The sequence below is a fragment of the Erpetoichthys calabaricus genome, chromosome 2, assembly GCF_900747795.2.
Source record: "Erpetoichthys calabaricus chromosome 2, fErpCal1.3, whole genome shotgun sequence".
Taxonomy (NCBI): Eukaryota; Metazoa; Chordata; class Cladistia; order Polypteriformes; family Polypteridae; genus Erpetoichthys; species Erpetoichthys calabaricus.
Window position 1 is genome coordinate 201,103,963 of NC_041395.2, and position 144,179 is coordinate 201,248,141.

The following is a 144,179-nucleotide window of genomic DNA, read 5'->3' on the forward strand; positions in this document are numbered from 1 at the left end:
GTGTTGTGTGAAGCTGTGGTATATTTATTGGCCATGTAGCATGGTGTGCAAGGTTTAGCATGAGATGTGTATGGTAACCTGTGTTGTATACTGACTGTACTAGCTGTTCTGCACATAAATATTAATCCCACTACTGTACTTCTGCATTCAATATAACGTTAAACAAAGATCAATTTTCAAACTGTCATTTAGTAAAATCTGAGTGACTCAAAGAAACATAAAATTAAGAAAATATGTCCCAAACATGATGGGATTCTGCAGCCAAGTTTTCAACTTTCTTTTGTGAAAGAAACCCCTTCTGATGGCTGTGTTGATTTTTTAAAAAAGATCTGACAGAGTGGTGATGGTGGCATAGCTTGCCCCTCACAAACAAAATAAAATTGTAACAGAAGTTTGCCTGTTTTATAGATCCTTTGCACTACATCAAAACTGTCATCTTTTTGTCACTAAGATTAACAAATGTGTTTGTTCAGAATAACTCAACAGACACCCTACCCATGTTTCAAAAAGGGAATTTCATCCTGTGATTGGTGCCATTGTGCTAAATGCATTAAGTGTACACCACAGCAGAGCACTTGGTTCACAGTGAGGGTGTCATTTTTAATTCTTATTCTGCATTATTTCCTCAAGCATTATTTTACAAAGCATGTTTAATTTTCACCAGGAACTGGCAAGTAAATGTACTTGGCTATTCGCCAAGTGTTTCATCTTGAGCTCAAACAGCAACACAGTCAGAGATGAAACAAGCCTCTCTGAGGCTGACTAAAGTGGCAAATGCTGGCCATTTGCTAACCTTATCTACCTGTAAATCATTTTTGGTTAGCCTTCTAATGATCAGCACAGGTCAGTTCTTTTCCTCTTACGGAGAAATTGTAACATTCTGACTGTCCTTACAGGGAATTGTCTTCATGATTTTTTTATGGCAACAGCATTCATAAAACAAACCTTTATTTATTAAAGAAGTACAAAATAAGAAAAGATGAAACAGGAGGTCTTATAGTGTGGGAGCATCAGTGCTTCAAGGTAAGTTTTTTCAGATGAAAGCAGATAAAAAACCAAAGGAAATCTTGGTAGCCTATGAAAGTGCAAAAGACCTAAAGTTTAAAAAAACAAAATAAAAAAAAAACTTTCCAGGCACCAGGGAGCAGCGAGGAAGATTGGCAATTGATTTTGTGTAATGCCTAGAAGCAAAAACATTAATTAGAATGATAAGGCTGCAATTTTTTTCCTGCAGCTTATAAGTTGTGTGTAAATCTTTGCTTGTCAGACCTCTTTGTCAAAGGGAAATGTAGAGCTCTGTATTTCTGTTTATTTTGTTAAGCGAGGGGGAATTTTTGCAGCATCTTTTATTGTGAATAATTTGAGTTTTTTTTTAATAAAGGGACAGGTGGCACAAGGGGGTAGTTGGGCACCTCACAGTTTGTTTTGTCTTCTATTGATTTTCATGATTCTTATTGTACCTCTTGAGACTGCCAGTACTCTTCATAGTTCAAACATCTACACACACAGATTGTAGATGTGTTTGTGAAGGTTTGTATATATGAGTATGCAGTGCCATGCAATATGACACCTTGATGAAGATACATATGCATCACATGTAAATCTAAACCTATGAATATGAAGATTTGAATGCTCATGCCTCTTTGAACCCATAAACAGAAGGAGCGGAGGGGGTCTGGGTCTGGTTCGGTGACTTCAGAAGCTCGTCTCTGCTATTTGCGGATGATGTGGTTCTGTTGGCTTCATCGGACAGTGACCTCCACCTCTCACTGGAGCGGTTCGCAGCCGAGTGTGAAGCGGCGGGGATGAGAATCAGCACCTCTAAATCCGAGGCCATGGTTCTCAGCCATAAAAGGATGGAATGCTCTCCCCGGGTTGGGAACACATTACTGCCTCAAGTGAAGGAGTTCAAGTATCTTGCGGTCTAGTTCACGAGTGAGGGAAGAATGGAGTGAGAGGTTGACAGACGGATCAGTGCGGCATCCACAGTAATGCGGGCTCTGCAATGGTCCATTGTGGTGAAGAGAGCTGTGCCAAAAGGCAAGGCTGTCGATTTACCAGTCGATCTACGTTCCTACCCTCACCTATGGCCACGAGCTTTGGATAGTGACCAAAAGAGCAAGATCGCGGATACAAGCGGCCGAAATGAGTTTTCTCCGCAGGGTGGCTGGACTTTCCCTTAGAGATAGGGTGAGGAGTTCAGTTATCCGGGAGAGACTCAGAGTAGTGTCACTGCTCCTCCACATTGAGAGGAGTCAGTTGAGGAGATTCAGGCATCTGGTTAGGATGCCCCCTGGACGCATCCCTGGGGGAGTGTTCTGGGCATGCCCCACTGGACACGCTGGAGGGATTATATCTCCCGGCTGGCCTTGGAACGCCTCAGGGTCCTCCCAGAGGAGCTGGAGGAGGTGGCCGGGGAGAGGGAGGTCTGGGCTTCCCTGCTTAGGCTGCTGCCTCCGCGACCTGACCTCGGATAAGCGGTGGATAATGGATGGATGGATGGATGGATGGATGATGGATGGATGATGGATGGATGATGGATGGATGGATGGATGGATGGATGGCCTCTTTGAACCCATAGCTATACACTCCTTCTGTTTGTCTTTCTCTATTTGGCCTCCATCTGAACTGATGGCATTCGGCAAAAATCTCAAGTCAGAAGTGCAAACACTCAGGGATACAACCGCAGAGAATTCAAATGTCCATTTATTCATTTTTATGAGTCATGTTTTTATAGTAATCAAAGTTGGTTCTGGCAGTACTGGGTGCAAGACAAGAGTCAGTCGTGGGCTAGTCTTGCGAGGCCAGACATGATTCTCAAATGAGAATAAATCTCTGGAGACAACCCTTTAAAAGGTGTGTAGTGAAAAGCGGTAAATTCCTGCTCTGCAAAGGCAATGCCCACAGGGTTTCTTTCTAAAACACATGCCCCCAATTTAACCAGTCCATGCTTTTTTAAATTACCTGCCCAGTTGTCAAAGAGAGACCAAAAGATATTGAACAAAAGACATGACACTGGGAAAAAAGGAAAAGCTAAAATTGCTGTTATCCATTCAGGAGCTCATTAACATAAGCTAACAGAAGCTTGATAATTAATTTGCACTTTGTAATGAGCGCTGCAACATGTAGACAACCACAGCTACTGGGCTCCACATATTTGAGAAGTGCCTCTGTCTGTTAGAATATTTTTACCACCAATACTGGTGGTGCGGTGAAGGAGATTGATCACATCCTCGTGGGCAGATGCTGGAGGCTCTTGCAAAACTGCAGGGTCTACAGAAGTGCCCAGTTTGTGAATTCTGACCACAGACTTGTTGCTGCTACTCTTAGGATCCAGCTTAGGTCCAGTAGGATAACACCTACTAGGAAAATGAGCCTGGACTTCACCAGACTCCAAAATCAGACTATTTCTGATGAGTTTGCATGCAGTTTGTGTGAGGAACTTGCAGATTTGGGTGCAACTGCCAATCCTAATGTAATGTGGGAGACCTTCCGTGACAGGACCCTGAAGGTTGCTGAGGGTTGTGTTGGTGTTACCTGTTGTTCCCTGAAGGAGGTGTTTCATCTCGCAGGGCACCCTGGATATCATCGAGAGGAGTCACAACGCACGGCTCAATGGCAACTCTGGTCTGTACCAGGAACTGAGAAGGACAGCTGCAAGGGCTCTGAGAGCAGATAAAGAGGCGTTTGTTAGAGGAATCTGTGAGCAAGTGACACACCATCTCTGGTCTAGTGACCCACGTCCTGCTTACAGAGGAATCGAAGCATTGTACACATCCGAATCTGTTCCTTGGAGAGTCGGAGTCAGGGTGGCGGATGGAACGGTCCTTATGGATGACACTGTAGTTGTGACCCATTGGGCTGGCTACTTTGAGCAGTTGTTCAAAGCTGATCCTCCGGCTAGGACGTTGGATATCTCTGGGTCCACGTTCCTTGAGGCTGATCCTCCAATTAGCTGTGAACCACCCAATCTCACTGAGATTGCACAGGTGGTGAACCAGCTGAGGCGAGGAAAGGCTGCAGGGATCTGGGTTATCCGGGGTGAACTTCTCCAGGCTGGTGGTAAGGCTGTCCTCTTAGCATTACTAGCAATCTTTGCTTCCATTTGGGAGACTGGCATCATCCGAACTAACTGTTAAATGGGACTTGTCATCCCTATCTGGAAAGGGAAGGGCGATCGCCTGGATTGCAGCAACTACAGGGGGATAACACTGCTCTTGGTGCCGGGTAAGGTCCTTGCTAGGGTCGTCCTCAATAGGATCCGTGATCACTTGCTCACCTACCAGTGACCAGAACAGTCTGGTTTTATACCTAAGAAGTCTACTATCGACTGCATCCTGGCACTGATGGTTTTCATAGAGTGCAAACGCGAATATTGGCAGATTTTCTTTGCAGCCTTTGTTCATTTTCATAAAGCGTTCAACTCAGTTGATCGAACTGCCCTGTGGGACATCCTGAGGGTTTGCGGGATCCACAGTACACTGGTACTGCAGAGTGGAGGAAGAACCTCTGTGTTTTTCCCAGTTGATTCTGGGGTTCATCAGGGGTATGTTCTTGCTCCTACTCTGTTCAATGCTTGTATGGACTGGGTGTTGGGCAAGGTCGTGGGGTCCAGCGGCTGTGGGGCATCTGTTCGTGAAGAAAGATTCATGGATCTTGACTTTGCTGACGATGCTGTGATCTTCACGGAGTCAATGGAGGCTCTGATCGGGGAGCTCGAGAGACTGAGCTAGGAGTCTGAGTGTCTGGGCTTGTGAGTGTCCTGGATAAAAACCAAGATCCGGGCCTTTAATGACCTCTTGGGCACAGCCATCAGCAGTGTGTCAGTTTGTGGAGAGAGTGTTGACTTTGTTGAGAGGTTTATTTACCTTGGCAGTGACATTCATGTCTCTGGTGACTCTTCCTATGAAGTCAGTAGACGGATTGGGAGAGCATGGGGGGATCATGAGGTCGTTTAAAAGGGGTGTGTGGTGCTCCTGATATCTATGCAAAAGGACGAAGGTCCAAGTCATTAGAGTTCTGGTGCTTCCTGTCTTGCTATATGGTTGTGAGACATGGACGCTATCCAGTGACCTGAGACAAAGACCGGACTCCTTTGGTACTGTGTCTCTCCAGAAAATCCTTGGGTACCGTTGGTTTGACTTTGTGTCGAATGAGCGGTTGCTCATGGAGTCCCGAATGAGGCACATTACCTGCATTGTGTAGGAGCGTCAGTTACAGCACTACAGCCATGTGGCACGTTTCCCTGAGGGTGATCCAACTCGTAAGATCCTCATTGTTGAGGACCCAAGTGGCTGGACTAGGCCAAGGGGTCACCCACGTAATACCTGGCTGCGGCAGATAGAGGGTCATTTCCGGAGGGTGGGATTGGACCGCGTGTCATCCTGAGGGATTGCCAACCAAGATCCTGAATTGTTTCGTTGTGTAGTGGGTGCAGCAACGAACTGTACCAGTGCATGCTCCTTAACTTGACTTGACTTGATTTTAACTATTGCATCAGTATATGACTAACAGCTACAAATAAAGTTTAGATAAGAATCGGGGTCTGTGGATATACAGTACTATGATTTAAAAAGCAGCAGGTATTTTGTCATGACATGTTGCATTTCCAATTAGACAGTAAAGTTTAATTACTTCAGATATTAATTTAAACATTCAGTCAGAAGGTGGATGTTGTGCAGCCTCATCTGGGCATCTGCTGGTGGTGTTGGGCAGATTTATTGATTTGTGTATTTTGAGTACTGAAATCTGCATCTCCTCTTCATTATCAGCTCTCTTAATGGCAGCCTTTTGATGGAGTGTAACACACCATTTACTTCAAATGCATATTTTGCAGTTCATATTTTTTGAATACAATTCTTCCAGGCTTACATTGACTTCTACATTATCATCGTAACACTGACCAACACAGGGCACCCACAGCGCCTGTAGCAACATATCATTTACATTTACCATTTGTCCATTGATGTCTTTGAATGCCAACATATAACCTGATGCTACATGGTGTTTTGTTTATTTTTAAAATAAGTGATGTGCTCTCTGCATACACATCACATATTTATATGAGACTTTGACTGTAGACTGTAGACGGTTCTTCATAAACAGAAGTTTGCTCTCTGTAGAGAGTGCCTCTGATCTTTACATTTCAAAATCCCCACCTCTACTTTGAGCATTGCCTTCTTAAGGTGTTGCATTGGTTTATAAATGTGACACTCACTGAGCCTTCTAACAGACCACTTTCACGGGTATCTGTGATGACTTCCTGCCAGTTTCTTGCTGGGATTATCAATTTCCTGTTGAATGGTGGTCAATAAACACAACGGAGCATTCTGGACTGTTTTTCAGCTGTTCTTTCAAAAATCTGCCCAAATTGACTATGGCATGTGGAGTGCAAAATGTCATCTAAAAACATGAAAAAGGATACAAATATTTTCATGAAAATTACCTTTTCAATTGTAAAGCCTGTTGAATATGAAGGTAGGGGTAAGATGCAGATGTCACAGATCATAGTGTTTTGACATATATTTACTGTGATTGTAATAATTTCGTTTACGAGTTTTGAGTGGCACATCAGAAACAACATGGCAAAAATCATTTCCCAGACTGCTCTCTGCTCTGTCATACACAGAAAGCCATCCTTGTTTCCCATCTCCCCATCTGTTCAACTTAAAGTGGGATGGGTCAGCACCAATTTTTAGATGCTTACCAAAAGGTATCATTCTCGGTGAAATGCGGATTACATGCAAAAGAGCTACCTCAATTAACACAAAATGCTAAGATATGGTTGTTTTTATTTCGAAGTAGAACAAAAATCAACACTACAACAACTCTTTGACTTGGTTTCAGACATCGTTGTTATATAACTGGATATGCCAGATCCGAGTTTATGTACCTGGAAGTGTGAAAGTGGTGCATTGTTCCCACCCAGTTTTAAGCACGATTCACTCATGCATGTCTCTAGATATATATATTATATATCTGGCTTCAATGAGACTAGTCTTGGGCAGGACATCAGACCATTTTACTGCATACTCATTATGTGGCTATCAATTTTCCAAAGTTGCCTGTTCCTTGAAGATGATGAAGAGATTATCCAGACAGTCTTGTAAACAAGACAGGATCCAACTAAGCATACAATTTTTGAAGCCATGCAACACAAAGGATGTTATGGATCACTTTTATTCTTCTTGGGTCTTCTAGTGTTCTTTGTTTTCTTACATCTTTTGTTTATAATAAGGTAGGTACAAAGGCATTGGCATTTCTAGGATGGTATGAGTTAAGGATTGTCTTGTTCTGATTTTTCAGTGGCATAAAAGAAAAAGTCAGGGAAAAAATGATTGCAAAACTAAACAGAGTGAGTGTACTTTAACAGGCCTTGGGGGCTTCTAGTCCAAAACAAACAAAGTTTGTTGGCTTCAGGATATCAGTGATAAAACTTCTGCTCTCACTCTTCTTTGTTTATTGAGACATTCCCCTGCTTCTTTGCTTTTGTAAAAGTTCAGTTGATATTGCTAGAAAATGTCTACAGTAGTCTTTAATCTTCAAAACTAAATCAGCATTTGTTATATTACAGAATGTTATTACAAAAATGAGTAATAGCAGGAGTGGGAGAGAGAGATCAATAGTAATGTTGGACTGGATATTTCATTAAGGGCCTAATTTTCTGTTTTGATAATTCAGCTGCTAGAAAATATTTTTCCACACTTTACTGTGTTTAGTGGAGGGGAGCAGGGTGGCTCAGTGATTAGTATGGTTCCATACTGCTGTACAGTGTTGCATTCAAAATACTACTCTTTCATTGCCTATGTGAAGTCTACATGCCCCTCGACCCCCTCGACCCCCATATTATCAGTACATCTTTGATTTCATCCTCTCAGTTAAAATAGTCAAAACCAACAAAGGGTGGATGTTGGTGTGTGTGTTAGTGTACCCTCCAATAGACTGCCTTTTCTGAGGGCGGGTCCTGCTTTGTGCCCAAAGTAGCTAACGAATATAACAAGTGGACATGTTGAAAAAAGAAAGACTGACTGAGATGAGAAACCCTGGATTAGATTAAGCAGCATGGCATAGGGTGCTGAAGTTGAGAGTAAGCGGACATCTATACTAATAAAAGGCAAAGCCCTCACTGACTGACTGACTGACTGACTGACTGACTCATCACTAATTCTCCAACTTCCCGTGTAGGTGGAAGGCTGAAATTTGGCAGGCTCATTCCTTACAGCTTACTTACAAAAGTTAGGCAGGTTTCATTTCGAAATTCAAAGCGTAACGGTCATAACTGGAACCTCTTTTTTGTCCATATACTGTAATGGAGGAGGCGGAGTCACGTATCATGTCATCACGCCTCCTACGTAATCACGTGAACTGAAAACAAGGAAGAGCCCCAAAGAGCGCTGAAGAAAACATTCTCCGTCAACCCCCACACTCCCCCCGCATATCACGGCATTTTCGTTAATAAAGCGACGTAATACTCCAGCTCCACCTTCTTCACAAGTTCATTCACCAAATTATTTGTCAATTATATTTCACAGTAAGAATTTACAGCATGACTCAAACGCGGGAACGAAGGTAAATGACGTTAATTGTTGAGTGTCTTTTAATACTGTGTAAGCATACATATTAACACATGTGCAATTAAACGTGTGCATTTACGGGGTGATTTCTCAGGCTTAAAAGCTCGCCTTTTATTAAAAAGGTAAATGCAAACTGTTTTCATTCTGAAGGGCACAAACCACGTTGGATTTCAGCCGTTAAACGCGCAAAAATGTCAGTACACCAGATAAATAAGCGCAACATATTATCAGTTGTATTGTATGCTTACAATACATATAGAAATGTGTTAATCGTTAACTAATAGTATGGGATGGTGTTTTTCGACTCAGCTACAGATGCCGATGGAGACCAGAACTGCTTTGGAAAAATATGAACGCCTTGGGGCCGATCTGGAAGAAGGTAGCGCAGCGCCTTGATTTAAACGATTCCATGTCTTGGTGGGTTTGCGTAGCTTATTGTCAATATCTTTACACCTGTTTTTAAGACTTATTGACTGAAATGGGCTTTCACGAAAAACGTTAGGGCTTTGCTACAGGATACACCCTCCACAAGTTAAGGAAGTAAAAATAAAGGTATATATTTCTGTTTTATTTAAACCTTTTAAGTTTGTATGCATAGCCCCATTTGGCTGTTTTAGTTTTTTTTTTTTCTTTCTTCAGTAATATTTAATCTCCTTAAAGAAAAACAACATATGCATTTTACCTTTTTTGTATCTCTTTAGTAATATTTTAGTGTAGAAGGATAACCAGTATTTAAACCTTTTATATTACTTTATAAAGTTATTTTACACAATGTTGAAAAATTAATAAGAAAGCTACATATTTTGGCAGCTGCTGCTTTAATTTTTCAATGAAATGAAAAAAGCTCTCCAAGAGAAAACCTCAATGAAGAAGAAACAGTTTGCACTATCTAAAAAGGAGAAACCCTCATTTATAAAGGTTTGCTGCAGATGACTTAACTGAAAATAAATGAATAGTTCCTATGTGTATAATGCATATTTATCTATTTGACTTATGCCTTTATTCCAGCAACTTGCAATATCTGAGGTACAATTTGTTACATTACTTTTGTTTTTTGCAGCACAGGCAGGTGAAGTGACTTCCTCAGGGTCACACAGTGGTGTCAGTACCAGGATTTGAACTGACAAGCTCCGGGTTTGCTGAAATATTACTGAAGAAAGAAAAAAAATGAAAACAGGCAAATGGGGCTATGCATACAAATGTCCATCCATCCATTATCCAACCCGCTATATCCTAAATACAGGAGACAATCCCTGCCAACACAGGACACAAGGCAGGAAACAAACCCCGGGCAAGGTGCCAGCCCACTGCAGGGCGCACACACCCACACACCAGGGACAATTTAGAATCGCCAATGCACCTAACCTGCATGTCTTTGGACTGTGGGAGGAAACCGGAGTACCCAGAGGAAACCCAGACAGACACGGGGAGAACATTCAAACTCCACGCAGGGAAGCGAACCCGGGTCTCCTAACTGGCACCTTTCACTGCGCCACCATGCCGCCCACATACAAACTTAAAAGGTTTAAATTAAACAGAAATATATACCTTTATTTTTACTTCCTTAACTTGTGGAGGGTGTATCCTGTAGCAAAGCCCTAACTTTTTTCATGAAAGCCCCTTTCAGTTAATAAGCCTTAAAAACAGGTGTAAAGCTAAACTTGCAGCACCACTATTCAATTACACTTGCCTAACGCCTCTCCTAAGGGGAGATACTGTGGGATCTAGGCATCAGTCAAAGCACCAATCACAGGCCCGATTAGAAAGCAGGAAGCTGTGATTTGTCGTCTCCCTCCCATGTAACAATCACAGCCCGTGTTACAACGCACTATGTATGTATGTGTATATGTATATATGTGTGTGTGTATGTATGTATGTGTGTATATGTATGTGTATATATATGTTGATATGTGTATATATATATATATATATATATATGTATATATATGTGGATGTGTATATGTATATGTATATATATGTATATGTAGATATGTGTATATGTAGATATGTATATATATATGTATATATATGTTTACATAACCTCTTTAACACACTACTACTCCGCTGTGAAGCGCGGGTATTTTGCTAGTTTAAAATAAATTAAATTTTGTTTCATTTGCCTGATCTCTTACCACCTCTGCTGATAGTGAACCTGAAGCCTTAGTATTGTCGATGCATGAGCCTGCCACAATACTTCATCCCACCCTCTCCAAAGTGTGAATAGCCTCTTATGTTTCATCATGGGCTTTCTGTTAAGTTTAGAGCTGAACTCTCCCCTTAACAGTCACAGGTTGCACAGCCCCTGAACTTCTTAAGTGTCATATCACATTGTGGCAGTGTTGTAGACTTTTAACCACAAGGCTTCTAGTTCATTCAACAGCTCTGTTCCAAGTGTGACCCTGAGTAAATCACTCAACCTTTCTGTGCTCCAGCTGTAAAACAAATAAAAATTCCTGTGAACACCTACATCCCTTCCTTATCGTGTAAGCTGCTTTAGATAAAGAAATGATCCAAATGTGTATTTATATTGTTAACATTACTGTAAGCTGTGCTCAAATCATGCCAAGGCTCTCTTTTAGCACTCCCATTTCAGCACACTTAAAAAAGATGATGACAAAATTTACAGTTGGATTCAGATTTGTGGGTTCTCACTATTAGGATAGAAACAGAACCACAGAGCGATCATTTAGTGCCTGCTGTTGGTTGGCTCTCATGCAAACAAGTGCATTAGAATAAGCCAGAATTCCTATCCACATCTTTTCACTTATGTTGCTCATGTCTATTATTCATCCATGTTGCTTTCTGTGCTGCAGATTTTTGGAAAATGAATCTACTCTTGAAACACCAGATGCAAGAGAGCAACTAACTAGATTGGTGTCTGTCTGTAGCATGAAAAGTGCACTTAACCTATTCCAGTTTTGACTTGCTCTTCAATTTGTCATTTTTTCAACTGTGGGGTGGACCTGGGGTGCGAAGACAAAACCCACATGGACTGGGGAGAATTATAGTGTGTGAAATTGCCAAGCAATGGATAGCACTGTAACTTCAAAGATGGCGCCTTCTGGGTTTAAATCCTTGCACCTGGTCACCATGTGTGTAAAGTTTACTCATCTCTGCCTGTCTCTGGACATCCAGGTGCTCCCACATCCCAAAAGATATGCAGGTTAGGTTAATGGGTGACTCTAAACTGGCTCAGTGCAAGTGGACTCTGTCATGGATTGGTGCCCTGTTCAAGGCTGTTTATTGTCTTGTGTCCTGTACTGCCAGAATAGGTGCAACAATAAATTAGATTCAGTTGCTTTAAAAATTAAATGTTATGTTTATGCACCTCAGTCTTATGTTAGATGTGTCAGAACAGAACATTTCATGCTTTAATTTAGGTGTAGCATTCATTTTCAAATACACTAAAGCAATGCTGCCAGACTTAGACAGGGTACCCGTCCATTACAGGGCCTCCTCCCACACATTCATCTATACTTTCTGGGGGCCAATTTAAGGTAGCAATCTAACCAAATATGCACATGTTTAGAATGAGGGAGAAAAGACCATTCTAATACAGAAAACAATGTGCAAAATACTATACAAAAAGCAACCAGATACAGAGTTAAAGCCCAGTAAAGTACACTAGAGCTTACCACTGTGCCACTCAGGTATGAGCGTGATAAACGTACAGGGCTCTCCGATATTCAAATGGCAACATTCTTCAGTCTTCAGCAATAGATGGGGGCCCTTGGTGCCAGGATGGATACACAAAAGAGAATAGAAAGTGCAACTAAAGAGAGCTGTAACAAAATGATGACAATTCTTATGGCTTGTCTAAATGGGTACTGGAAAAAGTAATGTCATTACTTTATCCGTTCACCTCCACTTTGGCCTCCCTCGCACTCTCATCACATGTCCATATCACTGCAAACTACATTACTGTAATTTCTTAGATATCTCTCCCACTTGTGTTGTACCTCTGATTGTCTCATTTCTCATTAACTAATGTTGTCTTATTTTAATTTCCTATTTTGTCTTTTATTTTTATTTTCTTCATTATGTAAAGCACTTTGAGCTACTTTTTTGTATGAAAATGTGCTATATAAAAAATGTTGTTGTTGTTGTTGTCTGTGTAATAACACTTCTACTTGAGTAGATTTTGTTTAGTTCTTTTTCCACCGCTGATTGTAGCTAGACGCATTACCACATGCACTCTGTACTTATTTTGTTCTTGTGAGATCTGAATGAGCTGTGCATCTTGAATGAGTATCTGACAGTGATTAAAAATGAGCCTGGTGTATGGCAAGCCACAGTGGCTGTGCTGGTGACAACCTCTAAACACACACGCATACAAATACACCCGCCTGCTCAACAGGAACAGGGCTTCCTTGACAAGCAATGCAAATAGGAAAAACACAGGGCTGTCACAAGAGATTTATAGTCTGGTCCCTTAGGATTCCCAAGTATTATCTCAATGAAATCCCAAGGCTGGTTAATAGACTACTAGGAGGCAGACGCTGCAAGTTTGCTCAGCTGTGAAGGCCACCTTATTGGCAGTCTGGATGCTACCTTGAGGCAAATTTTAAACTTTCTAAAGTGTGACGAATTGGAAACACTGCAAGGGTAACCAACATTTTATACAAAAAATCTTTTTCTTTCTCCAGTGTGTAAATGGAAATAACATGATTGAGAAGAAGTGTGTGTTAGAAGATCTGAGTCGGAGAATATGGCAGATTATACACAGCTACCAGCCCCCAGTTTACATTACACCTGTTGTATGAAAGGAAATTCTTCCTTACTAAGCAAAAAGCCTCTAAAGCTGTGCAGATCCAGACGCAAATGTGATACCTCTCGTGATCATCCTTGACCCAGTGAATTACAAGGTTAGAACTACCTGCCCCTGCGACTAAGCAATGGCTAGACCATAACTAGACGTACTGTTAGATTTCCTTGTTCCAAAGCTATGTTGGAATTCTATAGAGAAAGATTGATAAATAAGGTCCCTATGAAATCACAGTGCTTAGTGCTGCTGCCATATAACTACAGGTTCCTTGATCAGTTAAAGGCCTGATTACAGTTTGTGTGGAGGTTGCATGTTGTCTCCTTGTTCAGGATGTTCATGTAAGTTTTCTTTAGGTAGTTTGATTTCCTCCTCCTGTATTCCAAAAAATTCTTATGTTAAATGGCAGGTCTTATTTGGACTGGCATAAGTGAGGCGCATCCTGCAGGAATGACTTCTAGTTCTGGTTTACAGTACTTCCAAGCTTTCCCAACTTTGTAACTGAAAGAGGATGTTCAGAAATTAATGGGTGGAATAAATGTAAAGAATAAAAGGTTTTAAAGTAAAACATAAACACAGGAGCTGACTGCACAGGTCTTTCTCTCCCTTTATATGCCCAGTATTTAATGATCACAAATTGTCACTTCTTGCTGTCAAAAGCAATTCCTTTTCCTTTTGTCGGTATTCTGAGCAGTAAAGCCTTTTACCAGCTCATTTACTGACTTTAGGGTGAGTTCCCTACAGGCAATGTGGCAGCCATTTGTACTCTATTCTGGAATTTTGTAATCAGTCACATGCCAGACATAAAATTTAAGTCTTTATTGTCCAAACAGCTTAAAGGGGTCATATAGTGCTGCCTCCTGAGAAGGTCAGTACTGTCACTGCAAACCTTTTCACTAAAACCATTTAAATATCTATGCCCCCAACACAGAAAAGCCAAGAAAAAAAACTTATTCACCACCTCTAGTTATGGGTTTCTTTATCTATAGCAATAATCTATTGTTTCAGGTAGGTCTCCAGTGGCAAGGTGACCATTTGATTTTTTTCTTCTGAAGTAGATGGTTTCAGCCATGTCTAAGAGCTGGGGGAGCAATCAAAGAAGAAATTGATTCTTTGATTCATTAAATTCTTAAGTTTGTACAATGCTGTGTGCAACTGGAATCGAATAATACAATTTCAAGACCAAAAATGCTCAGAGCTCAAGTGCTGTCTTACATACTAGTCTTGGTTAGGGACTGACAAAGGGGCATTGTAGCACAAAGAACTTGTTTCACTGCACAGATGAATCTATGATCACTATTGCATACTTTTCCCCTGGATTTTCCATTTGTGTTTATAAGGGGAGAGGAACTAAGTTACTGTAATTTATGTGCTCAGTAACTTTAATTATATAATAAAAAAACATCCAGCCTATCCTAACAGCATTAGGAAACAATCTTGCACTCATCTTGGGCCACCAATCAACTACTTTAAAGTTACTAATCAACTATATTTTGAAGTGAGAGAAAAACTGAAGTACCTAGAGAAAATCTACATTGACACGAAGAGAAAACAGAAACACACCACAGACAGTGATCTTTAAGGCTGTGAGGTACTAACAATTGCACCACTGTGCCTCCTTAGAGTTTAAACAATCCATATTTCAAATACACTTTTCCATTATAGAATTGTGTGGAGGCAAAGCCAATTTAGGAATCAGTGGTGACAATACAGGTGACCCATTATTGCAGGTAATGCAGGCAGTTGTAGTGGTTATGGGTTTGGAGGTTGTGAGTTCAAATGTGGTGTAGTGGTTAAGACTTTGGACTTATTGAGGTTGAGGGCTCAAATCCAACTACTGACACTGTGACTATGAGCAAGTCACATCACCTTCTGGTACTTCAACACCCTAACCCTAACCCTAATAGAAATGTAACCAACTGTGTCTTAAATATTGTGAGTTGCCTTAGATAAAGGTGTTAGCTAAAAACAACAAAAATTAGAGGGAGGAAATTGCCACTTGCCCCCTTCATTCTTCAAACTTCAATCCTCTATGCAGGTTATTGTACATATCAGGTGGAAGCTGTTATTCACTGTGTCGTATATCAATAATTCTTTAAAGAATCAAAAAATGTATGATTATGCTATTGTCACCTTATTAAACACATTCAGTTGACCAAAGCGGGCATCCTGGGACTTGGAGTGCAGTTTCACAGCCCTGTTGGGTACCGTGGAAGCAGTCAGGAGGAGCTGTGAGAGAACCGGAGGAGCCATGCCTCATCCATAGCCCGCAAGTACTCCAAAGTCACAAGGATGGGAGCCCTGAAGTACTTCCGGGCAGAAGAAAAAGCCAATTCTCCATCTCAAGGACTATTTAAAGGACTGTTGGAGACCCAGCAAGCGAGCCGGAGTTGGGAGGAGTGTGACAGAGCTTGCTGGGAGGTGTGGAGGAGAGAAGTACAGTAATCCCTCCTCCATCGCGGGGGTCGCGTTCCAGAGCCACCCGCGAAATAAGAAAATCCGCGTAGTAGAAACCATATGTTTATATGGTTATTTTTATATTGTCATGCTTGGGTCACAGATTTGCGCAGAAACACAGGAGGTTGTAGAGAGATAGGAACGTTATTCAAACACTGCAAACAAACATTTGTCTCTTTTTCAAAAGTTTAAACTGTGCTCCATGACAAGACAGAGATGACAGTTCTGTCTCACAATTAAAAGAATGCAAACATATCTTCCTCTTCAAAGGAGTGCGTGTCAGGAGCACAGAATGTCACATAGATAGAGAAAACAATCTCTAGCAAACAAATCAATAGGGCTGTTTGGCTTTTAAGTATGCGAAGCACCGCGGCACAAAGCTGTTGAAGGCGGCAGCTCACACCCACTCCTTCAGGAGCAGGGAGAGAGAGAGAGAGAGAGAGAGAGAGAGAGAGAGAGAGAGAGAGACAGAGTTTGTTTTTCAGTCAAAAATCAATACGTGCCCTTCGAGCTTTTAAGTATGCGAAGCACCGTGCAGCATGTCGTTTCAGGAAGCAGCTGCACAAAAGATAGCAACGTGAAGATAATCTTTCAGCATTTTTAGACGAGCGTCTGTATCGTCTAGGTGTGCGAACAGCCCCCCTGCTCAATCCCCATACGTCAGGATCAGAGAAAGTCAGAGCAAGAGAGAGAGAAGAGTAAGCAATCTAGCTTCTCAGCCATCTGCCAATAGCGTCCCTTGTATGAAATCAACTGGGCAAACCAACTGAGGAAGCATGTACCAGAAATTAAAAGACCCATTGTCCGCAGAAATCCGCGAACCAGCAAAAAATCCGTGATATATATTTAAATATGCTTACATATAAAATCCGCGATGGAGTGAAGCCGCGAAAGGCGAAGCGCGATATAGCGAGGGATCACTGTATTGGGAAGATTATTGTGTTTATTGTCAGTTCTTGTGTTTGTGGTGCTTGGAGGTCACTGTTTATTAAGAAAGAAGGCAATAAAAATCATCTTGGACTTTTAACCTGTGTCTGGTGTACCTGTGTGTTGGGTTTAAAGGGGCAACAGCGACCCCTAGCATCTTACAATATATTTGAGAAAAAAAAGTGCATAAGCTTTTCTTAGTGTTTAGCCTACATAACATATCCATCACAAAAACTAGATTAATCCATCTCAGGGGTAGTGATGACTGTGTTCACTTTGCCTTGAGGTCAGAGAAATCATGGAACTGTTTGCGAATATTGCTGAACTTGGCAAAATGCATTGGGAAATGCAAGTCAATGGGAAAGGACTAACTGAGCTAGATTTGACTGGGTTAGATTGTTGCAATCACCTTTAAAGAGTCCCTGAGGGCTAGAGAAACGTCTGCCAACTATACTGGACTGATTATTGTGGCCAAAAAGGTGACCTGTGCTGCCTCTGTGAGATCAAAAAAGAAAGAACACAGTCAGAGACATGCAATCATATATTTCTTCAAAACAAAGGGGAAATGGCAAAATTGTACTCAAAAGTCTGAAAAAATATGTAGCTCCTTTAAAGGCACAAAATTCAAAGTGACATATGATTGACGCCGATCGTTCTATTTTTTTGAAGTTGTGCTGAGGACTCTCCAAACTGTCTGTGCTGATGCTTTGCACTTTTTCTTCTATGAAACAGATAGAACCTTCTTGTAAATAGTAATAAATCTTTTGTTATTATTATTATTTCATAGAGTCTCCTGTGTTGGGTGGGGGCAGTGGCTTCAGGCTCCTACAAGGTTTGTTTATTATCTCCATATTGCTACTTATGTATGCATAGGGCACATGCCTCCTTCTCTTATACTGACGTGGAACTTGAACATCAACCTGCTCATTTATTGACAAGCAGAGATAACTTGTTATTTATACTGTATATGTTTCATAAAGAACCTGCATTATTTACTTATCTGTTCTACCACCAATCCAATGTTGGCTATTACATCTCCAGGAGAATGTGGCACTGGGCTTGCAAAGCATTATGGGGCACTGGGGAAAAAAGTTCCCCTAAACTGGCATAATTATCAGTAAATAATTTGATGAACAAGGGCGAATGCAAACGCAGCAAATTTGCTGCGAATAGCGCTTTGGAGAAATTTGCTGATCAACACTACTCAGCAGTATTGTAGTGGAGACTAACCTAGCGGCACTGTGCACAAGGCCGGAAACAGCCATGGACAGACACCAGTAAGTTGCAGGACCAATGTATACGCACACACTCACACACTCACCCTCCCACACACACACACACACACGCACACACACATCACTTAACCTTACCAGCATATTTTTCAGGATGTAGGAGGAAAACTCACATAGACAACAGACTGAATCTGTAAACTTCACGCAGACAACAACCTGCCATGGAATTCAAACCAAGCTGCTGAGTATCTCATTATAGGCTTGGATGATCAAGAGTCAGTACTCTGGTAGAGCCATGCTTGTCTCCGTGCCACTGGAAGGGGTTTGCTCACATAATTGTGCAGTTTTTGTGAGGTTGTTGATGACACACACTACAGAAATTCACTCCTAAGTTGAAGCATCACTGAACCTGGAAATCATTCAGCTATTAGATTAAACAGCTGCTTAACTGTGTTAGGACATCTGGTCTTCATTCAATTATGTGTTACTAGCAGATCAGTGTCCCTCACAAAGGTCAAAAGCCACCATTGATGGAGCAGCACACACACAATACATAAGCTTAGTTTATTGCAGGCGCTGGCAATCTAGCAGAGAAAGTACAACTGCTTCAGAAGCAAAAATATGCAAATGATGTCTCTGCAAATATTAGATAAGTAACAATGTTAAACACTTGAAGTTTGAATGCTGGATATATGTAAACAGGGCTAAATGAATGCACTGGCAGCATTTTAAAAGGGCAACATTGAGTGACAGGAGGAGACCACAAATGAATTGGCCTATTAAAAGGTTTCAGCACAAAGCAAATGTGTAATTTAATTACCAGCAGGGGCTTCCCAGATCCAGAGAAGCAGACATGAATCTGTGATAAAGGCTTTCCCTAAAGCCATCACTCATGGTTTAAGGTTTACTGCTCGGAACAGCATTTACACAAAGGGAGAAAGAAGCATTTTTTGGACAACCAGAAATGCTAAAATACAAGAAATAAATAACATATTTTGGCATTTTGCTTAGAAAATTGACTCCCCTGAAGGTCTTAGCATCACTTTCTTGTAGTCTTATCATTTAGTGTCTCAGTGGTTTATAGAGTGTGATCCTGCCAGATCCGTGGATCCTGTAGCTATACCTTTGGCAGTTTAACTCCATCAGTTCTGCGGATTCAGCAGGAGTACCTCCAGAAACTCTAATTCTATTACATTTCAGTATTGCAAAGCTGAATTTTTTGTTGTCATCTGAAAGTGAAACTCCTGTCAGATCAAATCTTGTGGAGCTACACATTCTGCTCCCTATCTACCATTAGCCCTCAAACTCAATTCGAAATCCCTGTGGACAATCTTATCCTGTTTTATGTAATTATGTGTGCTGCTTTACTTCTTTAAATCTCAGAATCCTGCATGTAATGACTTTGTGGACATTCTGCTGCTTTCAGATCTCAGAATTGTCTAAAGCATATCAACAGTCTGACCCTGATTGCTCATTGTTGTGTTCATAAAGCTTACCATCTTTGAAGATGGATCATGTAAAATATCATTTTCATATTGTTGGGCATAGTTGTTAGTTCAAGTGATGCTCATCAGGTTATCCTGTGGTCTGTGTTTGGATCCCAATGCTCCAGTGCAGTGAAAGGGACATTGTGCTCTAAATGTGGCACTGTCCTTCAGAAGAGACATAAAACTGACTCTCTGTGGTCGTTAAAGATCCCTCAGCATCTTTCAAAAAGACTAGGGTTTATCCCATTGTCCTGGCTAAACTGCCCATCAAATTCTCATCCATTCTGGCTCTCTAATCATTTTCTCTCTCTAATTGGCTACTGTATCTCTCTCGCCCCTTCACCACCTAATAGCTAATGTGTGGCGAGTATAGTGGCACAATAATGGCTGCTGTCGAATCATCTGGGTGGGTGCTGTACATTGTTGGTGGGCGAAGTGGTTCCCCTCTAGTAGTGAGAAAATGTAAATTAATTAAATCATCTATTAGAGAGAATCCTACAATGAAATTCCTACTGGCTGTGTACACAGCACGTTGTCACTAGCATGCCTGATATACAGCAGACAAAGAGAAATGTTTAATTACTCCTGATGCTTTAAATTAGGTCTTCTATGAATATTGCTGTATTACATATGATTAATTTCAAAAGCACATATTATTGCAGCTAGAATGTGAAGTTATTGTTTCATTTTATACATGTCATCACATAATCTGAGATGTTCATAATAGTAGCTGACCAACATTTAAGGAATAACCTGAAAAAAGTCCCTTGCATTTTTCTCGATGAATTTGTGATTTCTATGTTATATAACAGCATCTGGTAAATAAATGTTTTTAATTGTAAGACATTTTGTAACCTTTTTGGAAGTGGTATTTTAATCTAAAGTATTAGAAGTATTGTTAAACAGCAGTTAGAGCTGCAGCCTTACAGCCCTGGGTAATTGGGTCTGATCTCTGACCTGGTTACTCTGTGAGAGTTTGGCCTTTTTTAATGTCTGTTTGGGGTTTTCTTCAGCTTCTTCTCATATTTAGAAATAAGACTGTGCGCAAAGTTTGTTAGCTACTGTATTGTAAAATTTTGGTGTCATCAATTCAGAGGTTCCTTCTTTCATTTTCCTCATGTGATATTTTTCCACCCTCACAACCCCAAAATGTATTAAGCAGGTTCACAAGTGGATGGATATTGAAATTTGTGATTGGGGATCTTAATTTTGGGTTTTTCGTTGGGATATGTTGTCTGAATAGCTCTGCATCTCTCCATAGCCTTGTATTGTTATGAAAAGCTTTAGATAATGGATGAATGTACAGTATACTATAAATGTTGGCCCACAACAGTGGAATCTGGTTAGGTGGACTTTTTAATTTAAATAAAATATTCTATGTAATTATCACAAAATTGTGTTCTTTACTAGTGCTATATTTCACTTTCCAAAGCCATTCAAGTAAAATTAAAATTTCTTGCAGTAATAAGTATGCATACACTTGAGTATCCTCCAGAATGAACTGGTATTCCGTTCAGGGTTGGTTCCTGTCTTGCCTTTGAGCCTTCCATGATAGGTGTCAAGACCCATGGCACTGAACTGGTTTAAACTAGTTTAATAATGGATGAAAGGATAATATCCCATAATTTTGGGGATATTGCATCATAACAAAATTAGACAGGTGCATAAATTTGGGCACCCCAACAGAGATATTACATCAATACTTAGTTGAGCCTCCTTTTGCAAATATAACAGCCTCTAGACGCCTCCTATAGCCTTTGATGAGTGTCTGGATTATGGATGGGGGTATTTTTGACCATTCTTCCATACAAAATCTCTTCAGTTCAGTTAAGTTTGATGGCTGCCGAGCATGGTCAGCCTGCTTCAGATCATCCCATAGATTTTCGATGATATTCAAGTCAGGAGACTGTGACGTCCATTCCAGAACATTGTACTTCTCACTCTGCATGAATGCCTTTGTAGATTTCGAACTGTGTTTTAGGTCATTGTCTTGTTGGAATATCCAACCCCTGCGTAACTTCAACTTTGTGACTGATGCTTGAACATTATCCTGAAGAATTTGTTGATATTGGGTTGAATTCATCCGACCCTCGACTTTAACAAGGGTCCCAGTCCCTGAACTAGCCACAGCCCCACAGCATGATGGAACCTCCACCAAATTTGACAGTAGGTAGCAGGTGTTTTTCTTGGAATGCGGTGTTCTTCTTCCGCCATGCAAAGCGCTTTTTGTTATGACCAAATAACTCAATTTTTGTCTCATCAGTCCAAAGCACTTTGTTCCAAAAATAATCTGGCTTGTCTAAATGAGCATTCGCATACAACAAGCAACTCCGTTTGTGGCGTGAGTGCAGAAAGGGCTTCTATCTCATCACCCTGGCATACAGATGTTCTTTGTGCAAATTGCGCTGAATTATAGAACGATGTACAGATACAGCATCTGCAGAAAGATGTTCTTGCAGGTCTTTGGAGGTGATCTGTGGGTTGTCTGTAACCATTATCACAATCCTGTGCATATGTCACTCTTGTATTTTTCTTGGCCTGCCAGACCTGGGTTTAACAGCAACTGTGCCTGTGGCCTTCCATTTCCTGATTACATTCCTTACAGTTGAAACTGGCAGTTTAAACCTCTGAGATAGCTTTTTGTAGCCTTTCCCTAAACCATGAAACTGAAGAATCTTTGTTTTCAGATCTTTTGAGAGTTGCTTTGAGGATCCCATGTTGTCACTCTTCAGAGGAGAGTCAAAGGGAAGCACAACTTGCAATTGACCACCTTAAATACCTTTTGTCATGATTGGACATACCTGTCTATGAAGTTCAAGGCTTAACGAGCTAATCCAACCAATTTGGTGTTGCAAGTAATCAGTATTGAGCAGTTACATGCATTCAAATCAGCAAAATTACAAGGGGACATATATCTTTGCACAGCCAGGTTTTCACATTTGATTTAATTTCATACAACTAAATACTGCTTCTCTAAAAATCTTTGTTCGGAAAACACCCCAGTACTCAGATGTTTCTAGGAAATGAAAGATATACCACTGTTATCTTTTTTGTTGAAAGTAGAGTAAATTATTATGCAGGCTGAGAGGGGTTACCAAACTTTTTCATATGACAGTATGTGGAATCTGCACAATCTCATTGTGCCTATATGGGTTTATTCTCTGGTACTCTGATTTCATCCCAAATTTTTCAATGGCTTGCTGGTTTGCTGAATGTTGTCTCTAAAATATAGCATTTTTGGTTTGTACTATAAATTGTTTATTCATCAGTGTGTTGTATTAAGGGCTTAGTTGTAATTTCAAGAGGTGTAATAGATTCAATTCTGAGAGTTGCAACTTTAACAGAGCTGACTAGGAAGTGAGCTCCTTTCACCATGGTATGCACTCCCGAGACCAAGGTTGCATTTTCTGACCTAAAGAATGCCCTTGTCTCTACTGCCAGACTAATATCTCCAAACATTTCAGACCCTTTTCTTCTCCAGACTGATGTTTTCAACACCACCCTGGGTGCCGTGTTAAGTCAGATCATTGATGGGGTCAAGCACCCTGTCATGTACTTCAGCCAGAAACTGCTGGTCCAGGAGACGAGGTATACAGTACTTCTATTGAACAAAAGATGCTTGCCATTAAATGGGCTATCACAAAATATCACAAAAGCACAAGACAGAAGTGAGGAGGTTGTCTTTTTCGCTAGAAAAGGCAAGAAGCTGGGGTCCCTATAGCCAAAGTTTTTGTAAATTTAAGAGATGTGTCACCAACACAGTGCATTAGAATATATGTTTATTTCTGGACTTTTGTTTTAGGAAACTGCCCATTAAAATGGGTTATTCCATTGTTCCCATATCCAACTCCTATATCACACCAGCAAAAGATGCAAATATAAATCTTACAATATCAGAGGTTACAAACCTAACAGAGTGATTCTCTAACAAATCATATTTTTAAGGCATGTTAGAAAAACAGATTTAAAGAATATGTTTAAATGAAAATATTCTGAATTATCTTGGAAATGTATTAATTCAACAGAACATGTACTGTATAATAATTAAACTAGTATAGGGATGCATCAGCATGCATCAGTGATGATTCAAATGTTTGCTGTTCTTATATTTTAATCTGATAAGAATTTATCATTTTAAAGTGACTTTGTTATTTGCACTGAACATATGCACTTAAATAAAAAGTTCACAGTTTGGTCCAGGGCATCACCAGGGGCCTCATGTATAACGCCGTGCGTAGAACTCACACTATAACATGGCGTAAGCACAAAAGTGGGATTGTGCGTACGCACAGAAAAATCCAGATGCAGGAATCTGTGCGCACGCAAACTTTCATGTTCTTCCACTACATAAATCCCGATCGGCGTGAAAAGTAACGCACGTGCACGCGCCTTCTGTCCCGCCCCAACTCCTCCCAGAATTACGCCTCTTTGAATATGCAAATCAATATAAATAGCCTTCTGTGAAAAGACAATGGGGAAAGCACGGGGGAAAATATAAGAATTTCAGCGAATACCAAGTGGAGGCAAAGGAAAAACGTACTATTTGTTGGTTTAAACAGTGGTATAATCAACAAAAGGAAGTTGATCGAGTGACATAGTGTCGGAGAAACTCGAAAGCTCAAATTCACAAAGTCGCACAGTGCCCGAAATAAAAAAGAAATCACATATCAAAGTCGCCGTTAAAAGGCAAGTCGTAGCCCACTGTCTGAGTGTCATATGAAAGCTTATTAGGGTACAGACAAAAAAAAATAGGCACACAGTGGGAAAAAAGCACGAAATGTCAACTTTAATCTCGTAATTTCCACTTTAATCACGTAGTTTATTTTGCCATTAAAGTAGAACATCATAAACTTCATCTTAAAATCGTTTATTTTACTAGTTTCTCAAGTAGCACGTTAAATGCTTTGTTCTTTGTTTGATCTTCTATGTGCTCTATGTGTGTGAATCACTACGTGCTTCCGTTCTTTCTCTTTCTCCGACAGGACACAGAATCCATTGCATTCGTGATATTACAGCTCTCGGAATAATTAAAATACTGAGATGTATACGTGATATCTTTTTCATGATGATAGGAATGAAAGCATGTTATTAAACATGGGAACACAGTGGCGCAGTGATTGTTCATATCTCACGCAAGAGGCTTGCTGCGCCATGTACGACCTTCAATGAAATAATTTATCACAGAAGTACTGTCTCTTTCAAACGTACTTACCCCCAATTCCTGTCCTAACTTTTCTCTCTCCAAATACCCAATCACCACACAATCAGCTCTGTAATAGACGTGAAGCCATCTGTAAGCTTAGAACGCCGATTCTTCAAAACTTTTAAAGAACATTGAAATATCTTCGTAGTACATGTTTAATTATTCTATCAGTCTATCCTTCCAGTGTCGCGTCAGCACCAGCAATAATACAGCGCAAGGCATGAGCTATCTGTGAACTAGCTAGTGCTGCGGCACCGTGTCCTCACATGTTTAATTATTAACAATACTGATTATTTAAATGAAGTTAAAGTTTTAGCTGTATAATATAATCAACATATTTTGCTGCATTTCATCTTAAAAATGATATAGTCATCATACGTATGTAAATACACGCTTTATAAAGTGGCGCAGGTTGTGCAATATTATACATAACTGTAGTGCAAGTTTACAGTGAGGTGATTGTACTTATAAGTAAACAGTTCTACAAGGAGCACTTGATGGACTGATTGAGTGCGTTTAGAGTTCTTGGGATGAAACTTTTTCTAAACCGCAAAGTCCGTACTGGGAAGTCTCTAAAGCGTTTTGCCATGGCTGAGTCAGCGTCTGCTTCATGCTGTGTACCGATATTTCTCTTTCCGATCACCTACTGCTGTGATTCCCCACTCAGATACAGTGATATAAATACTCCGAGTGGTGCAGTGAGAGTAATATGGAAAAAGATGATCTGCTGTGGCAACCCTTAACGGGAGCAGCTGAAAAAAGAAGAAGTGCAGTGCGAGTAACAACGCTAAAGCAGTTACGGTATTTGTAATACTATGGCTATTCCATGGACCATTATATTGCTGCAGGTTAATTACAATCAGATGCATTACACTAATAAACAATATGCAGTTAGTTTCAGTGGATTTATAAAGCCGCGCCAGGAATGTGGATCTAAGAAAGACCACACAGGAGCAGTAGCACTGCTTTGACGCTGGGTGCCGCCAGTCTGCAAAACCGAGAGAAGAAATTGCGTACGCCAAGGTATGAGTTACCGTGGAAATGTGCGTGGCTTTACGCCAAGTTTAGGTTTTATACATCGCGATTTGAGCGTGGAAACATTCGTACGCAACATTTCTGTGCGTACGCACCATTTATACATGAGGCCCCAGGTCTCATTGCTGTCTGTGAGCTGTAAGCTGACTGTGATGAAAGTTCAAGATGGTACCTGTGTAAGGTGATGCTTCAAGGAGGTTGCTCCATTTACTGTTTGTGTTGTACTACTTTTGTCCAGGTGCAGTGCCTCAGCTGTTTTAGCGTATCAGCGATCTTCACTCCTTCGTATTAAAGCCATATGGGAAAGTTTCCAACTGAAGGATAACAATTTTAGTTTTCCTTGAACCTGGCTTGAATACCTAATTTCTCCACTACTGCCGACCAGCAGTATATGGAGGTGAAGGAAACAAAGGAAACATGGCACATGAGCCAGCATTCAGGTATGTTTACAGCAGTGTTGTGCTGGATTAGCTTCTCGTCTTTCTCCGAATGTATGCCTCAATCTAATTTGGCTTGGCATTGCTTTTGCATTGACCTGTGGCATGTCCTCCTAGTGCTTCACAGTTTATCCCCCATGCCCTGTGTATCTGAGACCCGTCCTGCCTTCCATCTATGCTGTGCAGACTGCTTGCTCCCGAGTTAATCAACATGAGAGAGCATCTTATGTGGATTACCTCTTTCCTCTTTGACCTTAGTTGTTGATCAATCTATGTCTAGAATCAGGATGTCTCTATTTAATGCTTGATCAATTACTAACAAATATTTTTTCCTGAGGGACATAATTGTGCATGAAAACTTGAATTTTATGCTTCTGACTGAAACATGATAACAGGACATAGATTTTACTCATTTCAATTAACTTTGTCCAGCAAACTATACCTGTGTTACAACACCACAACTACAATAACTAGCCATGGTGGACTTCCTGTACATAAGATACAGTTTGTCTGTCAGTGGGTAAACTCTGTCTTGTTTAATTCTTTTGAAGTCCAAGTGACGAAAGTCTGATGGCTAAAAGACTTACAGTATATTGCATTTGTTCGATATGCAATATACTGTAGATCCTGTACCTATTAGACAACCTACAACAACAACAATGTGTAGCCCAAAATCACACAAGGAGTGCCTCAATGGGCTTCAACAGGCCCTGATTTTGACAGCCCACAAGTCTTGACTCCCTATGAAGACAAGAAAAAACTCCCCCCAATAAAACCCTTGTAGGTATAAAACTGAAGTAATCTTGGTAAAGGCAATTCAGAGAGAGACCCCTTTCCAAGTAGGTTGGGAGTGCCATGAATGTCAAAAAATGTGGTCAATACAACACACAAAACAGAACACAAGTAATCCTCTTCATAGGTCTAGATGGCCAATCTATCATTACCACCTCAGGAATACAATGAAAGGCAATAATACAAAAGCAATAGTACAAGCTATAAAGCAAAATGCAAGAGAAGATTACAGTGGTGTGAAAAACTATTTGCCCCCTTCCTGATTTCTTATTCTTTTGCATGTTTGTCACACAAAATGTTTCTGATCATCAAACACATTTAACCATTAGTCAAATATAACACAAGTAAACACAAAATGCAGTTTTTAAATGATGGTTTTTATTATTTAGGGAGAAAAAAAATCCAAACCTACATGGCCCTGTGTGAAAAAGTAATTGCCCCCTTGTTAAAAAATAACCTAACTGTGGTGTATCACACCTGAGTTCAATTTCCGTAGCCACCCCCAGGCCTGATTACTGCCACACCTGTTTCAATCAAGAAATCACTTAAATAAGAGCTGCCTGACACAGAGAAGTAGACCAAAAGCACCTCAAAAGCTAGACATCATGCCAAGATCCAAAGAAATTCAGGAACAAATGAGAACAGAAGTAATTGAGATCTATCAGTCTGGTAAAGGTTATAAAGCCATTTCTAAAGCTTCGGGACTCCAGCGAACCACAGTGAGAGCCATTATCCACAAATGGAAAAAACATGGAACAGTGGTGAACCTTCCCAGGAGTGGCCGGCTGACCAAAATTACCCCAAGAGCGCAGAGATGACTCATCCGAGAGGTCACAAAAGACCCCAGGACAACGTCTAAAGAACTGCAGGCCTCACTTGCCTCAATTAAGGTCAGTGTTCACGACTCCACCATAAGAAAGAGACTGGGCAAAAACGGTCTGCATGGCAGATTTCCAAGACGCAAACCACTGTTAAGCAAAAAGAACATTAGGGCTCGTCTCAATTTTGCTAAGAAACATCTCAATGATTGCCAAGACTTTTGGGAAAATACCTTGTGGACTGATGAGACAAAAGTTGAACTTTTTGGAAGGCAAATGTCCCGTTACATCTGGCGTAAAAGGAACACAGCATTTCAGAAAAAGAACATCATACCAACAGTAAAATATGGTGGTGGTAGTGTGATGGTCTGGGGTTGTTTTGCTGCTTCAGGACCTGGAAGGCTTGCTGTGATAGATGGAACCATGAATTCTACTGTCTACCAAAAAATCCTGAAGGAGAATGTCCGGCCATCTGTTCGTCAACTCAAGCTGAAGCGATCTTGGGTGCTGCAACAGGACAATGACCCAAAACACACCAGCAAATCCACCTCTGAATGGCTGAAGAAAAACAAAATGAAGACTTTGGAGTGGCCTAGTCAAAGTCCTGACCTGAATCCAATTGAGATGCTATGGCATGACCTTAAAAAGGCGGTTCATGCTAGAAAACCCTCAAATAAAGATGAATTACAACAATTTTGCAAAGATGAGTGGGCCAAAATTCCTCCAGAGTGCTGTCAAAGACTCATTGCAAGTTATCGCAAATGCTTGATTGCAGTTATTGCTGCTAAGGGTGGCCCAACCAGTTATTAGGTTCAGGGGGCAATTACTTTTTCACACAGGGCCATGTAGGTTTGGATTTTTTTTTCTCCCTAAATAATAAAAACCACCATTTACAAACTGCATTTTGTGTTTACTTGTGTTATATTTGACTAATGGTTAAATGTGTTTGATGATCAGAAACATTTTGTGTGACAAACATGCAAAAGAATAAGAAATCAGGAAGGGGGCAAATAGTTTTTCACACCACTGTATATCATATAAGATGATTCAGATTTGTTCAGAGTCCTAGAGATCTCCACCAGCAAGCTGCCTCCCTCCTATTGGCCATTCCACAGCTGAATCAGTTCTGATTCTAGTGCTTCTTTATCGGAGAGGACTCTTCCATAGGAAGGCAAACAACTTGCCAGTAGGGCAGTGGCGCCAAGTGCCACATTTGAGTACCTAGAAGGGAAATAGAATAAGTGAGGGTTAGTAACAAATATAAATATCATATTACTTATGTTTTAGTACAAATGACTAACAACAGAGATGCAATATGCACAGTTAATCAGCAGCTATACTCTAGGTGAGCTAAACTGAAGTAGTGAGTCTTCAGCTGGGATTTAAAAGCTGACACTGAAGGGCATCTCTTATAAGAGTAGGCAGGTCATTCCACACCTTGGGGCCCTCTAGCTAAAAGTTTGACTTCTCATTGTTGTTTTAAGTAATCCTTGGAATCATAAGCAGACCGTCATCTTGAGATCTTAATGTGCGCTCTGATTTGCACAGCTGACTGCTTTTCTTAATAAATATCAAATTTTAGATCCATTTCATTCTGGCTTTAGGAAACAACATTCCACAGAAATGGCGCTTCTTAAGGTGGCTAATGTCCTTCTCATGCCTGCTAATGTGGGCGTGTGTTTGGTCCTTGCTCTTTTGGATCTTACTGCAGCATTTGATACTATAGACCATACGTTTCTAATTAATAGGTTAAATCATTGCGTGGGTATCTCTGGTACTGCCTTAGACTGGTTTAGTTCTTATTTGGCAGAAAAGAGTTTCTCAGTTAGCGTGGGTGAGTACATGTCAGCCCCAGCATTATTATCGCGTGGAGTACTGCAGGGATCTGTTCTTGGGCTAGTGCTATTTTCCTTATAAATTTTTCCTTTTGCTCGAATTTTAAGTCCTTTTAAAGATATTTCATATCACATTTATACTGATGATATTCAATTTTCAAGCTCTTTTAAACCACAACTCCTCCATAAATTATCTGCCCTGCTTGAATGCCTGAGTGAAATTAATAAAAGGCTAGCTGCTAATTTTTTAACTCTCAAAGCTAAATAAACTGAGGTTATAATTATTGCCCCATTAAATCTGCATGCAGAGATCAGATTTAGGTTATCGGCTATTTCATTCAATTTTAAATCTTATGTCCAAAACCTGGATATTTTGTTTTGACCTGTTTTTAAATCTTGATGCTTGTATTAGGTCTTTATCTCAGTCTTTTTTTTATCATTTGAGGATTATATAAATGCTAAGAACAATAGTATCAAAGGCTCAAATTGAGACATTAGTGCATGCTTTTTTTTTTTTACGTCTTGATCATTACAACTCTTTTTTACATGTTTAAACAAGATGCCGCTGCTGAGTCTTCAGTCTATTCAGAATGCTGCTGCTAAATTATTAACCCGCACCAGTAAGTGGTCTCCTATTACTCCAATTTTATCTTCCCTTTATTGGCTTCTAGTAGAATTTAGAATCCTTTTTAAAGTTTGAGTAATCACCTATAAAGATCTGCATGTCCAAACACCACAGTATTTTTTTGATTTTTTACAACATTACACTACCAGTCCTTCACTTGGGTCATTTAACCAGGGCCTTTTTATTGTTAAAGACACATGGGTATTGGGCTTTTCAGTCCTTTGCACCGAAATGGTGGAATAGTCTTCCTTGTGTTTTATGCTCATAAACTTGATATATTTAAAAAAACAGTTGAGGAGGCAACTTTTTAGGTTAGCATACGGGTATCCGTTTTTGGCTCTTCTGTTTTATGGTTCATTTGTTGAAGTGTTAGTTTAATTTTATTTTTTATTCCTTGTAACTGTGTGTTGTAATTGTTTCCTATGGTGTACAGAGCTTTGTGACTCTGTCTATGAAAGGTGCTCTATAAATTTTTAAAAAATTGCCCTCTGACAGGCATTCAACAAATGTCCAATCTATGATCCTCCCATGTCGATACAAAACAGATTATAGAACACATCCTTTGGTCAAAGATATATTTTTATGTCTTTTTGTGTCCTTTCTCATGACTTCAAAGACACTTTTCAAAGAAAAACAGAAGAAGCTAAGCTCATTCTCATCCTGAGATCACATATTTCTGGTCTTAATGACTTTTCAATCTCTCCATTCACCTTCTGTAATGGCAGTCTTTTCTCACCTCCTCTCACCTTTTCTCTTTTTATCTGACTCTGTTCCCAACATATATTTAACCTGCACTTTAGTTTTCAGTTGCACATCGGATGAAGGCTATACAACTGAAATGTTTCTTTAACCTTCCTTCCTTTTCAGTGTGGAAACAACATTTAACACTTTTTTCTTTATAGATATAATAGTGTTTGAATTTGTATTATTACTAATGATTTTAAGCATATTGTTCAGTTACTGGAGAGAAAATGCCAAACAATAAATTTAGTATGTGAACATAGAATGCTAGATCAGGTAATATGATATCATCTATGGTACAATAAAACACTAAGGTCTGTGTATAAATTTCCTATGAATAATCTGATTGGTCAGATTAACTTTGTTGTGATTGGACAGTTTGGCTTTGGTGACATGATCAAAAGAGGAAGTGCAAGTATGAGATGCACAAGGAGGAGTAAATTTGCACGCTGAGAGCATCACCTTGAAAGACAGCAAGTATAAAACCATACAGGAAGTGAGAAAGGCCCCTCAAAAATAATGATGGAGTCCAAGGAGCAGACTTTATGAGAACGTGCTTGACAAAGGGTACGCCGGTTGGAGAGACGTAAGTAAAGGCATAAGGAGCATACTAATAGAGTCGCTTTCAAAGACTGAAAATGTTTAAAACCAGATAAGCGCTTTCAAAATAATGAGAGTCTGAGAAGTAGGCTTTACTGGAATGACCTTGAGAGAGGGAGTGCCAGTGAATAAAGAGGAATACAGAGGAAAGTTGCCAAAGGTACATGCATAGAACAAGAGATAGCAAATGTTTTTAATTATTCTATTACTTCTCTTTGACAGGTACCATGGGTAATTTTTTTTCTAAACCATATACGGTGTCACGCACGTGCGAGTAGGAGGACGTTGTATGGACCAAGCAAAGGTAATTCCACGCCAGGCTAGGGAGTGGCGGAGTGCACTAAACCATCTCCTGTTATCTCTTCAATCCAGCCGCGGGAAAACCTGTCTGACTCAACATTGAAGACATCACTTCTGGTTCCGGTGCCTAAGATGACATCACTTCCGGTTACGGTGCCTAGGATGATATTAGAAGAAGGTCACTTCTGGTTCCCCTATGTTACTTCCAGTTTGGTCACTTGAAACCGCCATCTTTCCAAACCTTCAGCAGTTCATGTCTGGACTCCTACCAAGACACGTCTCAAAAAATCAACCCATTGCATCCAGGGATTATATACGGTGGCTGCCCCAAACCTTTTTAAGTGTGTCAAGCCTGATCTTTTCACAACAGATATCCCCACAACTCATTGCATTGGAAGAATTCCCATGTCTATCAAACATTTAAATTCTAGCTCTGCCTTATGTTTTTCTATTTATGAATGCCAGTACTAGTTTACTTAAAGACAGTTAGGTGATTACTGTATGAATATACCACTTTTTAAAGCTGTTCTTACATTTAGCTGTTTATATGTTTTAGATTCTATTACAAAAAGGACACAGTATTTTTCAGTTGAATTAAAAAGGTACTTTTAATAAAAAGCTTTTGAATGAGATTTCTGTTTTTGTCATGGTATCATAAAATATAGACCATTGTAAAATTTCACTGCTATTGATACTTTATACAAAAGTTCTTGTATCTTGACTTCTCTATATGCAAGTAATAATTTCACTGTACTCTGTAGATGTGACAATAATGGCTCTAGAAGCCTATAATGACACTATGATTATCAGAGTTGCACCTTATTTTTTAGTTTGCTCAGAATTAATCAAATGTGAATGAAAGTATGAGGCCCAACAGAAAATATCATTTTATAGCTTGTTCAGGGAGCATCTTCGACCTGACCATATTGTACAGCATTGGACTTCATTAGTACTGTGACTGCAGAATGAGACAAACTGCTATACAGCATACATTGTGAATTTTCCCTTGGGATTAATAAAGTATCTATCTATCTATCTATCTATCTATCTATCTATCTATCTATCTATCTATCTATCTATCTATCTATCTATCTATCTATCTATCTATCTATCTATCTATCTATCTATCTATCTATCTATCTATCTATCTATCTATCTATCTACAGAAGTATGATTCACTGCTTTAAGCAAACACTATTCATACAATTAGGTCCATAAATATTTGGACAGAGACAACTTTTTTCTAATTTTGGTTCTGTACATTACCACAATGAATTTTAAATGAAACAACTCAGATGCAGTTAAAGTGCAGACCTTCAGCTTTAATTCAGTGGGGTGAACAAAACGATTGCATAAAAATGTGAGGCAACTAAAGCATTTTTTTAACACAATCCCTTCATTTCACGGGCTCAAAAGTAATTGGACAAATTCAATAACTGGAAATGAAATGTTCATTTCTGATACTTGATTGAAAACCCTTTACTGGCAATGACAGCCTGAAGTCTTGATCTCATGGACATTACCAGATGCTGGGTTTCATCCTTTTTAATGCTCTGCCAGGCCTTTACTGAAGCGGCTTTCAGTTGCTGTTTGTTTGTGGGCCTTTCTGTCTGAAGTTTAGTCTTCAACAAGTGAAATGCATGCTCAATTGGGTTAAGATCAGGTGACTGACTTGGCCATTCAAGAATTTTCCACTTCTTTGCTTTAATAAACTCCTGGGTTGCTTTGGCTGTATGTTTTGGGTCATTGTCCATCTGTATCATGAAACGCCGCCCAATCAATTTGACTGCATTTAGCTGGATTTGAGCAGACAGTATGTCTCTGAACACCTCAGAATTCATTCGGCTGCTTCTGTCCTATGTCACATCATCAATAAACACTAGTGTCCCAGTGCCACTGGCAGCCATGCACGCCCAAGCCATCACACTGCCTCTACCGTGTTTTGCTGATGATGTGTTATGCTTTGGATAATGAGCTGTTCCACGCCTTCTCCATACTTTTTTCTTGCCATCATTCTGGTAGAGGTTGATCTTGGTTTCATCTGTCCAAAGAATGTTTTTCCAGAACTGTGCTGGCTTTTTTAGATGTTCTTTAGCAAAGTCCAATCTAGCCTTTCTATTCTTGAGGCTTATGAGTGGCTTGCACCTTGCAGTGCACCCTCTGTATTTACTTTCATGCAGTCTTCTCTTTATGGTAGACTTGGATATCGATACGCCTACCCCCTGGAGAGTGTTGTTCACTTGGCTGGCTGTTGTGAAGGGGTTTCTCTTCACCATGGAAATGATTCTGCGATCATCCACCACTGTTGTCTTCCATGGACGTTGCTGAGTTCACCAGTGCTTGCTTTCTTTCTCAGGATGTACCAAACTGTAGATTTTGCCACTCATAATATTGTAGCAATTTCTCGGATGGGTTTTTTCTGTTTTCGCAGCTTAAGGATGGCTTCTTTCACCTGCATGGAGAGCTCCTTTGACCGCATGTTGTCTGTTCACAGCAAAATCTTCCACATGCAAACACCACACCTCAAATCAACTCCAGGCCTTTTATCTGCTTAATTGATAATGACATAACGACGGACTTGCCCACACCTGCCCATGAAATAGCCTTTGAGTCAATTGTCCAATTAATTTTGAGCCCCTGAAATGAAGGGATTGTGTTCAAAAAATGCTTTAGCTGCCTCACATTTTTATGCAATCATTTTGTTCACCCCACTGAATTAAAGTTGAATTAAAACTGAATTGTGAATTTACCCTTGGGATTAATAAAGTATCTATCTATCTATCTATCTATCTATCTATCTATCTATCTATCTATCTATCTATCTATCTATCTATCTATCTATCTATCTATCTATCTATCTATCTATCTATCTATCTATCTATCTATCTATCTATCTATCTATCTATCTATCTAAAGCTGAAAGTCTGCATTTCAACTGTATCTGAGTTGTTTCATTTCAAATTCATTGTGGTAATTTACAGAACCAAAATTAGAAAAAAGTTGTCTCTGTCCAAATATTTATGGACCTAACTGTATTTTCTTCCCCTTCATGATAACTTTTCAAAGAGTGTCATACTACACCAAACTCAGTGATTGCTGACATATCTAAAAGACTGATGTTATCTCATTCCCCCTCTTATGCCCATCAAGAGCGTGCATGTTTTAAAATCCTCCTCACATCCTTCAATTACCTGGAGCGGATATTATTCATTAAATGAGGCAGACTATTTCAAGCAGGCTGAGCAGATTTATAAAGTGTTCAACCTTGCCTTCTGGCAAAGGTAAATGCTCCAAGTCCGGGTGCCTAGTTAGTTGTGAGAGATTGCAGATTAAACTGCTTTAGACATCTTTCAGTGAGTTCTTTGCATGCCACTGAGTGACAAATTCAATGCATTTACAAAATACTGTTTGCTTTAATACAGTGACTAGCATTGTATTCTGTTTCTGCATACAATATCAGTCTTTTACAGGGAAGTTGGGGCCATTTGGAGCTGTTTGTCTATTTATGCACTGGTGGCATAGAAGTGCCACTTTATAACACTAACATTCCAGGTTTATTCCCACCAAGACATTTAAACTCTGAGTTTAAATCTTCTTTTTATATTTGAGTTAGCTTTCTTCAGTATGCTGGGCTGCCTAGCTGCTTAGCATCTCTAAATTGTCCCCAGTTTTAGTTATTGGCAGGCTTCTCTTTTAGGGTCGATACAAGTAGCATTGTACTGCAGATGAGTGTATCGAGAAACCTAATGTGCTCAGAAGGGAAATAATTTGCTAATCACTGTGGGTTAGACACTACTATTGAATCATGCTACAGACAAAATAACTGTTAAATAAAAGAAAAATTGTGTTGCCACCTTGCAATACCTGTAATCCAGTTCTTATCCTAGCTGTGGCACCCTCTAGGTGGAGTGGACATTCATTTCCCATATCCATAAGGGGTTTTCACTTGAGGACCCTCCCAAGAAGTGCATTTTAGGCTCGTTAGTAGATGGCTTGATGTGAGTAAAGGTGCTGTGAGAAGGAAACCACACCACTATGAGATAAAATCCTAACTTGCACCCATAGCTGCTGGAATTAATTCCAGTTTCAAGTGACTCTAAGAGAAATAGCAGGGAGTTTGTGCATCTGACTCTTCATTGGAGTTCAAACTAATGGCCTTTAAAAATGAATAAAATGTTTGATTTTCAGATTTCAAATTGTGCAGTATTGTTTTTACCATTTCCAAATCACTAACATGTAGTTTTCTTAATAATAGAATTAAATGTCTGTTTTATCATGGAAGGGTGATAAGGTGAACCTATTCTAACTTTCGAAATATTTATTACAGATTGTCCCAAATCATCACTATGGTCCTAAGGTTTACACTTACCAGCCTGTCACAAAGATCTAACTACAATATTCTTCTCCACTTATAATCAACCAAGCAGCTCTGACTGCTACTGCGGCTTACCTCTTTCTCTTATACAGTATCTATGATGCCAAGCAACAAGACAGAGCACCAAAAAAATTCAGTAGAGCAGGTTTACAGCTTTATTTATGCATTGCAGGATTAAAACAGAAAGAAAGTAAAATGAGAGTGACAAATTACCAATGACACCAACTTTTCTCTGAGTCTTCCATACGTCTTGGCATCTAATATGCCTAAATTGACAAGTTACTCTTTGTAGTAAATTGAAACGGTCTCTAATCCGGCATTGTGTTTGGTTAAAATTATTAGAATAACAGATAGACATTGAGCTTTTCTGTAACTTTGGACGATCTTGCTTTACCCTGATGCATCATTTGTCATAGTATTGAGGCTTACTCCTATCATATTGAGGCCTTGTGCTCTTTGACATGGGCATGACATATGTCCTTGAGCTTTCTATCAACTCAACATTTCCATCAACATTTCCTTGGGCTCAGTCAAACTTCTGTCTATCCTTGCGTACTCATTGCCTGTGATTAATATGCATTAATAAGGCGAGACAATGCGAAAATTTGGGGTAACCACATTACCATGTCAAAATACAAGAATTTTAGTATTTAGTTCCCATAGCAGTGAAATTTTACAATAGTCGATACCTTGCGATACCGCACCAAAAACATAATTCCTAGTCATCGGTTTCTGAACTGAAAAAAATGGGTAATATTGCAACAGAAACAGTCATATCAGTTTAACAACTCAGGCTCAGAAAAACTAAGAATGCATTAAGTAACATTAAGAAAGCTAACATAATGTTAGCTTATATAGCGCAATGTGTAGAGTACAAGTCCAAGGACATTATGCTCAAGTTTTATAACACATGGTGAGGCCTCATCTGGAGAACTGTGCACAGTTTTGGTCTCCAGTCTACAAAAGACATAGCAGTGCTGGAAAAGGTAAGGAGAAGAGTGACTAGGCTGATTCCAGGGCTATAGGGAATAAATAATAAGGAAAGATTAAAGAACTGAGCCTTTTCAGTTTAAGCAAAAGAAGATTAAGAGGAGACATAATTGAAGTGTTTAAAATTATGAAGGGAATCAGTACAGTGGATTGAGACAGTTATTTATAAATGAGTTCATTAAAACATGGGGACACAGTTGGAAGCTTGTTAAGGGTAAATTTTGCAAAAACAAATATTAGGAAGTTTTTCTATACAGAGAACACAGATACTGTACATGGAATAAGCTATCAAGTCAGTGTACTAGACAGTAGAAATTTAGGGACTTTCAAAACAAGACTTGATGTTATTTCAGAAGAATTAAGTGGATAGGAATGGCAAGCTTTGTTGGACTGAATGGCCTTTTTTGCATATTCTTCTTTCCTAGCTTTTGTCCCATGCTAATGCAGGGTCTACTGCTTTCAGTACCTTACTCCACTTCTTCCACTCTAAGGCGTCTTCTGGGTCCATGCCAATCTGTTGCATGTCCTCCTTGATTCTGTCAAGCCATTGCTTTATGGGTCTTCTATGTGGTCGCTTGCCATCTAGGCTGAGTCGAAAGGCAATCTTGGCCACTGTCTCTTCTTCGCTATGCAGGACATATCCATACCACCTCAATTGAGCCTCTCACATCATCTCGGTGATGGACTCCACTCCCATTATTCTCCTAATATCCACGTATATGGCACGATCCCACCTCATGAGTCAGAGAGACCATTGGAGAATCTTCATCTCCATTGTATGGCGCACCCGTTCTTGTTGTGCGGTGGCTAGCCAACATTTGATGCCATAGAGAGCAACTGGTCAAACAACGGTCTTATACACTTTTGCCTTAATGTATTTTCGAATCCATTGATCATATAGGACACCTGTGACTTGTTGCCACTTGAGCCATGCAGTGGAAATGCATGCACGAGCATCAGGCAGGGTGCTACCTTCAGCACTTACACAGGAGCCTAAGTATTTGAACTTGGTAACCTTGTTCAGGTCGTGGCCATCCACTCGTATTGTTCCCTCTGTCTGCAGACCGCTTTTGAGGCATTCTCAAGATCTTCTTGAGGTTTAGTCTCAGATCGTCTTCATCTAGGCGATTCTTCCACCACTGTGTCTGCTACTCTAAGTCATGTCTTGTTTCCTCCTTGATCATGACGTTGTTCTTGTACAGCAATGTCCATGGTACAGGTGTCTGAATATTGGCTGTAACTGTGTCAATACATAGAATGAAAAGCAGGGGTGATAGTGTCAAGCCTTAGTGAACACCTACTTGTATTGGGAAGGGTGGTGAGGCTTCGATGGGACTTTGCACTGTGCTCATCACATTGGCATAAAGTAGCTGGATCCATTGCAAATAAGCTTTGGGCAAGCCATGTTCACAGTGTCTCTCCAGATTGGGGCATGTGGTACCCTGTCAAAGGCCTTCTTCAAGTCCAGGAATGCGATATGGAATGTTTTAATTTTCTCCCTATGTCGTTCCGTGAGTAGGTGGGTGGCGTGGATTGCATCAGTGGTTCCAGAGCCTTTCATGAAGTTGCATTGGTTGGGGCTGATGATTACAAGATTTCAGAGGTGATGGTTGAGGATGTGCTCGAAGATCTTCATAGTGTGACATAGGAGGTGTATGGGACAGTAAGCTCCGCAGTCATTAACGTCATCCTTTCCTTTCCAAATAGGTACTGTAATGCTGGTCGTCGGCTTCGGGCACCATCTCTTCATCAATGATCATGTTAAATAGAGTCACTAGTAATTACACACCTTTATGCCTGAGTAATTTCCAGACTTTGATTGGGACGTCGTCCAGTCCAGTAGCCTTGCCATTTTGCATTTGTTTAATTGCTGCCTCTGTCACTGCGGTGGTGGCTGAAGACTAGGTTGCCAGGGGGAAAAAGCGAGTGTGGGGAACTCTTTGTTACTGGTCTTCATGTAGTATTCAGTTTATCTGCATGGAATTTATTTTATTTATGCCTCTGGGCATGTCAAGGTCTTTGTACAGGGTGTTTTATTGCTTAGCTTTTGCTTTGGCCACTGCCCATTTTGCTGAGTTCTTGAGTTCCCTGCATTGGTGGTAGTCTTGGCTGAGGCGGGTTCACCTTCAGGTGTTATATGCTGTTTTCTTCTCCTTTAGGACCACTTGGACTTCATTGTTCTACCACCACATCTGCTTGTCAATACATTTTTCACCGCTCTTTATTTTACTCAGAGTTTCACCAGCAATGGCGTGGATTTGCTGGACCAAACCTTGCCACATAGAATCTGGTGGTAGCTTTGGATCGACAGTGAGTGACTGGAGAGTGTCTGTGAATTGGTTCTTATGTTCTAGTGGCTTCCGACATTTGATCCACTTGATGCCAACCACATCCAGTTTGGGCTTCCGTTTGATCTGTGGTTCATATCCAAGATAAGAATGTGATGATGTGGCGCAATGCAGTTTGACAAGATTACCTTTGCATCCACAGTCAGCTTCATGGCTAGCTTTGGATTAGCTAATAATCGATCTGTGTGGAGCGACCGCCACAGGTGTAGGTGATAAGGTGACTGGCTTGTTTTTTGTAAAAGGTGTTGACTATGGCAAAGTTGTGTGTTTCAGCTCGATCCAAGATGTGACGGCCTTCGTCACTCTGTTCTTCATATCCTTGCCCTCCATGCTGTTGGATATAGCTATCAGGCGTTATGCTGAAGTGGCCATTTAAGTTACTGCCAATGAAAATGTGTTCTTCTATGCTGAATGCTTGTAGGTGGCTGTCGATGGAATCCCAGAAAGTTGTTTTTTTTCCCCTCTTGGCCTCTGGTCTGCAGCGCATATGCTGAGATTATTCACAAGGTTGTTGATCCGGATTTGATCTTGATTGACATCAGCCTGTCTAATAATCAGGTGATTTCAATGACGTCGTCTCTCAGATGTTCGTTGACGGCTATAGCTACTCCATTTCGTCTCACTATTTAGTCGTTGTAGTAAAGCTTGCAGCCTTCGCCACTTTCGCTCACTTCCATTTTGTTTCTTGGACGCAGGGAATGTCCATTCGCCTATGTTTGAGGATGTCATCCAGTTCATGGGTGCGACCAGTGAGTGTGCTGATGTTGATGGTGGCTAAATGTGTTGGACCAGCTTCTCTGGCCCGCTTTGTCCACTGTTCATCCTAGAGTTCCAAAATAAGTTTTGAGAAGACATTAAAGCCATGCGATGCAACTAGAAAATACCAACTGATGCCTTGCCTCACCTGACTTTGGATAACCATCGTCAGCCAAGGTCCATGGATCTTGCTGCCCATTTGGCAACACTGGGAAATGATGGTAGGATATGGTCTTTTCACGTATAGATTGTTGTAATGTTCTAATTGAAATGTTATCAAATAAAATCTACACAAATGCAGGTAATCGCTTGTCTGCACTCCTCTTTCTTCTGTGGTCCTCTCAAGGCATTGCTGCTGGGCTTCATTGCCCTCACTGGTTGTTTCTTCTGGGAGGTGGAAAAAGGAGTGGAGACCATTAGCTGCAGCTCCCCCTCTTGCCAGGGAATGGAACTGCTTACCTCAGCTGAGCTGGTTTGAGATCCCTCTGGCATGCATCCGTGACAGTATGTGGAGGACCATGGTTCACAGTTCATACAGTGCTGGTTCTAAACAGAATTCTCTGAGTATAACGGACTTATAAGATCGTATCTTTTCTCTGAGTAGAAAAGGTTACAAGAAAACAGAAGAAGCTAAGCTTGTTCTCATTTTTAGTCTTGTCTATTGAACATTTTTCTAAATGCATGCTTTATCACTACAAAATATACATGTCTTAATGTTATGTTTATAATATGAAAGCAAATCACATTAAAGAATTGTTTAAAAGTCCATCCTCATGCCAATGTCATACAGTAATATTGATACTCCTCAATGTTAGGCTATGCAAGATTTAGGGTCACTATCCTATTATTGAAAATAACAACTATTACTCCTTACATCTATGTCTCCCATCTACTGTAATCCAAATGTAATCCTATCACAAAAAAAGTCCAGTAAACTGCATCCAACAAACCTTACAGGGAAGATTTTGGTGAATCAAAGTGACCATTTGCTTATTTTTATTATCTCTCTATGCATGCTGTCCCCCAAATCGTTAGGGGATTGAAGCTCAAACTGTCTTTTTTTCATGAACAATGCATCCTTAAACACCCTTTTCTATCTGTAACTCTTAATTACCTACTACACCTCTTTTCTACAAAATGTACTTTATTTTCGTGAAATCCAGTTGCATTGAATAGATTCCTAAATTTCAAGACTGTTTCATTTGCTCAATTCTTCATTTGTTCTTTTTCTTTTCAAGCAAATGTTTTCAATAATTACCATTGGAAAATCAGATTGACGAAGTGCAGGATTGATTCACTTAATGACGTGTTTCCTTCACAGTGATGCCCCCTTCAGCACATGGTGCTACTGAAATGCAAATAAGAAAGTCGCCTGCCGGGATGTTGCCGCACCACAGGAACAAGTGGAAAAAAGCAATAGCTGGCAATTAAGAGCCTGAATACTTTCTTTATACTTGTAAGTATTTTCAGGTGCAGTGATGAGGGGCAGAATATGCCTCTGCATTTCAGAGATGATATGCTTTTGGATTTGTAAAGCCATTCAGACTTTTTCAACAACTGTGAGCCACTTAATAGGCTGCCATCCTTGGTATTAAAATCAGCTCATTAAAGAAAAACAAAATGTCTCCAACCAGTTATAGTAAGCTTCGAATAAGTCAATCTAGATTTACAGATTTGTTTGGAAGGAAGCCCTTATTTATATTTTCAATTGCACATTTCCTACTGCTGCCTATCAACTACAAGCTCTTCATCACTTTGAAAACAGTATTTAAAAGAACAAATGTCAATAAATGCAATTACCATGTGCCAGCTGGAGATAAATTTCATGTACCTGACCTTTGCAGGTTTCACAGCTACTACAGTCATCCACAGTTTGGATGGAAACAGATATCAGTGAGGAAAAGCTCTGGGTACAACAGTGCTGTTAGTGGAATGCTTGTTCAGAAGGTGGGGCCTCACGAAGGCCATGGATGCTGGTCAAGAGACATACTTCACTGCTATCGGGTAAAAGCCCAGTTACACATCTTCTCTCCACAGTCTTCAGGGCAGAAAGTCAGAGCAAATGGCAGTATAATCTGCATGATGATGCTTGGAATAGGCCGAGTCATTAAACCAGCAATGGTACCGATGGCAATCTAAGCAATGCCATTTGAATTTTCTTTCTTTATGCTCATTTCAGTGTGTGTTCAGACCAAAGTGAGTGTGTATATTTATTTCTTTATTTACTTAGTTATCTATTTATTTGTTTAAAGAGCTTCTGTACAAAGCCAAATGTCCCCCAAATGTTTCTTCCTCTATAAGAAAAATGCAATCATACTGGCTAAGAGTTATATTCTCATATATTTTGTGAATTTCCCCTTGGGATTAATAAAGTATCTATCTATCTATCTATCTATCTATCTATCTATCTATCTATCTATCTATCTATCTATCTATCTATCTATCTATCTATCTATCTATCTATCTATCTATCTATCTATCTATCTATCTATCTATCTATCTATCTATCTATCTATCTATCTATTCAAAGAGAATGATTAAGCAAGTTCTATTGAACTGTTAGCTTCATAAGAGTGACACAGAGGAATATAAGAACTCCCTCCACCATGAACCACAGGGCAGCCAACAACTATGTCAGCAACTTCGGACCCTGACACACCAATACACAAGAGCAAGTGAAAAGGACATACCACCTCTGGCCTAGCTCTGGGACATCATCAGAAAGAAGCTCATTATCCTGCATATGCCAGAGTGTCACAGGAGACAGGACAGAAAGAAAGCTAAGAAGCAGGCTGCATTCAGAGCAAACAACTGTTAGGGAGCAAACCCTATGTGGTCCAAAGATTAAATTGGCCGTTTCCTCCATAATATTCTAAATGACCCTGTAAGAATGCAGAGTTAGAAAATCACAGAACCCTTACAGACCTGCCAGCTCCAATAGAGTTATTCAGCATGAGGGAACCCAGCTAAAAGGATATAGAAATGGTGGTGAAATCTGTCAGATCAAACTGTCCCAGGACCCATTGAAGTACCTTATAAGGTATACAACTGCTGCTCAGAGCTCCTCCGACTTCTTTCAATAACCTTGTGGACCATCTGGCATAGAGGGACTGTTGCTAAAGAGTGGGAGATATGCTGAAAGTGTATTCTCAAGGAGGATTCCAGAAGCACTGAACAAATTAAATTCATCTATCTGCTTAGCATCAAAGATAAGATTTTGTTCAGCATCTTGTCCTGACAATTGATGGACCTTCAAGAACACCTATATTGATACTTTGATCCAGAAGAGCAGGATCCCAGGTGTGCTACACTACGTGGAGTACACAAGAGTGGTTCCATAGTTGCAAATGAAAGGAAAGGAGACCTGATTCTGTTGTGGTTAGATTTTATTAAAGCAATACCCCACAAGCTGGTGGAACCTGCATTCAACCAACATCCATTTCCCAAGGACAATCAAGCACTTAGTCTTGGATTTCTATGGAAGTTTTAGGCTTAGAGTAATTTCTGGGACCATAACATTAGCATCTGCTGGAGAAGAGCATCATTATGAAGTGCATGTCCAGGATCCTTTTCTTTCTCACCATGAACATGGTGAAGAAGCAGAGATCTAATGCAGAGATTCCCTGTCCAAGTCTGGAATGAGGCAGCCTCCCATCAGAGCCTTTATTGACAACCTCACAGTCACAACAACATCAGTTTCCAGCAGCAGAGGGATCCTCCAGGGTCTGAAGAAGCTAATCACAGACAGTAATGAACATTAAACCAGCTAAATCCAAGTTATTAGTGTTAAAAAAAAGGCAAAGTGACTGTTAGATTCCACGTCTCCTTAGATGTCACCCATCACTGCAAAACCATTTAAAAGTCTGTGAGATGCAGCTGATTTTCCCGCAAACAATCCAGAAGCTGGTGGCCTGGCTCACCAGTGTTGATAAATCAGAACTACCTGGCAGGTTCAATGCCTGGATGTACTAGCACAGTGTCCTGTCCTGAATCCTCTAGGTTCTACTGGTTTATTAGGTGCAAATAACAACAGTTGAATTGCTGGTGAGGAAAATTAGCAGCTACCTCCACAGGTTGCTAAGTCTCCCATGTAGCCTGAGTAGTACAGGAGGAGGAATATGTTGTAGCTCCAAGTCAGCAGGATAATGAAACAGTTTAAAGTCTCTCGTTAAAGAAAAGCACTATAGTAAAGGGACTCCAGGTGCCTCAAAGTTTCAACTGCAGACATGAAGATTCAGACAGAAGGGAAGTGGAGCATCCTCAATGAGGTAGAGATGACAGATTCTCAACTGAGCCAAAGGGCACTAATGTGAATGGTGACAACTGAATGTGCACGGCTAGGTAACTTCCATAAGCGACCAATAAGATAAGGTGCAGAACAAGGAAAGGACCTACCTTGTATAGGTATAGGTGCAAATAAGCATGGAAAGGGTATGCCCAGTAGGATGGTGGGACAGCAGGGGTCATGAGCAAAGTGGGAGAACATGCTGAAATGGAAATTCTTATGATTTGATGTTTGGCAAGCAGAACGCCAGTGTGTAAAGTTCTACCCCAGGTTGTCTATGATGTTCTATTTAACCAGCAAACCTCCAATCTTACTAGCTCTGCTCCAGGAAAGGAACACTAGAACACATCCCTAGCAGTTATCCAGAGGCCATCGGAGAGGGATGCTATATCTGGCAACATGACCAAGTGTTAAAAGTAGTGGCTAATACTGTTTCCTCAGCTATATTTGTCAGCAAACACCACCACTATACTACTCACTACTATTAAAGGTTGTTCTGGGAAAGCAACTCACACTCAGCTCACATACAGTAGCAAGAACATCACTGTGGCCTGACATAGACATTGTATTAGAGACCTCGAAACAGTTGGTCATGATAGAATTGATGGTGCTATGGGAAGATTGCATGGAAGATGCATATGAGAGGAAGCTTTTTGAGTAGAAGGGGCCTCATAAATAAAGCATGGTTAACCTTGGATTTCTTATGCAAAAGATTTATAAAACATGAACTTGGCATTTAAATTGGCTTAACATTATGACAAATTTTGCATATACCTACACAGACATTTTTGGTGTTGCCATTTTAGCAACTGGACAATGAAGTGAACAGAAAATCTAATTTCATTGCTGATTTCAATGATTTCTAATGCTCATGCTTAATGTCATTTCTTTTTAGTGTGTAACCTGTCTGTAAAAAGGGTGTTCTGTGTGTTGTACAGCATAACTGGCATTAGCTCTTTTGGTCAATGTTGCCAATTACAAGTGAAAGCAAGTTTTTTATGGATTGTAATGATCTTTTTGGCTCATGATAATGACTGGCTTATAAACCAATGTAGACTTCCTAGAGCCATCCTCATGGAGTTGTGAGCCGAATTGGAGCCTATGTTATACAGACCATTTCATGTAGGAATCATATGATTCCTGTTCCCTTTCAAATTTTAACATCCGTTGGGTATTTGTCAATTGGTGATTTTCAGTGTGAACTTGCTGACCAGTCAGGAATATTAGAGTCACCCTGAACTGCATTATGGGATGGTATAATTAAGATGCTAGCCATTGTGAGATTTGCCCGGACACCACCAGTTGGAAACCACATCTTTATAAAAAGCACAAGTTTATTTCTCCCAAATAAACTCAGGTTTACAGTCCCAAACACCACACACAATGCACACAGCAAAAATCACCACAATAAAGTCCTTTCTCTCAGTCCTTGGCTGCCTGTCTCCTCCTGGGAGCTTTGTCCTACTCCCACTCCCGACTCTGGCTCCTCAAGTGTTGGAAGGCAGCCCCTTTCGCTCCAGGTTGCTGATGACGACCTTCCAGCAGCACTTCCTGGTATGGCGGGCGTCCCTGCCAGGTTCCTCCACCATCTTGCCTGGTGTGGCGGAAGTGACAGTTCTCCGGGTCCCACGAGGCTTGAGGCACCCCCTGGTGGTTGCCACGGGTCCCAGTGAGTTAAATCCTCTTTACTCTTCTCCCGTGGTCCTCTCCTAGTCCAGGGCAGCTGCCCCCTCGTGACCCGGATGCTATTCAAGACCCTTTCTGGTCCCTCCAGGCATCCCGGCCAGGTAAGAACCCCAGCAATCTGCCACACCATATAAATGCAAAATCCTTAACATCAGGGTGAGCAAGCTGAGATCAAAAGGCAATTTGTCGCGATTGTTGCTTTTCCTATGTAGTCTGTAGTCCTTTACTGTTCCAGTAAAGGCACCATCACAGAATGAGTTTACTTTTATAAACAGAAACATTTCTTAAACCTGGCTAATATTGTTGCATAGCTCAACCCAGGATTCCTTTATTTTATCAAATAGTAGTTTTGGAATCAGACTTGATGTTCATTCTGCATGTGATAGTTGGCTACTTGGTAAGTAACCTTGTTGATAGGGCTACAGTTAAGTTTAGAATATTACAAACAACTTGTATAATCTTTTTTTCAGGTGATAGTAGATATACCACAAGAGAGGTGATGTAATGTAAGGCACTCTCACACACAATTAGTGTTAGAATGAACAAAAGACTCATTAAAAAGTATTTGGTGGTGTTTGGACTCTGTAGAGCCCCACAAAGGTTTTCTGTATTGTGATGGCTTGTGCAGCATCGCACACCATAAGTGCAGAAACATGGATGGCCTCAAGACATCAACACAGGGGCAAATCAAAGATGTCTGGATGATGGATGTTGATAGTAAAGACTAGTATTGCAACATTTACTCTGAACAATGATTTTATTTTTATAAAGGTTCAACAAAAATGTTCTTAATATCTTACAGTTCTGTACATACAGCCTGTGTCAATTCTTGCGTTGTACTGGCAGCAGAATGAGCACTGCATGATGGCACATTGGTATTGCTCTCTCCACTCAGCTGCTCCCAATCTATTTTTTCTTTTCTTTTAGTTGTGACTCCCAGCAAAAAGAATGTTTTTGTGATTCTCCACTTCAGTCAGTAAAACCTCAAGTTCACATTCTTTTAAGTTTCATTTTCTTCCTTTTTCCCTTCTGTTCTTCCATAGTTTTTAATACAAGGGTAAATGAAGAACACAGGTAAATTTTTACAGTGATTACATTGTTAATATTCAAAAAAGTGTTTTTACACCATATATGGTCACTGACAAATGGTGATGAGTAAATAGAGGAAAACTGTGTGCACACGCGGATAGTTTTAAGTTGATTTGAGACATATAAAGCAACTTGCTTTTATGCATGAGACCCCAGAAATTATTGGAGCAGTGCAAAGGCAGAGTTGGTGAGTTTGCTACCAGCCAAGTGAAGTAGGATGCAGAAGCTTTTCAGACTGCTGACTTGGGAAAGTAGACTCAAAGCTTGTAATCACTGGAGTTGCATAAAAGGAGATTCATCTGAACCATCAAAGAGGCTGCATAAAGAGCCTCTAGATAGCTTTGGTTCAAGATGGGTGATCTGTGGACTAATGCTACTGGGACACAAGTCAGAACCAGATGATTCACCTGGGCAAGGGTGTCTGATGATGAAAGACCAAAACCACCCAATGAACCTAGGTTACACCACTGATGATGCATCCCAGAGAATGACATGACATCACAAAAATAACAAAATATAAAGCCACACAAATATTAATAACAAAATATCCCTAGGTGGTTTCAGTTACAATACCTTAGGGTCATAGTTTGCACTGATGATCCTTAAAAGGGACAAAGATACAACTGAGCTGGGACTGTCCTGTTTGTTTAAGCATGACAGACCTACATTTCTTTTAAAAGCCTATAAGCTGAAATCATGCTGCACATATAATTTCAAATAACTACCAGAGTCAAAATGATTGTACCCAATAAATTAATAAAGGATAATTTCTTGATGGAAAACTGGTCAAATGAGCAGATTCAGCAGCTGGATAATAAAACTACAACATTGTTAATAAAGATAAGGTAACAGTGTCCCACAGACATTTTTAGGAGCCTTTACTTTGAGCTTGTCAATGTAGGCAGCAGTGAAGTTTAGTCAGTATTCAATAGGTCACTGTATTTAATGGACTTTGCATTCATATACTTATGTAACCTGCGCATGAAATAGTATTCTTTCATAAACGTATTATTATTATTATATAACACTGTTTTTTCCTTTTTGTTATAAAGTCTTGCTCTGTTTTCACTATTATGCTATATCAGTTTGTGAGGAAAATATTCTTTGGATCTCTCATGAGGAACATAGAGAAAGTTCTTTGTTACCACAGATTTCTAACAAAAAAGCTCCTAGTTAGACACTAGTTTTTGTTTTGTTTTTTTTGCATGAAAACAACATTATGTTAAAGTTACAAAACGTGTTACCACATTCTGGCATCTGAGAAGCTCACAGCCAATAGATGCCAAACATGCTGGAGCATCGCAAATGATAAGCTGCTCAACCCTGGAAGCACTCAGTAACCTTTGTGAATAAGGCACTAGATTGCGCCCGACCCGACACAGATTGACACGGAGGCATGTGTAAAATACAATAGAATATTTATTTTTTCTTCACCGCGAGGGCTGTTCTTCTCCAGGATGGGGAGACACCGTTATCCGGTTCATGGGCCTGTCCTGTGGAGACAAAACTGGAAAATCGGGAGGAGTTGTCCCGATGTCCACGTCTTTTGGATGTGGGGCACGTCTTCCCCATGAATTTCCCATTGAGATTAATAAAGTATCTATCTATCTATCTATCTATCTATCTATCTATCTATCTATCTATCTATCTATCTATCTATCTATCTATCTATCTATCTATCTATCTATCTATCTATCTATCTATCTATCTATCTATCTATCTGAACCCCACAGGCAATACACAGTCCCAAACACACAGCAGTCACCAAGCACTTTCTCCTTTCGGCAGCACCACTCCTCCCAGGCAACCTTGTTCTCCTCCACCTGACTCTGGCCCCTGAGTGGTGGTTGCTGGCTCCTTTTATAGTTCACCCGGAAGTGCTCCAGGTGCGTGATTACCGAGTTCCGGCTGAACTTCCTGGTGTGATGAATATGCTGCCCACCCGGGCTCAGGAGTCCCAAACACAGCACCCCCTGGCAGTGCCTGCAGGACCCAACAGGGCTGCACCCAACTCCATTTCCCAAGGAACCCTCTGGGAAACCGAGGCATTGCTCCATGCCAGGGGGGTGGCCATCTAGCGTCCGGGGAGAGATATGGCACTGTCCAGGGCTGCTCCCCCTGAATATAGTGTACAGGGGCATCCCGGCTAGGCATGGACCCCAGCCACCTGCCACATTGCCCCTATCTCAGATGAGCCCCATTGGGCTCAGCAGCACATCTCGTGAGGGCTGTTCTTCTCCAGGACGGGGAGACGCCGTCATCCGGTTCACGGGCCTGTTCTGTGGAGACAAAACTGGGAGAAAATTGGGAGGAGTTGTCCCGACGTCCATGTCTTTTGGACGTCCTCCATAGACAACCCTCCAGCCATGACCACAGCGGCCACATTCATAGCAACGCTGCTTCCCTTTAATCCAAACCCTGCGGGTGTGGAAGTAGGACGGGAATTCCTGCCCCGATGGCTGCTCAGCTGAGGGCTTGTGGCATTTCCGCTCCTTTGCAGCACAGCCGTCCACTGCCTTAGAGCAGATGGGCTCACGCTGCATACTGTCAGGAGTCCCCATCTTCTTTTTCCGGATCCTCCTCCTGCTCTGGGGCGCACTGACAGTCTGGGTCCCCTTATGGTAAGAAGAGGGACCCCGTGCCGTCCGCACCCCTTTGGACTCCCCGCAAGACTGATGCCGGCAGTCGCAGCAAAGCTGTTTGGCAGCTGATGTCTATCATCGCGGCTGTGTCTCTTGTAGGAGGCGGGGCTGCCTGGCAAGCAGAACTGACCAATACTGCCGCCATTGCACTCCTCCCTCCAGTTTCGTCTACGGCACAGGTCTCACTTACCTGTACCGGTGCATTGGTCGGGCTGGATGAACCAGTGCCGCGTCGCCTCAGCCACTCTAGGATGACTCCTATCGGCGTGCCGAGCTTCTTCTCCAGCCCTTCCATTGCTTCCTGCAGGGTCTGAAACACCTGAAAAAGTGAAAAAGGGATTTCAGAGGTAGGACAACGCCCTCAAAGTTCCGTGCAACCCAAAACAGGTCAGTTTCTCCAGTGGACTCAGGCTCCCCTCGTCCTCTCTCGCCGACCGCGAGCCACCCAGGCCCTGCCTTCCTCCCAGCGGCCCCTTCGGGTGTCTCTCGGGATCGGGGTGGAGATTCGCCATCCCCGTCTCTGCGCTTGTATTAATGGGGGATCGACACACATCCTCCACCCCCTTACCTGTCATGGGGAGGCTTCCCTGCTCCCCCACGGGATACACCGCACCGTGGAGATTGTCCGAGCCTTCGTCCTCTGAGGGATGTCCGAGGCTGAAGAAAATACTCAGATCGGCCTCACTCTCCCCAGATGTCGCTCCTTCGACACGCCATGGACACACGTCCTCTGGCCACCAACGGTAGGTAGACGAAATAGCAGAGTAACATTCTCTGGGCCCATCACCTACCTCCTGCAGCAAACCGTGGTGCCGGCCAGCGTGGCGGCGTCGGGTGGCCGACCTTTGTGTCTGACCAAACCATCTCTTCCCCATCAGCACAGCGTTCTTTGGGGCTTCCTGGTGGTTACCCGTACCTCCCTGCCACATGTGCACGGTTCGTTGAGCTGTCTCGGGGTCGCGCCTTCTGTGCAGCTGTGCTGCACACATGTCTCGCACTGATGTGCTGGGTCGTCACACAAATTTTGATACAGGTCCCAGCCCAAAAGACGTACTGGAATCCTGCTGACTACGCTAGTGTGGCAAAGGCGCTATATAGGCATCGACCCGACACAGACTGACAATGTAGGCACGTATAAATGAACAAAAAGATTTATTTTCTTCACCTATGGGGCACGTCTTCCTCATGTCCCCCAGGCACAACACAGTCCCCAAAAACACCAAAGAAAAGAAAAACCACACCACAAAACACTCCTCCAAGGCAGCTTTTTTGTTGTCGTCGTCGTCATCGACCTCCTCCTCTTCCTCCTCCCAACTTTGGCGCCCTGAGTTGTGGCTGCAGGCTCCTTTTACAGCCATCCCGGAAGTGCTCCAGGTGGTAATTGGCCTAATTCGGCTGCACTTCTGGGTGTGGCTACATTCCAGCCCACACAGCCTCGTTAAGCCATGCAGCCCCTTCGGGTGGTGGCCACAGAGACCAACAGGTCTGAGCTTTGAAGTCCCATGCCTGTGGCCCCGATGTAACCCAGGAGTGCTACCACCACACGTTCCGGGGAACGTAGTGTGTATCCCATGGCTGCTCCCCCGGTCCCAGTGTCAAAGGGGCATCCCAGCCAGGCACAACACACTTCTACTCTCAAAATTCTGCATGCTGCAACAGCACCTGGAGAAGACAACAACTGGAGCACCAAGAGTACCTCAGCTAACAAAAGAAAGTTTAGCATTGTGTAGCATGTAGGCTCAAAAATGATTTAATATAAGAGAGAGAGAGGTTAGGACCACATGCTGAGATAGTGCATTGCCGCACCCACCACATGACAAACCAACTCAGGATTCCAGATTAGGACCTGAGTGCAGCCATGCAACAGGTGACACCTCAGCACCACACTAGTTCAGATGGAATGGAACCAGTGTGAGTTTTTTTGTGGTGGCTGGAGTGCCAATTCTGCCACCAACCCCCATATTTTTCCCTGCAGGTTGGAGGGCCTACCTGCAGGGCTGGATGCAGATTAACATCATACCCAGGATGGAGCAATTGCAGGTTAGGTTGAAGTAGAGTCACTTTTGGCGTTTATGGGATTTGAACCAGCAACCTTCTGATGGCCAGTGCAAATCCCTAGCCTCAGAGCCACCACTCTACCCTATATTTAATATAAGGAAAGTGTAAAATTATTGTGTTCTGGTTGGTTTCTTTTTATTTTGCCCTTGTTGTGTCTATACATTGGTACCGAAGCCAGAATGGCCTTTCCACGGTGCATTTTCCAAAACTGAACCTGCTCAATTCTTGGTGCTAATTGCCCCCCAGTGGCCACCATCATCATGGCCATTAACCAAATAATTAACACTACAACACTTGATGGACAAACTTGTGTACCAGTTATAATTAAAAACATTGACTGTTACACCAGAGGATTCCAATAAAACGCTGGCCCTTTTCCTTTATAAATTCACATGCCCAAAACATTTATGTTCTTCTCTTCACTTCGCTCTTCGCTTTTTGTTCCTGTTTCCCGATTGAGGCTCTTTTGCAGATTTACTTTCACCCAGGAAGTAGTCCTCAACAAAACGTTTGAGCACTGTTTACTCTGAACAAGAATTCTTGTGACTAGACTTTGTATTAGATCACAGGCTGTAATGGATATTGGCTGCATAATCCAGAACCATTAAGCAAGTGGGAAGTGCACAATGAGATGAGATTTATCTTTACCATCAGCCCTCCAAATCTTTTTCCTCCACCCATAGTGGTACTTAGCATCCTTTGGAATGAGACCCATTCTTTTGATATCATCAGACAGGAACCAAATTTATTTCAGTCTCTCTCTTGATCTCATCTCTTCTACCTCCATCTTGTTGCACCATTTTGCCCAATCATCATCTGAATTTCAGTACACATGCCCAAAACACCTTAGCCTTTTTCTCTTCTGCACAAAAACCTTTCTCCTACACACTTCATCTTCCTCTCCACACATGGACCTGATCATTCTTATCACCATTATTTCTAACTTTGCATCATGATCTGCCTTCATGATGATTCTGATTCTGCTCTTCATGCAGCTTTCATAAAAATTTTCCTTGAATACTAGGGAGACTCCTTTAAATGTTAGAATGGTGAACATTTCCCAAACTTTCTTTCTTACACCAATTACTCTTTCCATCACTGCTGTGCCCACATCCAAACACAACACATACATAACAAACTTTGCTATTCTCTCCAAACCAACACCACTGCTGATATTTAAATTTGAACTTACTACCTCAGCATTCTGCACTCCTGTCACTCTTTTTCTACAACAAAGAATGGACTAACCCTAAATACTACATTTCACAAGTGTACAACTTTTATACACCCACTTCCAACAAGTTGTGTATTGAATTGAGTTTCTCCCAACACCTCTATCACATATGGCCATGCACCCACTCTTTCCCTTCACCTACAGTCCTTAACTTGGCCTCTCCTGTATAAAATCTTGAGGCCATTTGCTTTCTAAATAATTTTACACTCCAGTATCTTCTTATTCAATTCAGCTTAAATTCTTGCCATAAATATAAGATTATTTGCATACAAGGGTTTCCATGGCGGGGCGGCACGGTGGCGCAGTGGGTAGCGCTGCTGCCTCGCAGTTGAGAGATCTGGGGACCTGGGTTCGATTCCCGGGTCCTCCCTGCGTGGAGTTTGCATGTTCTCCCCGTGTCTGCGTGGGTTTCCTCCGGGCACTCCGGTTTCCTCCCACAGTCCAAAGACATGCAGGTTAGGTGAATTGGCGATTCTAAATTGGCCCTAGTGTGTGCTTGGTGTGTGGGTGTGTTTGTGTGTGTCCTGCGGTGGGTTGGCACCCTGTCCGGGATTGGTTCCTGCCTTGTGCCCTGTGTTGGCTGGGATTGGCTCCAGCAGACCCCCGTGACCCTGTGTTCGGATTCAGTGGGTTGGAAAATGGATGGATGGATGGGTTTCCATGGCAATTCTTCATGCACTTCTCTGGTCACCACCTCCATCACCATTATGAAAAGCAACAGACACAGAATGGATCCTTAGTGCAACCCCATGTTAACCTCAAAAGTCTCACTGTGGTACTGACAATTGTTTTTGATTCCTCATGCATTGACATCACCACAGTCACTAACCATTAATTTATGCATAACTTTCTCAATGTCCATCTCACCACCTCTTGCAGCTTCTTGTCAAATTTCTTCTACAGATCTACAGATATATATGCCTCTTCTTTCCTCTTCACCAGATGCTTTCATTCTTCTGTACTGTTTGTTCTCTACCCAGACATGAAACCAAATTGCATTTTATTAGATTCCTTATTCTTTTCTCTGCCACTCTCTCATTACTTGCTCCTTGATTATCCTCTGATAATCCTCTGATTATTCAATATTACCCACACTCCACTGGATGACTCTTTTCATTGGTCACTGGAAATGTGCACACCCCTTTTCCAGACTTCAGGAATCCACCTTTCACGCACAATCTTTGATATTATCATATCATATAAAATCCGATAGAGAGGGTCTATACACTACTGTTAAAAGCATGTCCATCATTAGGGCACACTAGATCATCTGGAGAATTCAGATTTAATTTCCACTTTGTGTCTGATTTTATAGACCATGAGGTTAGTCTTATGCTCTTTGTCCATTTTTGTTTTTATATTTCATTAAAATGTACTGCTTCACACTACACAGCCTTAACACCACAATGTGTTTATAGTCCAGCTTGTTCTAGACACTTATAAACATTTTCTGTTTATTCAAGTGTATCCATTTACTTCTTCTAGGGGGTTAAATCTTCGCTGTGAAATTCTAAACTTTTCTGTATTATTGTGATATTCCCCTCTTCTTACTATTACCAAGTTTCTTCAAGGATAAGTGTACTAATTGTGTTTGGTACCAGGTTGGTCTGCTGCTGCGCATTAAGATTAACACACACATACATAGATATACCAATACACACAGACCCTAACCACAAAGTACCATATGAAAGACATATACACATGCACGTTATTCCCTAGCACTTTAATCTACACAAGTACCATATGAATAACACATGCAGTGTCCGCTTTCCCTAAAGACTTACTTATCACAAGCACAAACAATGTACGATGTTTTAGATATATCTCAAACCTAAATATTACTTTTGGTCTCCAAGAATATATTTAAACATATAAAGGTTCAACATCCTTGGCTATAGGCCATTTATCAACCAATGAATGTACTTTAACTCACTATTCATTATTGGACAGAGCGCTTCCTCCTCAGTCAATAAACCTTTCAGCTTGGATCATAAGGCACTTACTTTCTGCTCCAGGTGCTCTAAACAATTTACCTTATTACTTCAATCACTCTAGATATGAAGACAAAGAATAGAAAGTTAAAAGCCAAGGTATACAGTATATTAAAGAACAATAATACCAGTAGAGAAAAGTATAAAAGAAAATGTAAAGTCTGGATATATATAGTCTTTATAAAAAGCTTATGGAAAGTTAAAGATGTCAAAGATGAAGGGAGGCATTGATTTAGCACTTGATATTCATGGAATGGTCTAGCAGATAATCAGATGACAACGGTCAGATGTTGCAGGTGCTCTCTCCTGATATCGCTGTCTTTTCGTTGTTTACTCTGTCATATTTATTTTAAAATTCAATGTGAATTTTACAACACGTGATTGTTACATTCACCTGATTGGCTGGCTGTCAATATAATGGATCAATTTGCTCATATTCTTTAATGTGTTTGAGTATGTTTGTTTTCCAAACCATAAAGTTTTTGATATTTTAATACTAGAATCCCTGAAGTCTATGAAAAAACTCGTAATGCTGGGCCACCTTAAATTCATTCGCATCTCTTCATCATTGTCTTTATTTTCCAAATGTGTCAATCAGCACAAACAGCAAGCAGCCGCCATCCCATCCCCCAACAATGCAGCTGAAGTCAGACACAAAGTTCCCCCAGCTCAAGTCTGTTTATCTGGGTGTGAGGTGTCTGGAGTTGTATAGGGTAAATAATATACTGTTATTTGGAATACATACATTCCATGTATGTACCGTGTCTACAATGATCTGGATAAATGTAGGATGACAGGAAATGAGAGGCAAGAAATGTTGAACACATAACTAAAACAGAAATGTTTTTCATGTAATAGTAATAATGACAAAATGCTGACATGAAGTGTATAATAGATAGATAGATAGATAGATAGATAGATAGATAGATAGATAGATAGATAGATAGATAGATAGATAGATAGATAGATAGATAGATAGATAGATAGATAGATAGATAGATAGATAGATAGATAGATAGATAGATAGATAGATACTTAATTAATCCCAAGGGGAAATTCACATACTCCAGCAGCAGCATATTGATAAAAAAACAATATTAAATTAAAGAGTGATAAAAATGCAGGTATAACAGACAATAACAGACAATAACTTTTGCACCATTTAACAAAGTCCTTGATTAGGTTCCTATACTCCTCCTCCTGCCCACTCCTGATGCAGCCCACGATAGCAGTGTCGTCAGCAAACTTTTTGCACGTGGCCGGACTCTGAGTTGTTTTGGAAGTCCGATGTATATAGGCTGAACAGGACCGGAGAAAGTACAGTCTCCTGCGGCACTCCTGTGTTGCTGACCACAATGTCAGAGCTGCAGTTTCCGAGACACACATACTGAGGTCTGTCTATAAGATAGTCCACGATCCATGCCACCAAGTATGAATTTGCTTCCATCTCTGTCAGCTTGTCCCTAAGGAGCAGAGGTTGGATGGTGTTGAAAGCGATAGAAAAGTCCAGAAACATAATTCTTACAGCACCATTGCCTCTGTCCAAGTGGGAGAGGGATCGGTGTAGCATAGATGATGGCATCCTCTGCTCCCACCTTCTCCTGGTATGCGAACTGCAGAGGGTCGAGGGCGTGGAGAACCTGTGGCTTCAGGTGTTGAAGCAGCAGCGGCTCCATGGTCTTTATCACATGTGATACCTTTGGGACTGGGGTGATGCAAGATGTTTTCCAAAGCCTCAGGACTCTCCCCTGTTCCAGGCTCAGGTTGAAGATGCGCTGTAGAGGACTCCCCAGATCCAACACACAGGCCTTCAGCAGTCGTGGTGATACTCCATCTGGACCCACTGCTTTGCTGGCACGAAGTCTCCTCAGCTCTCTGCTTACCTGGGCTGCTGTAATTGTGGGTGTGGGAAAAATCTCTCCTATGCTGGTATCAGCAGAAGGATGGGTGGAGGATTCAGTACTCTGAGGTGAGAGTTAGAGTGGGTTAGGGTGGTCAAACCTGCTAAAAAAGTTGTTCATCAGGTTTGCTTTCTCCCTGTCTCTCTCAATGGAGGCACCCCACTTCGAGCTGCAGCCAGTGATGATCTTCATCCATCTCACACTTCCTTCATGCTGTTATTCTGTAACTTTTGCTCCAGCTTTCTCCTGTACTGCTCCTGTACTGCAAAACAAATGCACTTTTTTTCGAGCATATAACCAAAGAAAAAGAAATCATTTAATTTACATGTTGCTGTCAATGAGTAAAAACCTAAGCCCAAATATCAATCTACACAAAGTTGAAACCTGTGCTTGGCTGGTGCAGAGGTAAGAGCTGCTGCCTCATAATCAAGAGGCAGTAGGTTCAAGCTCTGTCTCTCCCTGTTTTGAGTAGTGAGCTACCATTATTATTACTATTTCATAATAAAAACTTATATTTGATTTGAGTATGTAACACCCAGTGTAAATTTTTGCTATTTTTTTTTATTCAGTTTTATTCTCTTCATTTACGTTTGCATGGTACAACGATCTTACCTCTCTCTCTCTGAGTTGATGGCGTTTATCTATGAAGGACTTTAAGGTGACCCAGCATTACGACTTTTTTTGTAGGCTTCAGGGATTTTAGTGTTAAGAATGTTTACTGTCCCAAGCTATTAACTGGTTTGGCAATTTCTAGTCCCACCGTATCTCCTTCTTTTCACAGGTTTTAAAGTAATCAATGCATCGACATGAATCGGCATTTCTTCCTTTCCCAAGCTGTAAACCAATTTAGTCCTAGGTGCCCATCTCTTCACAGGTGATAAAATTAGAAATACAGCTTGAGGCATCTCCTGGATGCTCCGTTTAAACAGATATTACTGTGATTGATACTGGTACAATTCAGGAAAACAGGATGATTTGATTTCCTGCCTTCTTAAGTGTTAAATTTATCCTGTCCATTTTAGCAAAATATTTGTTTTAAAATGAAACAATTTGTTAACTGTTCTTGTAAGATTAAGTTCATTTTTGTTAATGTGAGCAAAAAATAAATATAAAATATGACATTTAAAATCCATGACACTACACTTTCTCAGGTATCTGTTTTCATGTCAAGCTCATCTGCTGATATCTACTAAAACAGCATTTGGTCCAGGAGTCAGATTTATAAAACATGCACCTGCACAAAAAGAGGCTCCAAATGTGTTTATGCAGCTTTCTACACAAATATTAGGATTTACAAAAGAAAAGCATGCATATAGTTACAGAAACTCTGACCCAACTACTGTATGTGCAACATTTAAAAGAAATGGGGAAATGATGACACCCTCAATAAAGTAGGGAAATACAGCCAAACCAGCTAAATGATGTCTCACATGCATAATAATTCATATCACTGAGCCATTATTAGAATGTGTGTTGACGTGACAAACATATTACACCTCAAAGTAATGAATATGATATGATGAGTGTTTTTTAGTTCCCTTTTATTAGGGTCAATACTGTGTATTTGCAATGAATAATTTTTGTTTACTTGTCAGTTTATATCGGGTACTTGTTGTCACATGTCAGGAAACTGACTGACAGCTGAGCAATATCTCAGCCAATCTTCACTCCATCTTGCCCATTGTGTTGTAAGCCGTTAACTAGCCAATGAGTGGCTACATTCAGCTTTTGTATGCTGTGGCTATACATACATAGAACATAACAGGTTTTTGCTGAAATAAAAAGTTAGTCAGTGTTTGTAGCAGTGTCCTGTTCTAATGTAACACGAGCACTTTACTGCAATCATATTGCAATAAGAGCATCTAGAATGAAGATGCTTTTCTTAACCATTAGCAGTGACACTGTGTTAAAGTGCAAGTCATCTGTGATGCCAAGACTGACAAACATTATGGCTTGGTGGCTTGAGTCAACCTGTGATTAATTTAATTTGAGGCAAAGTAGCTTTGGCAGACATGATAGTGCTATATGTGGTGGCTGTCTGGCTGGTAAGGTAATTGGCTGAACCTTCAATTTTTCATATGGTCTATCCGATTCACTGTAATGGCAATAATTTCATCACATGTGCTTGGTGATAGTGCCTGCCTTTCTGACATTCAGATCGTTGAAGAGAAGTGTTATAATGCCCTGTATGCTCTAGTAGGATGCGCCAGGAGGGAGGCTACTTTACCAGTCAGGTTGGCAGTATAGAAATTGCACATGTACGGTTGTTTCAGGGCAGCCACTAGGTGTGTTCACATATTCACATTTACAAGATGACTGTAATTTAGAAAGGTAAATTATGTAATAAAAAATGTGGATGCAGTACGTTTCATAAGTTTTATATATTTTGTGTGTATATGTTTTTTTCTTTTTTGCTGTACGCATATTTGCACACTTGAATCCATGCAAAGTTTTATAAATGTTTAGAAAGTGCATTGTTCTTGAATGTTAATATCAGTCTCCTGCTTGAAGTGCTTTGATGCTTCATTGTAAATCTGCATTACAACTGTTTAATCAAACAAAAAGTCTGTCCAATGTCTTCTGTACAGAAAGTCACAGCTGTTTATTCCTTAGAATGTTATGTAGCTCCGTAAGGACTGCTCTTTCTACTTCACATAACTTGATAGACTGCAAAAGTAGAGGAAACAGAATCAAAGTAAATAATTATAGTTGGTAAGCTGACCAATATCTTCCACTCAAAATACAGTAATGCTTGGACCTACTTTGGTCAGTTTCAAGACATTTATAAATATTTTATTTAGTGTTAAAAAGACTTCTAATAACACCAGAATATGGGCCATAGTGCATCTGTTAGTCACTGCATAACAAGGCCTTAACAAAGATTTGTTCGCATTAAATAGCAATATGTAATTAACAGATGCACTACAGCAAATCCTTATATCCCCTATGCTAACATGTTACCAAAACATTTTATGAAAGATTCAATCCACTTAAAAAAGTAATATGTTTTGTGTTAAATGTACAATGTACAAAATGTACAAAACGTTACTTAACACGGTGTTCAGCCAAAATTATAGCTTGTTTATATCATAGTATAAAGTATCCTGTGCATGTGTATGAAATTCTGTAGAATAAAAATGGCACCATTCTTCCTTGAAAAGGTCAACAGTCTTTTGTATGAAGTTGTACAATTGGATTCAGGTGTTGTGAGTGAGAAGACTGAGGACACGGTGACCAGAAATGCTGTGAGATATGAGCTTTGCCGTTTTCAGAGCCATCCCTTCTTTTCAGAAAAGAATTTTAGAAACATGAAATGATGATTATCACTTTAACACATGAAGCAATGATTAGCATTGACTTAGTGTTGAAATTGATGAGCACACCCAAACCAAACCAGCAAAACACAGTTTACTCCAAGACAGACCTGCAAGGGACTTTATGCTTGATATACTGTACATCCAAAGAAGGCATGATGAATGATAGTTCCTCCGATCTTGTCAAATGTCTCCATTGGCTGCACCATTTGCATTCCTGGTCTTGTAAATTTGCATTGTCAGAAATTATAAGTGTTTTGTACTGTATACTACAAATCCACTACTACTGTATGCTATCTTTCTTTTATGAATTAGTGACAGAATGTTCTTGAGGAAATTGCTTGAATTATTTTGCTTGGTGCCACAATTTAATGTCTGATGATTACAATCCAGTTGCATAGTCCTTCAAACATTACCATTGTTCATCCTTCTGTGATCCATGACAAGAAAAACCATCTCATCTACTTTTAATCCGAGTTTCCATTGAATTCAATCCATCAATTATCCCTGTTTCAAAATCCTGGAGGACTAGTCATGTAGCTAACATGATCATCATTATAGACCAGACCACATATTCAGTATTTTTAAACACATACACTGGTATGCTTATACCTTTATTAAATAGAACCAAACCTGTTGTGAGACTTTCACTTTCAGTAAATTTAGTGTTGCTATCTTACTGTTGTGTTTCCACACTATATAGCTTACTTTATTACTATAATAGTGGTAATAACATCCACATAAACACATGTTCCATCATTGGGTTCAATTAGCAACAGAAATTCTTCAGTGTTGTATTATTTGTCTTTCTCCACATCAGGCTGGTCACACCCCTAGTCGCACCGCTATTCACACCCCTAGTCACACCCCCTAGTCACACCCCTAGTCATACTGCTAGTCACACCTCTGGTCACACCCCTAGTCATACCGCTAGTCACACTCCTAGTTGCACCTCTTACCTGTGTTTCCATGGCACCCGAGGCCCGTTCTGTCTTCATTCAATAACATGTTTATAATACATCATATTTAATTAATACTAAAGGTAAAATGAATTTGCCAACACAGCTCATTAAGATATAAAAAGAAAGAGGGATCTTTATAATTAATTCAAGATCAGAGAAGCAATGTTGAGTTATTCAGTGAATCTGATAAGAATACAGAAACCACAGAACACCTTTTAAAAAGGTCTTAAGATAAAAAGTAGTATTTAGTATTTTGTCAGGATTTACAAATGATCTTTTTGCCTAGTTTGGATTTTTTTTCTCATGTTTGCAAATCTTTGGTTTGTTTCACCTAATTTTTGTCTGCATACTTCATGACATCACTCATATCAGCGTTTATTGTGTCTCCAAGGATGCCTCCCATTGTAGCATTACTGCAGTGCACGTGCAAATCTTTGACCAAGCATTCACACTCTTAGTGTAGAGGACCCGGTCATATGCAGTTTTACCCAAGGCACTGTTCTCTGTACTATCCTTGAACAAGAGTCTATATAGAATATGTACCAGCCCCAAATGCTTATACACCATCCATATAGCACAGCAGCCTGAACTGGCAAGTGACTCACTTTGATGAAAAAACTGCCATCTTCATCTTTAGCACACTGTTGACTACACATGGCTTCCTCTCTATATTAAATTGTACATTTGATCCCAAGAGCTTCTCTTTTGATATCTTTTTGCCACATTATATCCTGTATTAAGTTCTAATTTTTGTCTCTGTTCTCAAGGTAATTATCAAACAGGTCACTTAAGTTAACTTTCTGCTTTGTTTCTTGGCTCTGGTTTTTGTTTATTTGAAACATTTAACAGTCATCGTAACAAGAAGAAGCAGCTTTTATCAAATTCCTGTAAAATGCACTCTGTGGTGTGCTATAGAGTTAATAAAACTAACATCATCCATCCAGTGTCTTATTAAATCTATCAATCTTGAACATGCAGCTTTTAATGCTTCTGGGAAAAAAAGCCTTCAAATCATTTTTGTCTTGTTCTTCATGTCTGAAGAGCTCCAGAGATCATTCCTTTTTAAATTTTATTCCTTACTTCAGACTGAATGATTGCACTATTCCATGGCAGAGTAATTGTTTTTCCTTTCATTCCAGATTTGTAAACAACTGATACAAATATCCAAAATTTACAACATTCCTAAATCTTTTGGAGTAAAGGCACAATATTCAGAATAAACTTGGGTGTCTCCTGGTATACTACAATCCAATACTAAAACCCAGGCTTAAGCACAAAAAAACTATGTTTAGTGTAGCTTCTTTGTTGCCAAATATCACATATTCGATCTGATTAGATAAATGTCATTAATCCCATGAGGAAATTCAGATGGAATTCTTTTTTCACTCAGTTAAAAAAAATACAGGGGAGGATTCAGAGGAGTGTAGCAAAAACATCTAGTTACCCAATTAACATGCCTATGTGATCTACTATATAATTAAACACTAAGGTCTGTCTGTCCTGTCCTGTCCCTCAGAGCAGTCTGATTCTTCAGTTTGGCTTTGATGTCATGGCGAAAGTGTGAACGTGAAACATTTGAAGAGGAGTAAAGGCGCACTCTGAGAAAGACAGAAAGTATAAAACCTGACAGTAGACAAGAAGGGCACGTCAAAACTAATGGCGGAATCTGAGAAGCGCTCTTTATGGGAATATGCTTGAGAGAGGGAGGATTGGAGAAGAGAATTTTAGAGGCATGTGAATAAAGAGGAAAGGCCCAGAAGGTACACAAAGGGCAAGAGATAGTAAATATTTTTAAATGATTCTATTACCTGTCTTTGACAGGTAGCATGGCTAGTTGTCTAAAAAATTACTAACAAAAAAAGATTGAATATTACAGTTTCTGGTCAAAGTTTCTTTCTGTAGACCCACTACAGGACTGTCTGCCAAAGAAGATCCAAGCTCACATAAGGCAGCTTAGCTATCAGATCAGCTCCAACCAGGGAGGCCAAAAGCAGTCAGCCACATTGGCATCAATTGTTTAGGATTGTCAGCAATTTTTTTTGCCTTTCATAAGTGGTGGGTCAATGGGGTCAGGCAGAGCCAGATATGCTCCACAGCTTGGTTGATTCTCTCGTTTACACTCAACACAGCATTTAAAGTTAGCCCCCTTTTCCTAGGCAGTATCTGAGCACTCCAAGCAGTGATGGAGCCACCAAGGGTGGCATTTGCCCTAGGCTCCACTGCAATGAGGAGCCCAGAAACATGACAAAAGTACTTAACAAATCTATTGAAAAACTTTCTGATATATCCAAATATTAACAGTAATATGTAGCAGAATGAGTGTTGAAGCATAAAAAGGGCACATGTTGATCGCACATCACATAATGTCAGCATATGACTATTCTCTTATACTCTCTCTGGTTAAGAAATGGTTCAACACTCACCAGGAGCATTTCAATGGAGAAACAGTGAGAAAGAGCTTATTTTAACTTCAAATTTGACTAAACTTAAATTCTTTTTTGCTTCAAACCAACCAATTACTCCATCTGGTCAAAGAGCCAATTTCAAAGTGTGCCAGGAAGAACAATGGGATGAGTGGTGACAAGAGATGGATGAAGAAAGCCCACCACATAAATAATAGAAAAATGTGTGTGGGAGGAGGACAGCTCAAAAGATAAAGACCTTGAATAAATTACAAGGCAGGTACAACTATATATAGATGAAAACTATAAAAATAAAATAGAGAACAAGCAGCAGGTTATAAAAGAGCTGTGTCATGGCCCATCACATTTTATCAGTACTGACAATGCTAACTTAGCAACTTCATTCATACTTAACACTCAGAAAAGCTACCTTACCTATCTACACTAGTTCCAAAATCAGACACTTATCCTTCATAAGAGTTTTTATTGATTGCATGATAAATCCATGGAATTTGTTTGTATTTGGTGCTGGTTTTGAGGAGCTAAGGGGGGTAACAAACAAGCTTGTCCCCATCCTGTTCTATAGCATTGCTCTACCACTGACTTTGAGTGAATCTATCACATGTATTTTCATCGGTGCTAGGAAACTCAAGGATCTTTACCAGTTTACCGTTGCGGTGCACCTCTCTGTCCCAAAGTCCACATCAAATCTTTTATATAATGATATTCAAGACCAGGGTGAATGAGGCACATAGATACCCAGTTACATCAAAGGATATAGATGTTCACTTTATTCTGTTAATTACTGCTATTATCTCAGAGACTGATTAAAAGCCAAAATTGTTAACTATTAAAGACTAGCTCTAATGCTAACAAAATTAAATAAGACTAAGGATACAGAATTGGAATCATCACTGATGCTGTCTAAGAATTAAACCACAATGCTGTACCTAACATCATGGAACATCTCTTTCCATGTCATGAATGACCCAGGAGAGAGTAGCAACCTGACCTGAAAACTTCAATGGATAACTTAGTGTTACCATGGTGATATATTTGATTGACATGTGTAAATGTCATCTTCAAGATGGTTAAGCCACACATACTTGAATCTCAAAGTATTAAAACTGTAAGCAAAATAATAGATTTTCAGAGGTGAGCATGTGCCACACAAAGTTAATGAAATATGCCTTCATTTTGCACGTATTTGTTGGAAAATTGACTAGACCTGTTTTCCTTTGTTGCCTGGAGAAAAGTTTCCATTCACATTGTTTGAAATGTGGACACATTAAACAGGGGGAAATTTAATATGTGTATTAATAAAATCTATATAAATATATTTTTTTTATATCTTTTAACTTCTGAAGAAATCCAATTTCCTGTTCCATTTGCTTGTTCAACATGTTATTTAAAAAAAAAATTAATTCAAAGTGTAGGTGATAATAAATTTACAATAGTAATACTGATAGGAAAAAAAATACAATTTTCTCATGCTAGTCTTGTAAATGATATTACAATTATATTTTCTCTAATCTTTTTGAACGAAGTTTGCCATCTGAGTACTGCACTCTGAAGTAGCAATTAGCCAGTACATACTGCACGCACGGCTAGCGGCTGAATGCTTGAAATTCAACTTAATGTTTCCTACTGATCTGTAAATATTTACTGAGTAATTTCACGGCTTTCAGAATTAACCACACTTTCTTACTGTACGGCTTTAGGGCTAAAGAGAACATCATTATAAATTAATGGCCAGCAGTTACCGCAGGCTTTGAGTTCTAAATGAAAACGGACATTAGATGTGCAGTGTGTAATACACTTTAAAGCTGGCATTTATGCCTTCCTTAAATTTGTCAAACTCTAACTTAACCTTCTTCACTGCTTTGAAAATCTAGCAAGTTTCTTCTGACTGTTTTACACAGTTGAGTGGACATCCTCAGGACACCACAGAAGACTTGATAGTAAATGAATGGTCCTCAGAGTGCAGATGTTCTCATAGATGGAAAGGGTGCAGGATAAAAAGACCAGACAGACTGAAAAAATATGGCCTGTATGGGGCACTCAGTAGATGACACCCCCCCCCTCCCCCCAAACCCAAAAATAAGCTACAAAGTTTAAAAAGATAGACACAGGTTATTGGAGATACAATATATTAACTATAATTGAAGACAACAAGCCTATCGTCTCTTGCTATAAATACACAGTCTTCCACATTTTCTGTCATGAAAGATGCCATCTGCACTTAACCACAATGTTGTACTTCAGTGAATTTCCTCCTTGCTCTTTCTCTCCTTTCTCTGGTCTCTCTTTCAATTCATCGCAACCCATATCCTTCTGACTCTCAGGGCTGTCCTCCTAGAACTTCCCCTACTGATCCCAGATGTTCCTGCAGTTGTGAACCCCACATATCCTTCAAACAAACAAGCCAGATGTCCACACTAAGGAGAAAAGGACGGAACCACCAATGAATTTATTGACTGGCTACATTTATGTTTTGATGGTACTGGCTTAATACTGTTATTCGATTAACTCTTTAACCTGATTGAGGTCTCTGTTCTGTTGATGTGAGCTTGTCTCCTGCTGACAGTGGCTGACAGCACACATTTGTATAAAGCAATAGAAAGACTACAGTGGGTGTTGTGCACAGAAAGACGGCAAAGTAAAATTCACTCTGTACTAAGTTCCCTCAATATTCATTTAACAACCTGGGTAGAATTGTCATCCATAGTCATAAATCCTGGCTCATGCAATTCAGTCTGACTGTGCTCAGCATCTTCTACTGCCAGTGCAAGTCCCACCCCTACTGCCTGATAGACAAATTCTGTCACCAATGTGGGGATATCCAGTGCAATTTCAGACAGACAGACATGTAAATCAGTAGCAGATGGCAATTTCTGACATTTTGTAATATCTATAATGTAATGTATTGAAAATAATGGGCTCTACTTTGTAATTATTAATTATCTACCTTGGCAGCTTTGGATGTATATACAAGCTCCTGCCAAAGGTAACATTTCGTTGCCACCCGGGCTGACTAATGAGTCTGGTCTGTCTGCCTCCAGGTACTATGCTTTCTACAGATGAGCCATATGTCATGTTTATGTGATTATGTCCTGTATAGATTGATGCTCTGTTTGAGGCTGGTTTCACCCTATTCCCCTTACTGTTACCAGCTCCCTATACCTGAGAACTATCTACTCAGTCAATCACATGGCAGCAACTCAATGCATTTAGGCATGACGACATTGTCAAGACAACTTGCTGAAGTTCAAACTGTGACTCGAAATGGTGAAGAAAGATGATTTAAGTGACCTTGAACATGGCGTGGTGGTTGGTGTCAGACAGGCTGTTTGAGTATTTCATAAACTGCTGATCTACTGAGGTTTTCACACATAACCATCTCTAGGGTTTACAGAGAATTGTCTGAAAAAAGGGAAAATATCCCGTGAACAGCAGTAGTCCTGCCAAAATGCCTTTTTGATGTCAGAGTTTCAGAGGAGAATGGCCAGACTGGTTTGAGCTGATGGAAAGGCAACAGTAATTCAAATAACCACAGTTGAGATATGCAGAAGAGCATCTCTGAATGGGCAACACATTGAACCTTGAAGCAAATGGGCCACAGCAGCAGGAGACTAAAACGGGTTCCATTCCTATCAGCTAAGAACAGGCAACTGAGGCTATAGTTCACTCACCAAAACTGGACAACAGAGATTGGAAAAATGTTGCCTGGTTTCATGAGTCTTTATTTGCTGCAACATTTGGACAGTAGGGTCAGAATTTGGCGTCAACAACATGAAAAAATGGATCCATTGTGCCTTGTATCAACAGTTCAGGGTGGTGGTGGTGTAATTGTGTGTGAGATGTTTTCTTGGCACACTTTGGGCTCCTAAGTACCAAATGAGCATTGTTTAAATGCCACAGCCTACCTTGTTTCTGACCACATTCATCCTTTTATGACAGCAGTGTATCTATCTTCTGATGGCTACTTCCAGCAGAATAATGCACCATGTCACAAAGCTCAAATCATCTCAAACTGGTTTCTTGAACATGACACTGAGTTCACTGTACTTAAATGGACTCCACAGTCACCATATCTCAATCTAATTGAGCACCTTTGAGATGTGATGGAATGGGAGATTTGCATTATGGACTCGCAGCTGACAAATCTGCAGCAACTGCATGATACTATTATGTCAATATGGACCAAAGTCCCTGAGGAATGTTAGCAGCACCTCGTTGAATCAATGCCATGAAGAATTACGGCAGTTCTGAAGGCAAGAAGGGGTCCAACCAGCTACTAGCATGGGGTACCTAATAAAGCGGCTGGTGAGTGTAAAGTTACTATATAAAGTAAATCTCACATTAATACATTTACAACTTTGAAATTACAAAAAAATACCATTAAGAATACTTTACTGACAGAATGTTTCTTTTTTGGTTTCTTTGCCTACTTATTGTAATTGTGGCGAAATAATCACTTTCATAATTTTTAAATAAGTTAGAAAATATATGCATGGCATAACATTCAAGCGCATTAAGAGATTGGATTAACTGTTTTGAAAGTTGGAAAATTTTAACTTTTTTTCATTAAATTCAATAAAGAGATGCCTATCATGTTTATTTAACAAGGGTGTGTGTGACGCGTGATAGAGATTTGCTCAGACTGCCATGTCACTGTTTGTACAGGAAGCCCATTTGGGAATAAGTCGAAGGCACATGTATGACTCTGCTGATGTTTCAATAGCTCAAACTGGCTACTTTGGTTTTGCAGACAAGTGTGGCTGTCGGATGTGTAAAAGAGGAGCATACTGTTTAAAAAATATACAAGCTGAAAGAATCCAAGAACTACTTTAATAAATCATTGATGTCAAAACAATGTAAAAAATGAATAGCTGTAACATTTAAGCACTAACAAAAGAGATGGTTCATGAAAAGAAGTCAGTGCCACTACAAGAAGACATTCTTCGCTCCAGACAAACTAACTGACAGCCACTTTAGAGTTAACCATAGAACAGTATACAAATATAACCAGACAATAAATGCATTAAACATTTTAAACACATAGGGGATATTGTATGGAAAAACATAAAAATGTATTAATCAAAAATTATATTAATCAAATTCTATGCTCTATAATAATTAGCAAATCAGCATCAGAATGGAGCATCACAAAGGCAGACAAAACAAGTACATACAATACAAAACAAAACAAACACCAGGACCGGTACATGACAAGCAGACATGGAGCAAAGCAGAGAGAGATGTAAATGACAATTCAGCACATGTTCAGTGTAACTTGTTTTGGATTGTCTGAGCTCACGTCATGTATAGTGAACAAACTTGGTAGTTTTGAGTTACCCTGACTTTGCTTGGCACCTCCTTCACAGCTAATACTAGCACAGCTCTATATCTACCATGGGGTTAGCTGCGTTCTATTTAAAATCACCATCAATGTGAGGATCTCCTGCTACAATAACTAACTGGGAATAATGGTCCTTTCCAAGCTTGACTGTAATAAAAGCTTCAGGAGTGATATCAAGAACTGTCTAATATCCATATCGCATTTTTAAAAAATAATGTGTAATAATCAAAGACCTGCTTTATCCGATACACTCATATGCATAAGCTCCAACTAACATAATGCCGAGTTACTACCAGCACTGTATCTGAGCAAGAAACATAATCATGGTTAATGGAAGGACTCCTTTCGATCAAGAAAAGAATGTTTAATTCTATGTGAATTCACAAGTATATGTATATACATCTTAGCATTATTTTTAAAATACAAAATAGTATTTTTATCATAAATCATGAATGAATGGGGCTAGCAGTCTGATTGGTCCACATCTTATTAAAGCTCACCCAGAATGATGAATGGATGTGTTTTAAGGGTAGATAATGATCAAGAGCAAGTTGCTCAGGGCAGGATGAACTTAATTACCATATTTGTTGAGTATTATTTACATACTGTAATTGCATTAGCTGCAACTATAATTTATTTTTTTTTTTAGGAAAACAGATTACTTGAGATTAATTATAGCAACATAGTGCAGGTGGACCAACCCTTAAACTCCACCTATACATTCGTCCACCCATTTTCTAAACTGCTTTTGCAGTTCATTCTCATGGGCAGACTGTGCCTATCCTAGCAGCACTAAGTGCCGGGGAGGAAACAAGTTTGAATTATTAAGCCTGTGTGGTGTTGTTGTTGTTTTTATGTAGTACTTCTCTTCATGACCACCACTAAAATCAAGGCAAGGGCAATTATGAACCTAAAAGTTTGTTTGACTGAAACCTTTCAAGTGTAAAGAGACGTGTGGACTGATCTTGGCCGGGTTGGTTAATGGTAACTTTCCTGCTTAAGAGGCCAATGAAGGGGAAGGACAGAGGGAGACCTCCTGACAAAGCCAAGTATACCTCCAATACACTAGGTGTCAGCATCCCTAGGGTATGACTCCCGTTTGGACATTCCAAGGGCTGCATAGGGGTTGTAGTTGTGGTGGGCAACCCTGTTGGGTTCATGGGTGCCACTAAACTGTGCTGCTAGGGGGAGGCTCCTCTGTTAGAGATGGAGGTTCCACCTAGCCCAGAAATGTTTTTAGTGGGCAATCTTGTTGCACTCTAAGTACATGCAATAAGGGTGCTCTTCACCTTCCCCAAGTGAGAAGTCGGGCGAAACTCACTTGGAAGGCATGGAGGAGTTAATGAAATAAAAGAATTATTTTTACTTCTGGAAGGAGAACTGGTCATTAAAGATACCTTGTAATAATGTATTGTGTTTAATAAGAGACTTTATTTTAACCTGGGACTGCTCCTGTAACACTGCATCAAAGGTTGGGGTTCTGGGTAGCCCCCTGGTGACCTCATAAAGTAAAAATGCATAATGGGGACCATGTCCAGTTGTTTACATTTCTAAGCGACACTGACTACCTGAATCCAGCAATTTTTCTCCAAGCATCTATATCTTAATTTGCATACACAGTAAAAAATGAGAAAAGAACCTTAAAGGCATTTAAGATAAAGCAGCTTCACTTTTTGGCAACAAATAATTCTTTGTGTAATTCCAGCCTTGTGGAATATCAGGGTTCATATGACCCCTTAAATTTGCCTGTTTGCTTTTGTTTAGAGCATTTACCTTTTTGATTTTCATTGAAGTTGACAAACAAAACGGTTTAATCAGAGAACGATGGAAACCAAGAGGAGTTGCATTCAAGATGGATGGGCACAGTCACCTCTTAGAATCTTTCAGTCATTTTGCTTACTATAATTTTCTCCTTCAATGTTGTTCCTTGCATATTCACTTCCTTTCTGCCTTCTTATATAATTCACGTATTATTTTGATATGCTTTGCTTTATTTATAAATTAGTGAATAAGAGTGGTGTGGAACAGATGTTTGGTCATGCACCCAAGTTAAAGTGTTTTGAAGACTACTTGACTCAGCCTAGTTATACCAGAAAGGCATGCTAGGATTGACCCTGTCCTCCACCCTGAATTGTTTCTTTTTTAAAAAATAAAAATAAAAAATACAAGAATTCCTTAGGTTTATTTCCTTATTGGTAAAATGTATTCCTGGATAATGGCAGGTACTTCTAGTAAAAATGATGAAAGCAACAGTAAAAATAATCCAGCCATAATATTTTTAGCTTTTATAATAGTAATAATGACAACATTAGCTACAAGAGCATCATTAACCGCAGCAAGAACTGCAAAAAACCAATGCTCATAAAAGCAATAAAAATATCAGCAAGAGTACCGTTGATTATTCCAGTAGCAATTTCCTTGCTATTACCCACAATGATGATAATAGACACTGTACTAAATAGCACTGCCACTCTCACCAATCACAATAATTGTAATACCGACGACAAGAACATCAACAAGCTGTGCAATAATGTGAGCTGATGGCCATGAAAGGAACACTGTCATCCCGTGGAACAGACGCCCACCAAAAAAAGTTTGATTTCTGTATTTGTAGCCCAATGTAGGCGGCATATTGTATTGTGCCTCATGGGCACAAATTCAGACCTGGCTCCTTTTACTTTTCATGTGCTAATAAGCGTTCTTCATTAGGCAGACCCCTTTGAATCATAGTCTGAGCGCCATTTTGACTTTGACTTATGGCACTTGTCGGCTTGTTATCATCAGTGAACATGCACGCTAATGATTAGCCATCTTCTTTCTTCTGAGAAACTTTAATGGGGCAGCTCTTTGTACTGCTGTCTCTCTTTTGTCCAGAGTGGATGTGTATGTTTTTAGCAGCCTTTTATCTTCCTGCCAGAAGACATATCTTGCCACCCTCAGAAACGGGGGTTGTGCTGCTCCACTGGGTAAGGGATTGATAGCGTTTATTTATATGGCTAGCAGCAACATTTCTATACTGAATTAAAAATAAAAAGACGCTTAAGTGGAACAGGGCTGCCAGTTGAATCTGTACCTGTACAATACATATCCATGTTAGTTATTTATAGCCAGAATTAAACTGCACCTTGGATTCTTAAATGTTTCAGCAGCAATGTTTCTAAAACAGATTAGTGATGGCTGTGTTACCAACACATACAGCATGTTTAGGGCTAGTGGAAATTGGGACAATGGAAAAAAAACTGAAGTTGAATGACTGAATGCATGGTGTCAGACTTTTTATGCAACTCACTTTGTTCTCATTTTTCAGTTGACTGGTGCTTTTTTCCATGGTGATGACACGGTACAATTGTTTCAATTCATTTTTACAGTCCATTATTTAACTTTCTCAGGGTCACACAATGAGTCACAGGTGGGGTCTGATCCAAAAACTTTGGTCTAGTGAGGTCTAATGTCACTGGACTTCACTATTTGCCAAAAAAACAAATCACTTCAGTTCTCTATTGTGACCCTCCTGTGCTCCAGTTGTGAAAAATCTACGGTGTCTAAACAATTATATTGTGTTCATCCTAAGGGTTGGTGTCTGTCAAGTGTACAATAATAGATAGATAGATAGATAGATAGATAGATAGATAGATAGATAGATAGATAGATAGATAGATAGATAGATAGATAGATAGATAGATAGATAGATAGATAGATAGATAGATAGATAGATAGGAAAGACAATGTAATAAATTAGAAAATAAAGGTGTTATCAGTGTAAAAGAACACAAACAAGCATAAAGGTTTGGGGTTTTTGGCCCCGTATACTGTAAGGTAAGTACGGTCCGTTTTTTTCTCCAAAGTTACAACCGACACATGAGGGTTGACAGGCAGACAACTTATAAGGTGGGAACGGAAGTGAAGCGATGGGATGCTGGGAAGAAATCGTGGTGATGGAGGGGAAACTGTCATCAGGAAGGGACCAAAGGGTAGAAAGGAACCCGGAAGTGGCTCAGGACAAAAATTAACACCTTGTAGTATCTCTTAGTTCACCATGGTGGGATGACATGACATGAAATAAAATAATGTTATCCAGACCACTTTATCTAATTAAAGGGGCCAAAGCATTTCTTTTCAACCTCAGGAGCATGTCAGGAGCCACTCACAACTGGGCAGAATCAAATTGTGAAATAACCTAACATGCACATCTTTGAGAGAGTGGGAGAAAAGCTAGCATACCCAGGAGAAAATCCATGTACATAGGAACCATGAGTGATTAGAGAAGGTGCATTGTGTATAGCTAGGAAAAAAAGAAGCTGTTTGGGTTTTAGAAGAGCACAGTCCACATACAGTATAACATAACTCAGATGGTAGTAAAATTTAATTAGCGGGCTAAGGATTGAGTTAAAATCCCAAATGAGTGCTTGAATTGACATTGTACAATGACAATTGAAGCCCTGCCTCTCTCTCTCATTCATTGATTCTGCTTTCCAATTCAAAAACAACCATATGAAAGGGCTTCATGTTTGTGTACTACTTTTGTTTTCTGGAGTTATTTGTTTAACAATATTTCAGTAAAAGTGCATGTGTTTTACACGGAGTGAGCATACTACTGAATGACTTGACATGTGGAATATGCAATATGAGTAATGTAAATTTTTTTTCAAGGATGATTCTAACATTGTTTGCTGTTGTCCAGTACTGGTCATCACAATCTGTGTTATATCAATTCTCCATGAAAACATGACACTACATTTTTTCTCAGCCATCACTACAAGCTATATGAGGTAACACATAAAATATAATTTTTATTCCTTTAGATTTTTAGCTTTTCTAGTAACCTTTCAACTACTATAGGATGATCTACTGCTTGTCAGCTGTCTTTCTTATCTATGTCCATTTATGCTTAAGAGAATGTTTTTGTCTAAATGAGGTGGCAAAAGCAGAATGGAGAGTTTTGTTGCCACGCTTCAACAGATGTATTAAATAAACAAAAATATATATATAATACTGTATATGCCAAACTCTTTGTGAAATGACTTCAAAACATTTATTTAAAAGTAATCCAAAACACCAGCACAGAAGAGTAATAACTTAAGACCAACAGATGAAGATTAATATTTTAAGAACATAAAAAAGGACAAGGGAATGTAAAAAAGAAGTCACATGCCAGGAAGTGAAATAATAAATATGTCAAAAACAGCAAAGAAGTTCAAAAAAACTGAATTAATAATATGAAAAGCAAGCAGTTTAAGCTGCTACTAGTGATTCAAAGTCCCTAAAAATAAGAAAATCACTAACCAGCTCATTTTGTGAAGGTTTTTATCCTTCATGATTTGTCTTTAACATTAGAATTACCAAAGCATACAAAAAAAATTCATAAACCCAGCCCACCTTAAATCCATTTGCACCTCTCCATTCAGCGTCTTTTGTCTTGTAAATGTGTTGATAATCCCAAGCAGCAAGCAGCCTGCTATACCATCCTCCCACCGCCGCAGAAACTGCAAAAACCTCTCCCAGCTGAAGCCTTGTTTATCAGGGAGTGAGGTAGTACCTAGAGCTGTATAGGCTAAATAATATATTATTATTTGGAACACATGCATTTCATGTGTGTTCCGTGTCTACAAAGATCTACAGTATGTAAGTGTAGGATGACAGGAAATGCAAGAAATATTGAACACATAACTAAAAGACAAACTTTTTTCCTGTTTTAATACTAATGACAAAATTTTGACATGAAGTGTATAATGTGTGAAGACTGAAGTCCAAATATCAAATAAGCACTTTCATGAAAGGTACAAATATAACAGAACAAGTGTGCTTTTATTCAAGACTATAACCGAAGAAAAAGAAATCGGGTTAGTGTACTTCATTGTCACGACTTCTTTGGTAGTACTGAGGTAAAAACTGCTGACTCCTGTTCAAAAGGTTGCGGGTTTGAGCCTTCCCGTGTCCCAAAATAAACGCTTTGAGTAGTGAGCTGCTCTTATTGTTACTATTATACAATAAAAACATACATTTGATTTGAGTCTGTAACAGCCGCTGTAAATGTATGGTACTTGTAAAGTTATTTTTAAATTCAGTTTTATCCTCTCAGTCGTGTTCACGCCCCGATCTGACACTGCTGTATTCAAATAAAGACATGCTATAACATAGGTGAACTCAGATGAGGATGAGGGTTCTACATCAGAGAAAGGGAACAGAAGCCCTCTCCTCAAGAAACGTCTAGTCACATATAAGAACAACGCAGCTGCACTAGGCGTAAAGGCGAAAGATGGCACCATTTGGATGCAGCAAGACTTCAGTCTTCACACATTATACACTTCATGTCAAAATTTTGTCGTTAGTACTAAAACATGAAAAAAGTTTGTCTTTTAGGTACTGTATGTGTTGAACATTTCTTGCATTTCCTGTCATCCTACACTTTCATAGATCTTTGTCGACATGGAACACACATGAAATGCATATAACGATATATTATTTAGCCTATACAACTCTAGGTACTACCTCACTGCCTGATAAACATGGCTTGAGCTGTGTGCGGTACAACACAAAAGATGCTGAATGGAGAGGTGCGAACGGATTTAATGTGGGCTGGGTTTACGAGTTTTTTCATAGACTTTGGTAATTTCTAGTGTTAAAGGCAGTGGCTCTTGAGATGGGGATGTTTTCTTGACACATACAATGCTGTATTTATTTAGCTGCTCCTAGAGGTGAAACTTTGAATGGAGGATATTATGATTTCAGTGTTGATACTTTCTATGCAACACCATCTTATCTGCCCAACAGCACCTTTAGTTTACACCACACTGTTCTTGTGAAGCCCACACCACTTGTTTTGTTAGTCTGATGGATTGACTTAGTCTCATTAATTGTCTTTGGAGTTTTGTCCTCTGCTTTAACTACTGTTAGAATTCTTGCTTTGTTTTTCTTGACTTTAACTTTATTTAATCCCATTAATGACATTTGCACTCACTAGTGCATTGATTCACCTGGTTCTGAATTTAACATGCTTTAAAATATCCTGCCTGAAATTATCTACCCAGAAATCATTGGCCATCAGCGATCAGTCATCCAGAAATGTTCTGACACAAGCAGAATTAACCAAAGTTCAACTGATGGGAAAATTTGAGAGCTCACAATAAAACTTCTCAATTGGTGCACCATTGCCAGCTTTAGCTACATTTTCCAGCCCATTTTCCTTTTTTGATTCAATGGTGGTGGTGAAGGTGAGGACAGGAAGTACAGCTTCAAGTCTGCCACTGCGACATTGTGTACCTCTGAATCAGGTCATCTTATCTCAATATCTTTGTTAGAGATGGTTGGATAGCTTAGCCTTTTATGGTAAATTAAGGGAAAGGTTTCTGCTCTCCGTCAGGTCTCACCACAGTTAGACGCTTCAGTTTCAAATCTCAGTTTTCCTGCTGATGAACTCTGAATTCACTGACATAACCAAGCATCAGCCTCCATACAGATTACTCAGAGGCTTCCTCCTTTACGCTCAGTTAAACTGAAAGGTTATGATTTAAAGCTTTGATCTTTCATAGCTGCTTTCGTGAAAAATTACACCTTAGGAAAATCTTGTAACACATTCACAATGGTTGCAGTTTGCTGCCCTGCAGGGCAGCCGTGAGTCACAGCCGAGGATCACAGCTTTTACTGCCAGTTGCTGTGTATTTCGTTAATTTTTTTCAGTCTGTTATTATCTATGCAAGTATGTTAGTTTCTTATTGTCTTTATTGTTGCTTCCAGCAGAGACAGCTTTTTCAAACTGAGAGAGCACAAACTCTTGTACAGAAAGTATCATAAAGCAATTTTCAAACAGCAAAATAACTCAATGGGAGTTTTCTCAAGTGGTTATTAGCTGTAGACCTGCTGCTGTCAACTGCACACCATACTGCAAAAGGACTCTTCATCTATAAGGATTTTTAAACAGCTTAACTTTGGCATTTGTAGATCCCAAATCATCTTTCAAAAATGGAAAATAGATTACAAATGATCTCTTGCATAGTTTTCAGTAAGACCATTTCTACTGCATTTGCCAAAATCTTATTTGGGAAAGGGAAGGAAGGACTGTCAACCACAGGGTGTCGACGGGTGGAAGGACACTCATTGATGTCAAGGAACTGTTGGAATGCTAATAAGGTCACCCCTTTAAATCCTACACAAATAATAATAATGGTGCAAAAGGAAGCAAGACAAAAACAAAAGTAGTCTTCGTGACTCTCGCTTCCTCTGAGGTCAGCAACTTGATAGAGTGTGTCTTGCTCGGGAGCTCCGTTCTGGAAGCAATTTGGGTCTGAATTGAGGGTGTTCAGGTTTGTGTAGGTCTCCAGCCGGAAGGGGTGGAGTTATTTACCCTCACTGGGTGTCTTCTCACTTCTGTGGGTGTGAAAACTGATGACAGTGTTAGTAACAGTACCCCTCTCGCTCTGGGGTGGTATCACTTACCTCAGATATATCTGGAAGGTGAGCCTCTGGTGTCCATGCGTGACAGGAGATAAACACACAGTCATTTGCCCTCACTGGGTGTCTTCTCACTGTTGTGGGTATGAAAACTGATGACAGTGTAAAAGTACTCCTCTCGCTCTGGGGTGGTATCGCTTACCTCAGATATACCTGGGAGGGTAGCATCTCGTGTCCATGTGTGACAGGAGATAAACACACACTAACTATTTACAGTGGAAAAATGTTGGTCAAGTGTGGATAAAACGTACATGTAGAAGCATAAGAGATGATTAGAGAAGAGCAGGCTAAATGCAGCTATCGTTCTGAGCACTGCCAGTGTATCCTTTTCTAAGGATCTCCCTTAGATGACTTTTGAACTTGCTCCCTTGACCTTGTGAACATTCCAGCCCAGATCACAGACAGACGTTAATGACACCAGTACCAAAGCACATGTGTTTTTTATTTACAGTGTCTCCAACAGCCCAAACACACACTTTCTTTACTCTTTATCTTCTTTGTCTCTCATTCTCTTTTCTTTCTTTATCTCTCAGTCCTTCTGTGTCCTCCACTCCTCCTCAGCAAACTTTATCCTCCCCCTCCCAACTCTGGCTCTCAGAGTAGTGTCTGCTGACCCCTTATATAGGGCACCTGGAAGTGCTCCAGGTGTTTGATGATGCATTTCCTGCAACACTTCCAGGTGTGGCGGAAGAGCTGCTCTCCAGGGCTCAGCAGTAATTGTAGCACCCCCTGGCGGCACCCACAGATCCCAACAGGGCTGTACCAAACCCCAACTCTCATGAAGCCCTGCGGGAGTCCAAGATACCTCTCTAACCCAGGGGGGCTGCCATCTAACATTCCGGGGAAGGTAATGCTCTGGCCAAACTTGCTCCCCCGGTGCTCCCAGCGTGGAGGAATCTCGGCCGGGTAAGGTTCCCAGCTGTCCACCACAACCTTGACTACAACCATTAAGTTGTTTCCCTTGATATCTTATAGTCAGGGATATATAAATAATGATGCATTTTTGTTTCATTATTTATTTACAATTTTTATCAATTATTGTAGTGACATCATTTTAAAAGAATTTTTCATGGCCACTTCCAGTTTGTAGATTTGTTTGTGAAAGTTCCATCATTTAGTATGTCAGGCTTCTAAGATATTATGTGTTTGACTAGAGATAGTATTTATTTTATAAATCACATGATCTGTAACATCACGACAGTTATGTTATAAAAGATGGCTTCATGTATTGAACAGCATCTGAACTTTGTAGCAGAATAATGGTAGCACTATATGAGAAAACTTCTCCTGTTATGAATCCATCTTTGCTTTGTTAGCAACTCTGACTTTAGAAACCTCCTTTTAAATGTGATGAAAACTATTTATCAACTCTGGCTATGTCTGTCTTCCTTTTCGTAATTTCTCCAAAAATCGATTGAAATGGATTTCAATTTTGGTTCATCTAGAGGTCATATATCATCTACTCAAATGACAAGAGAGGAGGAGAAATAAAAAAGGAGGTGGAGGCACATCTAATTTAAAAAACTCTTCTGTTTCTCATTTCTTAATTTTCTTTGCTTAGTTTAGGAATTCCAATTTTTTAATAAAAACTGCCTCTTTTAATTTTGCCTTTAACATAAAATTTAAATAACTGCTTTTTTTTGCAGATGTTTTTGATTTCCTATCTACTTGTAACTGCCTCTCAACTATTAATATGTATTGGTCTCATCCGTTGCGAGAGATGGACGTCTGAAGCGGAGCTCCGTTAGCAGCGGTGTTATTTTTTATATTATTTCCTTTTTATCTTGAGATATCCTGTATTTATCCAACTCGAGGGTTATACTACAGCATATATAAATATGGTTGGCAAGAAAGGGGTACAGAAAGAAATGGAAAAGAAAACTAAAGCTACATCCAAGCCCAGACCGACAAGTCCAAGTTCAAGCTCAAGGTACAGCCTTTCAGAGACTGACCTGGAACAGATGGGCAAAAGCCCAGACTCCTCGGGACCACGGTCCACAGCATCGTCTCCAGTTGAGAGCGAAATGGGGAGTGAATGTGCGAGTGACGCAGGTCACGATAGCTCACCGATTGGAGAAGATCATTTGAAACTGGAAAAGGCCTTGCAGTCCGTGCTTTCACCTACTCCACACGAGCCGGGAACATCGGCTGTAATAAAGCCCGCCGCTTCACGTATGGTGCTTGAAATAAAAAATTATCTGTCCGAACTGAAGGTGATGATCGCTGAGCTCAAGCAAGAGATAAAGAATGATATAAAGAAAGAAAGAAATAGTATGCTCAAGACAAACGAGAGGATAAGCGAGAAGACAAGTGAGAAGCTGTGGCGGGAGCTGCAAGAGCTGAGGCAGGATAACAAAGACTCGGAGAAACACTTATATATCCGCTTTGATGCGGCCTTTAATGGTATGCTGGATAAAATTGAGGAGCACATTCAGGAAAACGAGTCTAAACTGAGCACATTTGCCAATCAGCTGGAGGATGTTAAGCAGGCATTCACAACTCGAATTGAAATAGCCGAAAATCTAGCATCCATCGCTAATGGAAAAGCAACAGCTGCCAGTTCCGAAACCAAAAAACTCGGAGACAGACCTGCTGCTCTGGAAGATGGAAGCAGAAGGAATAATATTAGAATAGAAGGTCTACCTGAGAATCGTGAAAGTCCAAACCCAGTGAAATCCACAGCTGAACTATTCTCTAAAATAATTGGAGAGGACTTTAAATCAGATACCGAGATAGCAGCAGCTTATCGCATATGCGGATCAAATACCTTTAGACCTAGGTCTTTTATTATTCGCTTCGAGAGATTATTATGTAAGCTAGATGTGATGGCACTCCTCAGACGCAAGCAAGTGATTATATTTGAAAATAACCACATTCGTATTTTCCCTGATTTCTCTCCCGCAACAGCTGCTAAATGTGCAGCCTTCTACAACATTAAACAGCAGTTATGGCAAGCCAAAATCAAATACAGCCTCTTGTACCCTGCCAAACTGAAAGTGGATGTGCAAGGCCAATACTACGTCTTTTCCAGCAAATAGGAAGCAGAAAAGTAATTAAGAAAGCTGATCCCGACACTATTCTGAAACACAATAGTGAGTCGCATCCTGTCATGGCATCCTGGAAGAATCCTAACTCTCCTCTTTTAAGTCAGTGGGAAACCGATGTTTTATACTATTTGAAATTGGAAAAAATCAAATATTCAGTTAGAGGATCTGTACAGAATTTTTTATAAACCTGGCAGGATATAATCAATAAAATTTTAGAATAAGCTCTTAAAGCACTGAGGAAGCAATTATCTCCGCATTTCTTTTTCTTCTCCATTCATCTCTACTGGCCTATTAAACTTATCAGTTTAGGTATGTTTACAAGCCTTAAGTTTTACCCCGTTGGCCATGCTCCCTCTCTCAGGGGTGGAGGTTGACTTGTTTTTTCAATCCTATTTTTTGTAAAAATTGATCGATTTGTATGAACGATTACAATAAAATTAATAAAATTTTAAATAATAATAATAATAATAATAATAATATGTACTGGAGATTATTTGTTTTTCTATTCAAATTACAAAGTTTGTTAAAACCAACCCGCCATGCTTCTCATATCTTTCACCTACTGCATGTCTAACACTCGGGTGATACTGGCTCTTTTGAATAAAGAATCAGACAGTACATAAATGAATTTCAAGGAGCTTAACTTATAGTGATTTTAGGGAACAATGGTTCATTAAAATTGCATAAAATTATTGGAATTGCACCCTTTATAAAATACAAGGAAAAATCTAACATGTACGCAAAAAGTCAGTAAGTGCTCCATTGATAGGTCATATGCTAAGGGAATGTTTTATGTTTTGAGCTATTTTGGTCAAAACATTTTTTACGTCTTTTATAGTTTTAGATCTAAAATCACTCCTACCATCTGAATACCAAAATTTAGAGCAAGACCAGAAAGGATTAAAGTGTCCAATGAAAAATAGTTTGTTAGAAAAATTAGATTACATTAGATTAGATAGACATTATTAATTCCATTGGGAAATTCAGGTACATGCAGCAACAGAAACATAAAATAAACAAGGATACACACTCACAGGTTAGATAATACAGCCAATCAATCAATCAATTAATACGTAAATAAATAAAAATGAACTTAACAAGTATATCGGGAGGAAGCACTGAATTGCCTGATAGCAGTGGGCAGAAAAAATGCTCAAAGGTACTTCTTAGCACACCGTGGTGTAATGAGGCTTTGGCTGAAAGTGCTCCAAAAGAGTGCCTTCTCGAGGGGATGGGGGGGATTTTTTTTTATGATGGCATCCAATTATGCTATCATCCACTTTTCCACAACAGCTTCAGATGTGTCCAGGGTTCATCCTGTGATGGCGCAGGCTTCAATGGTAAGTTTTTTCAGGCATTGTACTTTATTTGAGCTCAGGTTGCTTCCACAGGTGACTGCAGTGTAGAACACCACACTGGCTGCTACGGACTAGTAGAACATTTCCAGAAGCTTGCTGTACACATCAGAAGAACATTAGATAAATTTAACAAGAACAAGCCTTTCAGACCAACAAAGCTTGTCCTTTGTACCTAATTTCTCCAAAATAACATCAAGTCTAGTTTTGAAGGTCCCTAAAATCCTACTGCCTATCACACTACTTGAAAATGCATTACATGTGTCTATGGTTCTTTGTGTAAAGAAAAACTTTCTAATGTTAGTGCAAAATTTACCCTGAACAAGTTTCCAGCTGTGTCCCCGCATTCTTGTTGAACTCATTTCAAAGTTATAACCACAATCCACTGGGACTCCTAGATCCTTTTCATTAGATTCACTTTCAAGTCTCAGATTTTCCATTGTATATTCAAATCTAACATAACTACATCTTACATGTAATACTTTACATTTACAATATCCTCTGCAATCTCAGATAGGAAAAAATCTGTTTATCTTTATGAGGATCTGTCTGGAACCTGACAAGGACTTTTTCAGAACTTGGAAAAAACATATTGTATTATAACGAAAGTATACTGTATAGACACACTGGGCGTGTGCAAATATTTATATCTGCATCTCCATAGAAGGTTTTATAACCCTTTTGTATTTTTGGAAGGTATGATGCTTCTGCTACCTCACCCATCCAACATTCTGGGTTTATCACATGTTGCTGTCAGCATGGATTTTGTATATTCTTCACATGTCTGTGTGTATTTGATTATTGAAATTAAATATGTAGAAGTTACATTTTGGTGCATGGACATTGGAACTTGGATAAAATGAGGAAATTAAACTTTAGAGTTTAGTGTTACGACGTGATCTTATTTCAAAGGAAAGCAGGGGCTGAAAAAGAACGAACATAATACAGTGTTATTTGGTGAGTAGATTCTTTGTATTGTTAGTAACAGACTTGAAAAAATTCAGCATCAAACTATTAAAAAACAGGAAATCTGGAAGGGGATAATATTTTGTTCAAAACACAAAAAGAGATACATGTACAGTTATTGCAGTGGGAGTAATTTTCTACAGTATACTAAGAGTTGATTGTCAATCTTCCACCACGTACCAAATTCCTTTTCAGAATAGCTTTTGGATATAAACTGTGATTTTCAACTTTTAATCTTTCCGCCAACAAAACTGTTTCATGATTGGTAAAAAGAACAGTGCAGTGACAGCAGTGTTAGGATAAAAAATTTCCAATAAAAAATTTTGTGAAGATAAGTGGAAATGTTCATGGAGTTATATTATTGTACATAAAAGATGTACCTTACTTTTTTTCTTCTTTATTTTTCCCTATGCTGAAAAACAAAAAGAGGTCTGTGCACTACATAGCTGTAAACAGCAACAGTTTAAGGGCAGAAATGATCCAGAAATGATCTTCCTTTGCCTAACTTCAAAAATCTGACTCATGGCTTGCACCTCTACTTTCCATTTGCAATATATCATGCGTCATAATAGTCATTACTTCTCCTTATTTTTCCTTGAAATCAATCAAAGCTTTCTGTAAACATGTTTTAAAGTTTTAACCAAAAAGAAGATAACACACACACACTCTGCACACTTGCTACTGGATGTCATGGCCTTCTAGTCCTCTACTTCAATGGCATGTTTCAGACTTCTCACAGCCTCTTGTGCACATCCCTCTTTTTCTCTTTTCCTTACTTTGAGAATTTTTCTTTAAAAAATGCAGGTCTCATTTCACATCTGAGCTTCATTTCAATCCATCTAAGTAAAGGGCATTTCACATTACACAGGTTTTCTGGCAATTTTTAGTCACAGGCTTCGTTTAGGCTTGCCTGTCCAATGTCTCATGCTCTGCAAATCACGACAGAATGGATGAAAAATCCAAGAAGGATAGAGGTTGTGGTTAAATTCTTCATATTTGGAAAGCATTTGTACAGCAGCATTTTATTGGATGTCAGCAAAAGGGATGAGATGATAAGATTTTGGAAATGTGAAACTGTGCTGGAAAGTCATCTAATTTAACATGCCCAGTGATTTCTGGCCATATAAACTGGTACATTCAGGGAAAGAAATCTTCAATTCCAGTTGTCAAAGGTTTGCACCACTTCTAACTAGAAGCCATGTTATGTCAGATTGGCTTAAGATGTTAGAAACTGGCACAACTGGTGATAAACAAGTAGACCATTAGTGGATGTTGACCTTATAAAACAGATCATATTTTTGTTCAGTCAATATACAGCTTTATTAGTTTACTGTATATCCTATTACTTCATGTCTCTGAGTGTTAGTGGTATGACTTGGAGATGACATCCGGTCTTCCACTGGCCGAATAACTGTTGATAGAAGGATGTATCGTCATGTTATTGCGTAATTTATGTATGAGTGATGGACTATGCAATGGAACAAGATTAGTTGTATTAAAAATTGGTCGAACAATTCTAACATGTAAAATTTTAACAGGCGACAAGAAAGGTAATGTAGTACATATTCCGTGGATAACATTAGACATGTCCAATGTCTCATGCTCTGCAAATCACAACAGAATGGATGAAAAATCCAAGAAGGATAGAGGTTGTGGTTAAATTCTTCATATTTGGAAAGCATTTGTACAGCAGCATTTTATTGGATGTCAGCAAAAGGGATGAGATGATAAGATTTTGGAAATGTGAAACTGTGCTGGAAAGTCATCTGATTTAACATGCCCAGTGATTTCTGGCCATATAAACTGGTACATTCAGGGAAAGAAATCTTCAATTCCAGTTGTCAAAGGTTTGCACCACTTCTAACTAGAAGCCATGTTATGTCAGATTGGCTTAAGATGTTAGAAACTGGCACAACTGGTGATAAACAAGTAGACCATTAGTGGATGTTGACCTTATAAAACAGACTGGCACACTTGTTACAGCTTAGAGGATCATTATAAGTAGAGGGTAGATGAACCAGCAAATGTCAGGAGCAGCTGATCCTCTTTCTGACAAGGTAGTGAAGGAGGAGGACTCTCAACTAATAGTTTGCAGAATATGTTAAAGAAGCAAGGAACCAAGGACTAGCTTTCTTAATCAAGTATATGGCCAGGAGGCAGCAGTAAATCTCTTCTCAACATCTAGAATCATAACTTAGGGTCTTTTGCCACTTTAAAGGGATGTGGTAGGGATTCTTCTATGGAGCTATACAAAGCTCAGGAATGCAGGCGAGACTAGGGTCTATTTTAGCTTTGTGTCCTTGTAGCCAAAAGAGGGTCCTCCTTGACCTTGGAAGTGATTATTGATTTGTCTGGAACTGACCCACAGGATGTTTGAAACCATCACTGACCAAAAACCCAGATTAGTGAGAAATTGAGAAAAGAATCAGAAAATGGCTCACTGGCAGGAGTTGGATGCCAGGGCTATAAAAGAGGGGTTGGGGTGGAGTAGGGTGTGTGAAGGGAGATTGAGTGGTAATATGCTTCAGAAGTGGGTAAGTGGGCAAGCCACCAGTGAGAAAAAGAGAGAGAGAATCAGTGGTTTGTCTTTTTAAAGTTCTATATTACTCTGTTTTCACCTTTTGTATTCTTTATTGTGTAGAATTTATCAGAATGCCTCAAATCCCATAGACTTACCACTGTTTATAAGGTATTGAATTTTATAACTTCTCCCCACCTAACCTTAGGTAATTCCATAAAGCAAAACACAAGCAGAAGTTAAGTTACAACTTTAAATAATTCATTATTGATAATATTTATAAAATGATAACAATAAGCAAAGTATAACCTGATAAATGCTAGATGTGTAGTTTCAGGCGGCAAAGAGACTTATTGTTACTTAACGTCTCTAGTTAAGTCATCACTTCTAGTCAGCTTTCCTCAGGACAGGCCGCATGCCTGTATCAATATACTGCCAATTTGTGCTTCTTGGTGTGTTGTCTTTCTGTCCATGGTGTGAGACAGAGACAGGGAGGGGTAAAATGACCAAATTTATATATTCTCTGTCCAAATCCTAAGGCCAATGGGGTATCGTTGTAGCAGTGCTACAACTTAAAGGACTCCATTTCCCAGCTGCCCTGAAGGAATTGCCCTAATTGGATGCTTGAGGAGAATGCAGGGGCTGTTGGGGACAAGAGGGACAGGCAGGAATTTAAAAAGGGAGTTGGCAAAATAGTAAAGAGGCCCCATTGTTTTGTGTTTGTGTTCACTCATTTGTCTTATCTGCATTACCACCTGTGGAATATTAGTTCTATCTTGGATCGTCGAACCTGCAAGAATGCATGGACTGTCTCGTGCCTGCCCATCATGTGAGTAGTGTTGGATTGGTCATTGTACTTCATCAGAGGGAGCGTTCCCCAAATCTCATCGCCCCTCACCTCATCAGGACTACTAGTAGGGCTGTTTAACATATTACTTACAGAAAGTAGTTCTCTGGATCATCATCTTTTCTTCCATTCCACTTCATCTGCTTCTGATGCGTTTGGACTGTTTATGGACTTGGTTGTTAGTGTTTATTGTTAGATGTTTATTGTTGTGTTAGTATTTAATATCATTGTGGGGAAAAGGGAGGGTTAACTGTTTATTAGTTGCTCATATTTTTGTTCAGTCAATATACAGCTTTATTAGTTTACTGTATATCCTATTACTTCATGTCTCTGAGTGTTAGTGGTATGACTTGGAGATGACGTCCGGTCTTCCACTGGCCGAATAACTGTTGATAGAAGGATGTATCGTCATGTTATTGCGTAATTTATGTATGAGTGATGGACTATGCAATGGAACAAGATTAGTTGTATTAAAAATTGGTCGAACAATTCTAACATGTAAAATTTTAACAGGCGACAAGAAAGGTAATGTAGTACATATTCCGTGGATAACATTAGACATTAAAGGAGATCTTGATATGCCATTCATATTAAAACGTTTACAGTTTCCCATGAGAATAGCTTTTGCTGTGACAACAAATCACAGGGACAAACATTCGAAAAAATCGGTTTATTTATTAGAGAGAAAGAAACGATATTCACTCATGGGCAGTTATACGTTGTGTTATCACAATGTAAATCCAAACATGGAATCAAAATTCAATGCGATCTTGAAGAAAAGTTTATTCCAAATATTGTTTTAACTGAGGTTATAAAGTAAAAATGAAAATAATGCATATGTAACAATTCCCACGAAAATAACAATCTCTTTAAATTGTATATCCGGTTAACCAAACCCGGGGGTTGGCCAGCAAAGTGAGGGGTGAGAGAATCGTTAAATAAATGCACCATTTTAAATATTTTTTATCATCGTGACATTATTTCATGTGTGAGCAGACTTCACAAGGGTTCCCTATACACTTGTATCTAAGGGCTAGCGTATTATTTCCTGATCAGTCCTCACCAGGAATAAGAATTTTAAATTGGAAAACAGTTCATGCAGTTTCAGCATTTCATAAAAACCCTCTTACTTGTTAAAGGTCCCAGGGAGCAAATACTGTTCTTAGCATTGTTTTTAATTAGTATGTGTTTTTTTATATTTGTTAATTTTTATGAAGATTAAATCATCTTGTTGCCATTTTCAATTTTTTTTTGTTATTCACACTAGCATTTTCTGCTTGTGTCTCATGGCAGTGGTGCTATATTGTTTACCTGTTGCTATGCCAGATAGAATCATTGCAGAATTTGTCCTAGCTCCTGGATACACTTTAAAACTGCATTGTTTTTCATTTGCCTTATGTTTATGTTTGTTTAGGACTACTTTTTAATACTTTAGCAACAGACCTTTTTGCTATTGTTCATGACTACACATTCTGCTTTGCATTTTTCACTCATTTCTTGAGTAATTTTGATTATGGTTCTGACTTTCTCTGAGTCCTGTAACAGCATATTTGCTAAGCCACTAAATACCATTTATCATCTCCCAGTTCATGTTTTATCTCTGTGCCCAGTCTATTCTCAACATGTGGATTCTGACTTTGGAAAAAACCCACTAGCAAACATGAAAGATACTTGGACCTTACAGGAATATATAGAACTAGCCAACCTGCGGCGTACCATACGCCACATAATTATTTATTGATGGGTGAACACTTCCTGAACGGCACAGTTGTCCAAATGGGGTGGGTTTGAGGATATGACTGTCAGTGAATGAAAAGATGGAACTCTGGAGAAAGCAACATACAATTGTCCGTGACTGAAAACTGGGTTTGGCAGATATAGGCATATTGTTTTGAAAGTTTGTCCCTGTGCCTTATTAATTGTCATTGCAAAGGCCAATCTAACAGGAAATTGTCTGCGTGTAAAAGTAAAAGGCAAATTTGAATCTGATGGGGTCAGGGATATCCGGGGAATAAGGACAGTTTGTGAGGTAGGAGCTGCGATAGTTTTACACTCCAGTACTTTGCGGTGAATGTTGGTAACAGTCCGTCTAGTGCCATCACAGAGACTTCTTGCTGGCATGAGGTTTCTGAGAAGCATGACAACTGAACCTATTTTAATTTTAAGTTTATGTGGAGGCATGCCAGTGGGAATAAGACTGTTAAGAAATTCTTCTGGGAATGAAACTTGATCTGCGGGATCGTCTGTGATGATGGAGTCAACGCTGGTGAAAGTTATTTCGTCGGTAGGGATAAGTTTCAGTGCTTGTTCATTAAGGTGTAGCGAGTCTTTGTTGGTGTCGCTAAATATAGCTCGCGTACGGAGTTGTTCCGGAGTCACAGTTGAGAAGTTGATGTCGCCATATAGTTGTTGAATGGGATCAGAAATAAAAAGAAAACAATGTGAAGGTAATGGACGTGGGAGGAGTGTTAGAGTTGGCGGGCGGGGCTCTGTCATGCGTGCCATGGTCGGCTGCTTAGTGAATTGTTGGTGGGCGGGGCTCTGTGAGTTGGCGGGCGTGGCTCTGTCTTGCGTGCGTCTTGCTTGCCATGGACTTAGTGAATTATATATATAGATTACTGTCCAAGGGCTTTGAAACCAAAAACATTATCCACTAATTATTAATCAGTAGTGATTCTGGACTGGATTTTTTTCAGTATGTTTGTTGATATCAGTGAAGTTTTGCCAACCACAATGGAAAAGGGTGGAATGTTTTGCACTCTGTTCACTGATTTGCATGTATGTCTCCTGAAATGATGGTGAATACAGAGTTATTCACTATAAGATGACATGTGAGCTATATTTTCTTCAATCTCTATTTTAGTCATACTTTAAAATGATTGAAAAGAAAAAACTTAAAGGTGAATTTGGAGCAACTATACTGTATATGGGAGTCAAATGAATGCAAATTCATTTTAAATTAAACAAATTCAGCCATAAAATACCAGAGGGAAAAGGTAAGTTTTGAGATGAGATTTAAATGTTATTTGCGGCGTGATAAACAGACCTGCTGGGAAAAAACAGATACTCTGGAGGTTAGAATTTCACGCCATTGTAAGACAGTATCCAACTCTGATGATTCTGTAACAGGAAACTAGTGTAGTCAGGATGATGTTTTTACTTATAAAAATTATATAAATACAGCATTACTTTGAATCTCTTAGAGCATCAATATAATTAAAAGGTATATTTTGGACATCCACCTAAGAGATAAACATAGGTGTCACTGAGAATTTTGACATCAGAGGAGATGGGATCCAAAATTAATAAAGAAGGGTCCAGCTGTTAAGACTGTATTAAAAGGTTGCCAAATGCAGTAAATTAAATGGACTAGGATATAAAGATACTTTGAAAGGGACAAACAAAGAATAGTCCTTGAGCAGGCAGGGAGTTGAATATCAAACACTACAAAAATGTCTATACAAAAATCAGTCCACAGTATAATATCCTTTCCCAGTGTCCTAATGAAAAAATACTCAAGAGAAAAAAAGTTGTGCCTTTGATCCAGAGTAGTGATGCCTGAATATGTTTGTTACCATTGTAAATAGCAGGACATGATGGTATAATATGTCACAAGTCTTCCATATTGTATGACTCCTAATAGACATATCAACTGTAAACATTATGCTCATAGCCATGAAAAAACTTCACTAAATAGTGGAGGCCACAAAAGACTCCCCCCTCCCACTAAAAAAGGAATATGAAATGATGTCACTAAGGAAAAACTTCTTTTTATCAAAAGTTATTAATTTAATAAGTAAATTTCTCATGTAATATAAACTGTCAAATTATAACACCAATGCAAATAGCACAAGAAGGATGTCAGTCTGTAAGTTAATATTTATGTTGTGGGGAACAGCCCGGACACAAACAGGTAGACATCATAGTTTCACCCAACACACGTTTATTTACAATATGTACAACACAATAGTGCACACAACCCAGTGCCGAAGCACCAATCACCCCTTTAAGTCCTGGCCACAACACAATGCCTTTCACAGTCTCTGGTCCGCCTCCACTCCTCTCCACCAAGCTTCGTCCTCTTCCACCCGACTCTTGCCCCTGACTGGAGGGAGGCGGCCCCTTTTATTCACCCCAGAAAGACTCCAGGTGCATCCTGAGGGGTTTCGTTGACACACTCCTGTGTGGCGGAAGCTCTGACGGTACATCCGGAAGTCCTCCGGGTGTCCACAATCCTCTTCCCCCCAGCACTTCCAGGTGTGGCGGAAGTGCTGAGGTCCAGGGCTCCCAAGGCATTGGGGCGCCCCCTGGCGGTGACCACGGGCCCCTACAGGGTAGAGCTTCAAAGCTCTGTACCCGTGGCCCCCAAAGCAACCAGGGTGGACGCCCTCTCGTGTTCTGGAGGAGGCATGAGCCCTCCTCCGGTCCTCCTGGGCATCCCGGCCGGGCGACAACCCCAGCCGGGTGCCACAATGTATTATGAAGGAAGAAACAAGTGATCAGTGCATGGACACTCTAAAATGAAGAGCTAATGTTTATTTGTGTCATGATCTAGGACTCCTAAAACACATGAACTCCAATACGTTCCAATGCATGTAGTCCCATACACTTCCATAATGCCCAATAGAGGGTGAAACCATCAAACCAGACTAGAACCAAGGGCAAACACAGAACTTTATCAAAATAAAAAGGTTTAATTTACAGCAAAATGCTTTGTCAAACAGTGAAGCTCTGTAGAGCACAAAAGGAATAAAGGATTTGCCTAGATAATAAAGGAATCCGAAGCAAGCACAGTCCCAAAACACAGGGCAGAAGATCACAAATGCAGATATATCAAAAAGTACAGTAGAAACACTGAAACTCACCAAAACTCCTAAGCACATTCAAATGAACTGTCAGGAACTGTGAGAGCCCCTCCAGTTTTATAGGCAGGAGGACAATTACTGGTGGCAATTGACAGGTGGTGCTGCCACACACAAACCACATGGGAAATAACCAAGGCATTGATAGATCAACAAAATGAAAAACAAAGAATACAATTAAAAAACATAAGCAATATTAATGTAAACAAAAGAATTAAAATGAACAAAAAGGACATAAAGCAAAAAGATGAACCCCAGCCAGGGAAGAAATCCTCACTGAAATATAACAATTGTATAGTTATTTGCATGCACTGCTTTAAAATTTATAATTTTCTCAAACCCTTTAATCATATTCAAGGTTTCACAGGATCCCAAGTCTAACAAGTTAGCATCGAGCCCAAGGCAGAAATCAACCTGTTCATCGTAGGCCCCACACTAACACTCACTCTAGACCATTTTAGAATCACCCACTTAACCTAACAGGCATATTTTTAGGAATGTGAGAAAAAAAATCAGAGCACCTGGAGAAAAACCCATAAACACGTAGAAAAAATAAAAATAAGAGTTATGAAAATGAATACAAATTATTGCACAGTAAGATGCATTAGAATTTTGGACACTGAGGAGGGAGAAAAGGACCTGTACTGATTGGCTAGACAGAGGGACCGAGCTGAAAAAAACGTGCAGCAAGTTAGGGTGATAAAGGATAAAGGTGGAAACATACTCACAAGAGAGGAGAGTGTGTTCAGAAGATGGAAAGAGTACTTTGAGAGGCGGATGAATGAAGAGAATGAGAGAGAGAAGGTTGGATGATGTGGAGACAGTGAATCAGGAAGTGCAATGGATTAGCAAGGAGGAAGTAAGGACAACTGTGAAGAGGACGAAGAATGGAAAGGCCTTTGGTCCAGAAGATATACCTGTGGAAGCACAGAGGTGTTTAGGAGAGATGGCAGTAGAGTTTTTAACCAGATTGTTTAATGGAATCTTGGAAAGTAAGAGGATGCCTGCAGAGTGGAGAAGAAGTGTACTGGTACCGATTTTTAAGAATAAGGGGGATGTGCAGAGCTGTAGTAACTAGGGGGGATAAAATTGATGAGCCACAGCATGAAGTTATGGGGAAGAGTAGTGGAAGCTAGGTTGAAAAGTGAAGTGATGATTAGTGAGCAGCAGTATGGTTTCATGCGAAGAAAGAGCACCACAGATGCAATGTTTGCTCTGAGGATGTTGATGGAGGAGTATAGAGGAGGCCAGAAGGAGTTGCATTGCGTCTTTGTGGACCTGGAGAAAGCATATGACAGAGTGCCTAGAGAGGAGTTGTGGAATTGTATGAGGAAGGCGGGAGTGGCAGAGAAGTATGTAAGAGTTGTACAGGATATGTACGAGGAAAGTGTGACTGTGGTAAGGTCTGCGGTAGGAGTGACGGATGCATTCAAGGTGTCAGTGGGATTACATCAGGGATTGGCTCTGAGCCCTTTCTTATTTGCAATGGTGATTGACAGGTTGACAAATGAGATTAGACAGGAGTCCCATTTTGTGTGACATTGTGATCTGTAGCAAGAGTAGGGGAGCAGGTTGAGGAGACCCTGGAGAGGTGAAGATATGCTCTAGAGAGGAGAGAAATGAAGGTCAGTAGGAACAAGACAGAATATATGTGCGTAAAAGAGAGGGAGGTCAGTGGATGGTGAGAATGCACGGAGTAGAGTTGGAAAAGGAGGATGACTTTAAATACTTGAAATCAACAGTACAGAGTAAGGTGGATTGTGGAAGAGAGGTCAAAAATAGAGTGCAGGCAGGGTGGAATGGGTGGAGAAGAGTGTCAAGAATAATTGTGACAGATGAGTATCAGCAAGAGTGAAAGGGAAGATCTACAGGACAGTAGTGAGACCAGCTATGTTATATGGGTTGGAGATGGTGGCACTGACCAGAAAGCAGGAGACAGAGCTGGAGGTAGCAGAGTTAAAGATGTTAAGATTTGCACAGAGTGTGATGAGGATGGACAGGATGAGAAATTAGTACATTAGAGGGTCAGCTCAAGTTGGATGGTATGGAGAGAAAGCTAGAGAGGCAAGATTGCACTGGTTTGGACATGTGCAAAGGAGAGATGCTGGGTATATTTGGAAAAGGATGCTAAGGATAGACCTGCAATTCAAGAGGAAAAGAGGAAGGCCTAAGATGATCCGCTGTGGTAACTCCTAATGGGAGCATCTGAAAGAAGTAAAAGAATACAATAGAATTTACCATCTTTATTCTCGTTCATGGTTTTTTTTTCTGAATTTTGCTGTTTGGTAGACTCAGATTAATTGTAATTGAAGATATTTTTACACCATTATATCTTTGTACTGTGGTCAGCTAAGCCTCCATCTGACTTCCATTCCATCCTGCACATAATCAGCACTGTGTACAGGTAAATATTACAGGTAGTTCATGTGAAATTAAATCAATATTTGACCCTGAAAAACTGTTTGCTGTATCTGATCATTAAAGGCTGAAATTGCTCTTCTGTTTATATGCAACTGTTAATTAAAAAAAGAATGAATGTATATTCAGGGAAGCATGTTTCAACATTAATTTCAAGTGGTTAGTTGATAGAAAATCCATACTTCTCACTTCACTGCTTTGTGCTTTCTCAATAAATGCATTAGAGGGCAACATCCCGGTGGCAGCAGCCCATGTTTGATGCATATCTCCAGTCCATTGAAGTGATGGATGAGCGAGGTGCAGATGTGCTTCAGGCCAGCACATTTGTCTAAAAAAAGACATGCAGTGCTAATATTTTATTTTTTCATTTTACACTTAAATTATTTCATTTGTGTTGCACTTCACAGCTAGCTGAGCTGATCTTCTGCCTAAACTGTTAGCATAAGAAAATACTGTTTATATATATATTTACAGAAACAGAGAGACAAAGAATTAGCCTTCACAATATATCCTGTGTTATTGACAAGTAAAATGAGCCAAAACCAGTCTAAAAATTATATTAATTTGTGTACACAGAAGTAAGTGTTCTCAGATTTTACTTGTGGTTATTTTGCTATTATCTAATGCAAGACTGGTCATTGTTTTGATCCCATACAGGTAATGTCCTGGGGCCTCATGTATAAACCGTGCGTACGCACAAAAATGTTGTGTAAGAACGTTTCCACGTTCAAATCGCGATGTATAAAACCTAAACTTGGCATAAAACCATGCACATTTCCATGGTAGCTCATACCCTGGCGTACGCAAGTTCTCCTCTCGGTTTTGCAGACTGGCGGCACCCAGCGTCAAAGCAGTGCTACAGTTCCTGTGTGGTTACCCTTTCTTTTTTAGATCCATATTCATGACACGGCTTTATAAATACACTGAAATTAACCGCATATTGTTTATTAGTTTAATGCATCCATCCATCCATCCATGTTCCAACCCGCTGAATCTGAGCACAGGGTCACGGGGGTCTGCTGGAGCCAATCCCAGCCAACACAGGGCACAAGGCAGGAACCAATCCCGGGCAGGGTGCCAACCCACCGCAGTAGTTTAATGCATCTGATTGTAATTAACCTGTAACAATATAATGGTCCATAGAATGGTCAAACTATTCTAAATACCATAGCTGCTTTAGCGTTGTTACTCTCACTGCACCTTCTTCTTCTTCTTTCAGCTGCTCCCGTTAGGGGTTGCCACAGCGGATCATCTTTTTCCATATTACTCTCACTGCACCACTCAGAGTATTTATATCACTGTATCTGAGCGGGGAATCACAGATCTACAGCAGCTGATCGGAAAAAGAATTATCGGTATACAGCATCAAGCACACGCTGCCTCAGCCATGCTGTCTATTTAAGCTGCAAACGCTTCAAAGCCTTTCCTGTACGGACCTCGTGGTTCAGAAACAGTTTCATCCCAGGAGCTATAAACACACTCAATCAGTCCATCAAGTCCTCCTTGTAGAACTGTTTGTACTTATAAGTACAATCACGTCACTGTAAACTTGCACTACAGTTATAATATTGCACAACCTGAGCCCCTTTGTAAAGCGTGTATTTACATATGATGACGATATCATTTTTAAGATGAAATGCAGCAAAATATGTTTATTATATTATACAGATAAAACTTTAACTTTAATTACACGGTGCCGCAGTGCTAGCATGGAGCTGGAGCTCCGTTCACGGTTTGTTCCTGCCTTGCGCTGTATTTTTGCTGTGGCTGGCGCAACACTTGAAGGATAGATGGATAGAATAATTAAACATGTACTACGAAGATATTTCAATGTTCCTTAAAAGTTTTGAAGAATCTGCGTTCTAAGCTTACAGATGGCTTAACGTCTATTACAGAGCTGATTGTGTGGCGATTGGGTATTTGGAGAAAGGAAAAATAAGAACAGGAATTGGGGGTTAGTACGTTTGAAAGAGACAGTACTTCTGTAATAAAGTATTTCATCGAAGGTCACGCATGGCGCAGCAAGCATCTTGCATGAGACATGAACAATCACTGCGCTACCGTGTTCCCAAGTTTAATAACATGCTTTAACTCCTATCATTATGAAAATATCATGTATACATCTTAGTATTTTAATTATTCAGAGAGTTGTAATATTACGAATGTAATGGATTCTGTGTCCTGTCAGAGGAAGAGAAAGCCCGGAAGCACGTATTGATTCACACACATAGAGCACATAGAAAATCAAATACAAAACAAAGTATTTAACGTGCTACTTTAGTTACGATGGGATTTGAGAAACTAGTAAATTAAATGATTTTAAGGTGAAGTTTATGATGTTCTTCTTTAATGACATAATAAACTACATGATTAAAGTGGAAATTTCGAGATTAAAGTTGACATTTCAAGATTTTTTCCCATTGTGTGCCATTTTTTCTCTGTACCCTAATTAGCTTTCATATGACACTCAGACGGTGGGCTAACACTCGCCTTTTCACGGCGACTTTGATATGTGGCAACTTTTTTTTTATTTCGGGCACTGTGCGACTTTGTGAACTTGAGCTTTCGAGTTTCTCCGACACGCTATGTCACCAACAAATAGTATGTTTTTCCTTGCCTCCACTTGGTATTCACTGAAATTCTTGTATTTTCCCTCGTGCTTTTGCCATTGTCTTTCCACAAAAGGCTGAGCTTAAGGGCTATTTATATTGATTTGCATATTTAAAGAGGCGTAATTCTGGGAGCAGTTGGGACAGGACAGCAGGCACGTGCATTACTTTTCATGCTGGCCAGGATTTATAGAGTGGAAGAACGTGGAAGTTGGCGTTCGCACAGATTTATGAATCTGGATTTTTTTGTGCATAAGCACATTTCCGCTTTTGTCCGCACGCCATGTTATAGTGTGAATTCTATGCACGGCGTTATGCATGAGGCCCCTGGAGATCTGACCTCATTGCTGTATCATATCTCAAATAATTTTCAGAAAGTGGAAAAAATCAAATCTCATTTGGAACATTTCTCAAAAATATTATTCAAAACTGTATAAGTTAAAGTTAAGGGAGTACCCCACCAAAAACAATATTTTTTATATGTATTAACCCCATAGTGGTGGCTGAGAAAAAATTTTAACCTCATTTGATTTCTGTACCCACCACATATCTTGCAATGGTTCAACAGTGGGGCATCAAGTAGTCATAACAAAGATAAACCAGGGTGAGTGACAGAGTCACATACAATATGGTATAAAAATGTATAATTCTATATTAAAAACTTTCAAAGACTTTCAAAATTAAAACCAAAACATAACACAAATTCCAGTAGCATCTCTAGTCCTGCTTGCTTTTGTTTTGTCTAGGCTGCTCAAAGGAACCTCCAAGGACTTTCAATCAAAAACAAAAACATAGCCCTTTCCCCTTCACCTTCTCTCAGGCTGCTCCATGGAACAGAGGACTTCTTTTATGCCCTTCTGAACAGCTATTCACATGCCATTGCTCAAATAACTTCCCTCTCTCTATATCTCTGGCCCTTTTCTCTCACTGAAGTGGTTACACTTATTTCTCCTCTTTCATTTTCAGCTCAGGACCTCATACCTGGATCCCTTCTGATGTCCTGACTGGGCTAACTTGTGTTGTGCACCTCATAAAGCATCAATGGATATAGCCTTTATGAATTGAAGAACAACCTCTCCCATCAGTCCTTTCTTCAGTTTTTGAAAAGCCCTTCCCATTAGATTTTAGATTTCCTATTTATGTGTTTGGTGATAATTCAAGATGTAACAATATAACAATTTTTTTAGCAAAAAAAGATATGTTTTTCCTGTTTGCACGTAACAACTAGATAACCAACATGTGAATTATGTGATCTGAGCAATGTGAGATTTTTTTTTTTAATGGACATTTTCACATTGTCTTTGTACAAAACCGGTTGCTATTGCCTTCTGTTAGGTCATAAACTTATTTCTATCCATTCTGCATTATAATACGAGATTAAAAATTCTCCCAGCCACCATTACAAAGTTCATGGGATAAGTAACATGTAAACAAAACTATCATTTTTGGTTGCAGTATTCCTTTAAAAATGTATCCACAGTTTACTTATAAACATTGAAATGGAAGGAACTTCAAATGTTCCATAGACTCAGCACTAACCTGATGGAGGTTCTAAAGTGGCCATTAAGGTCTCTGAACAGTGCCATACAGGATTTTAACCATTTTACACCTTTTTGAGGTACTCTGAAGGAAAGCAACCCCTTAGAAAGTGGCCCACGGTGATTTGCAGAACAAGTAGCTACAGTGTACTCAATTCAATCCACTTCAGATGGATGTAGCGCTTTCGGAACACTTATACATAGTTGCAAATTGTAATATTATAAATTTGAAGCACAAATCATTAAAACATTTGCATGTATACATGTAGATATCAAGGAAAATAAAAAGACAGAAATCAGTCTAATCAAATATTACACAAAAAATTATAGGAATTGGAAGAAATTAAAACAAAAATTTCAGTTGAAAACAATTCTTGCAAAAGGAGAGCTCTGATGGTCCATGGTACTTAATACATTTACTTTTTTGTCTGATGCCTTTATCCAAAGTGACACACAACATTCATGATACAATTGGTTGCATTTCTTTTGGAGTACAGACAGGTCAAATGACTTGCTCATTGTCACACACTATCAGGAGCTGGACGTGAATCAACAGCTTCACCACACTGCCCTAACAACAGGTCAAGTCACAATTTAACTGGCCTTGGTCAACTGGCCACCCTCCCACGTCTGGGCAGTCGTACATGCAGATCAAAGTGCTGTATGATGAGTTATGATTTTTTTAAATTATTTGGATAGGGTTTTCCATAACAACTTTGCTTTTTTTTTAGATTGATGGAGGTTGGCAGGTTGCTAATCTGTTCTGTCACAAAGAAACCTCAATACACTTAACAAAAAAATAATACAATTTATTTAAAACACAGATATTACAGCACGGTGGCGCAGTTGGTAGCGTTGCTGCCTCGCAGTTGGAAGATCTGGGGACCTGGGTTCGCTTCCCGGGTCCTCCCTGCGTGGAGTTTGCATGTTCTCCCCTTGTCTGCGTGGGTTTCCTCCGGGTGCTCCGGTTTCCTCCCACAGTCCAAAGACATGTGGGTTAGGTGGATTGGCGATTCTAAATTGGCCCTAGTGTGTGCTTGGTGTGTGGGTTTGTTTGTGTGTGTCCTGCGGTGGGTTGGCACCCTGCCTGGGATTGGTTCCTGCCCTGTGTTGGCTGGGATTGGCTCCAGCAGACCCCCGTGACCCTGTTTTCGGATTCAGCGGTTGGAAAATGGATGGATGGATGGATATTACAGAAACACATGCAAAATCTATTTTTTCTGGTGTCTGAGCTGCAGTATACTCAGGGAAACAATGTTAAGGTTGCATAGTCAGCTAACTGTCCCTTTGCTTCTGCGCTCAGCCAAGAAGACCTTGATCTTACAGGGGACGTGTGATGTCATTAACACCCTGCCTCAAAACCCACTATTTCTTGCTCTGCCAACATAAAGTGCTGCACCAGGGAACAACAACAAGGGTTATTTCTATAGACCATTTTTATATACATAAGTACCTCAAAGTGCTTTATAATAATATTAGATGTATCAAAAAGGGTTACAAAAAAGTGAAAAACTAAAGCACAGTTGTTTTTAAAAGGTTATTTAAGACTGAAAGAACAACATTGCAAATGTCCAGCTATGGTCAGATGACCAGTGAGAAGAAAAAAACAAAAAGTACCGCTAGTGAACACATCCAAGAGAATAAACCTCAAGGGACCCCAAAACCATTACTCCATCATCTTCAGGCATTTTACCAAGCAAAGGTAATCAATTACAGTGATAAAAGAATAGCCATCTGTAGATTTCTTCAATCACTCTGATCATGTCATTTTGAAGACCTCATGGGCATCAGTCACAAATACCTGCACTTTTACTCAAAAAACCTCATTAGCCAGTGTTAAATGTAGTAGCCAGTGGCATGCCAACCCATGTCATGTCTTTCTTTGTGTTTTGATTAGTGTGTTTTGTTATATTTTGGTAAAGTTGGGCCCAGTAGGGACTGCAACTTCAAGAAAAATGAGATATTCCGGTGGTGCCACCACACCTGACAGACTAATTATAATGCAGCGACCAGGAGATGAAACATAAATCAGTGCCAATTCCAATCTCAAAAAAGTAAAGAAACAGTCCTATCATAGGTCCATAAACAAAAGGTAAATAGAATCTTACAACTTGATTGTGCTAGTTGTGTAGTATCAGGTTTCGCATAAACTTGTAATTGCACTTGATCTTCATTTTAGCCAGCTCATTGTCTGCATAGGGTGAGGAAGCATGGACTGTGTGAATATGGCCACCTAGACATTGTCTTCTCAGGATGGGAAATGGCAGAGAGAGAGAGAGAGAGAGTGCATGTCTATGCAAGCCTCTGCTTGTTGTCAGCTCTGTAGCCCCTGACTCACCCATGGAACAGCTTAGGAACAACACCTCCAAGTACAGCTGGCTTATCCAGCTTTCTTACACTTTAAAATTAGATTATACAATTAAATCAGACAATTGTTCAAATATTTATATTGCTAGATACTAACAATAAAACATATCAACCCATATGCTAAGTATTATTCTCCATTACACCACAATGTAATAATAGGAACCCAGGAGATCACTGCACAACAATTTTTTTGAAACATCTTGCTTCCTGAAAAGTTTTTGTGGATTGTGACAGGTACCTACTGGGTTTGCACAAATATAGTTTTGGTTTTACGGTATCACGTAGGAACTCTAAGAAATAGACATTTATATGTTTACTGACAATAATGTATTTAGTCACGTTTATGTTTCATAAGCTATTAAATTCAACAGAATTAAAAGTGTTTTGCTCCTGATTTTCTTTTGTATTCAATGTCTGGCGCATCACGTTGCAGTGTCCAACAATAGTCAGCAAGCATTGACGGATTCCAGTTGCCCTGATATCGTTTCTCCATCATAACAATGTCCTGGTGAAACTTTTCACCGTGTACGTCACTGACAGCACCGAGATTTACGGGGAAGAAGTCCAAGTGTGAGTGAAGGAAATGAATCTTGAGTGACATGTTGCACTTCATTGTCTTGTATGCTTTGAGAAGTTTGTCTACCAGCTGAATGTAGTTTGGGGCTCTGTAATTGTCCAGAAAATTGTCATTGACGTCTTTGTGTAGTAGAAATTTAACATATTTTTAATGAAAGAAATATCCCCTAACAGGACAAGTCAGTAATCAGGCAGGAGAAAAGCTGTTCATTGTATCTTTTAATTACTCCTCTGTATAATTCCTTAGAGGGAGCATTCTTCAAAAGCAGTCTGTTACAGCATTTTATAAACTATTGAATTTACATACAGTGTCAATCAATGCATACATTTTCTCTGGTTGGTTCATTGGTTTACACCCAAGTGACTTATATAAAATAAAAGTCAATAATATTACATTCTAGTTCTTTTAATACCTTTGAGTTGAGCCACCACCCTTGACATTTCTGTGCATATACTGTAACAACTGTCCATTCTGGTTGCTTTATAGGACATTTGCTGATTTCTTAATCATCTTTCAGTACATTTTATTGTTCACTTGTCCTTCATCTGGTTTTCTGAAATGCCTGGAAAAGTTTCTGACATTTGTTAACCCTTTATGCTATTTCTTTAAGATGAAAGCTATGTTGTCATAAAATTATTCTTCCACAAAAGGTGTGACAAAAACAGAAGAGTCATGTATTTGTCTGTCTCCTCCACAGCCCAGACCTTTCTGACCCCAACGACTAGCGACCACCTATCTGATGCTGCCCATTGGTGCGGACTTTATTATGGCTGAAGTGACTAAAACCTCTCTTGACTTCATCTCTCACTAACAACAGCGTGATAGTCAGTGCAGGCACTCGGCCAGGATCAATAAACAGGAAGCATTAAGGGATCCTGACCCTTAATAATTTTTCCTGTCTATTCTTTTACAATATACCCACATGTTTACCTAATAGTGTTTGAAATGTTATTTAATGCACTAGAATAGAAGTATGTGCTGAATAGTTTGAATTGTTTTGTAATTAGTTTAGTTAGTTTGTTTATTATTTTCTTTTCTTTGGCATTACCACAATACTGTTTTGTTTTTCCTTTGTATGTGTGACTTTATTTTGTGAGCATTTCTTTTTATAAATATAAATGGAGATTGTCTTTTGGATGTATGCTCTTTTGGTGTGTGTTATTTGTCTCCCTTTTTCTTCTCCATCTTTTGGTATACTCCTAACCCTATAGTAGTTTTGTAGTGCTGTTAGAGTGAAGAAATCTGACTGTTCTCATCAAACCTCGATGATTGGCATAGTATTTTTGCCAATAACTGATTTTTTTTTAATCTCAAAACCCTCCAGAGATTGAAGTACACGGCAGCAGTTTCTGAGATATCCAGCAACAGCAATTTTACCACTGTCAAGATTGCTTACATCATGTGTCTTGCCCATTGTGATGTTTAGTCAGTCAACATCTAAACCTGTTGACCATGTGTGCTTTATATGTAGTTTGTGGCCAGTTTATTAGATATACCCGCTTGATATCACAATCGGTCAGTCGCATATTTCCCAAATTAAAAAAGAAATGTTCAGATATCAAAGTTGTCATAAAAAGGCGAGTCACTGCCTACTGTCTGAGTGTCATATGGAAGCGTATTAGAGTACAGAGGAAAGAAAAAAAATAAGGTACACATTGAAAAAAAGGTCAAATGTCCACTTCAATCTTGTAGTTTATTTTGTCATTAAAGTAGAAAATCATAAATTTAATCTTGAAATCAATGTTTAATTTACTAGTTTCTCAGATCCCATCATAACTGAAGTGCCACATTAAATGCTTCGTATTCTGTGTGTTCTTCTATGTGCTCTATGAGTGTGAATCAGTATGTGCTTCTTAAACGGGCTTTCTCTTAAGTCAACAGGGCAGGACATTAAAGCATGTATTAAATGAGCAGGCACAGTGTTGCAGTGGTAGGGATGAGCTGGCTCCCCTTCCAGAGATTGTTCCTGTATCCTGCAAGATGCTTGCTGCACCATGCACATTCCTTTATAAAATAATATAATAATAAACGTACTAACCCCCAATTCCTGTCCTTCCTTTTCTTTCTCCAAGTAACCAATCACCACACAATCAGCTCTTTAATAAATGTCAAGCCATCTGTAAGCTTAGAATGCTGATTCTTCAAAAGTTTTAAAGAACATTGAAATATATTCGTGTTTAATTATTCCATCCATCTATCCATCCAGAGTTGCGCCAGTTCCAGCAAGCCTACAGTACGAGGCAGGAACAATCCCTGAACGGGGTGTTAATTCATCGCTACCGCTGCCCACCAAATCCTCGCATATTTAATCATTAACAATATACATTATTTAAATGTTAAAAATGTATCTGTATAATGTAAAATATATACTTTACTGCTGAACTTGAAGAAGATAGCACCTGGAAATCTAATCAACTTAGAAGCCAGTTGTCATCATCTGTAAATACATGCTCTCTTCTATTGAATTGAACTGAATTCCTTTATTGTTATTGTATGGTACAATGAGATTCAACATGCACATCCTCCATAAATTTATGTTCCTATAAAATGGTAAAATAATAATAACCACAACAAATAACAGTAATAATAATAATAATAATAATAACATGATAAAAAACAATGAAAAATATACAATATGAAAGCATAAGTGGCTCAGGTTGTACAATATTACAACTGTAATGCAAGTTTACAGCGAGGTACTTGTATTTATAAGTACAAACAGTTCTACCGGGAGCACTTGATGGACTGATTGAATGTGTTTATAGCTCTTGGGATGAAACCGTTTCTGAACTGCGAAGTCCGTACAGGAAAGGCTCTGAAGCATTTGCCGAATAGGCGAAGTTCAAATAGACTGTGTGCATGGCTGAGGCAGTGTGTGCTCGAAGCTGTATCCCAATAATTCTCTCCGCTCTTGACACAATCTGCCATAGAGCTTTCCCATCAGCTGCTGTAGGGCTGTGATTCCACATTCAGATACAGTGGGTTAAAATACTCTGAATGGTGCACTGAGAGTATCAACTCTAAAGCATCTGTGGTATGTGGAGCTGCTTGGCCATTCCGTGCACCATTATATGGTTACAGGTTGAATACGATGCCTTAAACTAAAAAACGATATGCAGTTAATTTCAGTGTATTTGATAAAGCCACATCAGGGATATGAATCTAAAAATTAAAGGGAAGCCACACAGGAACCGTAGCACTGCTTTGATGCTGGGTGCCACCAGTTTGCAAAACCAAGTTGAAAACTTGCATACACAATGGTTTGAGCTGGTGTGAAAATATCCGTGGCTTTATGCCAAGTTTAGTTTTTATACATCGCTATGTGAGCGTGGAAACGGACATATGCAACATTTTTGTGTGTACGCATTATTTATACATGAGGCCTTTAGACTTTGCTGATGATCTGGTTTTTCTATCACATACCCATCAGCATATGCAGGAGAAGGCTGATCACCTGTGTACCTGGCATAGCAAGTTGGACAGAAAATCAGCTAAATCAAAACTGAGGTCATGATCCTCAATGTGGATAACACAATACCAATCAGGCTAGTTGGAGATATCCTTCTCATTTCTGACAGCTTCACCTATCTCTGTAGTATTGTTAGACAAGACGGAGGATCTATATGTGACATTCCAAGCAGCCAGAACAAGCCAAAAAACATTTTTTGATCACTAAATAACATCTGGAAGTTATCACAGCACAGCACCCTGTCACAAACTCGAGACAGAGTCATATAAAGGTTTGGAGCAGCCACCCGTATAATTTGGTTTCCTGGCTGCAAAGTTGCGTTCAAAATAATACACCACTGATGTGCACAAAACCGAGTCCAAACAGAACTGAGGGAATAGGGAAAAGGTGGAGGCTTTTAAAGGAGAAGACAGGAAGTGAAGTCAAAGGGGTCGTGCTCATGTAGGTCTTCTGCCATTGGTGCGAGCCAGGACATGACATCACAGGGGCTGGAGCCGGCAAGGTCTCCTTCCATTGGCTCGGTTCCGGAAGTGACGTCAAGAGGACCAGGTGGAATCTCCCGTGAATGGTCTGCAGGCAAAGGAGAAAAAGAGTCAGTGCACTCTGCCACATCCCGGTATGTCTGGGAACTGTCCCTATTCAAGCCCTTTAGCTGCCTTCCATGCGCACGTGTGTGACAACCCGTAGCAAGTTTTATCAGCCCCGTTGACTTTCTTGTACATGTCAGAATGGCAAAGAATGACAGAAAGTGACACAAACAAACTGTCCACATTTCACATCAATGGTTTGAGACGAATCTTGCACATCTGGCCTTAAACTATTTGAAGCGATGAGCTGCTCGCCCATTACCAACAAGAGAGCATATATGCTATTCTGATGAGAAAGAGTTTGAGTTAGGTTGGACATGTCATCAAGGCTGCACTTCACTGGATCCCTGAAGAGAAATACAAGTGAGGAAGACCCAGAAACATATGGTACAGAACTGCCGAGGCAGACCTGAGGACCCCAAACTACAGTTGGAGAAACAATGGGAAGCTAGTCCAAGACAGACAGGAGTGAATGATCTTTGTTGCTGACCTACATGGCAGCTGGCATTACAGGCAATAAGAAGAAGTAGGTGATTTTAATAAAGTTTGATTAAATTATAATAGAGAGTGTTGTCTCTTATGAATACTAAACATATGAACACAGAGTTAAGATTAAGAGTCTCCAGTAGACTTCAGTGCTTTGCTATAATATCTGCCCATTGGTAATGGATGTACTAATAAATGTTCTTTAATATTCAAGTGACTTCCAGAGTTGTAAATTAATAACTTGGGACAGTGCAAAGGGAAAGACAAACATTGTGTAGTGCACACATTTCAAGCCAGCTCTTACAGATTACTTCAACAATAAATAAAATATTTATATTTACATGTCTTGAATAAATAAACTCTTAAAAATACATTCCATTTTTTGTGCCACTTTTATTTCAACTAATGAATCGAGTGTTTATTCTTGAGTTGATCAAATACTGTTAAAATCTATCATTAATAAGATGACTTACATAACTTCTAGCACTTTGTGCATGGCTTCCTATTATAGAATCATATAATCATATCCTCATTTAGCACAACCTTTGCCCTGAAAAGCAGTTGCATAGTCTTTAACAAAAAGTAATATAATCCCTTTTCCCAGGAAAAAACCTGAGAGAAAAACAAAATATTATTGGCTGACAACAGGACTGGGGTTTGATCCGAAGAATGAATCATTACAGTCTTTTTAATCAATAAAATGAGATGTAGTGCTTTCAGGTCAAGCTCTTGTAACTGTAAAGTGGCTCAGGATTGTTTCATGAGTGTGGTGTAAGGCACCACATTTGTCAGGACTGTTGTCAGGAACGTGTAAATAATTTAAAATTTTTTTTTATCATTCCTTTATCATTTTATTGTTATGATGATATCATTATCAGCACAGATTATTTTTTTCCTTTTGTGTATTTGTTTTAACCGTGCCACTACTGTGTGTCTGATCACTATGATGCTGCAGTATGTGGTTATGGGGTATGTGCTGCACATACCATGTGACCTGTAACAATATGGCAGTATAGCTTAGTGGCTTAAGTAATGTATGAAACATTTAGGCAATATGTAACAATGTAAAATGGTGAAGTGATTAATTAATGTGAGCTCTGTTATACCTATACACTGTGCAGTTAAGTTACACGATTAAGACAAAAGGCAGACAAAGATAAAATGCTGGGGCACCAGTGGTAACCCCATGTAATTACATGATTTAAAAAAAAAAAATGACAAGAAGAATAACAGCCAGCACTGTAATGTAACATCTTCACTGCTGCGAGTCTATAGACTGATCTGTTATGGTGGTGGCATACCATGTAAGGATATCCCACAGGAAGGGGTGAGTTCAAGTAGCTGGAACCAGAAGTGATGCTACTGATCCTCATATCATTGATCTTCTGGTCTGATGGCAAAAGGAATGAAGAAGCAGTAAGTGACAGTGCCAACCCTCGAATCAGGGTGGAATTACCAGTCAATAAGTCCTGAAGTTCTCTCCCAATTATATGTGGGCAGCACAGACTTGTTGGGTTGGGCTGTCTGAACTGAGAAGTCATTAGAATGAGAGAGAGCATAGGCTTTCGTATGAACAGAGACTCTGCGATTTAAAGTTTTAAATTTAAATGGCTGCAAGTTTAAGAACCATCTGGTGACCTGTGGATTCAGCTCTTTGTGCAAGGCCATCCACTGGAGAGGGGCATAATCTAAAACAAAAGCGAATTGAGCAGATAGTACTTCACATGATGTAGAGCATGCTTGATCACCAGAGCCCTCAGTTCAACTGTTGCACACCTTGTCTCTAGTAGTTTCCAGCCCAGGTACATCACAGTTTGATCAGCACCATCAATGCTTTGGTTCAGCATGGCATCCAAACCTGTGACTGAAACATCAGTCTTGAGGATGAAAGGCAAAGAGAAATCAGGGAATATCAAAACAGGTGCCAATGTGAAGGCCTGCTTACATAAGGCAGCCTCCACACTATCATTCCATACCACCGTATTGGGAGTATAGTTTTTGGTGAGAATAATGAAGGCCATGGCTCTTTCAGAGATGTGAGGCACAATCTGGTGGTAATACCCTGCTAACCCCAAGAAAGCTTAATTTGACACTTGGTTCACTGTTTGGGTCAGTTCAAAATGGAATCAACTGTAAAGCAATGTGGTAAAAAGAAATAATGTGGGTGTACTATGTACAATGTTCACCCCGTCTATGTTCTGTCCATGGAGACCCCTTTACTGAGCTACACAAGCATTTCAATTTACTAAGGCATGTTCCCAGCACTTGTTTTATTCAGGGCTTGAAGTGGGCCAGTACGATGTACCAGCACTTCCCTGTTTTTGCTTTGTGAACAGGAGCATGGTGGCACATCAATTCTTTGCAATATTGCATGTATTTCATCACCAAGAGCAGCTCGTCCCTTACCTGATTCTTATACATTATAACCATTGGAGGGGGTGCTACAGAGCACCAAACCCCAGACACAACCACACCTAACACACTCACCGGTTCAAATTTTGACCCTTTTATTAATAAGGTTACATTAATAACAGGTAAGCACAATCATACTATAAGCTGTACAGAAATATAATCCTCTTCCTTCACTCTACTCGTCCACTTCCTCCCAACTCTGACTGATTGGTCAAGTTGACGAAGGAGTACATCTAGAGCTTGGTTCATCAGAAGCACTTCCTGGCCAGATGTGAGTTCCACAAACTAGGAACCATATCCCCATGTAGTACTCAATGGATGCACAAAACAGAACCTTACAAGGTAGTACTGCGGGACTCCAATAAAAATGATGTCCTGTGGGTATCTTAAGGGGACCCGAATCACAGGGATTCTACCCCCTAGTGTATTGGAGAATACAGTATTCACACTCCCTGCTGTCTCTCCCCTCCTTCCAACAAACTGGCCTAGATAAGAATTCTTGCATTATCCGTTGGTGTGGGTTAAACAGGCTCCCAAGATGGTTCCCAGGAATTTGGAGCAAACCTGCACCACAACAACCATAGACAAGTTTTGTTCAGATGAATTATGATGAACTGTAATTGAACTCTGGAACTTTACTCACTGGTGTTTGAAACAGAGCAACACTGTGAGACATTGTTTTATATTTTGATGCTTCTTTTTATTTTATATCTCAGTTTTTAACTCCCATTACAATTTTAGGTTAAAATGACCACTGCTATATCACAGCCAGGCTTTACTCCCCGCCATTTATTTATTTTATGATTTTTGTGGTTTTCTTTAACCATTACTTTCCATGTTTCTTTTTTATTTCTACTGGATTTGTTATTCATTTATTACTGCAGATGCCATCCCGTTAAATATGTTTATTTATAATCTGTGTGTACTGAATTGTTCAACATTCTTTGTACTTCATGGGTGGAATCCCAAGAGACAGGGACACCCTGAAATCACTGCTAAAGGGCCACCGCTTTTATATTCCAAAGGTGAGATTGGATCCTTCAGTGGTTTATTGGCGTTGTTTGAGTGCATATATACAATATATCTGTAAGAACTGGGTTTTCTGGTCTATTCGAAATATTTGTTTCTGTTCTAGGTTTTTGATCTTTGTTTTGCATATTGGAATTTGTTCACTTTGGATTGCCTTTTTAAACAAATTCTTTTTGCTAATTTTGTTCTTTTTTTTGCAATACCTTGTGGACGTTTGGGGGCGCTGTTGCCCCATGAAACCCAACAGACAGATGCTCTGGACACAATTGTAAAAGCACTAAGAAGATTTTTTAAATTTTCTTTCATCAAAAGTGCCCTCACAACACCACATCCACCAAATACACAATAAATAACACTATAAATATAACAATTCTCTCCTCCCAGCAGCTCCATCACACTCTCTCCCAACTCCGGCTCTCTTGCTGGGTCTCCACTAGTCCTTTATACTGTATAGTCCTTCACCAGAAGTGCTTCTGTCCTTCCGTTCATGTGATTCACCAGCACTTCTGGGTCAGAAGGAGTCTTGTATATTCTTCAGCCCAGAAGTACTTCTGTCCTTCCGTCCCCATGACTTGGGAGTACTTCCGTGCTATATGGGAAATAAAAATCTCTGTGTCTCCCTGCAGCATCACTCACGGTACCCAGCACTGTTGTGAAGGCAAACTCCATCTCCCATAGTGCCCTGCGGGAATCCGGGGCACCACTAAGCTGCAGGGAAGTCGCCATCTAGCGTCTTGGGTGTGTCGGCCGGTTTGAGCTGCCGGTCGTCCATCACAACCTAAATAAATCATTGAATTTACTAAAATTACTTCATGGCCTTGTCCTTAATAGCCAAAGGCTTTAATGTACTGTATATGGTTTCTAGACAAAGGTTCTCACATGGATTTTATAAATTCTGGGACACTAAAGAGATGTTTGTAACTTTGGAAGCCAGTTCTTTATTTTAGGCCTGAGTAGGCCAAAGCTCTGGAGTTGTGAGGCCAGAATGTCTGGGATGAGGATAGTTCAAGGCAGGCTGGAATATCCTGGCCTGGCTTGAGGAGCCTTTAGGAGGCCTCATGCCCTCTTCACTATTGGAGCTCGAATCATAACAATCACTCAGTCTATAACTGAAATGTCACATGAGAGTATTTATTCCCGAAGGATCAGTATACCATATAGAAAAACATCATTGAAAAGATAGTTATTTAAAGTTATTTCCATATACTTTTAGGATCAATGCTTCTGGGACAAGCTGTCTTGAGGGTGAGAAACAGAGAGGGAGATTCCGTCTAGCTGGACATTGAAGTATCAGCCTGACTTCTGAGTGAAGACTATCCACCTGAAAGGTAACCTTTCTTCCTTCTTTCTCTCTCACGTGTTTCTTTTGGTGCTTCTCTTAAGTTTTTAAGTGTTTTTTTTTTTACTTTGGAACAAGGATGTGTTTGGGGCTTTAACTTGTTATTTATTTCATTTATATTTTTTGCTGCTATCATTCTGCTTTAATAAATATTACTTGTTGAAAGTAACAATTGGGTAATTGTTATAAATACAGGGCACGTAGTGTTTGCAGATAGAGTCATGCATTCACATCCAAGAATCACCATCTAAGCTCTTCCCAGGTATTTAATACCACCGTGGGCTGAGAGGAGAGCCGCCACTAACAGGCTTGTCATGTTGTTCCTCTACAGTCCAAGGAAAACACCCAGTGAGGGTAATTGACCCCACCCCTTTCGGTCCCAGGGCTTTAAAAGGGAAGACAGTCTTTTTACCAGGGAAAAGATTTGAAGAGAAAACCTGCTTATTCTGAGTTTATGTCACTGACAAGCTACTGTGCTACATGTCAATGATTCTGTTATGTTTTCATGCCATTGTGCATTTGTTTGCTTATAAAAGACCTGGTACTAAACTGGGAGAGCATCCCAAACTGCTTTTTGGCTTATCTACTCTTCTTCCCTCAACCACAATAGACATTTCTTTTCCACAAGGTTAGAAAAAGCATGGTAAGGAGCAATGCATTTTTGGTATGTGGCAATAATTAAGGTGTATCAGCCTCCAGGGTCCATGGGACAACTAGGAACACCCTTGTGCATCACTGAAACCAAAGCTAGTAAGTTCCTATGTGGAGTACTGAGTAGCGAAAGGCTGTGCAGCTATCACCCATATAAGATCAAATTTTATTTGCCACATACAATTTATACATACAGCACAATGTGCAGTGAAATGCTTAGCGGCTCTACTCCAATGACTATGCCTTGAGATAAATATAAAGGGACAATAACAATACATAACCTTATACATTCACAATCATTAATAGCATTATAAATATATAATTAATAAATAATACTAATAACTACTGTAAATAGATTGCTTAAAAAACTTAATGTGAGAATGTTAACAATAGGGTATCCCATATTTCTCAACACTTTCTTTATTTGCAAATGGACTGTGGGCAGAAGCTCCTCCTCAGTCTATCTGAACTGGACTTTAGGCAGCAGTAGTGTTTACTTGAATGCAGCACAAAAAGAGGCCATTGTTGGGATGGTTGGTATCTCTGATAATTGTCTTTATCCGGTTTGACATCACTTGGTGTAGATTTCTTAAAGTTAAGGGAGTGTATTCCCAGTGAGGTGTTCAACTGATCATACCACTCATTGCAGAGTTTTACGGTCCTGTTGTGTGCTGTTTCCAAGCCAGATGGTGATATTTTCCTTCAGAATACTTTAAACGGTGGATGTTGTGGACGCTAGGTGGCACTGTTGCCCCTTTAACCCCAATAGACAGATGCACAGGACACAGGTTAAAAGCACCAAGAAGATATTTATTAAACTTTTCTTCTTGCATAGTGCCCTAAGCACCAAAACCACCAATAAACAATCAAATAAACACAATAATTACTATTCTCTTCTCTTCCACACCTCCCAGCAAGCTTCATCCACTAACTACCTGACTCTGGCTCGCTTGTTGGGTTCACAGCAGTCCTTTATGTAGTTCTTGACACGGAAGTTCTTCTGTCCTTTCGTCCACATGACTTGCCAACACTTCCAGATTAGTTGGAGAACTTGGCTTTTCTTCAGCCTGAAAGTACTTCGGGGCTTCTGTCCTCATGACTTGGGAGTACTTCCGGGCAATGGATGAGACAGGACTCCTCCGGTTCTTTTGCAGCGTCCCTTGGCAGCACCCACGGTACCCAGCAGAGCTGTGTTGCTGAACTCCATGTCCCATAGTGCTCTACGGCAATCTGGGGGCACTGCTACAGTCAGGGGGAGCTGCCACCTAGCCTTTTGGGGGAGGCAATGTCCTTGAAAAGCTGTTTTCCCCCATCTTTCCATCTCAGGGGCGTTCCAGCCAGATTGAGCTGTCGGCCGTCTCTTACAATTGTGACAGGCGGCCGGGACACCCCTTCTGTATATGTTCCGGGGGAGCAGCTATGGACATCTCACTACCTCCCCCGGGACTCTTGGTAGCAGCCTCCCTGGCTAACGATGGTGCCTCAGTTTCACGCAGGGTTTCCTGGGAGATGGAGTTCTACACAACCCTGTGGGGAGCTGGGGTGGCCACCAGGGGGTGCTGCATGGAGCCAGGAACCCACCTGGACATCTCTGCAGCCCCACCCGGAAGTGCAATTAGCCACAGGTGATCAAGCACCTGGAGCCCTTGCGGGTGAGCTATAAAAAGGACCAGCATCCACCACTCAGAGCCAGAATCGGGAGGAAGAGGACGAGGTTGCCTGGGAGGAGTGGTGGTGCCAAGGTGGAGAGAAGAACTGTTGTTTTGTGTTGTATTAGTGCTTGTGGGACTGTGTTGTGGCTGGAGGGATTACGGGGAAGATGTGCCCACCAGCTGAAGAAAAAGAAAAATACTCTTTATTTTACACGTGCCTCTGAGTAAGTCTGTGCCGGGTCGGGTGCTATATAGCACCTTTTCTACACAATGTATAGAACTTCTTTAGTATCTGGGAGATCAGCCTGAAATCTTTGAGTTGTCTGAGGTGGTTCAGATGTTGCCATGAATCCCTGAGGTGTTTGAGGTGGTTCAGATGTTGCCATGCCCTCTTCTACAAGGTGTTGATGTGCTTGGACAAGGTCAGATCCTCCATAATGTGGACACACTGAAACAGTCCACCCTCTGAGTGCTGTTAATATTGCTGGGTGGCAGTTCCTCTGCTGTTTCGTCCCTAAGTCTTGATTAGCTCCTTTGTCTTGCTGACATTCAGTAGAAGATGGCTGGTCTGACACCAGTGTGACAGAGTCTCCAGCTAATCCATGTAATTGTTGTTAAACGTCAGGCTTACCACAGCTGCATCATCAGCAAATTTGAAAATGCTTTTAGAGTCATGTACAGCTGTGCAGTCATATGTGTAGAGGGAGTACAGCAGTGCACTCAGGACACTGTTCTGTGGAGCACCTGTGTTAACAGCGTGGGATGATGAGGGTGGCCACCTACTCAGACCACTGAGGGTCTACTTGTGAAGAGGTTAAAAATCCAGCTGCACAATGAAGTTCTCATCCTCTGTGGATCTACTAGAGGGATACTGAAACTGTAATGGATCCAGTTCTTTCAACAGAAAAGAGCATGTGTGATTTTTGACTAGCTTCTCAAAGCACTTCATTGTTAAAGGTGATAGTGAGGCAGGACGATAGTTATTCAGACAAACTGGAAGTGATCCTTTAGATACAGGGACAATGGTGGACCTTTAAAAGCACATTGGTATGACAGACTAGGTTAAGAAAAGATGAAATATTACTGTAAACACTGGAGCAAGCTGATCAGCAAAGATCTCACAACTAGTGTATAAGTGGACAGCGTCTGTGTCTGTGTCTTTCTAAATAAGTATACAAAGATGTGTGAGATGTATGAGAGTAGGTCAGTCAATAGTAATCTTGGTAAATCCCACTCAACCCATGATAATACAGGTCTGGTTGAGCATCTTGTAAAACAAAGGCATAGAGAGCTTAGCTAGCTCATAAAATTGAACTAACCTAGATGGAGTATTTTTTACACGTAAACTACAAATTCTAAAGGAATGCAATGGAGCTTTCTGACTGATTATTTCTCCCCATAGTTCAGTTGAAGAATGCTGCTGGACCTGCATGTATAAAAAAACAAGTTGAAAACAGTCCAGGCTGGAACAAAATGGTAAAGAGGGAAGTTAGGAAACTCACAGAAACTCAGATTAAGTCAAGCATTTTCTTGCTGCCTGTAACCAGATTTAATAAATGCATTTCTAAGTTGCTTTGGTTATGAAATAACTTTATTTCATTCATTTATCAGTCCAAAAAGTAGAGCAGATCATGCCATAATCTGCAAATTCAAATGATCGTTACTGCTTTCCCAGCATGTGACACCGATTCTCTCAGCTCCTCAGGCTGTTGGGCTACAATAAAAGCTGTAATGTTGTGAAAAATTTGATGTGTAAAATTGATCTGTGAAAGCTTGGAAAATCCCCCATGGGGGCATAGCTTCACTCACATCCAGACCTTGTTAAATTTTTTTGCCTCTGGTTTTACCTGACTATAAATGAAAGCAGAGGCATTCCATATTGCTGTTGGTTAACATAAATATGTGACTAGGAATACAAGAGTGCTACAACAAATTTTTTTAAGCCTTGTATCCTTTAATAATTTAAAATGCATGCCAATGGACAATTAGGTGTCTTCACCTTCTTTGTTATAATACATTATGGTTAGAGTTAGTTGTGATTTTTTTTAAAGAATATTCATCCATCCATCCATCCATCCATCCATCCATCCATCCATCCATCCATCCATCCATTATTTAAACTCACTTACCAAGAGCAGGTTTGAAGGGAAGCCTGGAGCCTAATTGAGCAAACATCAGGCAAAAAGGTGGAACAACCCCTGGACATGGTACCAAGTCATTATACATACACCCACATCAGGGCCAATTTAGCATTGTCAATCCACCTAACCTGCATGTCTGGGACTTTGGGTTGAAACTGGAGCAACCAGAGGAAATCCAGAAAGACAAGGGGAGAACATGCAAGCTCCATGCAGGGAGCAACGATAAATTGGATACCAGGCTCCTTATTATGGTTGCTCCTTGGCTAGCAGCCACACCACATGCCCTTAAGAACATTAGAACAATCTAGATGAGAGCAGGTCATTCAGCTCAACAAAGCTCCCCAGTGCTATCCACATAATTCTTATAAAATAACATCAGGACTATTTTTGAAAGTCCCTAAAGTCTTACTATTTACCACATTACTTGGTAGCTTATTCCAAGTGTCTGTGGTTCTCTGTGTAAAGAAAAACATCCTAATGTTTGTGCAAGATTTACCCTTAACAAGTTTCCAAATGTGTCCCCTTGTTCTTGTCAAACTCATTTTAAAATAACAGTCTTGATCTACTGTACGAATTCCCTTCATAATTTTAAACACTTCAATCATGTCACCTCTTAATCTTCCTTTGCTTAAACTGAAAAGGCTCAGCTCTTTTAATCTTTCTTCATAAGTCATCCTCTTTAGCCAAGGAATCAGCCTAGTCTTTATTCTCTGGACCTTTACTAGCGCTGCTATGTACTTTTTGTAGTTTAGAGACCAAAACTGCACACAGTACTCCAGATGAGGCCTCACCAGTGCGTTATAAAGCTTGAGCATAACTTCCTTGGACTTGTACTCCACACATTGTGCTATATAACCTAACATTCTGTCAGCCTTCTTAATGGCACTGGCAGTTGATAGTGTCAAGTCCACTATGACTCCTAAAACCTTCTTATAAAGTGTACTTTCAATTTTCAGACCTCCCATTGTGTATTCAAACCTAACATTTTTATTTCCTATGTGTAAAGAACAGGTAATCCACATAAACCTAAGCACGTTCAAGCCCAGCCAGTACTTGGATGGAAGACCATTTAGGTAAAGCTTGGGTTTCTGTTGATGAAGCCTGCGGGGGTGTTAACTCTGAGGTCTGGGTGTAAATCCTAATGGCCCAGTACAGTGATACTGTGCTGTAAAAATGGCGCCTCATGGTTAAGACGTAAACCCGAGTTCTTGACACTTTGTGATCATAAAAGATCCCTGGCATCTTTCGAAAAGAGTATGTTTATCTCAACATCCTAGCTCCCATCAGGATCTTGACCAATTTGGACCTCTAGTCATCCCCTGTCCCGTATTGGCTAACTACCTCTCTAACCTCTTCGTCTCATAATAAGTAATGTGTGGTGAGCATACTGGCGCATCATCCTGGTGGATGCTGCACATTGGTGGTGGTTGAAGTGATTACCCACTGTAAATATAAAGCACATGGAGTATCTTGAAAAGCGCTACATAAGGGCAATGTCTTCTTCTTGCTGCAAGGCAGCAACGCTACCACTGTGCTACTTTCTTTAAAGAATATTCTTTTGTTAAAGTATGCCAACACTGTTAACTGAATATCATTATACAAAACAGAGAAAACATATTTAAAGCGCATGGAAGTTGACCTCCTGCCTTCATTACCTTTTAATATAATTCTTTTATCAGCGGTGTTGCCACACTAAGTGATGACAGACTGCATCAGCTTAAAAGTGTTGTCACTGAAGCCCTAACTGAGACCAACAAAAATTGCATTGCTGTGGTTTTATCTGGAAACAGAACATTGTTAAGCAGATTATGATAGCTGAGAAGCAAAGCAGCTGCTATGACTTTGTTTTATCAGCTCAGTGTTAAATTCTTTCCTAAAGGTTTATTCTTAGCTGCCAAATTAGTTTATTAAATTTCATACGGATTTTGTCTTTTTCCTATTTTGCTCTTTTACCCTTAAAGGAGTACTCCAACAAAAATGCTCATTTTTTATCTGTTACTTATGAATTCATTTTTATAAAAAATGGCTTGTATACTTGCCCTTTTCCATTGTGACCATAATAAAAATGGCAAAATGAACACAATTGCCTGGAATTTATAAACTATCAAAACAGAATATTTTGTTTTTATTAAACATTTAGCTGACACGAAATGGTTTACTCCCTGCGTGGAGTTTGCATGTTCTCCCCGTGTCTGCGTGGGTTTCCTCCGGGCGCTCCGGTTTCCTCCCACAGTCCAAAGACATGCAGGTTAGGTGGATTGGCGATTCTAAATTGGCCCTAGTGTGTGCTTGGTGTGTGGGTGTGTTTGTGTGTGTCCTGCGGTGGGTTGGCACCCTACCCAGGATTGGTTCCTGCCTTGTGCCCTGTGTTGGCTGGGATTGGCTCCAGCAGACCCCCGTGACCCTGTGTTCGGATTCAGCGGGTTGGACAATGGATGGATGGATGGATGGAAATGGTTTACATGGTCAGGATACACCAGTATTTCACATTTTAAATGTTTTATTATGCTGCAGTCTGCAATCATTTTTTTCTCATTAAGCAATGCTCAATACCCCAGAACAACAAAGTGAAAACAGCATTTTAGAAAGTTTTGCAATTTTTTTCAAAATAAAAACCTGAAACATCACACTGACCTCTTATCAGTACTTAACTGAAGTCCATTTGGCAGTGATTACAGCCAGGAGTATTCATGGATATGATATGACAGTCTTCACAACTGAAGATTTTCTGCCATTCTTCTCTGCAGATTCTCTCAACTTCAGCTATTTCCATGTCTCTCCAAAGATAATCAATTGGGTTCAAGTCTGGACTCTAGCTAGAGAACTCTAAGAAAATTCACCTAAGCCACTTCATTGTTGTCTTTGCTTTGTGTTTAGGGTCAATCTCTTGTTGGAAGTTGAACATTTGGCTCAGTTGGTACTCCAGAGCACTTTGGAGAAGATTTTCATTAAGGATATCTCTGTACCTTTGTTCAGGCTTGAACCCTCTCTAGGTTCCCAGTCCGTGACATTAAAAAACAACTTTGCAGAATGATGTTGCCACCAAAATGCTTCACTGTTAGAATGTTATTGGACAGGTTATGAGTGGTACCTGGTTTCCAAACAGACTTCATCAGACCACAGAATTTTGTTTAGTCTGAGACTCAATGAAGTTCTTTTTTTGCAAACTACAAGTGGGCTTTCATGTGTGATCTGGCCACTGTTCCATAAAGTAGAGATTAGTGGAATGTAGCAGTGGTAGTTTCTTTCATCTCCACGTGGGTTCTGTGGAACTCAGCCAGAGTGACCATTGGGTTCTTCGTCACCTCTCTTAACAAGGCCCTTCTCTCTTCTCCATTTTCCTACAATTGCTCAGATTGTCAGGGTAGCTAGTTCTAGGAAAAATCATGTTTTTTTTTTCTTTTTTTATTGAATTTATTAAAAGCAAGTAACATTCTATACAATCAAGTCAAACTTAACAAAACTAAATTCAATTCAATCCCCACCCATGAAAAAGAGAGGAAGGCCAACAGCCAGAGTAAAACTTTAAGAGTAGAAAAGAGAGAACAGAATCCTTTTCCCTAATATACTATAAATGCTTATTCTAAAATGTTGTTAATTAGATCCTGCAAGGATTTTAAAAAGTTTTGAAAAGATCCTGTAAGTGAGAATTTGATTTTTCCAGTTTCAAATAGTATGTAACATTGTGACACCAAGGCTGTCTGTGAAGCATTTAAAGAGTTTGGTCCAGAATGATGTTAATTTGGTGCAGGCCCAAAACATGTGGTCTAATGAGGCTGGAGCTTGACTGCAAAGTTCACAGGTTGGATCTTGCCCTGGAAACATTTTGGACAATTTTAAATGAGACAGATGTGCTTGATAAAAGATTTTAAATTGAATAATTTTATGCTTTGCGAATATAGAGCTAGAGTGAATTAAGTGTATGGCTGCCTTCCACTCCTTTTCTGAAATGTGGAGTACGAGATTATTTTCCCACTGTACTCTGAGATCTTTGAAAGGAAGGAACTTTAAATAGTTTTTGTATGACGTATATTATAGAAATGCTTTCTGAGTCCTCAAGACTGATCAATATTTCTTCCAGAATAGAAGTAGGTGGAAGGTGAAGAAAATTGTGCTGATTTTGTTTAGCAAAATTTCCAATTTGGAAATAGTGGAAAAATTGTGTTGATGGAAAGTTAAATTTGGAGTGTAATTCTTTGTAGGATGCAAAGACGTTATCTATGTACAAATCTCTAACTGATTTAATCCCGTACATTTTCCAAACTTTAAAAACTATGTTAGTTTGAGAGGGCGGAAAAAGGTGTGAATGAAGCACAATTGGGTTGTTCGTATATTGACGATAACTTGTATTTACTGGGGCACAAAGCAAGGAATATACAGAAGCACTGCAGGATTTTATCTCCATTGCGGACCAAGCCTGTGTGTGTTCATCTATTTGTGTCATGTTTGCCCCAGACTTGCTCCATTTAAGAATTATGGAAACCAGCATGCTCCTGAAAACCTTCAATATTGTAGATTGTTTTTGCAGCCTTCTTCAAATCTATGCATTGACATTATCCTGTGTCTGAGCTCTTCAAGTATTTCCTTCAAATGCATGGTTTGATTTTTGCACAAATTGCTGACACACTGGGACCTTAGAGAGACAGGTGTGTACGTTTTCTAATCATGTCCAATCTATTGAATTAAATACAGGTGAACTCCAAACAAGGTCTGGACACATCTTAACGATGATCAACACAATGGGATGGACCTGAGACAACTTTAAAGAGTCACAGCAAAACACCTGAATACTTGTGTAAATATGATCTTTTATTTTTTTATTCCTAACAGTCTGCTTTCTTTTTGTTAATCTGGGTTTTCAGTGTTATTTGATGAGGGAAAAAATTATTTAAATTATTTTAGTATAAGGCTGCAGCATATTAAAATGTGAAAAAAGTGAAGGGGTCCAAATACTTTATGAAAACATTGTACATAATTAGCTAACATACTGTTAGAGGTGAGTAGTAAGCCACCATTTCATAGTGCAACCTCATATGCAGTTTTATTTCATAGTCCATTGTTTATCATTAGAAGAAAAGCAAAAGCATTTGTAAAAAGCTAAACCTGCATGCCTAAATATGATAGTATGGCTCCTGGAAGGTAACATATTATATTGATCCATGGGTGATGTTTTGATGCTTCTTCTGTTTCTAGGACATCTTATATGCAAAGATGTTTTACTAAAAAATGGAAGCCAACTCCACACAGAGGCATAGCAAGGTTTGGGGCAGCCATCTATATAACTGGTGTCCTGGCTGCTAAGTCGTGAGTATGTTACACACCACTGATGTGCACAAAACTGAGTCCAAAACAGAACTGAGGGAATAGGGAAAAGGTGGAGGCTTTTAAAGGGGAAGACAGGAAGTGAGGTCAAAGGGGTCGGGCTCATAAGGGTCTTCAGTCATAGGCTCGAGCCCGGACGTGACATCATAGGGGCCGGAGCCGACAAGGTCTTCTTCCATAGGCTCAGACCCGGAAGTGACGTCAGGATGGCCGAGTGGAATCCCCCGTGAATGGTCTGCAGGACAGGGAGAAAAAGAGTCAGTGCACTCTGCCACATCCGGGTCTGATTCGGAACTGCCTTTACTCAAGCCCTTTAGCTGCCTCCCATGCGCACGTGTGTGACAACACCTGGTGACCCGCAGATTCAACTCCTTGTGCAGGGCCATCCACTGTAAAGGTCCATCTGCTGCTTGTGACTTTTAAGGAGGGGCCGAATTTTACGAAATCTATTGCGTAATTACGCGATATACTCCAATATATTTGAAGAGGGAAGAGCCTCTTCTTCCCATCCTTTTTTTAAGATATCTAATATGCCCAAAGGTTGTTGCCCATACAATAATTCAAAAGGGGAAAACCCAGTGGAGGCTTGTGGAATGAGGGGAAGGAGCTGATCCCAGTTCCTTCCATCCTCGTTGACCACCTTATGAAGCATTTGTTTAAGAGTCTGATTGAATCTCTCTACCAAACCATCGGTTTGAGGATGATATACCGCGGTCTTAAGATGCTTTATTTTAAGTAACTTGGCAGTCTCCTTGAATGACTCCGAGGTAAAAGGCGTCCCTTGGTCCATCAGGACTTCCTTAGGGATGCCGGCATGTGCAAAGACCCCTACCAATTCCTGTGCGATGGCTTTAGAATTAGCTGAGCGCAACTGAACAGCTTCTGGGTATTTGGTAGCATAATCCACGAGGACTAAAATGTACTTGTGCCCTTGGGCTGAGGGCTCTAGGAGTCCTACTAAATCGACTCCAATTCTGTGAAAGGGAACATCAGTTAGGGGAATAGGAATGAGAGGAGCTGGCGTTTCTCTAAACTGAAACTGCAAAAGGGAGAGAGGTTCTCGGCTGACTTCAAGGGGTGTGGTTTCCTCCTGTTCCATCTCGACGCTGGTGGATGACGTATTGGCACGCGATGGTCCGGGAGTTGCCACTTCACCAGGCTGCTTCATCTCTCCGTCGGCTGGTTACACGACATGGAGGTAGCATGAGACGGCTCATCCCAGTCTACAACTATGCCTAAGTTAAACCCAGGAGTGGTATGTGTCACGCCGCTTTAATTTTAGTCCTGTCCCACCCCAATATCACCGGATGTGGTGGATTCGGGAGGATGGCCATGGTTAATTTCCGTACCGCCAGTAAGTGGCGGACCTGTACCAGCGGTTTTCTCTGTGGACATAGGTTATACTGGTCTTAATATTTAAACACTGTCACGGCAGCACAAACTGGCAGGCAACATGGTAATGTTGCTGCCGGAATCGAACAAGGCTGTGGTCTTGTACCTGTTTACAATTACCATGCCTGTGTGTGGGACGGCCAAGGGGTTAGCCCCTCCACCTGCATTCCTCCTCGCTCCCAAGCAACTCCGGAGACGTCGGCACAAGCTCCGGGATATAGAGGGGGGGCAAGATTTTGGGAGATACACCGGCTGAGCTTGACTAAAGGACAGTTCTGCTCCCCCAGGTTGCGAGGCCGTCCCCTGCGACTCAATACACTTTATTAGACCTTCCATGTTTTGAAAGTTTTTACCCCAGACCGGCTGGGCGAAACCATAGGGTAGAGCATTTAGGAGCAGGTAGCAAGCCACCTGCTCCACTATTTGATAGGGCTTGTTTTCACCTGGCTGTAACCAGTGCCCCACTGCAGCCCACAATGACCGGGCTTGCTCATGGGTCGGCCGCTCTGGGTCGAACGTCCACTTTTGTACTTTATTCACCTGCCAGTCTGGGGGACCCCTGGGTGGAAATTGGGGCTCTGCCTTCACTGGGAAGCAGGCACTCTCCTCCGAGAGATCATAATAAGCCCCTTTTGCCTCCCCCATCAAGAGCAGCCTAATTCTGTGAGCCCCTCTGTACACTCCCTGGCCTGCCCAGGCTGTCTAGCTAAGTGTGCCGGGAGCAGAGCCTGCACCAGGTCTCTCCGAACCACGGGACACCCTCCCTGCCTGAAAACTCGGCCACGGTACGTTCCCACCTGGGTATGTTGCAGGTCCTGTCCGTGCTGTGGCATCGATGATCTCGTGGACAGTTTCATCCTGATTGATAAAACTAGGGCTATGTCATCAACCTGCATCTCTAGCTGTCTTGCAGAACCTGTCCCTTGCCGGTCTCAGGCTACTCCAGACTGGAGACACACAGGGTATCCAGCAGGGTCAACTCCTCCTCGAGAGGGGCTCTGACCATTACGTGATGTGGCCTAGGCATCGGACGCATATCAACCAGTGGCACACACAATTCAAGCTCCTCACCCTGCACTGCGCTTTCAACAGACATGACTTCTGTATGGGTGCAAATGATGTCGGACTAGAAGGGAACGTAAAAAAAATCTGGCTCCTACCCAGCTCGCCAAAATCTGTAGCAGTCCAGTGCCGCTAAGATTCACACTATCAATATTACAGTGATTTATTTATTTTTGTAGAGGAGATCCCAGGGACGCTCCCAGCCTTGGCCCAACCCACACACACTCAAAAACAGAGACAAAATAAAGCACACTGGGAACTAACAACAATTAAGAATATAATGAAATTAAATAATATAAATGAAAACAATAATACCACCCCTGTACCCCAACGGCGATATTACATTAAACATATAAACACAAACAACTCCACACAGCAAAGTCCATGGAAACAACACCGGATGTAATGAAAGATGACGATAGTGAGTCCAGAAATCTGTATGCTGAAAGGGAATGAAAATACAGTCCTACCCGTAGACGCTGTAAGGGTGAAGACAGATGAATGGTTCAGGAATGCTCCTTTTTTTGCGGGGAAGCCAATGAATTCACAATCAGTCCTCAGCACACAGGTAGACAGAAGACTATCCAGACCCCAACAACAACACAATCCAGGAGGCAGGAGACAGTCCGACAGGTAAATGGAACACAAAATACAACAACAAAAAAAACACTATTTTTTCCCTTGGACACCTGCCCTCCTTATAAACCCCTCTGACCACCTTTGATCCCAACAGCCCCTGCAGGGACTACTGGGGGATGCAGTTTTAACTAATAGTAACACTGCTACAACGCCAATCACTAAACTAAAAGCCACCCAGGACATTAACCCTTTGATACTTCTGATTTTTAGTAAGCTTTTCTAGGACTGTTTATATTCAGACTTTGATATCTATTTTCTATTTTCTTCTATTTGGTATTGTTATACATTGATAAATACCTCATTGCTTTTATATTTTCTATACTTTGTCTTTTATCTAGAGTGATTGAAATAATAAGAGGGTACTAAATATGAGTTAGATGGATACTGTCTAATTCACTGGGTTTATCAAGGCTAATGAGGTTGCTCCAATAATTAGTACAATTTCAACAAAAGCAAGACATAGTTTGGTTAGTAAGTAGCATGTGAGCAACTGTAGTCCCTATATAGTGAATCTTATGCAGAATATTGTGGAGTGACTGGCAACTGGCACCACCCAAGAATTTTTCTGGCTAGGATCTCTATGTGTATGCGTGTGTGTTAATCTTGAAGGGTGAGAGTACCTGAACCCAATAAACGTTCCTGGTAAATCTCACAAATTTCATGATAATATACCCCTTGTATTAGTCAGCTCAATGAAATCACATGAAAAACGTTTTTTTCCACGTCTATAACATATCCCATGGTCATGCAGTCCTGTCTTTTTCTGACAGTTTGTTCTGCTGCAAAATGCACAGTTCAGGAATTCCTGAAAAACTGGTGTTCTATCTGTTCAATCAGCAATGCACCAAAACCAAGCAACTCTTCCGTTCATACTCCAGAGGTAATCGCCAACATTTTAGATTGTACAAGAGGCAGTCCTCCTAAGTTGATAGTATGCTTATCACAACTGACAGGAGGGTCATGAAGGTCATATGAGGGAGTACTTTTTTCACCACTATGTATGGTCCAGTATGTGATGTCTTACACAGAATGTTGGTACAATTCAGCTCAAGCCATCCATGACCAAAATTGCATTATATTGGCTTGAAACAATCTAAAAAATCTAAAAAATTCAGGATGAATGGAAAAATGTTGGTAAGAAAATGGAAAGCTACACCAACTTGTTCAGCTTGGTGTCACCGTTACCCAGGCTAGGACAAAAGTATTTGAAAATAGATGTAATAATATTGAAAAATAGTCCAGGTCTATGAAACACAGCAGAGTGCAACAGTTTGTTTTGTTTCAAATTTCTTTGGTGAGAATGAAATGTAGGTTAGCTATGTTCATGCCACCACATGTACACTAATGGTCAATAGCTTTAGAACATTTCACTTTTTCCAGTTTTTCTTCAAATTTAATCAGTCAAAATGCAATAAATGACCTAAATAGTGAAAAGGTAAGCAGTAATTGTCAGAGGTTTAAATTTAAAATTTAGGTTAGCAAAAACTGAAAAAAAAGAAAATTTCAGAATTTTACAAATGGTCCTTCTTCGGGGAACAACTAATAGTTACAATCTATAGATGTTCTGCAGCAATTAAAGTAAATTAAGTCTTGCAAGTTGAAGCAAGCAATTTGCCACAAGTTCTGGTGAATACTGAAAAACCCTCTGTTTGTCTTAAAGCAGAGTTGGAACAAACTGTGTTACTACACCTTCTACACCCTAGAAAGTTGTAAATTCCAGTGATAATGGCAAGAAAACAGCAATTAAGAAATGAAATGAGACAGAGCATTATTTATTTATAGCAGTTTTATACACAATTTACATAACATTTCTATTATTATTAAGTTATTAAGCAGTTCGCATACGTTTGCAACCCGAGATTTTTCTTCTTTTTTTGCATATAACAAAGACATATGCTTTGCATTTGCCATTCTAACAGACTGCACATCACAAACATTAACACTGTTGTTTTTTTCGTGTCTGCCGTTTCTATAGGAGGGTGACAATGAGTTAAATTCCAATGGATGTTTTTCAGATGTTGACAAGCAATAAGCAAAAGGTATCACTGAAAACCACAGAAAACAGAAACAGCAAAAAAATTAAAACAGTACAAGGAAAGTTCAAAGAAAGAATTTTTTTTTACAATGTTTCTGTTTGGGGATCGTTGTGTAGCCTAAATGTGTACAACTGAGCTGTGGATGATTCATTCAAGCATTTCAAGGTCACCTCGTTGTAATGAAAGCATCTGCTGAATGTACTTCGTAGTAACGCGATTTCTATAGACTCGTGTCATATGGGGAAACATGTCGGAACCGTAACAATACTTTGTTGTAATACTCTCTCATCTCGGTCTCTCTCCTCTCTCTGCACCGCTGCAAAGCCCCGCCCGCCAAGCATTCTGAAAAGTCTGAGTGAGTCTCCGTTGCCGGCAGTTCTCTCGCGGCCCGGCTGTCAGACGGCTGCGGCCCAGTAGTGGGTCGCGGACCGGTGGTTGGGGACCCCTGCCTTAAAGGACAAAACAGGGCCTTAAAATACCAGCTGTGGACTACTGCAGACGGGAAGAAAGTCTTATGGACCAATGAATCAAAATTTGAAGGAGGAGGAAGTGTAATGGTCTGGAGTTCTTTTGTTGGAGGCAGAGTTGGTGACTTACAGAGTGACTGGCATTCTGAATCAAAAGGGTTACCACAGTTTGGCTGTTATATCAGAAAAAGGTGGCTACTTTGATGAATCAAACATTTAAATACATTTTGTACACTTAATTATTCCTTGACTTACAGTAATCCCTCGCTATATCGCGCTTCGCCCTTCGCGGCTTCACTCCATCGCGGATTTTATATGTAAGCATATTTAATTATATATCGCGGATTTTTCGCTGCTTCGCGGGTTTCTGAGGACAATGGGTCTTTTAATTTCTGGTACATGCTTCCTCAGTTGGTTTGCCCAGTTGATTTCATACAAGGGACGCTATTGGCAGATGGCTGAGTAGCTACCCAGCTTACTTTTCTTTCTCTCTCTCTTGCGCTGACTATCTGTGATCCTGACGTAGGGGGTGTGAGCAGGGGGGCTGTTCGCACACCTAGACGATACGGACGCTCGTCTAAAAATGTTGAAAGATTATCTTCACGTTGCTACCTTCTGTGTGCAGCTTTTAAGTATGCTGCACGGTGCTTCGCATACTTAAAAGCTCAAAGGGCACGTATTGATTTTTTTATCTGTCTCTCTCTGCTCCTGACGGAGGGGGTGTGAGCTGCCGCCTTCAACAGCTTTGTGCCGCGGTGCTTCGCATACTAACAAGCCAAACAGCCCTATTGATTTATTTGCTCCTTTGAAGAGGAAGATATGTTTGCATTCTTTTAATTGTGAGACTGAACTGTCATCTCTGTCTTGTCATGGAGCACAGTTTAAACTTTTGAAAAAGAGACAAATGTTTGTTTGCAATGTTTGAATAACGTTCCTATCTCTCTACAACCTCCTGTGTTTCTGCGCAAATCTGTGACCCAAGCATGACAATATAAAAATAACCATATAAACATATGGTTTCTACTTCGCGGATTTTCTTATTTCGCGGGTGGCTCTGGAACGCAACCCCCGCGATGGAGGAGGGATTACTGTATTTCTGAATTTCAGTTTTTTTCTGCCTTGATTTTATGAAACATTAACTGCATGCATTTCTGTAAAAACTGAAAAATATGGGGTGTTCTAAAACTTTTGACTGATGAGTTAATGTGAGTTAATGCACATTTTTGGTTGTTATAAGGCTTAATAAAGGAAATTACTCTGGCATTCTGACCAGATGTCCTAGGGTGATTGATTAAATTGATAATATCATAAAACTAAAAATAATGACAGTGGAGGATAACCAGACCTCCAGTACAATACGCGAGGCTTGCCTTAGTGTGTCTGTATCTGTGACCTAAAGAACAATTCTGCCCTCCTGCTAGTTCTGCACATTTCTTTTATGGGCTGCTTTCTTGTTCTTTTGGCTTTCCAACAAATTACATTTAACCAGTGTCATCATTTGTGGTTTTGAAGCATGCCTGCTAGTAAATGAAAGCACCAATCTGTGAAACGTTTTAATTATTTCCATACATGTATGCTGCCTTCTCTAGAAATTCACTGCAAGGCAACAATATATCACACTTTACACTTTTCCATTATAAACTATTCTTTATAGCTTTAAGATTTCTGATTTAAATTCCATTCCATTTAAATAGCCATGAAATCCAGTGTTCGTGAATGTATCTAGACTAGCCACAATTCTCTAGTATCACAGTGTGAGCTTATATCAATCATAACACTCTCTTGTTAACTGATGTAGGGAATCAATGAGTCAAATTCTAGCAGAAAGCCTTCAGGGAAACTCAAGGACACAGCAATCAGTCCAATAAGGAATTCAAAGAATTAGAGTTGAATAAGAATCTTAAGGACGTGTCTTTGCTAATCAGAGCTCAGTGGTGTGCTTTCTATGTTTGCTATCCATGTCAACCAGCACTGAGAGGCCCTACATTCCCATATATTAAGAAAAAGAACAAGAAAACACTCATTAAAACAGTCACTACCTCCTTATCTTTCCTTCTTCCATGTTGGGAGCTTTGAGCTTTTTCTGAGGTAAAAACTCTCTCTGTGATACATATATCCTACTTTTAAAAACTAAATGTTTACTTTTAGAGAACACACTGTAGGGTCCATGTCCATGTCTGAAGCATAAATGAGATTTCTGTGCTCTCCAAGCTCATCAGCCCAGCTTATAAACACACTCCATCATACCTTACTAATCTTTCTTAGATATGATGTGCAAATAGAACCTACTATACCCTTGGACTGTAAACCCTGAGGTTTTCTCTTCTATTCCCACCACTGGGTAAGTTGTCCTAAAGATGTCAAATTATTTAAGCATTCAACCTGAGGAAAGAAACCATTTTTGTGTGAGAAAAAAAGTTAATTTCAGTAAAAACAAATTCCCCAACATGTTAATTGTAAAGTAAAAGTATAACTTATGTCCTGTTACCCTAAAATTGATGTGTAGAAGAAGTTAAGAAGTTAAGAATATATATATATATATATATATATATATATATATATATATATATATATATATATATATATATATATATATATATATATATATATATATATATATATTGTATAATATATATATACTGTATATTGTGAGCTGGAGGGAAAACCCCTGAAAAACGCTGACAGACTACCTTCACATTGCTCCTTACCTTATTGGTGGCTTTGTCGCGTGATAAGCCTCTCGTGCGGTACTCCACTTACTTAAAAGCCTGTACGGGCACCTGTCAGATTCGGAATTGATTGTTTGCTTTCTCTCTCTCTCTGACATTCTCTGCTCCTGGTGGAACTGTCATCTCTGACTTGTCATGGAGCACGTTTAAACTTTTGAAAAAGAGATAAATGTTTGTTTGCAGTGTTTGAATAAAGTTCCTGTTTTCTACAACCTCCTGTGTTTCTGTGCAAATCTGTGACCCAAGCGTGACAATATATATATATATGGCTGGGGTGGCGACCAGGCCGGGACGCCCAGGAGGACTGGAGGAGGGCTTGCGCCTCCTCCAGACCATGATGGGGCGACCGCCCTGGTTATGTTGGGGACCAGAGGTGCAGGGCTTGGAAGCCCAACCCTGTAGGGACCCGTGGTCACCACCAGGGGGCGTCCCAGTGCCTAGAGAACCCTGGACCTCAGCACTTCCGCCACACCTGGAAGTGCTGGGGGGAAGAAGAAAGGGGACACCCGGAGTCCTTCCTGGTGTACAGCCGACACTTCCACCACGCAGGGGAGTGTCGGCGGAGGAGTGTCGGTGAGCACCTGGAGCCCATCCGGGGTTGTATAAAAGGGGCCGCTTCCCTCCAGACAGGTAGTGGAGTCGGGTGGAAGTGGACATAAGTCTTGGAGGCGAGGAGAGGAAGCAGCCGGAAGAAGAAAGGCACTGGAAAGAGAGGCCTGGACTTTGGGGGATTGGTGCTGGAGGCACTGGGTTGTGCACTAAACTGTAAATATTGTACATAATAAAATGTGTGTGTTGGGTGACAAACCGTTGTTCATCTGTCTGTGTCCAGGGCTCGTTCCACAATATATATATATATATCATAGTGAATCAAACATTCAATCCTTTTAGACTTGACAGTGCATTGGCAAGGATTGGATGGCGATGGACTTGGAGAGGAAAATGACCAAATGCAAAGTACTCGGGAATAGAGCTGTTGCAATTAATCAATGTAATCAACTAAAAATATTAATCAAATTATATTTTTAATTGACTGGTTGCCCCTGCCCCTCCCCAACATTGTGCACTGACATGCAGTAACTCTGTACTGTTTTTGAGTAATAGTAATAATATATTTTATTTATATAGCATTTTTCCCATGCTCAAGTAGGCTAATCATATCAACAACCACTTCACTCAGCGGAAGAAGGTTCCTAAAAATATCAGGCAAAATTCTTCTCTTTGTGGGTACATTTCTTCGAAAAATCTGGAAAACCAGTTATTCATTGTGTGAAAAACTGATGGGGCACACTAAAGCACTAGCTCAATGCATGCAGCTGAAGGGGAAGCACACTGAAGTACAGCAATGGATATCCTAACTAGCAACCCACTTATACTTAGCTAGCTGTTCAACAATAGTTCTTTTAGTACTGCAAAAGTGGTTAACTTGAAAAATTCATGCTAATCACTAGCATTGATAAGAAGGTTTGAGATTTCTGTGTCTGCTAAATTCTCAAAATTGAGCAAAAATAACATCCTATATAAACATAGGTCAACATTATAAAGTATTTTTGAATATTTTCTCCAATCATTGGCATTCCAGTGATCTCAATGACTTCTGACCTTTGAGAGGCTGGTCCTAAAACAGCTACAACCCCTAATATCAGAACATCTGGATCCTCTGCAGATTGACTATCAGGCACAAATAGGTGTGGAGGATGTTCTCTTCTACATGCTCCACAGAGCCTACTCTGCTGGACAAAGCTGGTACCATAGTCAGAAAAATGTTCTTTGACTTTTCCAGTGCTTTTAACACCATTCTGCCTCATCGACTGAGACTTTGAATTTTGATGCTCCCAAAATCTCCTGTATCATAGACTACCTGACCAGCGAACAGCAGTTTGTGAACCTGAGGATCTGTGTGTCAGAAATGGTGCCGTGTAATACTGGAGCACCTCAAGGAACTGTCCTGTCTGCCTTTCCTGTTCACCTTTCACACAATAGACTTCCAGCACAATACCAGTGCTTGCCAACTACAGATATTTTCAAATAACTCCTCCATCATAGGCTGCATTAATAATGGAGATAAGTCAAAGTACAGGAAAGTCATGGAGGACATTGTCTTGTGGTGCAGGAGCATGACCCTGCATCTCAACATAAGAAAGACAAAAGAACTGGAGGTGGGCTTCCTGCATGCCAAGATGCCTCTGAAACTTATCACCACCTGGTGGAGGATGTGGAAGAGGTGGATAGTTCCAAGTACCTTGGGAGTTCACATAAACAACAAACTGGACTGGACTGACAACACAGTGGTTCTTTACACTTCACTTCACCTCCTGTGTGTGAAACAATCACAAAGAGTCATTTTTGTTTAACAGAAGAACTGTTCTAGGTGAACTCATTTGCATGTTGTACAGAACCTTTTATGGATCATTTATAATGTGACAAACAGACACCTTTGATTTATAAAGAAAACACTTTTTTTTACTCTTTTCTTAATTCTAGTTGTGTTGTACATTCAAATAATGCAAACAACCACTACGAACAGAAATATTCAAATTAGGCCTCCTCTTCTTAGTCCTGATACTGAGACCATATACCAGGCAGCATCAGTTAGTGGTCCAACTTAAACCCTCCTCTCCAACTTCAATAGAACACTCCAATTGCGAAAAGCTATAAACCAAAATTAAACACGACAACTGTTTGAAACCCAACATAAAAGAAACCATGATTAAAGGTCTAATTTTAGGTGCAGCACTGCAAAGCCTCTTGGGATGTCAGCCCAGTCTTTCGCCGCAATATACTGTATGGGGTAACCTACTGATTAAGTGGGCTAGTAGGTTACTTTTTTGATGAATAACATCTATCTCACTTTAAAATGCATTTTTAAAAAATATATGTAAATTGAGTATTAGAATGGATTCATTATAACACCAAAGTCTAAAAGAACCCAGAAGCCTGATTGTTTTGTCTTGTTTCAAGTTATTTTAATAAGTCTATTATTACCCAAAAATATTTTTTACTTTTAAGCTTTTTTGACTTAAGTATTTTACAGTTAACAGTGTTGTCTTGTTTGTCTTCTTGCTGGAGTTATTTTAGTTGTGTTTTTTCATATCGTGATGTTTTCAAATTCTATTTATTAAAATTATTAAAAATTTAAATACAGCACACGTTCATGTGCCTACTTGAATTACCTGGTCAAGTTAGTCATTAGAGTGACCAATTAACTGATAAAACAGTCACTACATTAACCATTTTCAAAACAGTGATGGTGCTATTCATAAATGACAGTACGGGTATGGCTCTGGTAAGCTAGGTGTGTGCCTACTGTTGTTTGTTGGAAAATCCCTCAATAAAGTCCTAGGATGTACTGTATAGAGAAGAAGGAGAAGAGACATTTTCAACATCACTGAGGCAGCAGAGAATCATTCAAGTTGGGCTGTGTTTAAGAAGAGAAAGTCTGAGGGGGATCTGCAGCATCATGCCACTTGAACACAGGTTGTGGCATGTTCAGCTATGGCTGGGTCACTGTGCCTGATGGTGAAAGACCCAAAACCCTCAAAGACCTCAGGAACATCACTAACAATTTGTTCAGGAATATCATAAGGGGCATACTGACAATCACATGATACCACAGAGTTTTTAAAATGTCATTTTTCATTAGGAGTGTTTTAAAAGTGATTAGTCATATTTTATATCATTGAAATCTGATAGGTTTCTCAAAGCGAAATGGGATGAAATAAAGGGGATGGATGTAATTTTGAAGGAAACAGACAAAAAAATAGAGCATTAGTTGAGTCTCATCCTTCAAATATTTGGGAATCAAAAATAGGGATCAACTGAAATTCTGTTAAATTCTCTTTTACTCTTAACAAATGTCAAAACACTGTTTTTCTTATATAACATGAATGATTTCAGTGTTAATTGTTGCCTTTTACAAATATTCTATGTGTCTAGTTTGTAAGCTTTGACCTTTGGCTTGATCTTTAATTTTGCAAGCACATATGCTGAAGATTGCAGGATTAAAACAGTAAGCACAGCCTTTGGGTCTGATTAAAGAAGCTGCAAAACAGCTATAGTATATGCAGACCTTGAGTTATGATTTTAATTTGGAGTAACAAAGATGAAAACAAATTTAATAGATAATTTATAAGAATAATTAACAAGCCAAGGTTCATAACCTGAGTCAGATACCAAAACTCCAAAGCTGAAACAATACTAGAAATCAGTCAAAACAACCTATATTCTGTTCTTTTTTAAGGTTATGAATTCAGTTTAAAAAGCCTATCCTTTACTAATCAAAGTTCATATGTCATATTATGAAGACCAGCATCTTTACAAGGGTAGGGTATTGACATCACAGGTCAGGCTCCATATAACTAGCTCCAGCTAATTGCTGCAAACAATATAGCAGTGGTTCTCAAACTGTGGGGCAGGCCCCCCTAGGGGGGTCGCAAAGTAACAAAAAGGGGGGCGCGAAGATGTGAAAAAAAGAAAACAAGAATCGAAAATATAAAAAATACATCTATTGAAACCAAAACAAATTAACTTTAACTACATTCTGATACTAGAAAAATAAATATAGAGTTAGATAAATGTCGATAAAAGTTAAGTAGGTATAATAAAATATGCATCTATGATATATCATTAATTTAAAAAGAACAAATTGGTATTAGTGGGCTCCTTTCAAAAAAACGTTAGGCGGGCACGATTAAAACTGTTATGAAAACTCGGGTTGCAAATACTTAAAGGTTGAGAAACGCTGCAATATGGTGACACTGTTTGGGAAAAATTCTTGATCTCTGGTTCACTTTGATGACCAAATTTAAAGGCTCTTCAGACTCCAGCAAACATATAAGAAATGTTTTTTTTTGTTTTTTTTTTAATCAGAGATGTCTCAGGAGCATACCATGCAAGATGTCAGTCTTGCACTGTAACTACAGATATGCTAACAATTCTTTGTTCAGGCAAAGCTTATATACAAAAGCATCTTTAGCATATAGCTGATAGCAAGCAAGAACATTTACTTAAAAATATAAAGTAGGAGAGAGACTCCTGAGACTCAGGGTCAGTGTTGCTGCTACCTAGAGAAGTGTCTGCATACTTCAACCAGATAGTCAAAAGTCAGTTAAAAGTACATTTGATATACCTTTAATCTTATGGCATCTTTTCAGGGATGAATTCAACACAGACAATACAATAATATTTGCTTATTTAAAACAGTTTAGAAAACGTTTTGAGCCTAACAGACCAAGATGGTCTGTTATAAATGGATTTTCTCCAACAGTGTCCAGGCAAACCAAGAAAAAAATGGCTGCACTCAAGATAAAATGGCAAACAAAATGATGCGTTGATAACATCATCAACACTACATATAAATAAATCAAATACAAACATTTAAGATAAACATCAAAGTAATGAACATTAGCCCTAACAAATTCTTAGCAACTTCTCTTAAAAAGCTTGATAAAGTCCTTAATGGTACAATTCTCCACTTCACTTTAAAATTCTATTTTGCCAGTCCCATTTTCAGAAATGTCATAATCCCCTTTTATATCCACCCAGACGTGCTCCAGGTGCCTCCTAATGAGCACCTGCCGGCACTCCCTGGTGTGGTGGAAGTGCCAGCTGTGCACCCGGAAGCACTCCGGGTGTCCCTTGTCTTCTTCCCCCAGCACTTCCGGGTGTGGTGGAAGTGCTGAGGGCCAGGGCTCTTTAGGCATTGGGGTGCCCCCTGGTGGTGACCACGGGCCCCTATAGAGTTGAGCTTCTATGCTCCTTCCCCATGGTCCCCATAGCCACCAGGGTGGTCACCCCCTCGTGGTCTAGAGGAGGTGTAATCCCTCCTCTGGTCCTTTTGGGTGTCCCGGCTGGGTACCACCCCCAGCCGCTCGCCACAATACTTAATTCATAATGCTAATACATAATATTAATACTTAATAAATGAGTCTACAGTTCTCTGTGTGATAAAAAAATCCTAATGTTTGGCCAGAATTGACCCTTAACAAGTTTCCAACTGTGCCCCTGTATTCTTCTTGAGCTAATTTTAAAGTAACAGCCTGTATCCACTGTGTTAATTCCTTTTTGTAATTTTAAAAACTTCAGTTATATCACCTCTTAATCACTGCTTGCTTAAACTGAAAAGGTTCAACTCCTTTAATCTCCCCTCATAGCTCATACCTCTCAGTCTCAGAATCAGCTCAGTTGCTGTTCTCAGAACTTTTTCTATTACTATCCCTTTTCTGCAATAGGGAAACCAAAACCGAACACAGTACTCCAGGTGAGGCCTCACTAATGTGGTATAAAGCTTAAGAATAATGTCAACAGACTGGGATAACATCTAAGATTGGTTCTTGATTTGTGCCAAATTCTGGTGGGAATCACTGCAGTCCCAGCAACTCTAAAATGGAATAGTGAGTTCGATAACAGATAAGATTAGATTAATTTAGATCAACTTTATTAATCCCATGGGGAAATTCAGATGCATAAAGCAGCAGAAGCATAAAAAATCATTAACAAGGCAGGTAATACAGGAGGAAGCATTGAATTGCTTGATATCAGTGGGCAGAAAAGACCCCCAAAGGCACTTCTTAGCACAACGTGATAGAATGAGTCTTTGGCTAAAAGTACTCCATTGGAACACCTCCTGGAGAGGATGGAGGGGATTTTTTATGATGGCATCCAATTTTGCCACTATCCGCTTTTTCACTACAGCTCTCAGTGTGTCCAGGGTTCACCTACTGATGCAGCAGGCTTTTCTGATGAGTTTATTCAGGACATTGTGCTTCTTTTGAGCTCAGACTTCTTCCTCAGGAGACTGTAGCATTAAACAACACACTTGCTATTATGGACTGGTAGAACATTTCCAGTAGCTTACTTCATGCATCAAAAGACCTAAGTCTCCTTAGGTGTCACATCCTTGTATGGCGCTACTGTGTTGTCAGGCCAGTCCAGTTTGGTGTTTATGTGAACCCCCATGTACTTGTTGATCTGCACCACTTCCACATCCTCCCCCTGATTGGTGACCAGTCTCAGAGGCTATTTGACACACTGGTACAGAATGGTCTTTGATCCAAACCTAGCCACAAACAGCCATACTTCAGACCAATTGAATTAATTTATCTATCCCTTCCTGGGCCAGCAGCAATAAAAGTGCTCAGGTACAACTCATCCCGCAATTACTTTGTTTAGGCAGTTTATGACCTTCCTGAAGGGAATGACTTGTAGGGTCTTAAAAGTCCAAGCACAGTCACCCTTGCTAAGTTGGGTTTATACATGCTTCTTCCCCCCAATAAGGCCAGAAATTTTACATCCTGAGTCAGTCCCAAAAGTCTTGGGAAGGATTGGTGAGTAGTTGATAGTTTGGCATCAAAGCACTGCTGTTCTAATCAATAAAATAAAATATGCCTCTTGAAACTTTTTCAGATATCACTCCACCAAAATTTTTTTTATTAAATTTTGCTAAAATTACATGTTTTTGTCAAGAATTTTGTCACACCTGTACTGTAAGCATGTGAGTAAAACATTTGTTGTAATTTTTCATTTGATAGATGAGGTTGCTAGTTATAGTACCACACATTTCAACATTTGGAAGTTTCTGGGTAATTCCAATGTTCTTATTAGTTTCATTATGATATACAGTATATTCTGTAAGTTAACAAAGAACAATCAACTGTTTCTCATTTTTTAAATCAAATGAGAGTATTTTATTTTCTTCTTTTCTTTTTTTATTGTACCTGTTAATTTTTCTGACCCATTTTGGTATAGTGTCTTGATAGGCTGTGCCCCCAGACTTACAGTGCTTGAGGTGCAAGAATAATGGAAATGTAATGCCAGTTGCAAGAATATAGTTAGTTAAGTTAGGGAAGAATAAAAATCAAGCAGAGACTTGTAAATCTTCTGCCTGTGAAAGGCACTATATAAAGCTGAATAGATTGGTTGGTATTTGGACAGACCGATGGAATAATATTCACTGATTGGATGGACTGGGTAGATTATGACTGAATTTGAATCCATCAACTACATATTGGTGGCATCTTTGATGTCTTGTTGAGTCCTCACATTTTTTTTTCTTTTTTATCCAGAATCTGACATGTATATTTTATATACTTATGTTCTTATAGCTTGTTAAACTGATAACTCTAAAGGGCCCCACCCACCATCTGTAACCAGATATGACCCTTACAACAATACCAAAAACACCTGCTGCTTTAACGGCAGATGACTCCAAGTTTTGATGGACGGTGCTTTCTTCTTTCCCAACCTTCTCCTGTGCATTATGAAGAAAAGTTTGGGAATGGAGTTTACCTCACAAAAACCTAAACCATCAGGGGTATTCATTCCTGAGGAAGGTAATATGAATGAGGATGATAACAGAGACATGTCATCACTGAAGCAGTGACCACAGCAGCTACCTTCTTTTTGCATAACATTTCAAGAAAAATGAGCCTTCAGTGTTGACAGTTCAAGTAATCAGAATTCCTGAGTATTCTTGGCTCAAAACATGGATTAGCATAAAGTGGAATGTTTTATTTGCTAGAAAGCCCACATAGTTAGTAGCTATAGCCTGAGCTGGTTGACAGGCCTGAAATTGAATTCCGCCTCAGTCAAGATGAATACAAATAAAAAAGAAATAAATAATTTCTTTGCAACTATTTAAGTACTTTTTCAATTTTATTTCTAATTTAACTTATTTGGCTTTTTTTCACCCTGGTAAATTGATATATCCTATTAAAATGAAGCGTAAAATCAAATCTTTTAGTGGGTTTGTGAATTAGGAAGAGTGTCAAATGGCAGAAATGTTGCAATTAATTATGAGAAAAGGTAACATAGGCAAGAACACACCAGAAATGGTTTGTGTTTGCTGGAGTGACATTGACACTTTTGTTTTATTTATTTTCTAATACTATTAATTCTCCTAGCTAATGTTATGTGAAGATGTGTCCAGTTGGAGAAGTCTTGCTTAACATATTCAATCAGATTATTTCAGCTGAGTTTGAATAGTGTGACAGATAGTGGCTTTGTCCACCTCTTGAACCCTCAGGTACCACTCTGATGACCAGGTGAAAGTATAAATATTCTTTATTTTATAAACATACCGTGCACAAAGCACTCTCCACACCACACTCATATAACCACTATTCTTTCTCTCACTAACCAATCCTCCTCGCCCAGACACTTTGCCACCCTACCTCCCAGCTCAGCTCAGTGTACTGGGATTCCCAGAGTCCTTTTATACACCCTGACCCGGAGGTGTTCCTGTTCAACAGTCCACAGTTCCTTTTCCCTTCCGGGTCAGGGTAAACAGTCCTTTTCTTCAACCCGGGAGCACATCGTTTCTTCCTGTCACGTGACCGTGACGTACTCCCGGGTTATAGGGCACATGCGAGCCTACGAGCCCCCCTACAGCAACGCCTGGTGGCCCCCAAGGTATCCAGCAGGGCTGTGTATAAAAACTACATAGTCCATGAGGCCCTGCTGGAACTCGGGGCATGTCCACGCTGCTGGGAGAGCTCCTCCTGGCGGCCTGGGGGTGAGGGCCGGAGAAAGAAGCCGGAATTCCACCACAATTCCCCCCCCTTAGCGAAGCCAACTGGGGCGAAGCGACCAGCCCCGCGAGGGACGTCCTCCTCCAGGAGAACGCATCATCCGGACCTTGGCTACGTTGTCTAGATCCCCCGGCGAACCTTGGGGGAACGGTGTATCTTCTTTCCCACCGCTCCCCTGTCCTCCGGGGACAACTTTGCCACATGTGGCCCGGTTGCCGACAGTTGTAGCACCGCCGACGTCCTCCTGGTGGCCTTCCCGAGACCTGAAACATCTCGGGAATTCGGTCAGCTCCACCTTCTCCTCTGCCAAGGAGGGGTTAACGGCCGCTTTGCTGCTCTCTGCCCTTTTCTTTACCTTGTCAGGAGAGCCGCGTTTTATTTCGGGGATCTCCTGCTTTCTCTGGGGCTTGTGCACAGCGTGAGGCTCTCTATGAAGAAGAGAGAGCCTCTTTGCTGTTTGCACATCCGTTGTCCTATGTAATTTAGGAGGCGGCGTCATTAGCACCATATCGCTCCGGGTAACAGCACTTTTCAGCTGCCCCGGTTTGATTGGCACTTCCTCCGCCCCTCCAGAAACAAGCGACAACTCCCTCATCATGGGGGTCAGGGTCTCGAGGTCCGTATTGCTCCGGAGAGGCGTCTGATACCGCTGCCCCGGTTCAATCGGACTGTTGCCCGACCACTCAGTCATCATACCACGCTCAAGTGTCGGGTTCACAGTGCTTTGGCAGCCGCTACTTATTAAACGCGGTGCCGAATCACACTGGGTCCCCTTATGATATATGAAACGGGCAGGACTCACCTGTATTCCCGCATCGATCATCAGAGGAGCTTCTCGTCCCAGTCTCCGTAGAAATTCCTGCAGTCCTTTTAGTGGCGCCTCGGCTGTAGCTCCCAGCTCCTCCACACGCTCCTTCAAGTCCTTTAGTCCCTGAAAGAAGATATATAGGGGCTCGAGATATTTCTCGAGCTCCTGTAAGTTTATAAAGTTAGTTATTTCGGCCGGAGGTAAGGTTACTTCCTTGTTTTCCTCATCCTCCGGCCGGGAGCCAATGAGCCCGTCCGCTCCTGGCACGTGCTCTGCTGGGCTTCGCGGAGGCTCTTGGGAATTTGAGTCCCGCATTTTAGACGGCCTGGGTGCTGCTACCGGCCGAGAGCCAATGGGCACGTCCGTTGTCGGCATGTGCTCTGCTGGGCTTTGCGGAGGCTTCTGGGAAATGGAGTCCGAAGAGGAACGGGTAGCCTCCCGCGGCTGGCTGCGGTCTGCCTTTTTAACTTTGTCGGCAGACCGTACAGTCACTTCCCGCCCCTCTATACCTTGGTTTGAAGCTGGCGCTGCATCGCTCGCCGCCCCCTTCCCCTTCAGGGAGCTCCGACTCGTCGGGGAAGCACTGACCTCACCTAAGGCTTGAAACTGACCTTCTTCCTGGTCGCTGTCGCGCAAGGTCACGTGGACTTTGTCCTCGAATAGGCTTGTAGATGGACGACTCCTAGCCTGGCCTGCCTTCTGGGTAACACGGCCATCTTGCCAAGGTATGAGGAAGGCATCCGACGCACCGTCTGCTTTATGGAGGCATGCCTCTGTAAAACATGAGTAAAAAGTACCCGAAACTTCAGGCGTTTTCCCAGTACATACCTCCAACCGTGGTAGCGGTGTCTCTAATCCGAGTAGGGATTTCGGTGCGGCCGACGGCTGACAGCAACCCTGCTGTTGCGCCCTTCGTGCTTGTTCAGCCTTTATCGGCTCTCGGTCCTCCTCACACCCAGTCAGGTAAGTCCAGGTTAATTCGGCGTCCGTCATGGTCTTCACCCAGTCGGGACTGCCCTTCTTTTTTCCAGATTTCTTCCCCATTATGGTCTGCTGTAAAGGATGGTTCACAGCTGCAGCGCTCTTGGTCACGGGTGGGATTTTCACCTCCGCGGTTTCAAGAGGGACCTTCTTAGGGTTCTGTCCACAGTAAAATTTATTTAAATCCAGGTCCTCTGCCAAACCCGACGGCCAGAGAATCCTGCCGGCTACGCCAACTGTGACAGATAGTGGCTTTGTCCACCTCTTGAACCCTCAGGTACCACTGTGATGACCAGGTGAAAGTATAAATATTCTTTATTTTATAAAAATACCGTGCACAAAGCACTCTCCACACCACACTCATATAACCACTATTCTTTCTCTCACTAACCAATCCTCCTCGCCCAGACACTTTGCCACCCTACCTCCCAGCTCAGCTCAGTGTACTGGGCTTCCCAGAGTCCTTTTATACACCCTGACCCGGAGGTGTTCCCGTTCAACAGTCCACAGTTCCTTTTCCCTTCCGGGTCAGGGTAAACAGTCCTTTTCTTCAACCCGGGAGCACATTGTTTCTTCCTGTCACGTGACCGTGATGTACTCCCGGGTTATAGGGCACATGCGAGCCTACGAGCCCCCCTACAGCGACGCCTGGTGGCCCCCAAGGTATCCAGCAGGGCTGTGTATAAAAACTATATAGTCCATGAGGCCCTGCTGGAACTCGGGGCATGTCCACGCTGCTGGGAGAGCTCCTCCTGGCGGCCTGGGGGTGAGGGCCGGAGAAAGAAGCCAGCAATCCACCACAATAGATATGTATATATTTTATGATTATGATCCTTAAATATGAGAAACATTAAAGGAAAATGGTCAAATTATGGTGCATTTACAGGACTTACATAGCCAAGTCAGGATCAGCCCGAATAAATCTGTGTTTAGGTGCCATATGGGCCTACCACCCACCAAGGATGAGACACAGGTGCAACAAAACTTGAGTGACAGGCAAGAGTGGGATCTGACTGACTCTTAGAATTTGGAGTGTAAATTATCAGGTAAGGAAGGACATGGAACTTGTGGAACGTTAAAATTGCTTGATAAATATAGTAAGAACCATCTCTATGCATGGCACTAGCACTGGAACCAAATGTCTTAATCAAGGGTGGTCTGTCTCCTAGTCTTCAGTTGCCCCATGGGTGTAATGATACACATGAGACCCAGATGGTTTCTGTGCAGGTACAGTTTGTCCAAGTGCACAAAAGGGTTACCTCTTTTTTGAAGAGAAAGCCGTGAATGACATTTTAACATTCCATCCCTAGTTAAATATCATACATTGCTGAGAATATAAAGTTACAATATGATGTAAACATATTTAAAACTTCAAAATTGCAAAAAAGTAATCAAGGACATTAAAGATATTTAAATGATAGAACACATTGATTTTTAGTTTGTTTACTTATTATAACTGTGACAAAATAAGCGCTTTAATATTTTTTAAACGGGTTAGAAAATCTACACATGACATAACATTTGGGTGAATTCTTGGATAGGGTTAACTGTTTGAAATGTTGCAGTGAATTTCACTTACTGTATATTTACTTCCTCAAAGAGAATTTTTTGTTTATTAAACATTTTTTCCCAGGGGTGTATGTGTATCATATGATAGAGATATTCAGATATCCCAAATACCAGAGAAGTTCCGAGAATCTCCCTGAAATCAGCGTCTTCTCCCGGTTTCCCATAAGTGAGTCCCAATCTCTGGGGAGTCCCTCCTCTTCCTGGAAATCCCAAGAGCATCCATCCCCATCAGATTAGAAGTCCCAAAGGTGACAATTACATTGATACCAGTAATTCCTAGAGATGCACTGCCTCCCCTTTCCAGGGTTCAGCACCATGGGCCCCTTTACTGCACTCACGCCCCTCACTCAAACCTCCTTAAATCAATTCTACAAGGGTGGAATGGCTGGATTTGCTTAGGTCGCCACACCACTTGTATTGACGACTGAGGATTTGTTTGTCGATAGGAGTATTGTAGATTCTAAATTGTAGTTAAGATATTTTAAAATGCATTTCAGATATCTTCACTTTGACTCACATTTGAGATATCAAAAATACATATTTAGATACCTCAGATTCATATTCTGATATCTTAGCATGGGCTTATACTCCATTTGAGATATTTTAAAATGTATTTAATGATACATTAAAGTTAATTTCCATATATCTGAAATATATTTGTAAAAAACAGGAAGTAATTGACAAGGTCCGAGTGTCATTTTCATTTACCTACAATAAAGTTAAAATACCTCAAATGTGTTTCCAGACTACTTAAAATAGCTTCCTGTCTATTTCCATATATATGTGAAATGCATTTTATGATATCTCAAAATAACTTGCATTTTGAAAAATCTCAAAAGCATTTAATGATATATTTAAACAGACACAAAGTTCAGTTGGAAGGATACAATTTTAAAGCAAACAATTTTGATATATCTCAAAATGATGTTTATATATTTTAAAATACATGAAAGATTTATTAAAATATCTCAGACTATATTTGAGAAATGCACAGATCTATTAAAAGTTATTTTGAAATATATGAAATGCATATTTGATATCTTGGAATGTATTGTAGATATCGTAAAGTTTAAAAGACGCTTATTTTGAAATATTTTGAAATGTGTTTCAGATATCTGCAAAAGTGAACTGCAATTTAGGATATCTTAAAATGTATTTTGATATATCACTCAATGTTAATTTGTCTTGCCACACTTAGATGGGAAATGATGGAAAAACCTGGACGTGCTCGATTTGGAGGAATGGCCTGTCTGACGTATATCCAAAGGGTGAACTTTTACTGGATTTCCGTGGAGTTTGAGGAGTCTGCATAATGAACGCCATGTTGCTTATAAGCAGTGGTGCACTAAGCAGTGCTCTGCATTAAGGTCAAGTGGGTCAAGGCTTCATATCTTCCCACAGGCAACACTTGTGTACAAAAATTAAGAAAGTACTAAACTCACCAAATTAATTTAATATATTGTTAAAATGTTTTTAGCAAACTCAACTTAGCAGTCATATTCTTTTGCGAATATTGCCAATGTTCAATGCCATTTCTTATCTAGAAAAATATTTATTTTTGGAGTGTGTGAAATTTTCTTTTTGCCTTTCAGTACTTGCCTGTTTCTGTGTTCCTTGGGTGGGCCCTGCCATATTTTTGACATAACATTTGTCACACACGTGTGCATGGGGGGACAATTTATCAGCCAGACCAGAGATTGGCGCTCTCACATGATCCTCTGTGCCCTTGTTCCTGTGCAGTTCAGCCAAAGATCCTGCCTCTCAATTGATATCACCACTGGTCCAGCAACAGCTGACATCACTTCTGGCAACCTATGATGATGTCATTTCCGGTACCCAGAATCCATCTTACTGCCACATCAGTTCCTGTTCTTGCCACCCTGACTCTGCCTCTTCTTTTTTTTCCACCATATTTAAAACCAGTACACAACCTGTTACTCAGTTCAGTTGTGAACTCTGCTTATGTTAACCATTTTTCTTTTACTTTTGCTGATTTTACAGTATACGGGGTGGCCATCCCCATACCTTTTTTTGTCTGCTGCCTAATTTTTTATCATACATTGCTCTGCTGTACATAAGAACAGCCTGAACTTTAATATTTCAGCTTGAACCTCAAACACTAGAGCACTTTTAATCAACTAATTGGTTGATTTTTGTGACTAAATTTAAAGAATGTGTGATCATCTCGCTATTTTGGAGTAGTTGTCATCATTATCATGTCATGATCACATTGACTCCTTTTCTACAACTATGCAGAAGCATGTTGGTCTCTGAAAGTTAATTAAAAATTTATGAATATTCATTTGTGCTTCTCCTTTAGGGACTGAGCATTTCATGCTGATATTAATATACATTTTAATTCTGTTTTTGGAGGTTGTGCTGAAAAATGAATTAATATTTTAATCTTCATTCAATTAGTTTAACTAAAATTAGCTTTTGGGTTTGTTTAAAGTTTTTTGGAGTGGCAAGCAAGGACTATTGCTCTTGATGTTTATTTCCTTCCAATGCTGTCCCGATCTTCCATGGCTCCTTCCAAGTGGCCTCGTGCACTCTCATCTGTCTGCCTGCACATTTATACTTCCAGTTCCAACTTGCATAGCACATTTTGGAGTCAAAAGTAACATCAATTACATTCACCTTCCCTGACTTTTAAGCCAATGCAAACCAGAATCCTCCTAAAGGTTTGGAGGTGGCCACACAGCAGTGGAGAAGCACCTCTGAAGTTAAAGTGCTGCCTAGCTGAACCACCTCTTTCCATGCTATGCACTTTTTTTATTTTTAGCGAAAATGTTTTATTTGCTTTTGTATCTTTTCACTGAATTTAATAAAATCAAACTGCTTCTACTTAATGTGTTACCAAATACACATGCCTAAGTCAAATGTAGATATATACTGCATATATATTTATTTACATATATATATATATATATATATATATATATATATGTAAATTAGATCCTAATCTGCCATCTTTATGTATAAAGCTTCTAATTAGAAAACAGTATGAACCTATTTCTAATAAGAGTGAGGTTTGTTTTGCACTTTAGTGTTGTTTAAGTTTTGTTTATTGTTTCCTTATTGTTTTTGTTGATTAATCTGTGGAAAGAACC